Source organism: Bos indicus x Bos taurus, chromosome 24, assembly GCF_003369695.1.
Source record: "Bos indicus x Bos taurus breed Angus x Brahman F1 hybrid chromosome 24, Bos_hybrid_MaternalHap_v2.0, whole genome shotgun sequence".
Classification (NCBI taxonomy): Eukaryota; Metazoa; Chordata; class Mammalia; order Artiodactyla; family Bovidae; genus Bos; species Bos indicus x Bos taurus.
In genome coordinates, this window is record NC_040099.1 from 42,789,053 (window position 1) to 42,911,173 (window position 122,121).

Below are 122,121 nucleotides of genomic sequence, written 5' to 3' on the forward strand. Positions count from 1 at the left end.
AAAAAAAAAAACCTTTTTTTTTTTTTTTTTTGCTTTAACAAGTTTGACTAGGGTTTCTGTCACTTGCAACCAAGAGCCTTGACTTTTAAAGCTAGTGTTAACCACAAGTGGATACCTGTGAAGCGGTACATGATTATCCAGGGTTTTTAGTGTATGGTTAGATGTTTTGTAGAGGGAAAATGAGTAATTATGTGATCACAGCATCTTGAAAATACTTTGTGATGGTTACTACACACGGCATCAACCATTATTATTAACAGAACTGCTGCTAGACACAAGGCATTGGTAAGGTGGATGGTTAACACACTCATGCCCAGCATGGCTGTGCCAGCAAGGCGGAAAGGAACCTGAGGTGAGAATGCTTCAGGTCCGCAGAGGAGGAAGGGACTGAGCAAGACAGGGAGCCACCCACACAGTGGAAAAGACAGACATCACACAAGGGAGTCTTGGTTGGGAATCCAAGGGGGCCTCATGAGCCAAGAGGGGGGGTGGGGAGTGGTTCTTGGGCATCACACCTGCCAGTTGCCTGCAGAAGCCACCAGCAGCTTCTCCAGAGGTGCTGGTAAAGGCAGCCTGGGTGGAGGAGCCCCCTGCACAGCGGGCATCATCCAGCTGTCTGGGGCTTGCCACATCGTGGCCATCTGCACCAAGCAGAGCTACCACATCCACACCTCAGAGAGGGAAGACCAGTCCAAATGCACCTGCCGCCTGTTGTTTCAGGGACATCAGATTCCATCGCCACTCGGGAGAGCTGGGGGAAACCAGGTGGAGAAGTGCATATTCCAATCCCTTATTCTACAGAACACGTGGTCCAGAGATGCTGTGTGTGTCTGTCCCAGTGTCCTGGGCAGGCAGCGGCCACAGCACCCCCCAGGGTGTGGTGAAGGCAGGGGCAGCCTGACACAGGGTGAGGGATGGGATCCGAAATACCATCCTCCTCAGACTTCCTGCAGCCCTTCCTTTGTAGACTGTTTGTGCAATCTGCCACTCTATACGTGGGTCATATCACCCCAAAATCTTGAGACCCAGATCTTTACTTTGGTTGCACCTCAAGGTCTCAGCTCTGAGCATCTGTCTGGAAGGCTCAGAAACTCAATCTTGAGGCTAGCCCAGGCCACCCATCCCCTCTGATCTATGTACAAGGCACCTCCCAGTCCCTGAAGTTAAACTTTAGGTCCTGGTTCCTCTTCCTGTCACCCCAAGGTCTCAAGGCTCCTGGATTCCAGTCCAGCTCTTTCTCTGCTCCACCAGGGTGACCTTCAGAGGCAGCTGACATGATCTGAAAATAACTCCCCCAGTGTTAAAACTAGAGGAACCTAGTATTTATGAGAAAAGCAAGCTCCAGACAAGTTCCTGATCCAAAGTCACGCAGCTGGTCAACCACAGAGAGCCTGGACACACCCCCAACTCTTGACCTGGTGCCTCCTCCCCGGTCCCGCTGACCCCCTGAACCCCTGCTCTCAGCCCCAGCAACCCCTCCCAGATCCCATTGCCCACACCACCCCGACTGCATTAACTACGTGCTACTCTGCCCAGAATTGTGTCCCAGAAATATCTGACTATAAACCAAATTTCCATAATCCAGATACCCCTTTTTTACTTCTTTGATGAAATGTCGAATCTACAGTTAGCAGGTGACTTGGTTGGATTTAATCTGATAGAAATCAACTGACAAATTACAGTAATGTCCAAAATCACGTAAGACTACTGATGTGGGCAGGTCAGGAGCATTAGCTCCATGTTGGTTTTTTTCTCATTATCAGAAAATATGAAAGTTTCATGGAATAAGGTTATTTTTCCCATAATGTTTTCAAAGAGTAATTCTTTCAACTAATATTAGCATGCCAGGCTCCAAAGGTAAAGAATAATCAAAATAGTTTAAAACATCTCTGCCCTCAATCATGTGCTCAAATATTCTAGTAGGAATCATGTATTTTCATTTTTTTCTTGTTTTTCATAAACCAATTTAAGTTAAGGTTCTGTTGAAGTGTTTTTTCATGTGCTTGCAAGGCACCGTGAAAAGTACAAACTGCACAGCCTTTATCTTATTCTAACAAAGTAATTGGGGAAAAACAGGTCTGCAGAAACTCAAAAAAACAACGCCAATGAAATGTACGATCAAGTGACAAAAGTTAACAGTCTCAAAAAGAATCCTGAAAATAATTCAGAAGAGAAATGAGGGTGAGTTTGGAATAACTCCAGGGAAGAGAGGGGCATCCAGCAGGGGCAAGGAACCACAGGGAACATAGCCCAGACAGAGCTGGCTTATTGCGTAGGAGGGATGCCCAGCCCCAGCTCCCGGCCAGAGCATGAGAAATGCCTGGACCCTTGCAAGTCAGACTGAGACCCTGTCCATTTCGTAAATGAAGTTTCCAAAACATCCAAGCAGATGCTCAGGACAAGCGGTGCTTCCTCTGGACCCAGCACAGAGTGGATGCAGCAAAGAGACCAGAGCCCCATACCAAATGCCCGCCAAGAAGTTCCTCCCCTGGGGGAAGCCCTGAGCAAACACACGTCACACTTGGGAACGAGAACTGCAGGTGAACTACAACACTCGGGGCACGGAGCTCCCCAGGGAGGAACCAGCGGACAGGAGAACCTTCAAGATGAAGGGTGGGGAGGCCAGGCTGGAGGATCTGTGGGGTCTGAAGCTGGGCTGGGGACCCTGCGGACGTGGGAGGAGGACAGAGGACAGGGCTGCGGAAAGGCCTCAGAGCGCCAGCGGGGACGCCAGGCTGCTCCCGTTGTCACATTCCAGCTGCTTTGTGCAGTCGGTTACAGGCAGGAGGCACAGCCCCGCTGAGAAGTGCGGGGAGCCAGGGCCATCCGTGCCTGTGGACCCTCCCCTCCTCTGCCCTCCATCCAGCCGGGCACGGGGGGGACGGGGCGAACATCCATGTCAAGTCCATACCCTGGACAGCTGCTGCCACCAGGCCCAGCACCTCCTGACGAAGGTGCTCCCAAGAGATAGGCTCAGGGGTGCCCTCAGGGCAGGGACCCCCTCCTCCCAGGCGTTCCCCTCCCTGCCCCCTTGAGCTCCCCCTGAGAACAGACTTCCACCCATGGCTGCCCCCTCCAGCCCTCCATGTCTCAGGACTCAGCAACACTGAACTCGGGGCTAGAAAATTTCAAAGCCCAAAGGGGGACGAGACATCAGTCGCCCTTGGCCCAACATGCCCTCTGCCCCGCCCAGAGGATGCCAGCAGCACCTGCCCACTTGGGCTGCTAGAACCGGCTCCCTCCAACTGCCTGGGTTCCAACTCCCCCTCCTTACCCACCCCCCTCCCATTAACAGCTTCGCAGTAACTGCCACTGACTCAGAACTGCCTTCCCTCCCAGCCCCTCCCCATACTGGTTTTGCCTCCTGGGCTCCTCTGGGCTCCAGCCCAGAATCAGCCCTCTTTCCAGGAGTTTCTCCAGGCTGCCCAGCACTGAGCAACAGCCTCCATCAGAGACTCAGGATTTTGAAGACGCACTTAACTACTTTGCCAAAAGCTCAGGGTCACACAAAACTACTTATTCAAAAGGACAACGCTACAGAGCATTGTTCTGGCTGGGGGACCCCTGTCAAGGCTGGTCTGGGGTCTAGTCTGGGGCCTGCCAGCCCTTCTGCCTCAAACACCACCAGCTGTGACGTCCTGACTCCATGTCCAGGGACCGATCATTTCACATTCTGCACAGTCAGGATGGGAGCAATAACACAGTCAACTTCTGCCCAGGACACTCACCCTCTCCCAGCTGGGTCCACTGGGTCCAGGAGCCCTGCCCATCTCCGTGTCCTCGCCCTCCACCAGCAGGTGGACACCAGCTACACTCTCCTCCCCTCACAACCAAACTGCTAGAAAATTCTGCTCAGTTTGTTCTCTGGTTCCTCACCTCCCTGCCAACCAGTGTCTAATCCATGTGATCAGACTCCCCGCCCCCAATGTGGTCAACCCCGTCTTGTGTTCAAGACACCAGGGACGTTCTCATCCCTAGGGCCGCAAGTTCTGTCAAGTGCCCTATTTTAAAACTGTTTGAGCCCTCCTGCGCCACAAGACTGGTACAGACGTGATGACAGACATGGCCCCTCCAGGATGCCCCAGTCCTTGGGGGGACACACACAGAGGGGAACGCCAGAAGGAAGTCCCAAAAGACAGGAAATGGGAGAAGCAAACCCATGGCTGCGCTGCTCATGGGCCTACCTCTCATAAGACAGAGCCAGGGTCACAGCTGGCCCCAAAAGGCCCCTGGCCTCTATCATATTGTTCTCTCTCCGCAGACAGGCTTCCTATAGCCCCTGGGCCCTGGCTGCCCCTGCGTCTGAAAGCAGAGACTGGAGACTCTCTTATACCTCTTGACTCTAACTAACATTGGTCACCCAAGGTCACCTTGGGTCACTCCTCGGACCCAGTTAGGCGTGGCAGGGGTTGTTGTGGGGGGTGGGGGAGCATGTTGGCCACACCTGGGGAAGGCCAGGGAAAGCAAGGCCTGGAGGCAGGGCCCCAAGGCCCCCGTCAGATGAGGGGGTGGGCAGGGACACCCTAGAGCAGGTGCTAAAGGGAGCTCGTCGCTCACATGACCAACTCCATCTCCGAACAGACTTGACCTCCCCTCACCCCGGAGCCCCGTCTCGCTCTTGAGTCTCCTTTGTCACCAGGCACTTGTGAGCATCTCTGCTGAGAGTGAGGGGAATGTGTGTGTGGCCCAGGGACTCACTCCTCTCCCTGCCCACCTCACCCCCCGCCAACCACCCACCCTAAGCCTGAGCTGATCTGGGTGCTGTTGTGGTGCCCAGGACAGAGACACCCTTACAGCACAGGGTGCAGCCACTCCGGCAGCTGATGAGCCACCCCCTGGTTTCCCTGGAGATCCCCACCCCCACAGACCCCCTCCCCATAGCCGCATTTCCCAGTATGGCACGTGCGCTGCTTATGGGATCTGCTGGCCTGTCACCTGCCCTCGGTGCCTGCAGCCCCCACGGCAATGCAAGCCCCTGCAGGGTGCAGTTGCCTCCTGAGTCCTAGGGTGGAGCCACCCTGCTCCTCCTTGCCACCCCAGCCTGGGTGGGTCACCACAGGAAACCCAGCCTGCCTGAATCCCTGCCCCCTCCACACACACACAGGTAATACCTGTACATGTGATCTTCCAGGTGCCCTCTGCAGCATGCTGTGACGGGTGTGCACCTCCATCCGGCCCTGAGCCTGGGGGCCAGTGCCTGCTCACAGGGGGTGGGGTGAGGACAAGGTGGGGAAGGAAAGTGAAGGGAGCGGGGGGCACCTCGCACAGACCAGTGAGGACAGTGGGCCAAGGATCAAGGAATAAGGATAGAGGAGTCTCCCCTCTGAAACCACCCTGGTGCCTCTCTGCCCAGCTCTTTGGGACCTAAGTCGGTCCCCAGCTTCCTCTTCTGCAACCTCCTTCAGAGATGACCTCTAGGCTGTGTGTTGGGAGCTGGAGGTCCCTGTGACCCACACCTGGGCTCCCAGGGTCAGACGAGGTGCAGACATCCCTGGAAAGCCCACCAGGCCTGGCTCCCATTTTCTTATTAGCTTCTCCTGGAAGAAGTTCCTTAACAAATCCCTTGTATCCAAATCTCTTGGGGTCTGCTTCTGGGGAACCCACACAAGACGATTCCCAGCATGAAAAATAGGGACTTCCCTGGCAGTCCAGTGGTTCAATCCCTGTCAGGGAACTAAGATCCCTCGTGCCCCAACACCAAAAAAAAAGAAAGAGGAACTGCTGGCCCAACCTCAAGCCTGCAGAGAATAGTATGCATCTTCCTATAGCCTAGCCAGCCTCCACTGAGAGACTCTGTTTCCCCCAGATTGAATGAATTCCCAGGCATGCACTGTAAGCCAGGATCTCCATGGGCATGGGGGGAAAAGTCCTGATGGTCTAGCATTTGCTAGCTTCCATGACGTAAACATTCCCACGACAACCAGTCTCAACCCCCGACCTAATGTCATTGACCAGGGGCTGGAAGGAGGTGCGGGAAGCCAGCTCCAGCCCCTTCCCTCCCAGCCTCACCCCCGGGTTTGCTATGTTACTGTGAACACCTGTGATGCAGCCACACTGCCATGGTCAGGGCCTCCTCTCACGGACGGCCATGCAGCCCCAGCTCGGAGGGGAGGTGAGGCGGTGTGGGGGCCAGGGGACCCCGCTGTCTTTCTGAACACTTCTCGGCACCGTGTGCCCTCCCTTTTGGAAGTGATTATTAAATCATTCACCCTGCTGGACACAGGGATACGGTGACCTAGAAAAACTAGCTTCCATCCGGCCCTGGAACCCTGATCCAGCTCCTGTTCCCAACCGCCAGCCACTTGGTTATGGAGCTTCTGGCCACCTGGGGAAGCTCTCCAGGCAAGAAATGGGCAGGTGCAAGGGCCCTGAGGCAGGAGTGACCTTGGTTGGCCCTTGGAGTTTAAGGCACAGAAGCACAGCCAGTGAGGGTGGCCCAGGGCCTGCTGTGGACAATGAACATCAGAGAGGGGGGCAGAGATCAGCTGAGGCGGGAGCACAGCCAGGGCAGGGGCGGGGTGACCCCAGATGCAGAGGGAACCACTGCAGGCTTGTGAGGAGCAGTGACGTCGGTGGATTTACGTTGTTAAAAGATTCCTGCAGCCCCTGGGGAAGCAGACACTCAGACCAGCCTCCTGCAAAAGGAAGAAAACACAAGTGAAAGACAGTAATGATGTGAACCAGGGTGGAGGCAGTGTACACAGAGGGACACAGGGGAGGACTCAACAGGACTTGATCCCTGATGGACCGATGGACAGGAGCATGACAGGATGGGGGACAGAGGAGGCTCCACGTGTCTGTTGTGAGGGGACGAAGCCCAGTCTCCTCGCCTGAGCTGAGGAAGAAAGAACAAGGAATGAGTTTGGGGGGGAGGAGCAGGCACTCCATTTGCACAGGCTGAAATGGGATGACCGTCAGACTTCCAAGGGGAGATGCCAAGCAGCTCATGAAATACAGGCACCTGGAACTTGGGGTCATCCACATGCAGGCAGGATTTAAACCAGGGGCTGGATTTCTTAACCACTACCTGGAAAGGGCTGAGCCTGGAGACTCAGCACCACTGACAAAGGAGACAAGGCCAAAGGTGCAGGGACCCAAAGGAAGCCAAGGAGAAGCCATAAGAAAATAAAGGAAATGGGGAAGACTGTGGTCACAAAAAGCAAGGTACATTCTCAGAACTTTGTTGAGTGTTGCTGGGTCCCATGGGGATACAGACATGCCCAGCAGATGTGCAGCACAGAGGCCTCGCTGACCTGAACCAGGGCCAAGCTGACGGCCAGCAGGTGCAGGGGCCAGAAGGAAGGGGCTGGAAGAGGGAGGGGCTGAGGCCTGAGTTCCTGTTCAGAATGTTTCAAGAGAAAGAAAGGAGGTAACTGCAGGAAGGCAAATGCTTGAGACGGTGGGAGGGAGTGACCCTGAGCAGACGCAGGGAGCTAGCCTCTGGTGGGAACAGAGATGCCCCTGGAGAGAAAACAGGAGACACAGCGATGGGTGAACATGGGCTTGCACACATGGCTGAGAGAAGATGAGGCTTCTGTTCTCTTGACTTATGTGCAGGCCACTATACCATTTCTGGATGAACCAAACTAGCCTCCAGCCATCATCACCTGGACTGGCTTCTCCATTTCGTAAACCTTGGTGACAAAGGAGCAGGCCTGGTTTGGTAGACACTGTCAGATGAAAATGTCCTTTTCTTTTTTTCAAGTGTTAATCATTCAGTCGTGTCTGACTCTTTGTGACCCCAGGGACTATAGTCCACCAGGCTCCTCTGTCCATGGAATTCTCCAGGAGAGAATACTGGAGTGGGTAGCCACTTCTCCAGGGGATCTCCCCGCCTAGGAATCAAACCCAGGTCTCCTGCACTGCAGGCAGATTCTTTACCATCTAAGCCAAAAAGGGGACACAGTAGGGCCTCTTTGATATCATGTTAGCATATGCGGCTTTTGTGACCCAACAGGGACAGAGTGTGTTGCTGGTTCTTCTTGTTGGTGTCTATTTCAAAACTGATCAAGAGCATTTAACAAATCCCACTAGATTGGAAGAAACCTAAAAAGTGTGTAGGAGAGGAAAACAAAATTCTGGAAGCCAGAAAGGCAGATGGAGGCCCAGGAAGGCGGGATCAGCAGAGAGCAGGGCAAGGTAGAGGGGAGGTGTCCCAGAGCACCTGACTCCCAACAGTGCAAGAATGTAACAGACACAACAGATCCAGAAATGAGGCTAATTACAGGGCCACAGAGCTTTCATGAAGCAGTGAGACCCCTCCATCCTCTCCACCACTCAACACCCCAACAACTGCCCCTCACCTGGACCAACCAGGGTCCTGAGCCTTGTTCTTCGGCAAGGTAAATCAAGATGTCTGGCCTAGGCTGGATACTGAAGGAGGGATTGCAATTCTGAAAACAGGGGAATTTGCTGAAAGTTTACGCAATGAATGATGAGCCTCCACCACTAAGCTGTTAGAATGCAAGGGCCCAAGCTCCAGCTTAGACCCTCTGGGCAGAAGCATGCAGGAAACTACAGAGAATCAGACCACAGACACTCAGCTGTTGGAATCCACTGGGCACATCACCCTGCAGGGAAGACCCTGTGGACCTGTAATGCCCACAGGCACAGGGCTTTCAACATGCTCTGAAGTTCAAAGGATGGCTGGAAAACTTGAAGGGAAAATAGACTGGAAGACACTAAAACAAACATACAAAGATTCAAGAATAAGCAAATGTCACAACATTCTCATTAATATCCTCAGAGAGGCAAGGAAAGCTAGTCCCCAATGAGCAAGGGCAGGATGATTTTGTATTTTTAGCTGGTTATAGATGCAGACATCCGAACAATAACCAAGGGGAAATAGCAACAGGAAGAGAAGAGTTTGAGAGCCGACTTCTAAAAATCAATGACTCAACATCACTAGTCACCAGAGAAATGGAAATCAAAACCACAGTGAGAGTCCATGGCACACCCACTAGGACAGCTATAATCCAAAAGGCAAACAGCAGGTACAGGTGAGGATGTGGAGAAAGGACTTTGCTACATTAGTGCTGAGAAGGCAAAAGGATGGAGTTGAGATTTCCCTGGTGGTCCAGTGGGTAAGATTGTGAGTTCCCAATGCAGGGGACCAGGGTTTGATCCCTGGCCAGGGAACTATATCCCACATAACACATGACACAGCCAAATAAATTAAAAAAAAGAAATTTTCTTAATTCTAAGAGAAAAATATTTCTCATATGGAATTCTATATCCAGCCAAGGTAGCTATTAAGCATGGTGGGGAGGCATTTTCAGATGTGCAACGTTCTCAGAAAATTCACTTCCAATGTATAAGCTTCTTTTCTACAAAATAGAGGGCATAAGTCAAGAAAGAAAAACTGGTAGCAACCAGAAAACGGAATTCCACACGTACGAAAGGTGATACCATACTATCCAGCAACCATGCTCCCTGGCATTTACCCAAAGGAGTTGAAAACTCAACGTCCACACAAAAACCTGTACATGGATGTTTACAGCTGCTTTGTTGAAAACTTGGAAGCTAAAGTGTTCTTCAGTAGGTATACGGACAGACTATGGTACATCCAGACAAGGGAATATTATTCAGAGCTAAAAAGACATGAGTTATCAAGTCATGAAAAGATACGGAGGAATCTTAAGTGCATATGACTAAGTGAAAGAAGCCAATCTGAAAAGGCTACATAATTGTGTGAGTCCAACTACATGACATTCTGGAAAAGGCCAAAAAAATGGCATCTGTAAAAACATCAGTGGTTGTCAGGGACTTGGGGGAAAGAAAGATGGACAGGACCAGGGGGTTTTTTAGGGCAATGAAACTATTATGCATAATTAATGGTGGGTACATGTCATTGTATGTCTGTCCAAACCCACAGCATGGTTTATCATGACATAAACCATGACCTTTGGTGATACGATTGGTCCATGCTCACTGGCTGTAAAACACATCACTCTGCTAGGGGTGTTGATAATACAGGAGGCCAGGCATGTGTGGGAACAGGAGTGATGGAAAATCTCCGGGCTTTCTGCTCAGTTTTGCTGTGAACCCAAAAGTGCTTTTTAAAATAGTCTTATTTGGGGGCAGTCCTAAGATGGAGGAGGAACAGGACAGGGAGACCACTTTCTCCCCCACAAATTCATCCAAAGAACATTTGAACGCTGAGTAAATTTCACAAAACAACTTCTGAATGCTGGTAGAAGACATCAGGCACCCAGAAAAGCAGCCCATTGTCTTTGAAAGGAGGGAGGAAAAAATATAAAAGATAAAAAGAGAGACAAAAGAGGTAGGGATGGAGATCCATCCCGGGAAGGGAGTCTTAAAAAAGAGAAAAGTTTCCAAACACCAAGAAACACTCTCACTGGTGAGTCTGTGGCGAGCCTTGGAACCTCAGATGGCAACACAACCGGGAGGAAAAATAAATAATTAAAACCCACAGATTACATAGCCAATGGTAACTCCCAGCGGAGAAGCAGCACAGACACCTGCATCCGCCACTAGCAACTGGGGGCTGGGCAGGGAGGCGCAAGCTGCATTGCTTAGAGTAAGGACCAGGCCTAAATGCCCTGAGGGCAATCTGAGGGAACTAACTTGAGATAGCAAACCAGACTGTGGGAGAGCTACCACTCGAAAAGCCCTAACCTAAGACACCGCCAGGCCCGCTCACAGAACAAAGCTGGCTAGAGCTGGCCAGCTTCAGACCGGCCCATCCCCCGCCAGAGACAGGCAGGCGAGGACAGCCAGAGCCCGAAGTGGGCAATCGCAGCCCCAGAAAGGCATCCTTTACCAAACTGCAAGCAGGCTTCATTGCTAGCCAAGACTTCTTGGGATTCTGGACGGTCAACATCCGCCTGAGACTGTGTGCCAGTTGTACACCCAGAAAACTGAGCAGCCGGGATGGGGGAGGCAGTAAGTTGCAGCGACTGCGCTCACCAAACACCTGGTCACCTGAGCTTCTCAGACCCGGGAAGGGCACAAAACGCAGGCCCAACCAAGTCTGCACCTCTGAGGACTACCCAAGTGCCTAAACCTGAGCGGCTTAGACCTGGGAGGTGCATACAACCCAGGGCCGGCCTCAGATGGTTCCCGGCAGAGCAACCTAGAGCCTAAGCAGTGTAGACAGGGAAAGCACACACTGGGCAAACCCAGTGTGGCTGAGACACCGCGAGCACACGCCAGTGATATTTGTTTGCAGCATTCCTCCCTCCCCACAGCACGACTGAACAAGTGAGCCTAAAAAAGTGACCACCACTGCCCCCGTGTGTCGGGGCAGAAATTAGACACTGAAGAGACCAGCAAACAGAAAAAGCGAAAACAGAGGGAACCACCTTGGAAGTGACAGGTGCAATAGATTAAAACCCTGTAGTTAGCAATGACTACATAGGAAGGGGCCTATAGATCTTGAGAAGTATAAGCCAGATCAAGGAACTATCTGAAAGTGAAGCATAGATAGAGAAGTCTTGAGCCTAATGTATGAAAGAATAAGACTGAAAACCAGAGGCAGTAGGCTTAAGTCCAAATCCTGAGAACACCAGAGAACTCCTGACTCCAGGGAACATTAATCGACAGGACCTCATCAAACGCCTCCATACCTACACTGAAACCAAGCACCACCCAAGGGCCAACAAGTTCCAGAGCAAGACATACCATGCAAATTCTCCAGCAACACAGGAACATAGCCCTGAGCTTCAATATACAGGCTGCCTAAAGTCATGACGCCGGGAGCCGGCATATTGCATATTGAGTGCAGCACTTTCCACAGCATCATCTTTCAGGATCTGGAATAGCTCAACTGGAATTCTATCACTGCCGGGAGCCAGCATGAGGAACTCCGCCCATGACAAAGGTCATGAGGAAGGAGGCTCGGCATACACAAAGGTGGGATCGAGCCTCAGGAGTCCCCCATCTACCCCCAAAACCAGAGTCTGCCTACTTTCTGCTTTGTGCTTTCACCTACACCTCTGACTTTACGGGGGGCTGTCCCCCACTACCTCTCTCTGAAAAAAGAGTTAGCTTACAGCTCCAGTTAATAACTCCTGGGTGTGACAGTGTTTAACCTACAAACTCCTTTGGAAATCCTCTAGCCTGCCTGAATAGGTTTTTTTCCAGCCACATGTGATTGTTCAGAGCCTCCCAACTGTGAGAGGCAGGATATGTTCTAAACTGTCTAAACACAGATTCCTTTGAGTAGTTAAAAGATTGATTAGAAATTGTATCGGTGAAAGGTTTTTTCACTTATTGGGCCAATGTTTGCTGCTAAGTCTCCATACTCCTTACCTACTGTGTCCTTGGCAGTGTATTGATTGATATAATGGGTGTATAGAAATGTAAGTAGTAGCCTCAATGTTTGTAACCTTGGACCCTTGAGTTAAGTCTTTTCTTGATTGAGCCCACCTCACCTTTGCCCTATAGGAATGCAGCTTTGTCCAATGCTTTTTTGGAGGCTGGTGCCTGACTTTGGAATAATCACCTTTAGAGAAAAACAAGTTTCTTAAAATGTTAACAGGCCTCCTGGCCAGAAGATGATGTAAATCACCTGAACTTTTGCATATGAAGTTTGAAAGCCTGGCTTCGATTAGGACCAGGAACTGCTGTCCTTGCATGACTCCACCCCTTCCCCCATTATCCTCTATGCATAACTTAAGGTATAAAAACTACTTTGGAAAATAAAGTGCGGGCCTTGTTCACCGAAACTTGGTCTCCCCATGTCACTCTCTCTCTCAAATTCTGGCTGAGTCTCCATCTGGAGCGCGGAACCCGCCATGCTTGCTAATTACGCCTGGGCTTCTAAGATCCAACCGGGGAGGCCTCAGTGTCTCCTCTCCTTCGGGAAAATGGAAGGACGCCTGCAGCCTATGTAAGTGGTGCAAACTTCTTGTCTTGAAGTTTTATTGGTCTCCCGTGTAAACCAAGCTACTCAGCCTCTTTTCTCCACTGAATTTCCTACTGAGCTATCCTCATCCTATTACTCTTTATATCTTTGATAAATATTTAAATAAATAGGTCGCCTATGCCGTCTCTCCTTCGAATACCCTGGATCAGCCGGGGCTGGACCCCGGCATCACTCCAAACCCACTGACATCTCATAACCCATTACTGGACACTTCACTGCACTCCAAAGAGAGAAATCCAGCTCCACCCACCAGAACACAGACACAAACTTCCCTAACCAGGAAACCTTGACAAGCCACCTATCCAACCCCACCCACAACGAGGAAACTCCACAATAAAGAGAACTCCACAAACTGCCAGAATGTGGAAAGGCCACCCCAAACACAGCAATATAAACAAGATGAAGAGGCAGAGAAATACCCAGCAGGTAAAGGAACAGGATAAACACCCACCAAACCAAACCAAAGAGGAAGTGATAGGGAATCTACCTGATAAAGAATTCCAAATAATGATAGTAAAAATGATCCAAAATCTTGAAAACAAAATGGGAGTTACAGATAAATAGCCTAGAGACAAGGATTGAAAAGATGCAAGAAAGGGTTAACAAGGACCTAGAAGAAATAAAAAAGAGTCAATATATAATGAATAATGCAATAATGAGATCAAAAACACTCTGGAGGGAACCAATAGTAGAATAACAGAGGCAGAATATAGGATTAGTGAGGTAGAAGATAGAATGGTAGAAATAAATGAATCAGAGAGGAAAAAAGAAAAATGAATTAAAAGAAATGAGGACAACTTCAGAGACCTCTGGGACAATGTTAAACACCCCAACATTTGAATCATAGGAGTCCCATAGGAGTCCCAGAAGAAGAAGACAAAAAGAAAGACCATGAGAAAATACTTGAGGAGATAATAGTTGAAAACTTCCCTAAAATGGGGAAGGAAATAGTCACCCAAGTCCAAGAAACCCAGAGAGTCCCAAACAGGATAAACCCAAGGCAAAACACCCCAAGACACATATTAATCAAATTAACAAAAATCAAACACAAAGAACAAATATTAAAAGCAGCAAGGGAAAAACAACGAATAACACACAAGGGGATTCCCATAAGGATAACAGCTGATCTTTCAATAGAAACTCTTCAGGCCAGGAGGGAATGGCAGGACATACTTAAAGTGATGAAAGAAAATAACCTACAGCCCAGATTACTGTATCCAGCAAGGATCTCATTCAAATATGAAGGAGAAATCAAAAGCTTTACAGACAAGCAAAAGCTGAGAGAATTCAGCACCACCAAACCAGCTCTCCAACAAATGCCAAAGGATCTTCTCTAGACAGGAAACACAGAAAGGGTATATAAACTTGAACCCAAAACAACAAAGTAAATGGCAACGGGATCATACTTATCACTAATTACCTTGAATGTAAATGGGTTGAATGCCCCAACCAAAAGACAAAGACTGGCGGAATGGATCCAAAAACAAGACCCCTACATATGTTGTCTACAAGAGACCCACCTCAAAACAGGGGACACATACAGGCTGAAAGTGAAGGGCTGGAAAAAGATATTCCACGCAAATAGAGACCAAAAGAAAGCAGGAGTAGCAATATTCATATCAGATAAAATAGACTTTAAAACAAAGGCTGTGAAAAGAGACAAGGAAGGACACTACATAATGATCAAATGATCAATCCAAGAAGAAGATACAACAATTATAAATATATATGCACCCAACATAGGAGCACCACAATATGTAAGACAAATGCTAACAAGTATGAAAGGGGAAATTAACAATAACACAATAATAGTGGGAGACTTTAATACCCCACTCACACCTATGGATAGATCAACTAAACAGAAAATTAACAAGGAAACACAAACTTTAAATAATACAATAGACCAGTTAGACCTAATTGATATCTATAGGACATTTCACCCCAAAACAATGAATTTCACCTTTTTCTCAAGCGCACACGGAACCTTCTCCAGGATAGACTGCATCCTGGGCCATAAATCTAGCCTTGGTAAATTCAAAAAAACTGAAATCATTCCAAGTATCTTTTCTGACCACAATGCAGTAAGATTAGATCTCAATTACAGGAGAAAAACTATTAAAAATTACAACATATAGAGGCTGAACAAAACGCTGCTGAATAACAAATCAGAGAAGAAATCAAAAAAGAAATCAAAATATGCATAGAAATGAATGAAAATGAAAACACAACAACCCAAAACCTTTGGGACACTGTAAAAGCAGTGCTAAGGGGAAGAATCATAGCAATACAGGCATACCTCAAGAAACAAGAAAAAAGTCAAATAAATAACCTAACTCTACACCTAAAGCAACTAGAAAAGGAAGAAATGAAGAACCCCAGGGTTAGTAGAAGGAAAGAAATCTTAAAAATTACAGCAGAAATAAATGCAAAAAAAAAAACAAGAGAGACCATAGCAAAATCAACAAAGCCAAAAGCTGGTTCTTTGAGAGGATAAATAAAATTGACAAACCATTAGCCAGACTCATCAAGAAACAAAGGGAGAAAAATCAAATCAACAAAATTAGAAATGAAAATGGAGAGATCACATCAGACAACAAAGAAATACAAAGAATCATAAGAGACTACTATCAGCAATTATATGCCAATAAAATGGACAGCTTGGAAGAAATGGACAATTTATTAGAAAAGTACAACTTTCCAAAACTGAACCAGGAAGAAATAGAAAATCTTAACACACCCATCACAAGCATGGAAATTGAAACTGTAATCTGAAATCTTCGGCAAACAAAAGCCCAAGTCCAGACAGCTTCACAGCTGAATTCTACCAAAAAATTTAGAGAAGAGCTAACACCTATCCTACTCAAACTCTTCCAGAAAATTGCAGAGGAAGGTAAACTTCCAAACTCATTCTATGAGGCCACCATCACCCTAATACCAAAACCAGACAAAGATGCCACAAGAAAAGAAAATTACAGGCCAATATCACTGATGAACATAGATGTAAAAATCCTTAACAAAATTCTAGCAATCAGAATCCAACAACACATTAAAAAGATCATACATCATGACCAAGTGGGCTTTATCCCAGGGATGCAAGGATTCTTCAATATCCACAAATCAATCAATGTAATACACCACATTAACAAATTGAAAAATAAAAACCATATGATTATCTCAATAGATGCAGAGAAAGCCTTTGACAAATTCAACATGCATGTATGATAAAAACCCTCCAGAAAGCAAGAATAGAAGGAACATACCTCAATATAATAAAAGCTACATATGACAAACCCTCAGCAAACATTATCCTCAATGGTGAAAAATTGAAAACATTTCCCCTTAAGTCAGGAACAAGATAAGGGTGCCCACTTTCACCAATACTATTCAACATATTTTTGGAAGTTTTGGCCACAGCAATCAGAGCAGAAAAAGAAATAAAAGGAATCCAAATTGGAAAAGAAGAATTAAAACTCTGTTTGCAGATGACATGATCCTCTATATAGAAAACCCTAAAGATTCCACCAGAAAATTACTAGAGCTAATCAATGAATACAGTAAAGTTGCAAGATATGAAATCAACACACAGAAATCCCTTGCATTCCTATACACTAATAATGAGAAAACAGAAAGAGAAATTAAGGAAACAATTCCATTCACCATTGCAACGAAAAGAATAAAATACTTAGGAATATATATACCTAAAGAAACTAAAGACCTATATATAGAAAACTATAAAACACTGGTGAAAGAAATCAAGGAGGACACTAATAGATGGAGAAATATACCATGTTCGTGGATCGGAAGAATCAACATAGTGAAAATGAGTATACTTCCCAAAGCAATCTATAGATTCAATGCAATCCCTATAAGCTACAGAGCTAGAACAAATAATTTCACAATTTGTACGGAAATACAAAAAACCTCAAATAGCCAAAGCAATCTTGAGAAAGAAGAATGGAACTGGAGGAATCAACCTACCTGACTTCAGGCTCTACTACAAAGCCACAGTCATCAAGACAGTATGGTACTGGCACAAAGACAGAAATATAGATCAATGGAACAAAACAGAAAGCCAGAGATAAATCCACGCACCTATGGACACCTTATCTTTGACAAAGGAAACAAGAATATACAATGGAGAAAAGACAATCTCTTTAACAAGCGGTACTGGGAAAACTGGTCAACCACTTGTAAAAGAATGAAACCAGAACACTTCTAACACCATACACAAAAATAAACTCAAAACGGATTAAAGATCTAAATGTAAGACCAGAAACTATAAAACTCCTAGAGGAGAACATAGGCAAAACACTCTCTGACATAAATCACAGCCGGATCCTCTATGAACCACCTCCCAGAATATTGGAAATAAAAGAAAAAATAAACAAATGGGACCTAATTAAAATTAAAAGCTTCTGCACAACAAAGGAAACTATAAGCAAGGTGAAAAGACAGCCTTCAGAATGGGAGAAAATAATAGCAAATGAAGCAACTGACAAAGAACTAATCTCAAAAATATACAAGCAACTCCTGCAGCTCAATTCCAGAAAAATAAATGACCCAATCAAAAAATGGGCCAAAGAACTAAACAGACATTTCTCCAAAGAAGACATACAGATGGCTAACAAACACATGAAAAGATGCTCAACATCACTCATTACCAGAGAAATGCAAATCAAACCACAATGAGGTACCATTTCACACCAGTCAGAATGGCTACTATCCAAAAGTCTACAAGCAATAAATGCTGGAGAGGGTGTGGAGAAAAGGGAACCCTCTTACACTGTTGGTGGGAATGCAAACTAGTACAGCCACTATGGAGAACAGTGTGGAGATTCCTTAAAAAACTGGAAATAGAACTGCCATATGACCCAGCTGGGCATACACACTGAGGAAACCAGAATTGAAAGAGACACATGTACCCCAATGCTCATCGCAGCACTGTTTATAACAGCCAGGACATGGAAGCAACCTAGATGTCCATCAGCAGACGAATGGATAAGAAAGCTGTGGTACATATACACAATGGAGTATTACTCAGCCATTAAAAAAGAATACATTTGAATCAGTTCTAATGAGGTGGATGAAACTGGAGCCTATTATACAGAGTGGAGTAAGCCAGAAAGAAAAACACCAATACAGTATACTAACACATATATATGGAATTTAGAAAGATGGTAACGATAACCCTGTATGCGAGACAGCATAACAGACACAGATGTATAGAACAGTCTTTTGGACTCTGTGGGAGAAGGCGAGGGTGGGATGATTTGGGAGAATGGCATTGAAACATGTATAATATCATAGGTGAAACAAATTGCCAGTCCAGGTTCGATGCATGATACAGGATGCTCAGGGCTGGTGCACTGGGATGACCCAGAGGGATGGTATGGGGAGGGAGGTGGGAGGAGGGTTCAGGATTGGGAACACGTGTACACCCGTGGCAGATTCATGTCAATGTATAGCAAAACCAATACAATATTTAAAGTAATTAGCCTCAAATTAAAATAAATTATATTAAAAAATGCTAATAAAATAATCTTATTTTTTAAACTAATTCATTTCAATCTTAATACTGCTTCTTGCAATATTTCCTAAAGAAAATATGATTAAGAAAAAGCATGTATGTCTAAATGATGAAATGTTATGTCATAACTGAATTTTGCTTTTTTTCAAGTTTTATGTAATAAAATAGGGGGGAGGACTAAAAGAGGTGAAAATAATACTGGGATGAGAAAATTTCTACCAAAAGGACAGCCGCACCCTATAACAGGCTGAGGAAGCAGCCCATCAAAAGGGAAGCAGATGATGGGGGTAAGGATGCTAACGTGTCTGACTGTGTTCAGAGGTGATTTTTCAGATGGGGTGGGGGTACAGAACATGTTGTTGAGTTAGTGATAAGAGCACAGAAAACCAGAATGAAGAAGCTTGCTCACCCAGAGGAATGGAAAAGTGATTATAATATGGTAAGAAGCTCAATCGTAAAAAGAATTTACCTAGTCACAGTAAACATAAATACTAAATTTCAATAAAACTCTGAGGGATTTCTGAGAGAACATGAAAAATGAATGTAAAAAGATACATGCACCCCCATGCTCACTGCAGCACTATCTACAACCACCAAGGCATGGAAACAGCCTAAGTGCCCACTGATGGATGAACGGATAAAGACGATGAGATACATATATACACCACAGCCATAAAAAAGACTGTGATCTTTCCATTTGTGACAAAATGGATGGACCTTAAAGGTATTATGCCAAGTGAAATAAGTCAGAGAAAGACAAATACTGTATGTTATCACTTACATGGAGAATCTATAAACAAACAACCCAAGTTCATAGATACAAAACAGATTGGTGGTTACCAGAGGCAGGGAGTTCAAGGGTGGAGAAAATGGGTGAAAAGAGTAAATAAGTCCTGGGGATGTAAGGTACAGCATGGTGACTCTAGTGAACAATACTGTATTTTTGAAGCTGTTGAGAGAATAGATCTTAAAAGTTCTCATTTGTATTAACTGTATGTGGTGATGGATGCTAACTGGACTTATTGTGGTGGTCATTTCACAATAAGTAAGAATTTTGAATCACTGCATTGTACAACTGAAACTAGTAAACTGTCAATTATACCTCAACTTTTAAAAATAACTGTGAGGGTGGAGGGGAGGGATAAATTAGGAGTTTGGGATTAGCAGATACACCCTACTACAGATAAAGCAGATAAATATAAATGCCAAGGACCTGCTGTATTGCATAGGGAGCTTTATTCAATATCTTATAGTAAACTGTAGGGCTGCCCAGGTGGCACTAGTGGTAAAGAACCTGCATGCCAGTGCAGGAGATGCCAGCAATGTGGGTTCAATCGCTGGGTTGGGAAGATGCCCTGGAGAAGGAAATGGCAACCCATTCCAGTATTCTTGCTTGGAGAATCACATGGACAGAGGAACCTGGAAGGCAATGGTCCATAGGGTCGCAAAGAGTCAGACACGACTGAAGTGGCTTAGCACTAGCACAATAAACTATAATGGAAAAAAATAGGAAAATACACACGTATAACAGAGTCACTTTGCTGTACACGGCTCAGATGGTAAAGAATCCACCTGCAATGCAGGAGACCTGGGTTCAGTTCCTGGGTTGGGAAGATCCCCAGGAGAAGGGCATGGCAACCCACTCCAATACTCTTGCCTGGAGAATCCCCATGGACAGAGGAGCTGGAGGGCTACAGTTCATGGAGTCGTGAAGGGTCAGACATGACTGAGTGACTAAGCACAGAAACTAACACAACATTTTAAGTCAGTTGTACTCCAGTACAAACACATTTTAAAGAAGTGAACTTAGAGGTGAGGTTTGGGGTGCAAGGAGAAAGCAGGGGTGTTACAAAGCTGAGGTACCATCAACTCTAATGGGGAGCTCATAGATCTGGCCTGAATTGAACGATCAAGGAGCAGGAATGGAAACATAATTATAGGAATAAGATTTTTTTTAATTTTAATAAGAGCTAAGAAAATAGTGTTTTGGGAAACACTATTTAACCCACACATGATATCATATTGGATTCGAGTGGAACCCAAATCCATTGAGACCTTGTATACAGAGACAAAAAAGGACACACACAGACTCAGGGAACAGACTAGCGAAGCCAGAGGCAGAGACGGTAGAGATGATGAGCAAACACCAGGAGCACCCGACGCTGCAAGAGGCCAGGCAGTTTCTCCCTAGAGCTTCGGGCGGGAGCTGTGGCCCCACCAACACCTCCAGAACTGGGAGAGAATGAATATCTGCTCCTCTAAGCTTCCTGGTCGCTTGTTACTATATCTACAGGAAATTGATATGCCATCACACACATTTTTCCTTCTTTTTATTATCAACCTATTTGCATCTGTATTTAAAGTTTTCTTATAAACAGCAAAAAAGTCAGTCTTTTTTTATCCTGAAATTCTTGCCTTTTCATTGGAAAGTTTAGGCTATTTACATTTAATTATAAAACGGCTTGGATTTAAGGCAGCCGTTTTGCTATTTGTTTTCCATTTGGTTCATCGTTTGTTTCCTCTTCTTTCTTTGAGCTTACTTGAAGTTTTGGGTTTTTGTTTTGTTTTGTTTTTGTTTTGCGATTTCAGCCTTATTTCCCTACTAGCTTTTTAGGTATCCCACTGTTTATTATTTTTCAGTGGTTTCTCTAGGGCTGCATTGTACAAAATGGTAGTCACTAGCCACCTGTGGCTATTAAATTTAAATTTTAAGCTAATTAGAATTAAGTGAGATTAAACCCAGTTCTTCAGAACAATATCCACATTCCAAGCATTCACTCCATGTTTCTGTCACTGAAGAAGATGCTGTTGGTGACCTATCACATGTATATGCATCACGACTACACTGCTTTATACACTGGAACTCTGGAGGGTGGTTCCTTCACCCAACCCTATCCTTTTCAACAGCTTCACATATTTCATCTGCATATACTATAAACTCACAATACACTGCAAGGAGATCAAATACGTCAATCCTAAAGGAAATCAACCCTGAATATTCATTGGAAGGATTGATGCTCAGGCTCCAATACTTTGGCCACCTGATGCAAAGAGCAGACTCATTGGAAAAGACCTCAATACTGGGAAAAATTGAGGGCAGGAGGAGAAGGGGGCAGCAGAGGATGAGATGGTTAGACAGCATCACCAACTCAATGGATGTGAATTTGAGCAAACTTTGGAAGACAGTGAAAGACAGAGGAGCCTGACATGCTGCAGTCCACGGGATCACAGAGTCAAACACAATGTGACTTTTCAAGATATCAAATTATAAATTGGTGATTTTTTTCTGTATTCCAGCACTTCCACTGTGCTGTGTTGCTGCCTTTTAACCTCCATTATCTCTGATGAAAAGCCAATATTTTCTATACATGTGTTTCCATGTGTTATTTTCTATACATAAGGTCTCTTTTCTTTGGCTACTTTTATGATTCTCTCTTTATTTTGAGACTTCAGCAGTTTGATCGTATGTGCCTGTGTGCATTTTTCTGTGTCATCCTGCATGTCATTGGAGAAGGAAATGGCAACCCACTCCAATGCTCTTGCCTGGAGAATCCCAGGGATGGGGGAGCCTGGTGGGCTGCGGTCTCTGGGGTCGCACAGAGTCAGACACGACCGAAGTGACTTAGCAGCAGCAGTAGCAGCATCCTGCATGTGACTCACGGGGTTCCTTGGATTTATTAGTGAATATCTTTGATCAAATTTCAGAAATTTGAGGCCACTATTTCTTCAAATATTGTTTCTGCCTTGTTTTTTTCCATTTTTTTCTAGGACTCTAATTACAATTATTTTAGATGAGATAATATTCATCAACAGGCCTCTGGGAATCTGCTCATTTCACCTCAATTGCTTCCTCCCACCCCACCTTGCAGATGAAATCATTTCTATACATCTACTTTCTAAGTCTTCAAATTGTTCTTTCATGTTCAACATGCTGTTAAGTACATCCAATGAATTTTTTATGTTATTGCACTTTTCTGTTTTAGTATTTCCATTTGCTCCCCTTCAACAGTTTCAATTTCTCTGCTGAGATTCTTCATCAGTTCATTTACCATGCCTACATCTTATTTGAAATCTTTGAGCATATTTGTAACATTACACAGATGCACAGGACACGCCCGAAGACAACAAATTATCCAGCCTCGAAGGTCAATAGTGCAGAGGCTGGCAAATCCTGCATCATAGGAAGTTAGGGCTCCACTTCCGCTTTGAATGGCTATATTTTTATAAAATTTATCATTGCATTATTTAATGAATCCTCTCAGACTATATATCAGACTAATCAAACAGAGCCCCAACCTGGGGGAGAGGAAGCCAAATTGGTCCTACCTCTTCTCTACAATTTTACTAAAGTTTCCAATGGAATGGTGTTAAAATGTTTATTAAAATGTTTAATGTTTATTAAAACATTAATAAAGTGCCACATTCATCAATTAAACATATATCCATACAAAGACATTAGACACACCCTTTCACTACATCCTAACCATTTGTTCTTAGGAAGTTCACAGGAAGACAAATTAAGAATGGAAAAATCCTGTCTGCAGCAGTGAAGATTACACAAGATTACATATTGTATCAACCTGCTGTGATGTTACATTTACTTGGACTCCCCTCATGGTTTCTATTTTCAGATTCATAATCAATCTTTGACATTAGAAATTGTTCATATATATAACCCAATGATTTTAAGTCACTTTAAAAACCTTAAACTTTACTAGCAGTTATATATAAATATTAAACATTTTATTCTAATTTATTCTATGCATAGATCACATAATCAAATTTTTCTAATTGCTGTTGAAGTGTGGGTAAGAAGTCGTTGTGACTTATGCATCATTTAACATGAACTTTATACTCACTAGAACAGCCTGTCTTATGACCTGTCAAACATGCATTGTCATCTGCTTGAACCACTGAAGACAAGAAGGTATTTAAAATCAAAATGGAGTAGCTCTGGTTCAGGAAAATGGAGCTGGGTGGCCACTGTGGATGTGGTTCCAGACACGTTTTTGGATCATTGAGAAACCTGAATTTTCTGAATTGTGTCAGACTCAAGGACACCACCAGCCTTTCTCAAAACAGTAGCTGCCGGTCACTGCCAGTTTCAACCTTCTGGTCTAAAGGTCTCCCCTTATAACTACGCAACCATTTCAGACCCTGACCAATCTGGTTGAGCAAACACCTTACTTCTTACCTTGTGCCTCAGCTGGTAAAGAATCTGCCTGCAATGCGGGAGACTTGGGTTCAATCCCTGGGTTGGGAAGATCCCCTGGAGAAGGGAAAGGTTACCCACTCCAGTATTCTGGCCTGGAGAATTCCATGGACTGTATAGTCTATGGGGTCGCAAAGAGTCAGACATGACTGAGCAACTTTCACTTTGACTTTTCACTTTCACTTACTTCTTACCAAATCCAGTTATCATTCTTGACACACAACCTATGTAATTGTGCGGGTTTTGTGTATGGATGTGAGAGTTGGACTATAAAGAAAGTTGAGCACCGAAGAATTGATGCTTTTGAACTATGGTGTTGGAGAAGACTCTTAAGAGTCCCTTGGACTTCAAGGAGATCCAACCAGTCCATCCTAAAGGAGATCAGTCCTGGGTGTTCATTGGTAGGACTGATGTTGAAGCTGAAACTCCAATGCTTTGGCTACCTGATGAGAAGAGCTGACTCATTTGAAAATACCCTGATGCTAGGAAAGATTGAGGGCAGGAGGAGAAGGGGACGACAGAGGATGAGATGGTTGGATGGCATCACCAACTCGATGGACATGGGTTTGGGTGAACTTCGGGAGTTGGTGATGGACAGGGAGGCCTGGCGTGCTGCGGTTCATGGGGTCACAGAGAGTCGGACACGACTGAGCGCCTGAATTGAACTGAACTGTCATTATTAGCTGCCCTCAGTTTGCAGCCCAGAGGAATACAATTCAAGTGCCCAGGCCTGTGTGGCATTAAACAGCCCAATTTGCTCTGTTAACAGGGACTCCTATTAGATATATTTACCTATCAATTATAACATCCCATGCCACTTTGATAAAAATTAGACTGTGTGTTATAGCAGGGTTCTTAAAAGCTCTGTCAAAATTTTCACATGTTGCAGAAGTCCTATAAGATGATGGACGTTATGTGAGAAATTAGGAGAAAATGGGGATCTTTCATGGATCTGAGGCGTGGAGAGAAGGCACGGGGTCTGGAAGTGCCTGGCTCCTCTCTGCATTACTTTGCAGATTAAAAATCGGATGCAGTATGCAATTCTGTATTCTTTTAGCAAATATAAACAGTACATGACAATTGTTGTTGTTGACAATTAGGTACCTGCTTTCAGTTTTTTACTAAGTGTAGAACTTGTTGAAAATAATGTCGAGATGGAAGGTGTAATAGTTTGAAGTGGGGGTCGAGAGTGTGCGGAGGTGTGTACACTAGCGTGTATGAGCAGCAGGGAAGGTGAAGGAGTGCGCAGATGTTAACACCGAGGGGTGAAGGAAAGTTACAGGGCTCAAAATAGCCTAGAGTTAAAACTCCCCTCCAGGTCCTCCCCACCATTCTATGCAAAACAAAGAACTCTCTCACTCGATGGAAAAAAAAATGGACATTAAGGTTGACTGCCCAGCTCCCAGCCGGTCCCAGCCTCTGGCCGATCTCCAGAATTCCTTGCCCCAGCTGTTTAAGAGGTAACTATTCCGAACAACCTTGGAGAACAGGCCCCCTTAAGATAGTAGATTTCTACATATAAGCCTATATATACTTACTCTTTTCTTGGGTTAGTGCAGCAGCTCACTAATCTGACTGCTGCCCCTTCTCGCCTCGTTAAGGGTGATCTGTTCTTGTAAAGTGCCTGTCTCCTATTTCCGAACCTCTCTTTCTCTAACTCCCTTACCCTACACGGGGAACTCAAGCTCTCAACGCTGGCATCCCACCCCGTTAGCCGGCTTTGCGTTCCTACTGCCTACTGCCAGAGATGAAACCCACGGAGAAGTTCTAAGGAAGGCAATGGCAGCTCTGGCCGATGGCGTCACCACCACGGCCAGGGTGGCATTGTTTGTAGCTTCGCGCCGGGCTGGGGCAGCAGTATTTACGGTAAGGAGGCCTGGCTAGGAGGCAGTACTTACGATAACGGGCGTGGTGGGGTGGGGGACTCGCCGGCGGTGGTATTTACGTTAGGAGCGCCGGGCCGGAAGCAGTAAATACGGTAACGGGGTAAGGGTAGGTGGCGGTACTTACGGTAACCGGGGCCGGGCTCGCGGCAGCCGGTCAGGCCAGAGGTCCTCTTTGTCAGGTGATCTCTGGCCAAAGAGGTAGCCAGCCCCTGAACCAGCGGCAAAGGCGGAATGGCCCTGGGGGACGGTGAGGGGCCGGGGCCCCGGCTCACCTGTGCGCCCCAGCCTGCCGGCCGCAGCGCCACGCCGGGTCCGCGCGCAGTCCCCTCCCGCCCCTCGGCGGGGGCTAGGGCGTGAGCCCCGAGGCCCGCGCCCCGCGCCCAGATGGGGCTATGCCACAGCCTCCGGCCGCTGCTCTTCGGGGACCCGGAGCCGCCCGTGGAGGGCGCGCGGTCCGACCTGAACCCGATGCCGGACTTGGACCTGGCCCCTGTCCGGACTCCGGCTCAAGAGAGGCGGCGGCGCACGGACCGGCAGCGCGCGGAGGAGCGCGAGGCCAGGCGGGTCAGCAAGAGCATCGACCGCCGACTCCGCGAGCAGAGGCGCGACCTGCGGCGGACGCACCGGCTGCTGCTGCTCGGTGGGTGCGGGGCGCTGAGCTGGGGGCGCACGGGGGGCGCGGAGAACTGGGCGCGGAGAGCAGGGCGCAAGGGGCGCACGGGAGGCGCGGGAAACCGGGCGCTGGGCGGCGCACACGCGGCGAGGGGCGCGCGCAGACCTGGTGGATTCGGTCTCGGGTCCTGAGCAGCTCTGACCGGCTAGCGTCCACCTGAGTGGGCCGCGAACGAGCTGCCGGGTGACTCTGCTCTTTTCCACACCTCGTCCTCCGGCCCGTGGCTCACGTGTTACGGACTGAGGGGCCGGCCCGGGGATCTCGCGCCCACTCGTTTCATCCCCACTGCGTTCCCCCGTGCGGGGCCTGGAGCATCTCACCTCCTCTGCTGCGGCAGCTGTTCGAAGCGCGCCTAGGAAAGCAGGTGCCGGAGGCCTCTACCGCGGGGTCGTCTTAGGGGGGCGGCGGGGGCGGGGGGCGGTGTGGCTTGTCAGCTTCTGAGAAATAATTTTACAGCCCGGAATACGGCCCTTCTGCCTCACTGAGTTGGCTTCAACCCTGGTGTCCTCAGAATCCCGCTCCTCCTTCAGATTCGTCCGCTGTGGCCCCTGCGCACAGGGAAGAGAACGCGACGCCGCCGGCGCAAAGGTGCAGAGCGCAGGGCCTGCGGGCGCTTGCAGCCGAAGCTGTAGCGAGCGGAACAGCCTTTACGGCGAACAACCCGGGGACGTGCGCTGTGACTCAAAGCCTGGGTCCCTGATGCTATTAATACTTGTGCCTTTTAAAGTTTAGGGAGAAAAAAAGTAAGACGTGGGCTTCTGACCCCCATTTTGTGAGCTCTAAAGAAGAATAATTGTTCTCTGCCCAGCGGCGCACAAAGAACCCAGCCTACGATGGAGGTAGATCCTGCTTACAAATGAAAGACTTTTCTTTAAGGACATCTAAATCTTCGGTTTGGAACGGCTCACCATTGCAATAATGAACAAGTAAAATGGCACAAACCTAGCTACTGTCTCCAGTGAAATATCTGAATTCGAATATAAAGGGAAACGTTTTTGGAGAATCAAAGAGCAAAAAATACAGAAGGGATCAGGTTACCTGAAAAGGGAAGAGGAGGCATCAGAAGCCGAGTTCTCATGTACACTGCTGACTTCCCCACAGGACACAGCAATGTTGCCAGAGGTCTGAAAATACTGAACGGTGATCCTAGACGCTCGCACCTCATTAAACCACTGTGGGCATATGCATATGTCTGTGTGTGTGTGTACCTGTGTCTATGTGAGGGGAAAATAGATTTTCAGATACATAATTGCTCAAAGGATATCCCCACCCACATATTTTTCCGGAAAGAAATCACTTAGAAATTACTCCAGCTAAATTTCTTTTCATGCACCAAATTAACTCAAAAAGGAGAGAATTGTGGTCTCAAGAAATAAGAGAAAACCAAATAAGGTCCAGAGTTCTGGCATCTTAATGTTTTAATGTGATTGTGCAGCCAAACAGAAACATTTAAAAGGATATGTGAAGCAAAAGATGCTCCATATAGAGAAAAAATTTAAATGCAGGTCCAGCGTTGCCCATCTTGAATTTTCAGAATAAGAGGGAAAATGTTTGATTTTCACCTGAAACCTCCTTATTGTTAACCATTGGCTCATATCTATAAAGGGCTTCCCAGGTGGCGCTAGTAGTAAAGAACCTGCCTGCCAATGCAGAAGTCAGAAGGGATGCAGGTTCAATCCCTGGGTCAGGAAGATCCCCTGGGGGAAGGGTATGGCAACTCACTCCAGTGTTCTAGCCTGGAGAATCCTGTGGACAGAGGAGCCTGAGAGGCTACAGTCCGTGGGGTCTCAAAAAGTCAGACATGACTGAGCAACTGAGCACACACACATTAATAAAGCACAATCTCCATGCCTGATTCGGCCCATGAGCCACTGCCAACAAAAACACAGATGACAAGACTGGGTGTGGGGTCAAAATACGTTGTCTGTCTGAACACCCAGCAATCAAAGCTGGATCCCCACCCTACAAGTGTACCTTTCAGCTGCTGAACTCATAGTCATGACATAGTTATTGTTGTTCGGTTGCTCAGTCGTGTCCAACTCTTTGCAACCACGTGGACTGTAGCACACCAGGTCTCCCTGCCTCTCACTATAATCGATGTCCCACACCATAGTAGGCGCCACTTTACATTCTGATTGGAAAAGTATTCATTTGATGTTATCCATTTTCCAGATACCATTCAAATTAAAAATGGACAACTATGAGTAGGATTCGTGTTTTCTGCCTCCTTCAATTATCTCCTGCTATTTTCCTGTGTGTATGGTCTTTCTCCACCAGCAATACATCTTTCTAGAAGGAGGCCATCTCTGTGGGACGTTTACTGTCATCGCCTTGTACTTGGCTGTTGGGATAAACCAGAACTCTGGCTTGACCCCCATCCATGTCTAGTTCCTCTAAAAGGGAGTACTTGGTGAAATCACAGAAAAACAATGTTCTCCAGTGGGGGTGGTGGGTGGGGGTGGATCACTTTTTTTTTTTATAAATACCTTAATTGTAACGATACAGTGACCCTGCTTCCCAGGTGGCATTAGTGGTAAAGAACCCACCTGCCAGTGCAGGAGACATAAGAGCACAGGTTCCATCCCTGGGTCAGGAAGATCCCCTGGAGGAGGGCATGGCAACCCACTCCAGTATTCTTGCCTGAAGAATCCCATGGACAGAGGAGTCTGGTGGGCTACAGTCCATGGGGTCACAAAGAGTCAGACAGGACTGAAGCGGCTTAGCACACACACACACACACACAGTGACCAAGATGGCGATTGGTTCTTGAGTCGTGCAGTGGACATGAGCTGGGTGGATGCTCAGGACACCTCCTTTTCAGTGTGCTGCCTTGTCCCGCCCCGGCCCACTGGAGCCCCGTGGGCTTTGACATCAGGAGAAATTCCAGATGCTCTGGCTGTGCCTCGCTTTTCCAGACCCACACGCTCACAGCATGTCCTTACAGCCTGGAGGGGCTGCACTCACAGCCCTGTCTCAGTCTCTTGTATAAACCATCACCCATAACCTCAGACACAGAGCTCCACATTTCCATAGGTGAAGCAAGACTCAGGCAGCAGGTGTGGCTGAGGGACGGCGCAGAAAGAACAAGCAGGGGGACTGTGGGCCTCCGGGGCAAGGGTGGATGGACCCTGAACCCACACCCGCAGCCAGAATGAAGCACAGCCCTGGAGGGCATGAGTTGGAATTAATCCACCATTTGATGTGGGGTCGCCTGTGTTCAGAAGGATGTTGGGCTGTGTTTTGGGACACTCACCTGCCCAGAGGTCAGCAGAGAGGTGTCCCCATGGTGTTGTGCGGAGACAAGAACACCAGCACCATCACCCCAGTCCATGGGCACTGCATGTGCAGGACGGAGTGGGGCCTGGGAGAGGGAGACGGTGTGGAGGTCACCGAAACATCAAAGTACACTCGTTGAATAGATTTATTTTAAAAGTGGATCAGGGGTTCTGGGTTTTTTTCCATTTTGAGGGGCTTGTCAGAGAATGGTGTATTAACGTTGCACTTGGGGCAGATGCAGAGCAAAATGCCAGCACGTTTTCCACCATCAGAACTCACCTCTGCCCCCATGGTCCAGTCCCAAAGCCCCAGCAACCTCTGTGGTGTCCCCCCAGGGGATGAGAGCAGTCTCTCTCATTTGGTTGTTAGAGATTTTCACATACGAGAAAATTCTGTGTGCTGGGAAAAATCAGCAAAGCCCCGAGGCGGGGAGGTGGCTATTTTCTGTCTGTCCTTCCCTCCCAGGCCAGGAAGGATGGTGATGTAATCCGCTGTCTCGGAAGCTCTGAAGTAACTGGTACTTTAGAGTCATTTCTTAATGTAAGCGCATCCTGCACTCCAGCCAGCCATTGATTGGTGCCACCTGGCCTGAGAGGCAACGGAGACGCAGCTGTTCTGATGCACTAATGGAGGATGTGTGTTCAATACTCAGACCCACTTCCCCTCTGGCAAGTGGTGTTTTCTCAGAAGAAACAGCTCCCCTTTGGGCTTAGGCACAATAATGAGCTTGGACGGGCTCATTATTGAAGGCCAGGGTCACTGGTCCCACTCAGCCGTGGCCTCAGTGTAGCATGATCTGGTAAGTGTGGAGCTGAAAGCATCCAGGGAGGCGGGCTTCAGCGATGCCACTGCGCCCCAGGGCGGGCCCCCTGCCCATTTATCTGTGACCTGAATTTCTGTGTGTCAGCCTGGGAGCAAACAGTACCCAATTCCATCAAGTGCAGCTGAGTGTTCACTTAGGAAAACAGAGGACAGGTTTCTATGGTGACCTCCATATCCTGCAAGTCAACCCACCACCCAAAGACTGTGGTCACAGCCTGAGTCACACCATGGTCACTGCCATCAGGAATCCACAGGGAACTGGTTCCAGGGCCCTTCCAGACACCAAAACCTGAGGATGCCCAAGTCCCTTGTATAAAATGGCCTTTCAGTCTGCCCCCAACATCTGTACTCAAAGACAGAGCCTTGAAAAGGCTAATTAAAATAAGGTCTTCCCTGGTGGTGCAGTTGATGAGAATCCACCTGCCAGTGCAGGGGACATGGGTTCCATCCCTGGTCTGGGAAGATTCCCCAAGCCTTGGGGCCACTAGGCCCATGTGCCACAACAACTGAGCCCAAGGGATGCAGCTACGAAGCCGATGCAGCTAGAGCCTGCTCTCCGCTACAAAAGAAGCCACCACAATGCAAAGCCCACGCACCACAACAAAAAGCAGCCCCTGCTACTCTAGTAGCAACTAGAGAAAACCCCCATAAATCAAAGAAGACCCAGCACAGCCAAAAATAATAAGTAAAATGAGGTCGTTAGGGTGGACTCTGATCCAGCCTGATGGGTATCCTTATATATCCTACTATAAAGAAGAAATTTGGACACAGACATGACACAGGGATGACCATGTGAAGACACAGGGAGAAGCCGGTGGGTGTCTGCAAGCCAAGGAGAGAGGCCTCTAGAGGAACCAGCCCTGCCAGCACCTCCCTCTTGGACCTTCCAGCCTCTCGAACTTTGAGAAAATTCATTCCTGTTGTCTTTGATAAAAGACACTGACTTCCTTGTATTTCCTTCTGTTTCTGCTGTGAGGCAAAAGAGGACAGGGTCAAGTAGCAAACTTTTCTTTTTTCTTAGGAGGTTACTTTGTTTTAGTATTTTTTTTTAATTGAGATACAGTTGACAGAAAACTTAGTTGTAGGTGTACAACAAAATGATTTGATATTTGTCTATATTGTGAAGTAATCACAATAAGTCTAGTTAACACCCATCACCACACATAGCTACCTAAAAAGTTGTGTGCAAAGAGGACTTTTAAGATCTTTCTTAGCAGCTTTCAAGTACACAGCACAGTGTTACTAACTGTAGTCACGTGCTGTGCACTGCATCCTGGGACTTTGTTTCATAACTCAGGGTTTATACCCTTCATCTCCCCCCGATTTCTCAAGGCCCACTCCCCCCTGCCTGTGGGTAGACCTGCCACACCACACAGTCTGTGCCACCTGCTCGCAGGCCCCTTGGCTTCCCCTGCCCTCTACCCTGGAATCCTCTCCCCGACACCACTGAGTGTCCTGTTCACCCTCAGTTTCAAAGGTCGTCTCCAGTGTCACCTCTTCCAAGACTTTCCTGATCCCCTCTATCAGCAGAGTCCCCTCATTTTATATGTAATTCCCTTAGAATACTTTTTTACCTTCTATTTAGACATAAGTTTAGCTGAAATCCACCATCAGATTACATCCTACGAGAGTCACCAACGTTGCACATCTTTTCACCTGTGGAACTGGCCATTTATAAGTCTTCCTTAGAGATATGTCTGTTCAAATACTTTGTTCCTTTTTTAACTGGGTTGTCTTTTGTTGTGTTGTAGTAGTAGCAACACAACAATTTAAGTAATAGCCTCTTCAATATTCCAGCTTCTGGAGCCTATTGTTCTTAACCGCAGATAACTGCGCCTGCGGTCCTAACCTGCGGGGCTCTCTGTTCAATAGAGAATGCCACGTTTTGCCTCAGGTCGTTCCTGAGGCGGCCGCCAGGTGGCGCGGCGGCGCGGGAAACCTGATGAATGCGGGGCGGCCGCTCCCAAACCATGGTCCTCACTGCCTGCCCTCCAGTAACAGGGAAACCGGCTGGATCTGAGCTCCCAGGTGTGAACGGTGATGCTGGGAGAGAGATGAAGGCGATGGATGGCCGACCAGTGGCAGAGCTGGGCCCGGAGGCGGGAAACCCATTGACCGGGCTCTTACCTGCACACACCCGCGCACACCTCCACACAGCAGCATCCATCCTCCAGTGTTGGTGGATCCTCCAGCAGCCCCTCCTTGGTGCGGTCCCTTGTCTCTCTAATGGGAATAACTGCTCTGTGTGCCCATGCGAGACTGTACATCCCCAGACAGGTCATGCCCCTGTCCTTTCTGCACGACTGCTCCTGTCCTCTCTGTCCCAGGCAGGGCATCTCACCTCCAGGTTGGTCTGTCATCAGTTCTCCACGTAAAACTGGCCTGGTCTCTGCCATGCTTCTAACAAGTATGACCTCTGGCTGGCCTGTGGATAAATAATCACCCCTAAGGGTAAAGAGTTGGACACGACTGAGCAACTGAACTGAACTGAAGAGAACCCACAACCCAACAGTGTGAGTCCTGTCTCCTTAGGCAGCACCCAGCATGGGGTCAGCACTGCATAAGCACCTGGGGAGACAGATGATAAATTGCACGCAAATGAAACCCAACAGGGAGGAAGAAAAGGAACCAAGAACTGAGAGGGTTCTCACTTCTCAATGACTGATAATGTTTCCCTTCTCCCCGCTTTATCTCTTTCTTATTGGCATCAGTTCAGTTCAGTCACTCAGTCAGGTCCGACTCTTTGCAACCCCATGGACTGCAGCATGCCAGTCTTCCCTGTCCATCACCATCTCCTGGAGTTTACTAAAACTCATGTCCATCAAGTTGGTGATGCCATCCATCTTATCCTCTGTGGTCCCCTTCTCCTCCTGCCTTCAATCTTTCCCAGCATCAGGGCCTTTTCAAATGAGTCAGTTCTTCACATCAGGTGGACAAAATATGGGAGTTTCAGCTTCAACATCAGTCCTTCCAATGAATATTCAGGACTGATTTCCTTTAGGATGGAATGGTTGGATCTCCTTGCACTCTAAGGGGCTCTCAAAAGTCTTCTCCAACACCACAGTTCAAAAGCATCAGTTCTTCGGCACTCAGCTTTCTTTATAGTCCAACTCTCACATCCATACATGACTACTGGAAAAACCATAGCCTTGGCTAGACGGATCTTTGTTGGCAAAGTAATGTCTCTGCTTTTTAATATGCTGCCTAGGTTTGTCATAACTTTCCTTCCAAGGAGTATGCGTCTTTTAATTTCATGGCTCCGGTCACCATCTGCAGTGATTTTGGATCCCCAAAAAAGAAAGTCTGTCACTGTTTCCACTGTTTCCCCATCTATTAGCCATGAAGTGATGGAACCAGATGCCATGATCTTAGTTTTCTGAATGTTGAGCTTTAAGCCAACTTTTTCACTCTCCTCTTTCACTTTCATCAAGAGGCTCTTTAGTTCTTCATTGCTTTCTGCTGTGAGGGTGGTGTCACCTGCATATCTGAGGTTACTGATATTTCTCCCAGCAATCTTGATTCCAGCTTGGGCTTCATCCAGTCCAGCATTTCTTATGATGTATTCTGCATATAAGTTAAATAAGCAGGGTAACAATATACAACCTTGACGTACTCCTTTCCCTATTTGGAACCAGCCTGTTTTTCCATGCCCAGTTCTAACTGTTGCTTCCTGACCTGCATACAGATTTCTCAAGGGGCAGGTCAGGTGGTCTGGTATTCCCAACTCTTGAAGAATTTTCCACAGTTTGTTGTGATCCACACAGTCAAAGGCTTTGACATAGTCAATAAAGCAGAAATAGATGTTTTTCTGAAACTCTCTTGCTTTTTCAATGATCCAACAGATGTTAACAATTTGATCTCTGCTTCCTCTGCCTTTTCTAAATCCAGCTTGAACATCAGGAAGTTCATGGTTCACGTACTGTTGAAGCCTGGCTTAGAGAATTTTGAGCATTACTTTGCTAGTGTGTGAGATGAGTGCAATTGTGCAGTAGTTTGAGCATTCTTTGGCATTGCCTTTCTTTAGGATTGGAATGAAAACTGACCTTTTCCAGTCCTGTGGCCAATGCTGAGTTTTCCAAATTTGCTGGCATATTGAGTGCAGTACTTTCACAGCATCATCTTTCAGGATTTGAAATAGCTCAACAGGAATTCCATCACCTCCACTAGCTTTGTTCATAGTGATGCTTCCCAAGGTCCAGTTGACTTCTCATTCCAGGATGTTTGGCTCCAGGTGCATGATCATATCATTGTGATTATCTGGGTCATGAAGATCTTTTTTGTATAGTTCTTCTATGTAGTCTTGCCACCTCTTCTTAATATCTTCTGCTTCTGTTAGGTCCCTTCCATTTCTGTCCCTCATTGTGCCCATCTTTGCATGAAATGTTCCCTTGGTATCTCTAATTTTCTTGAAGAGATCTCTAGTCTTTCCCATTCTGTTGTTTTCCTCTATTTCCTTGCACTGATCACTGAGGAAGGCGTTCTTCTCCCTCCTTGCTATTCTTTGGAACTCTGCATTCAAATGGGTGTATCTTTCCTTTTCTCCTTTGCCTTTCGCTTCTCTTCTTTTCACAGCTATTCTAAGGCCTCCTCAGACAACCATTTTGCATTTTTGCATTTCTTTTTCTTGGGAATCGTCTTGATCCCTGCCTCCTGTTCAGTTCAGTTCAGTTCAGTCGCTCAGTCGGGTCCGACTCTTTGTGACCCCATGAATTGCAGCACGCCAGGCCTCCCTGTCCATCACCAACTCCTGGAGTTCACTTAAACTCACATCCATCGAGTCGGTGATGCCATCCAGCCATCTCATCCTCTGTCGTTCCCTTCTCCTCCTGCCCCCAACCCCTCCCAACATCAGAGTCTTTTCCAATGAGTCAACTCTTCGCATGATGTGGCCAAAGTACTGGAGTTTCAGCTTTAGCATCATTCCTTCCAAAGAAATCCCAGGACTGATCTCCTTTAGAATGGACTCGTTGTATCTCCTTGCACTCCAAGGGACTCTCAGGAGTCTTCTCCAACACCACAGTTCAAAAGCATCAATTCTTCGGCACTCAGCTTTCTTCACAGTCCAACTCTCACATCCATACATGACCACTGGAAAAACCATAGCGTTGACTAGATGGACCTTTGTTGGCAAAGTAATGTCTCTGCTTTTCAATATGCTATCTAGGTTGGTCATAACTTTCCTTCCAAGGAGTAGGCGTCTTTTAATTTCATGGCTGCAGTCACCATCTGCAGTGATTTTGGAGCCCAACCTCTGTCCATAGTTCTTCAGGCACTCTTTCTATCAGATCTAATGCCTTGAATCTATTTCTCACCTCCACTGTATAATCATAAGGGATTTGATTTAGGTCATACCTGAATGGTCTAGTGGTTTTCCCTACTTTCTTCAACTTAAGTCTGAATTTGAAAATAAGGATTTCATGATCTGAGCCACAGCTCCTGGTCTTGTTTTTGCTGACTGTATAGAGTTTCTCCATCTTTGGCTACAAAGAATATAATCAATCTGATTTAAGTATCTGGTGATGTCCATGTGTACAGTCTTCTCTTGTGTTGTTGGAAGAGGGTGTTTGCTATGACCTGTGTGTTCCTTTGGCAAAACTCTATTAGCCTTTGTCCTGCTTCATTCTGTACTCCAATGCCAAATTTGCCTGTTACTCTGTGTGTTTCTTGACTTCCTACTTTTGCATTCCAGTCCCCTATAATGAAAAGGACATCTTTGGGGGGGATGTTAGTTCTAGAAGGTCTTGTAGGTCTTCACAGAACTGTTCAACTTCAGCTTCTTCAGCATTACTGGTCAGGGCATAGACTTAGATTACTGTGATATTGAATGGTTTGCCTTGGAAACGAAGAGAGACCATTTCATCATTTTTGAGATTGCATCCAAGTATGGCATTTCAGACTCTTTTGTTGACTATGATGGCTACTCCATTTCTTCTAAGGGATTCTTGCCCACAGCAGTAGATATGATGGTCATCTGAGTTAAATTAACCCATTCCAGTCCATTTTAGTTTGCTGATTCCTAAAATGTTGATGTTAACTGTTGCCATCTCCTGTTTGACCACTTCCAATTTGCCTTGATTCATGAACCTAACATTCCAGGTTCCTATGCAATATTGCTCTTTACAGCATTGGACTTTACTTCTATCACTAGTCACACCCACAACTGGGTGTTGTTTTTGCTTTGGCTCTGCCTCTTATTGGCATGGACATGTGGTATTCCTATATTTATCAATGGCTTAGAATTCATGACTGACCTTAACTCTTTTGGTGCTGAAATCATCCCAGATTTGGTCAAATGGGAGTGCCTTTGGTCTGGCTCTGTGTTCTCAGGGACCTTCCCCATCATTTGAAAGCATATTCCTATTTTCTGGGCTTCTCTAGTGGCTCAGTTGGTAAAGAATCCACCTGCAATGCCGGAGTTCTGGGTTCAGTCCCTGGATTGGGAAGATCCCCTGGGGAAGGGAAAAGCTACCCACTCCAGTATTCTGGACTGGAGAATTCCATAAGCTGTATAGTCCTTGGGGACCCAAAGAGTTGGACACAACTGAGGGACTTTCTTTTTTCATTTTCTGTGTAACCATATTCCAGGTTCATCTTGTGACTCCACTGCCGCCACCTCAGAATCTGCCATTTCTCTGAGGAGTTCTGGCTCCTCTGGGTGGTGGGTGATGCTGAAGGCCAAGACTGGGCACTAGGTACACTCACAGCTACTAGTGTGTCTAACACCTGGGTGTTTTCAGCAGACAGAACAAGAGAATAGATGCATGTGTGTGCTATACATGTACACAGTCATACAACAGACACACGTGTACATGCAGATAGTCACGGACAAACATATCTGACACTGTGAGCTCATTCCGATTGCTACAATTGCAGTCCATCCCACAGGTTTGCCTTGCCTTTCCCCACTCCATATTTGTGCTTTCTCTGTCTCTCTGAAAGTCCTGTTTCTCAGTAACCACCTCCACACATGCCTCTGTCCTGTCAATCACGTATCTATGGGCTTGGGATCTGTCCGCACTCAGAGTCTACCTCTTGAACATCGGTCTTGAATTGACCTGTTGTTTAAATTCATCAAACAGTTCCTACCTAATGAAAAAATAAATAACAAATGACAACTACACACACTAGGCTCTTTCTCCCTGGTTCACAGTCTGCAAGCTTCAGGAAGAGCCCATCCAACTTTCCTGGGAAAGGTCCATAGTTCCCACCTGTCACGGAGCAGGTTCAAGTTCTGTTGAACTTCATACACAAGTTGACATTCTATTACAAGAAAAACTGTTGCTTTAGACTCTGTAACTAAGCCAAATTCTAAAGGAAACCAGTTGCTAAGGCAACTGAGTGAAGAGTTAATGAATTCATCAGTCATTATATGCAGATTAACCTGCCCGCCTTCACAAGGAGATGGGCTTGTTTGATTTTTCCTTCCGGAAGAGAGAACGGTGCAGATTTTTTCCCCACTTGTCAGAGTTCCTTCTGAAAAGGGCTCAGGCTTTGGGATCAGAGAGGGCTCCACCCCGGTCAGGCCCCTTGGGACCTTCAGACCACAGCCTTCTCTGCAAAGTGTGGATAATCTCAAAGCTGTTGAGATGATCTTATCAGATGAGCTACTGGAAACAGAGCACCTTTCAGTGTCTTTTCTAAGAAAACGGAGGGTGACTTAGCACACATCCTCTAGGGGATCAAGTGACGTTTTCCTTCACATTCATAACTGACCACACACATCCCTCAGTATCCCACTGTGATCTCCACAGAACCCTGAGGACTTGAATGCAAGTCTGCTCCTCTCTACTGGCCCACTAAACTGCTTGAGATCAGCGACAAGGAATTCATCCTTGTAACCTCAAGGTCGCCTGAGTGTAGGGTTGGAAACCCGCTTTATGGTGAATGAGTGGTGTGCCTGGAGCCTCCTTCTGACCCTGGGCTCTGCGCCGCCACCTGCTGGTCAGAAACTATAACTGCAGGAGATGTTTGTAAACAAGAACTGGCCCCCGTGTTAATTACAACATTCAGTTCAGTTCAGTTCAGTCGCTCAGTGGTGTCTGACTCTTTGCAACCCTATGAATGGCAGCACGCCAGGCCTCCCTGTCCATCACCAACTCCTGGAGTCCACCCAAACCCATGTCCATTGAGTTGGTGATGCCATCCAACCATCTCATCCTCTGTCGTCCCCTTCTCCTCCTGCCCTCAATCTTTCCCAGCATCAGGGTCTTTTCAAATGAGTCAGCTCTTCGCATCAGGTGGCCAAATACTGGAGTTTCAACTTCAACATGAGTCCTTCCAATGAACACCCAGGACTGATCTCCTTTAGGATAGACTGGTTGGATCACCTTGCAGTCCAAGGGACTCTCAAGAGTCTTCTCTAACACCACAGTTCAAAAGCATCAGTTCTTCAATGCTCAGCTTTCTTTATAGTCCAACTCTCACATCCATACATGACTACTGGAAAAACCATAGCCTTGACTAGATGGACCTTTGTTGACAAAGTAATGTCTCTGCTTTTTAATATGCTATCTAGGTTGGTCATAACTATTACAACATTAACTGCCTCAAAACAAACAGTGGAAACCACTGTCATGATGAAGATCCTGAGTGTGAATTTTTTTTCTTGTTTTTGTAGTTAAACATATAATTTACCATCTTAACATTTTTCAGTATACAATTCAGTGGTCTTATGTACATTCATGGGATATCCCTGATGGCTCAGCAGTGTGCTTTGCTGTGGAAGAGAAATTATTTCCATAAATGCTACAATATTTGATTGCAGAGTGCTGTGTACAGAAAGGGAGAGGTGAAAATATTTCCCTACTTTTCTATTTAACAATGTTAAAAAAAAAAAAAGATGTTTAAAGTGTGTTGTGATTAGGTCATGGAGCAAGCTTTGCTGCTGAGAATGAAGATAATCCACACGGACCATTTCCACCGAGACCCTAAGAAAAGAAAGAGAGAAAACAGCTGCAAAGTGCTAAAAGGCACGAGGCAGCACAAGAGCCATGTCTGCCTCGGCCATTCAGCCGCCCTCACGCTGACCCCACTGAGTCTGTTTGCAAAACAGGCACAGCTTTTAGTTTCCTGGGTCCATATCACTGCATCGAGTCAGGACTGCTGGCCTTTCTCACTCTGCTTTGTTTCTCCTCTTTTAAATCTTTCAATATTCCTGCTCCTAATGTCTTAGAATGCAGTTTTAACCTTTAGTAACCTCTACAGTATAAAATGCTAGAAAGAAAGAAAGTGAAGTCACTCAGTTGTGTTTGACTCTTTGCAACCCCATGGACTGTAGCCCGCCAGGCTCCTCCATCCATGGGATTTTCCAGGCAAGAATACTGGAGTGAGTTGCCACTTCCTTCTCCAGGGGATCTTCCCAACCCAGGGATCGAACCCAGGTCTCCCACATTGCAGACAGACTGTCTACCATCTGAGCCACATCTGTAGTTAGTACATAAAAGAGGAGACTGCACCAGTTAACAGACATCACCATGTGTTTTCTCCAAAGATGGTAGTTCTAACATTTTATTCTGAGAAATCCTTTAAAACATCTGTATGGTACCACAGTCTTTCATCTACAGGGGTGTATGGTCAGGCCACTCAAGATAGATGTTCTCTTGCTCTCTGTACATCCCCTGCCCCACCAGGGTCTGCTTTTGCTGCTGCTTAGTCACTCCAGCCATGTCCAACTCTGTTCAACCCTAAGGACTGCAGCCTGCCAGGCTCCTCTGCCCATGGGATTCTCCAGGCAAGAATACTGGAGTGAGTCGCCACGACCTCCTCCAGGGGATCTTGCCAACCCAGGGATTGAACCCTGGTCTCCCACATTGCAGGCAGATTCTTTACCACTGAGTGAGCAGGGAAGTCCCATAAAATGCTAGACCAGTTATTAAAAAAAAACATTGATTTTTTAAATTTAATTCAATATATCCGCTATTTTGTGCTCCACAGCATTCTGGTCACTTTTCAAATGAGCTCAGCATCTCCTGAATCCAGGCCTGAGGTGATGTGAGACAGTTCCTTTGAATTTTTTTCATCTTGTTGTTAATTAAATTTCTGTGGAGGGCCTCCTTATATAACAGAAAACGAATTTTGTTCCCATTGCTATCAGAGATTTAGGTCCAGCTAACCGGAGAAGGCAATGGCACCCCACTCCAGTACTCTTGCCTGGAAAATCCCATGGACAGAGGAACCTGGAAGGCTGCAGTCCATGGGGTTGCTGAGGGTCGGACATGACTGAGCGACTTGCCTTTCACTTTTCACTTTCATGCACTGGAGAAGGAAATGGCAACCCACTCCAGTGTTCTTGCCTGGAGAATTCCAGGGACGGGGGAGCCTGGTGGGCTGCCGTCTATGGGGTCGCACAGAGTCGGACACGACTGAAGTGACTTAGCAGCAGCAGCAGCAACCAGAGAATAGTTGTCAACTTTTGGACATCTGCCAGCTTCAATGGCGGGGGGGAGGGGCTGAAACAAAAAACAAATTTCAAAATCGTTATTCAAAATTCACAAATTAAGTACAAAAGAAATTCAAATAATTCAACTTTCAAATGCACTCTCGGGGGCTTCTCTGGTAGCTCAGCTGGTAAAGAACCTTCCTGCAATGCAGGAGGCTTGGGTTTGATCCCTGGGTTGGGAAGATCCCCTGCAGAAGGGAACAGCTACCCACTCCAGTATTCTTGCCTGGGGAATTCCATGAACAGAGGAGCCTGGCAGGCTACAGTCCATGGGGTCACAAAGAGTCTGATATGACTGAGCCACTTTCACTTTCACAAGACTCCTTGTCTCTTCACATCAACAAGAGCAGGAAAAACCACTTTGTTTCACATTTGCCCTTTCACCCTAAACTCCATGTCTTCTCAACCCTCCTCCTTGCCTGGGGCCTCCCCTCACCCCAGCATCCCCCCACCTGGCTGCCCCCTCAGCAGCCCTTCACATCCGCAGGTGGGCGTGCGCTGCAAGGAGGAGGGTGGTGATGCTGCTGCGATGCCGTTGCTTGGCAACAGATGCCGGCATCACCCGCTCCCAGCTGCTCCCCAACAGCCGCTGCTGTGTTCCAGGTGAGCCAGCTGGGATCCGGATTCTGAGCCCAGGGTTCAAAGCTCAAAGGAGGACTGGTCGCCTAGACCAGACTAGGAAAAGGCCACATGACTGGTTTTTAAGTGTCTTCACCTCCTACCTGATAATTGACTATGCAAAGATCACCTTGGTATTTCTCATCAGAAATGTTGCATTGCCGTGTAAACAAGTTGCTTTTATGTTTTGGACTGGTTCCCAGGTGGCTAGGTGGTAAAGAACATGCCTGCCAATGCAGGAGGTTCGGGTTCCATCCCTGGGTTGGGAAGATGCCCTGGAGAAGGAAATGGCAACCCACTCCATTGTCCTTGCCTGGAGAATTCCATGGACAGAGGAGGCTGGCGAGCTACAATCCATGGGATAGCAAAAGAGTCGGGAGACGACTAAGTGACTACACAACAACAACAACAGTGTTCTGTGGATGGACAGTGCAGATGCTGCAGCCAGGCTGCAAAGGTTTAGATCCCATACACACCTCTTATTCACCCTCTAGCATTCTATGAAACAACAGTCACAATAGTTCCTTTTAGGGTTATTGCAAATACTAAATAAACCACTCCGTGGAAAGGATTTAGCTCAGTGCCAGCAATCACTGGATAAGTCATAGAAATGAGTTATTTTAATTCTAATTCCTAAATTTGACCAAGTGAAAACTTTTGCTATATTTTTTAGGGTTACAGGTTCTTATTTCTCCCCTTTATCAGTTTCCCTGATGGCTCAGATGGAAAGAATTCGCCTGCAAAGCAGGAGACCTGGGTTCAATCCCAGGTTAGGAAGATCCCCTGGAGGAGGTCATGGCAACCCACTCCAGTATTCTTGCCTGAGAAGCCTGGCGGGTTGCAGTCCATGGGGTCACAGAGTTGAACACGATTGAGCGACTAAGCACAGCAAGTTTCCAGGGGATATGTTTTGTCTCCTTCTCTTCCAGCTAACAATTTTATAGACACCTTGAAAAAATAGACATATCCTTGAAAACATATCCACCTTGAAAAAATATAAGAAAAAATAGACATATCCCTTAAAACATCCCACCACACTCTGCTGTTTGTGCACCTGTTCTCACCTCTCACTGCCCCGCCCACCACCTTCCATGATATGTTGTGTATATTTACCAAAATAAGGTAAATATTTGTGTTAACACAAAGAGGGAGGCCTCAGAACACTGCTGAATAGTGTCCTTTCACAAGCTGAAAAGTCCTTTCACAGCTCATCCTGTGTCTTTGCTTCTGCCCTGACAGAAAGAAAGCTTCGCTGCTTTTGTTTTTGAAAGAGTATTCCTATATGGATATGGTGCTAAACTGGACAGGTATCTTATGAATTTAAAATCTGATGGTGAAATTCCTTTCATAAGAACCTACACTTGGAGTGGAGTTATCTTTGGCTTTCGGGAATTCATTCATACATCCATCCAATGAAGACTCATGGGGCCTCTCCTTCCTTGGCCAGGCACTGAACCGGGCACAGCAAAGCAGGTGCTGAGGGCAGGCTCCGCCCTGGCCCTCACTGAGCCCAAGTCCAGTGGACTTTTGAAAGAGCAGTAAACAAACCATTACAGCAAGTCTCCCAGACAGAGAAGCACACACGTGCCCACATTATGTCCTGGGGTGTTCACGCACAGGGGCCGAAGGGGGACTGGAGCAGCTCCAGGAAGCATGGACATGACTGCTCAAGCTGCACTGCTGCTGCTGCTGCTAAGTCGCTTCAGTCGTGTCCGACTCTGTGTGACCCCATAGACAGCAGCCCACCAGGCTCCCCCGTCCCTGGGATTCTCCAGGCAAGAACACTAGAGTGGGTTGCCATTTCCTTTTCTAATGCATGAAAGTGAAAAGTGAAAGTGAAGTCACGCAGTTGTGTACGACTCTTTGCGACCCCATGGACTGCAGCCTACCAGGCTACTCCGTCCATGGGATTTTCCAAGCAAGAGTACTGGAGTGGGGTGCCATTGCCTTCTCCATCAAAGTGCACAGTTTACCCGAAAACAGTCTTGATGGACCATGGCTGGGGACTTGGGGGTGGTGGGGACAGTGATGTGGTCAGATCTGCATTGTCACTGTGGCAACTGTGCAGAGAGGCAGGAATAAGTGAGCAGAAGGCCACTGCTGACATCCAGGCTGGACAGTGACCATGGCAATGGCAGATGGGGTGGAAAGAACAGGAACGATGTTTAGGAAAGGCACCCAAAGGAACACAGTGACTGGGTTTGCAAGAAGGAAAAGGAGGGGATCAAACCATGTCCTGGTTCGGCAAATCAGGGACCTTATTCACAGAGACAGAGAGGAGCGGCTGGAGGTGTGGGTGGGCAAGGGAATGAGCTCAGATCTCGGTCTGGTCCGGTCCGTAGGTCCGTAGAACCGAAGATCCTGGGAGGCCCCGATGTGGAGGTGTGCTTGGGGCGCTGCGGACAGGAGGGGGCTGGGCTGGGGCTGAGGCGCCTGCTCCCGGTGGAGGGGGAGGGAAATTCAAGGACATGGTCGGGGGGAGGAGGAAGGAGTCTCCAGGAGAGTTAGAGAAGGTCAAGACCACAGTTCCTGGGGGAAGGCTGACCCCGGGGTCCACTGATGGCTCCGAGAGAGAGTATTTCAGTGAAGAGTGGGTCGAAGCCCGACCGCAGGAGCTGAAGTGTGAACCGAGGTAGGGTGAACCGCCCGGGGCGGGGGGAGTCAGTCCTAGGTTTTAACTCGGAGCCCGTGGGCAGCAAGACACGGTGGGGTGGAAGTATGGCCTAGAGGGCCGTCGGTGTCAAAACGTCAGACTGGACGGAGTTGACGGTGTTTGTCCGCTGGAAGGAAAGCGCTGTAGAGAATGGAAGAAAGAGCGGGAAGCCGGGTGAGGCCCGCGGAGCGCTGGGCCCAGGAGGCCAGGCGTGGGGACCGCGAGGGAACGTCAGGGCTGGAGGGGGACTGGACAGCAGAGCCAAGAGGAGCCCTGAGAGGAACTGGCGCGCGCTGCCAGGGTCCCGAGCCTGGAGACTCACAGGGGGGTGATCCCCCGCGTCCAGCAGCGAGGATGCCGAGCACGTCCAGTAGCGGGACGTCCAGCAGCGGGAGAGTGACTGGCTGGCACCCGCGCAACAGGTGGGAACGAGCAGCCGCCCTCACTGGTTCTGGCGGCGGAGCCAGGCTCGGGGCCACGGCGTCTTGCAGAAAAGTAGCCAAGCTGCTCAGAGCGCGCGGAGGAGAGCCGGGGGCGAGAGGCGGCGTGGGAGCGCTGGAACCGTCTAGAACGGGAACGAGGGGAGGCGGGCTGCCTGAGCCCGCCACGGACCCTCCCCCTGATAGAATATGTATGATCCAGCACGAGGCCTCGCCCGCCGCGAGCCGGAGGCGGTGCGGGATCGCGGGAGCGCACGCCCAGACCCAGAGCCGCTCGGGCTGCGAAGGAGCCGCGCGCGCCGCGTCCGGACCGCACGCGGGTGAGCCTCCGCGGTTCCCTTTGAGGGCGGCCGCCACCCTTCCAGATCCCAGGACCCCCTGCCCCACCGCCCTGAGTCGGCTCCTTTTCCCCGCCGCGAGGAGGCCTCAGGGGCTCGGAGCTGGGATGGGGCGCGGATGGCCGACAGGTGCCCACAATCACTGGCGGGGACCCGGCGCGCACCGTCCCACCGCGCCTTGCTCGGCCGCCACCGGCGGGGCCCAGGCACCCGGCAGAGCGTCCATGCTCCGGTCCCCCTAGGCGCTCCCCAGCAGCTCATCGGGCGCGAGCAGCCGGGCGCGCGGAGAGGGGCGCGCGGGGCGCGGGGAGGGCCAGCGCCACCCGGCCGGCTCCGGAGGACCGGCGCTCTCCGCCTTGTCTCCGCTTACTGCTGTTTATCTAGCAGATCATTCTAAACAATTGTCTTTAAAAAGCAGTTGGCTCCGCGCGTCTTCTTTGTGTTCTCTGAGTTGGGAGCTCGCGGTGGGCACGGGGAGGGAGAAGAAACGCCTACTCTGGTCGTAAAACACCGAGAGACCGGAACGTCTCTTTCAACAGCGAGGAAGAGAGGCCGCCGCAGGGTCTACACACACCTACAGCTGTCTGCCGCCTTTTGTGCAAATTCCTAACCGTGCCTGAGGTCCACGCGAGCGGGCAGGCATGGGGTGTTTGGGCAACAGCAAGACGTCAGAAGACCAGGGCGTCGATGAAAAGGAGCGGCGCGAGGCCAACAAGAAGATCGAGAAGCAGTTGCAAAAGGAGCGGCTGGCTTACAAAGCGACTCACCGCCTACTGCTGCTGGGTAAGGCCCGGGGGTGCGCGGCGGCGCCTGGCCAGAGCGGAGCGCACGGCCTGCGGCTCATAGAGGGCCGGGCTGCGAGGCCAGCGCCCCCGCCGACAGCGAGCGCGCGCTTGAAGACGCCCGCGCGCGGGCAGGACGCTTGTGCGTCTCTGGTGGCGGGAGAGATGGCCACGGTCTCCAGCCCCCGGTCACAGCGTTCTCTCTGTGTATTTTCAGGAGCTGGTGAGTCTGGGAAAAGCACTATCGTCAAGCAAATGAGGATCCTGCACGTCAACGGCTTTAATCCAGAGTAAGGAATGACCCATTCCGGGTTTGTTTCCCAACCACATGCAAACTTTGTCCCTTCTCTCCCGGCCTCCCCAAAAATGTTCTCTCTAAACAGTTAATTTGATCTTTGAGTCAGCCTTTAAGGACAGAAAATATAGACGCGAGTTGTTGAATTTGGCATATTTAAGCAAATCCTTCCTCTGGTGGTGCCTACATCAAAATATTTACTTAACAAAGTATGATTTATTAGATACTCGAGGTATTGATCTGTGTTATTATTATTGCTATGATCTCACTTAATGTGTCAATATATACTTCTCCCTGTGTCTGCATCTATTTCAATTCAACATATGGATAGATTCAAATAAGATATGTTTGCAAGTGTAGCCCTGTATTTTTGGTAACAGTAGCCATGACCATTTTACCTTGTTATGTTTAACCTGTGTGGTTGTCTAGAGCTAGAGTCTGTGGTGCGTCCCTTCAAATTTATTTAGAGTCCAAACCTGTAAAGGTAGGTATTTTTCTTGCCCAGATTGAAAAAAAGAAACAACTTTTCACTGTTGTCCTGGGGCTAATGTTGAAGTCTAGTGGTACTATGTTAGCCCCACTGCATCTGGGAATCTAAAGCTTCATTCAGCATTCAACCAGCTGTGCAGAAAGTTAATTAATAACCATTCTCTTTTCACACAGAGAGAAGAAACAGAAAATTCTGGACATCCGGAAAAACGTTAAGGATGCTATTGTGGTAAGGATTTTGTTTTGTTTTTGGCCAAGCTGTGCAGCATGAGGGATCTTACTTCCCCTACCAGAGATTGAACCCATGCCTCCTGATTTGGGAGCATTGGCACCTCAAATACTGGACCATCAGGGAAGTCCCAGGAATTTCCTAAATATTTGTTCAGTGAAAAGGTTGTGTCCTCTGCTCCCTCAAACGGTATACACAGAAATCACAGACTAGATTATCACACATGGAGCCTAAATGGTGTATTTATCCATACATTCTTTTCCTTCATTCCACTGTAGACAATTGTGTCGGCAATGAGTACCATAATTCCCCCCGTTCCACTGGCCAACCCAGAAAACCAGTTTCGATCAGACTATATCAAGAGCATTGCCCCCATCACTGACTTTGAATATTCCCAGGTAAGTAATCCTTACTGAAGTATTTTAAACGGTGCAAGATGGAACAGTTGTTAACCAGGTGGCTTACTGAGAACCAGTATAAATGCTATTTCATTATTGACTTTCTTCAAAATTCTAGTTCTCTGCCTGGAAGAAATGCTTCCTTGTAGACCAAAATATTAACACGTGTTAAAAGTAGTAATAAAGACAATAAGATTGTAAGCAATGTTTTAATGAGCATGTTGGTGCGGGTGATGATCAGGAAGACAGCATACCTCTAAGAAATACTGGTGGTGCTTTTACCCCTGCGTATTTCTAAATCAACAATTATGCCGTTTCCCATATAACAGAAGAGTAAAAATTGTATGAGCAGAAGTGCTTTATGGTATGTGATCATACCCTTGGGAGTAAGAGAACAGAACCCAGTTTACTCTTAAGATGGGGGTTCTTCAGCTCACATGAGGGGCGCAGACCAGATGTAGGTCACACCTGGATCACTTCTGAATGTCGACTGTCTCCTGGGAAAATGTAATTCCTTTCATGTCCGCAGAATTTTGGGCTGCTTTTTCGATCACTTGGATAGCACTGTTGCTTATGTGAGAGGGTGATGTGAATATGAGTTTTCTCTTGTTTGGTGGACATATGTTTCTTTAAAATACTGTTGTTTGGTCATTTGATGTAGCATGTTTCAAAGAAGAAAATATTTCTTCAGTTTGTCAGAAAATCAATTTTTTTAGTTGTGCCAGAAGAGTGTGTGTGGGTGTACCCCCCCCCCAAAAAAAAAAACAGTATTTCAAAGTTTCCTCTGCCTGGCATAGTGGCCTTGAGACGTTTTTCATTCTCAGCACTCTCTTTTCCAAAGAAAGCTGACATGGGAGGCTCTGTGTAAGACAGATGGGCCCATGTACATCCCCCGCCCCGCCCCCTTCAGTAGAACACAATTGCCCCATAGGCTCTGTGTCCAGATGGCGGATAAGAATTACTTTTTAAAGCTTTTTACTGCATCCTCTCACATGACGTTTGTTACTGATAAGCATTCCAACATAGCCAATGAAACCCTTAGAATTTCTAAGAAGACAAAGGTAGCGATGGCAAACCACCTAGAAAAAGTGACTGCGGTATCTGGCATGGCAGGCACGCTGTTGTTTACTTAACTGTGTCTTTAACTGGATGTCGTGGAGGGGAGGTGTCAAGGAAACGATGGGGGACAAAGCTGGGCTTCAGCCTACTGGAGCCTGGGTCCTCCTAGCGCGCTACGATGGTTTACATACTAGAAAAGTCTCCCAGAACTGCAGGCTCCTAACTGAAATCAGGTGTTCTCAATCCCCTTCAGATTTACTTATTTATAGATATGCATTTGAGTTCTAAATTTTGTCCTGCGTGCTCATCTAAAAGTAATCATGAAACACCTTCTGTGTGGTTCTGATGAAAGGAGACGTTATTCTCAGCATATAATGAGAAATTAACATCAAGATGGATTGATCTGTCATATTTTCTTCTGCTCATGACGAACACACACGTGACAAGGCCGCCCAGATTCCATCTGAAATCCAAAAACAGTAACACCCGTGTGGGTTACTAAGGAACCCAAAGCACCTAATTTGCAAATGTGTTATTGAGCTATAGAACAATTTTTAATAATAAAAAAAAACTCGAGAAACCATTTGCACTAAAGACATATATTTTCATATAGGTATGTTGAAGCCATTGTGAAATGATGGTCATAATTAACTGTCATTAAAAGAACATTGGGAACCAGCTAATGCAGATGGAATTGTAATGCTTTTTCAGAAGCAAAACTTTTTTTTTTTGGTAGTTTTTAAGCCTACATTCTGTTGTCATACTGGGTCTCTGTGTCAAATAAGATTATATTTACAATTGAGCCAGCATTTACATAAAAAAGGAAATCAGTGTCTAATATTAACTTTTTTCCTGAAAATTCTGTTTTATTTTAATGTGCATACAGGTTTCAGTAATGTTTATTCTGTAGTGCTCTGAAATATTCATCATTTGTACTATTAGATTGAATAGTTCTTGAATTTATGTTCTGATGAGCCTCATAAGGGTGATGTTAAGGCAAATGTCTGACATATTCTAATAACACTTGGTTCATTTGAAGACAATTAACTTTTGTTTAAAGAACATATCCATTTTAAAAACCATAACAGTAGCGCTAAATCAAATATTTTAATAGTAAACATAACACGAATTTACTAAATTTCAGATTAAATCCTTGAGAAAATCTTTCTGTGTCACAGTCCAATTCCTTGAGGGTCTTAAGTTTGTTTCCCTATAGATCTAGAATAATTTCTGAACCAAATATTTCCTATCATTAAAAATTAATTTCAGAGTTATTTAATTTAAGAAGGAAAAATTAGAAGAAAGTTGGAGTTTCTTGTTCATTATTAAGAATTTGAGATTCTGCATAAGGTTACTGTTTATAATGAAAAGTCTAGAATATCTCAGAGGGTTCTGAGAATTTCCTCTAAGAATGTCATGCCTGGGTTTACTCTTCACCTTAGACTCCTGAGTGAATCTCGGTTGAACCCTTGTTGTTCAGTCGTGGCCAACTCTTTGCGACTCCATGAACAGCCCTAATGTTGTAACAGGAAGAGGAGTGAGGCTGGCTAGTGGCCTGCCCAGCAGAGGGTGCCTGGGGAGGTCAGGGCAAGCGCTGGAGGCTCTCAGGCCTGGTCTGTCCCCACCTGGGAGAGATTGGAACCTCTGAGAGGGGATACCTGAGTGTTGCATCACTGTCGCTCTGGCTGTGGGTGGAACAGGTTCTGGGGAGGGAGAGGTGAAGTGGGGGGACCATCTCAGAGGCACCTGGAACAGTCCAGACGGAGACACTGGGAAGTCTGGAATGGACAGCTCACTGGCCACTGCCTGTTCACAGTGCTTTGCTCATGAGCACCTGTCCACATGGCCTCGACCCCTTCACTGGCTGACGCCCTGTCTGTGCACCTAGCCAGTCTGCACAGGAAGTGGTAGGAGACACACAGGCCAGGTGGTGGGCATGACAGAACGTGCACTATTTGATCACTTACAAAGTGGAACAATACTGCAATTGCTCCACCAAAACTCTTAGCGCAATACCAGACAATTAGTGTGCCAAGTTGCTCAGTTGTGTCTGACTCTTTGCAACCCCATGGACTGTAGTCCGCCAGGCTCCTCTGTCCATGGGATTCTCCAGGCAAGAATACTGGAGTGGGTTGCCATGCCCTTCTTTAGAGGATCTTCCTGACCCAGGGATCAAACCTGCGTCTCTTCTGACTCCTGCATTGGCAGACAGGTTCCTTACCACTAGTGCCACCTGGGAAGCCCGTAGAGAATCAGTGATGAATTAAACTGGAGTATTAATTGGTTTGTTTGGTGTTTTATTCCCAAAATGTGGGTATTATATTAGCTCCCTTAAAGGTGTGTTTTGCTAGCATTTCTAAGGGCCGGTGGATAAGTGAGACTTAGTGAGCAATCAGAGAGCAGTCAGGTAAGTCAGGGCTCTGTTGTCATCACCCGTCTCCTAAATGGATGTTTATCACAAGTCCTCCTCCAGAGGATCTTCCCAACCCAGGGATCAAACCTGAGTCTCCTGCATTGCAGGCAGATGCTTTAACATCTGAGCCACCAGGGAAGCCCTGCTGCTGCTAAGTCGCTTCAGTCGTATCCGACTCTGTGCGACCCCATAGACGGCAGCCCACCAGGCTCGCCAGTCCCTGGGATTCTCCAGGCAAGAACACTGGAGTGGGTTGCCATTTCCTTCTCCAATGCATGAAAGTGAAAAGTGAAAGTGAAGTCGCTCAGTCATGTCCGACTCCTAGCGACCCTATGGACTGCAGCCCACCAGGCCCCTCAGTCCATGGGATTTTCCAGGCAAGAGTACTGGAATGGGTTGCCATTGCCTTCTCCGGGGAAGCCCTGGGCAGAGTCAAAAATATTATATTCTGCAGAAAATATTTTGATCTGGGATAAATTTATAGTTTATAGTAAAAATGTAAAGAAAAACAAAAGTGGGATATTAAAATACATAAGAGTCTATCAGAAACAATTTTCTCTTCCTTGGTTTTCATCTTGTTTTGGCGGTGTCGGTCTGCTGGTTTGATATCAGTGAAAACGAGGCCTCAGCTCCCGAAGCCTTCAGGCCATGTCCTGAATCCAGTGATCACAATGTCTCTGTTATCCTCCCAGCCCTCGTTGGGGATAGGAGCTCAGAGGAGGCGGTTGACTGCTCCAGAGTCAGAGTTCAGGACTGGAGCCCAGTGGCCTGACTCCAAAGCCTGCCATGTGGCCTTCCTGGGCTCCAGAATCGCCAGTCCACCCCCATCGCCGGGTCAGCCTGGTTCCAGCTGCGGGTGGAGAGGCATAGTCAGGCCGGGTGCAGTCCTTTGAAACAGCCTGGCAAGAGGAAGTTTCCCAGAAGAGCAGGGTGGTCTCTGGAGTCACTGTGGTCAACCTCCAGCATGCCGGAGACAGTCAGCTCTGGCGGCCACTGCTTTCTCTTAGGAGCAAAAATGCAAGTGATTGAAAATGAAACTTTGGGAATTACTGGGTCATTCACCCATTCAAGTAGAATTTCCCAGAGGCCTCTTATGTGAAGGGTAGGGTGACCTGGAAACAGGAACATCCTAGTGACCAGGATGCAGATCTGCCCCAGAGAACAGTTTATCCATCAAACTCTTGCTGCAAGTTGGCCACTTTCATGGGACATTCTTGCAGCTTTATTCGTCCCATTGCATCATATTTGCAGACATTTACCTGTGCAGTCAATTAATTAATCAAGATGAAAAATATCAACGAGGGATTATTTTTCCACTCCCTTGAAGAAGTGTTGTGCAGCTTCCTGAGCTGGTCAAAGACACCTCTAATAGCCTGTTGTTGAACTAAATAGGCCATTAGAACGTGGACATCACCCCATTAGGGCCTCTTCCCAGCTTTTGGTTTACACTCTTCCCCAGGGTCCCAGATAGCCTGTGTTACATTACTTGGATGTAGTATAAGAATATCTCTGTGGTAAGTTTCTATTTTAAATTTTTGTAGCTTCTTATACTGTAATATCTGGCATTGCTCTGTCGGGTCTTGAATCCAGTCCCTTAAGTAGAGGCATTCTTGTGTTGTCACATCTGTGCGCTTCTTTCCAGGTGTTTATCCTTATAGGCTATTAGGATATGTTTGAATCCTATTACACAAGGCCATCTTTCAGAGAAAACGTATAAAAAGTTTTTATTATGTCCCTGATAGTTTAGAAAGGATACTTTTTTTGTCAAATTTAAGATGTGCTAACTCTGGGACTTTAAATATTTTAAGGTCTTCAAAAAAAATTCAATGCCGGTGGGAACCTCTTTGGCCCTTGAAAATAATATAGTGCAGCCATAAAGAGATATAAACTGTTTGGCCTCTCTCCAAACAGTTTTTAGGATTATTCCAGCCAGGCCCAGTGAATTGGGGTGCAGCAGGATGAACCCAGATCTGATGGACTCAAGCCAGTTCTTGGCAGGACACAGCCTGTTAGCCGACTTGCCTTTGAATTTTCCCGTCTGTAAAATGGGGACAGTAGTATCAGCCTCGTGGCATTACTTGAGAATGAGTCGTATCTGGTGAGAAAGCTTGGGAATTTAAAGACCAGAACAGCCATGAATCATTATGGTTATTACCATTGACCAAGTACAAATGCGAGAACCAGAAAGGAACTTTAGTTACAATAAAAATGTGCTGAAAATCCAATTTGACGTATATATTTTTGCCAACCCTCCCTCCTGGCCCAGAAGACAGGGGTCACCCCCAGGCCTAAGCAACCGATGACAGGTGTTACTCCCAAGTGTCTTTCCTTTTAATCAACTCAGAGCCCGGGACCACAGGATTAATATTCTACAAGTTCCATTTTATTTTTTTATACTTTTATTTATTTATTTATTTGGCTGCTCCTGGTCTTGGTCGTGGCATGTGGGATCTAGTTCCCAGACCAGGGATTGAACCCGGGTCCTCTGCATTTAGAGCTCAGAGTCCCAGATACGTCTGGACCACCAGGAAAGTCCCCTACAAGTTCCATTTTAAATATCAACCAGTGAATGGCTAAAACTTTTCAGGGCTTTTTATGGTTGCTTCAAATTAAGATTTATGTGTAGGGAAAATATGTGTTCTTTCTCATTATCAACATTTCCTCTTATAGGCATCTTTTCAACATCACATCCATGTCCACTGCAGATAAAGCGTCTCTTGACCTGTGCATAAGAAACTGGACTCAGAAATGCCTAACCGTTGAGTGCAGCTCTGATTAGCTCTGAAGGGTCCTTTGTGTCACCCAAGCCAGGGAAACCAACCCAGGGCTGAGGGAACCTTATCACTCTGCACCTTTAAAGTGTGGAATTTCTGAAACTGCCATGTGTCTTATAATAGATACGCACATTTAATGTGACAGCATTCTCCTCCCATACACCCCCTCACCCCCCAGAATCTATTATTAAACTGTAGTACATCCAGAGTGGAAGAAATACAGCTTTTTGTAGGAAATTAAACATCATATTGCTTCAAAAAAAAAAAAGAAAAGAGCAGTTGTAGACATGTTCTTGGCTAATTGTATAATTCTTTAAAAAAAACATCATTTTACATAATGAACAAATTACTGAGTTCTTTGAAGATAAACCTTGTCCTTGCATACCACCAAGGACTGAAAAGATGTATTTGATCATAATGGGAAGGAGATTCTGAGCTGCACACAGTAGACTCATCCAAGTACCAGATCTTTTTTTCTTCATGCTGCCATTTTTGAGGAACACCTATGAGATTTATGGCTACTGCCAGAGGGGCAGAGATTACAATGGATTTCAAGATTATTTGTTTTAATTAATAAAATTAGTGTTGTCGTTAGGAACGTGTAATAGGAAACATAGTGGCCCAGTTGTTGGAACCGAAGGCTGACACAGCCCAAATGCCCATCCGTAGGACATGGACTGAGACCCTGCGGGGACCCGGGAGAGGCGGGTGCGGCATCAGTGGACTCCACGCGCACCTCGACATGGGTGGGTTTCCATGTGTTGATGTTGAACCAACTGAAATGATGGAAGTTTATGTGAAGAACAACACCATTCTATGACTTTCAGAAATAAGCAGAAGTAAGGACTGTGCTGTTTCAGCACACATACTGGGTTGGCCAAAAAGTTCATTTGGGCTTTTCATAAGATGTTATGCAAAAAACCCAAACAAACTTTTGGAGCAACCCAATATATTTGTGATAATTTCTGGAAAAGAGAAAAGAACGAGCATCGCAGTGTTCGGGGCAACAGAGAGGACGTGGGAGAGACATGTGGAATGTTCTGGTATGGGGGACAGAAGGGGTGCAATGTTTTCACTGTGTTATAGACAAACACAAAGCAAAGCAAAAGAGGACTCTGTGAGGACCAGTGATGACCTGCGTCACCCCCCCAGTTCTGGCCACCTGCGGTCCACAGTAAAGATAAATTGGAGTTTTCTAATTTCAGTTCAGTTCAGTCGCTCAGTCATGTCCTACTCTTTGCGACCCCATGGACTGCAGCATACCAGGCTTCCCTGTCCATCACCAACTCCCAGAGCTTACTCAAACTCATGTCCATCGAGTTGGTGATGCCATCCAACCATCTCATCCTCTGTTGTCCCCTTCTCCTCCTGCATTCAGTCTTTCCCAGCATCGGGTTCCTTCCAGTGAGTCAGTTCTTGGAATCAGGTGGCCAAAGTATTGGAGTTTCTGCTTCAGCATCAGTCCTTCCAATGAATATTCAGGACTTATTTCCTTTAGGATTGACTGGTTTGATCTTGCAGCCCAAGGGACTCTCAGAGTCTTCTCCAACACCACAGTTCAAAAGCATCAATTCTTTGGCGCTCAGCTTTCTTTATAGTCCAACTCTCACATCCATACATAACTACTGGAAAAACCACAGCTTTGGCTGGATGGACCTTTGTTGGCAAAGTAATGTCTCTGCTTTTTAATATGCTATCTAGGTTGGTCATAGCTTTTCTTCCAAGGAGCAAGCATATTTATAATTAGAAGATAATAAATTTTCTAATTTATTAGCCTGTATTCTTTGTGCCCTGCTCCCTCTCAGAGGGAAATTTATGAGATGATCTCAAAGGGGTCATGTGAGCAAAATGCCTGATAAAGAAAATCCTGAGCCTTGAGGATTTTGCTGGGACTTGCATTTCTTGTGATAGAGGATGATGCTGTGAGATTCACTGGCACAACATGGTCAAGGTGCTTCCTCATGAAGACAGGCTCCGAGTGTGCAGGAGACACGGTGGGAGATAAATCCCTGCATGCTGGAGTAACTGTCCTTCCAGGAGCTCCGTGTCACATCCTGGCAGTCACTCTTGTGGTTAATGGGACACTAATTCCAGAGGCTGATGCTGTCCCCTTCCTTTTTTATTATGAATATTATAAGCCAGTTGATTTTGAAAGTATTTTAAACTTTCAATATTCCTGAGCCGGAGGCTGCCCACGCCTTCCCAGCAGCCACACTCCCTATGCCTCAGTGTGTCCGTCTCTACAATGAGCATAACAGCGCTCCCTCCTCCCCGAACTCTGTGCAGATTGAGTTGAGTCAGTATATGCAGAAAGCTGGGCTCCACATTTGCTGTACTCTGTACTCCCGATTAGCTGTGCTGAAGAGAAGCGTTTTTTAATCAAATGTTTGTTATGTGTCTGCAAAGCCAAAACACTCTGCTGATTTCAGAGTGGCTGCGTCACCATATGAGACCACAGCCAGCCCTGTCTCAGTTAGCACGTCCTCCACGCCACACTGACCACACACAGGAAGTAAAGGTGTAATGAGAGCCACAGATGTAAACCACATGTGTAATTTTACCCCCAAGTAGCCACAGTTTTACAAAATGAGAAGAAACAAGTGAAGTTTAACAATATGTTTTACTTAACATGATTTACCCCATGTATTCCTGTAACATACGATCTCCAGAAGCTATTTATGAGATATTTTAATCATCTTTTTTCTTAGTCTTTAAACTCTGTTGTGCACTGCACATGTCCAGACATCTCACGCTGAGGAAGCCACATGCCAGGTGCCCAAGGACCCCATCACCGTGGCTGCCGCTGCAGACAGTTGGGGCTGGACCAGAGGCTGGGGCAGAGGAAACAGAGGTTTCTTCTCCGCCAGCCTGCATGGTGGTGCTGTGGCAGGTGCAGGCCACTGGCTGTTCATTGGGCCTCCCCGAGCCCACACTGCAACCCTGATGTCCACGTGGCTGTCAGAGACCAGGCTGGTGGGGAGGGGGCCTGGCCTGGCCCTGGCAGTGTGTGTCCTCCTTGACGAGTAGGCACCACCCCGTTCACCCTCCCAGTGCTGACCAGAGCTGCTTCTCTTATAGAGCCTCCTCGGCCGCACTTCTGTGTCTGCAAGTTGGGCAGTGGGGGACATGTCCACCACTTGGCATGGCCCTGACCATCTCCCAGCCTCTCTGTCTCCCGTGTTGTCCGCCGTCGCCTGTCTCAGGGACAGTTAGCCACGTGGCCCTTGTCCATGCCTGTAGGTGGATTGCCAGCGGCCAGGCCTGGTTTACCTGTGAGACCTGCCTTTCCACACCTGTTGTGATGGAAAGCGCTGCATGCCCTGCACTGTTGTGTGTACGTGTGTCCTTCTGGACACCACTGCCAAGGAAGAGCCACGCCGTCTGGATCGCTCGAGCAGAGGCAGATTGTGCGACTTTGTTCTTTTCATTGTCACTTATGCATGCACTTTTTTAGGGCATTGAGTAATTCACTGAAAACATACAAATTAGCATTGTACTTGTGAGCCACAAAATTGGCTCTGGTCTGTGTGTGTTTAGAAAAGGCTGTGTTATGAATCTGAATAGGATACATGGTTGGGGGGGATTCCTTTTCAGCTCAGTGGGGAGAAAAGCCAGTTCCCAGTTCCTGAGCCTTAAAGGAACTCACTGTGCTGTTCAGTTGGATTGTGAGAGTGAGCTGGGCTGGGTGTCTGTCCAGGAGGGAGTCAGAGACGTGGGAGAAAGTGAGTGACTCACAGTGTGCAGAGAATTCAAGTGTGGAAACAGGGGATGAGCAAGAAGCATTACTCAGTCGCTACTATTTAAAACTGGGGCCCAGAAGACAGTGAGCACATGGTGTTTGCAGAGAGAAAGTTCCAGATATTGTAGCATCGTTAGTCTCTCCAGAGTCTGAAATTGCTGTGATTCATACTTTCTGTCTGTCCCATGCTTAGTTATTGTCCCTTATCAGCCATTTGAAAGGAGATCTTTCTTTCCCAGCTTTAGTTCACCAAAGGCTTCCAGATCATTCTTTTTGCCCCAGTGGGATTTGGAGATCAAGTCTAGAAGGAAAGTGTGTGCTCAGTCGCTCAGTCGTGTCTGACTCTTTGTGATTCCATCAACTGTAGCCACCAGGCTCCTCTGTCCATGGGATTCTCCAGGCAAGACTACTGGAGTGGGCTGCCCTTCTCTTCTCCAGGGCATCTTCCCAACCCAGGGATTGAATCCGGGTCTCCTGCATTGCAGGCAGATTCTTTACCGTCTGAGAGGAGAGCTTGGGTAGGTTGACCTGGCTTCTGCGGGCTCCCCTGGCTTCATCCCTGGGAAGCTCCTCCTAGATGCTAAAAGTGGAGGGGGCAGGGAGGAGGCATCCTGGGGCAGGTAGGGGGCTGGGCTGCTCCAGGGCAAATCTGTGTGCCTGGAGCCACCCAACGGGTAGAACACGTGGCAGCGGTACATGTTAGCATTCTGACGATCCGAGGAAACAGGGTGCTGGGCTGTGCTTAGAGGTGCCAGCTTGGGTGCCCAGGTGCTTCCACCCCAGCCCAGCACCAGCCAGCGAGGACCTATGGAGCACCTTGGTCCCAAGGAGTTCCTCACCCAGACTTTGCAAGGGTTTTCTTTTTCTCTCTCAAGCATACAGTTCATCATCTTAGGTAAAAGGAGTCAATTGCATTGTTCCTGTTTTGTCTTGGTTTTCTTGCCACATGTCTTTCTTGAATTGGATCCACGTCATCATATGTAAGGCCATAAGGGGTGATTCTGACCAGAGACCCGGACTGAGTCCCCCTCTAGCAAAATATCAGGCGGTGTCGGCCCTGAAGGGGTTACAGTGCCTGCTCCTCTGGCTGAGCCCCGTGTTGAGCTGTTATTGAATCTTGAAAGATTTCCACCCACCTCCCGCCCACTCTGCTGGCAAGTGAAAGACGTTTGAATTCGTTTCTCAAGGGAGAAAATGATTAAAGTGAAAGAAAATGACTGTTCCCTGTTCTGAAAAGGAGAGGGGAGAGGGGGCTGTGACCCTCCCATGCTGCTCTGTACCTAGGGAGAGCGGGATGGGGTGTCAGGAGCATCCGCCCCGGAAACCAGGCAGAGGAAGCCAGTCCCAGCTGCCTTGCGTGGCTGGTCGGCTCAGAATCCAAGGTCCTGAAACAGAGCAGGGGCTGCACGACTCAGAGACCCCAAATAACTGAAATGCAGGAGGGAGAGTGTAGGGGAAGGAAGGGAAACTCAGTTGATGTCTCTGCCCCTTGAGCCCTAGAATGGAAATGAATCTGATTTGGGGTTCCATCTGAATGAGAAGTAATGGTACTTTCACACATGACTCAGGATTGTATGGTCCTGATGGTCCTCACACATCTCCATTTAAATCTTTTGTATTTAATGAGCATAATTTTATAATTTGTTAGTTCAGCTCACCTTTTTGCATCCCTTGCACCTTTTTGCAAGCTAATGAAACTATTCAGGCTGTGTTCGTGGAGCCCCAGCTGTGCTTGGAGCATCCGATTAAGGGCTCAGGGAGTGGAGTTGAGATTTCTAAAATAATCCCTGTTCTCAGGCTCATGGTCTAAAAAGTAGAAGGATGAGACCAGCACGCATGAAAAGCTGCAGATCAAGAGATCCTAGGATTTCACCAAATCCTAGACTAAAATTGTCTCTGTGTGCATGCTAAGCCGCTTCAAGTCATGTCCAGCTCTTTGCAACCCCATAGACTGTAGCCCGCCAGGCTCCTCTGTCCATGGAATTCTCCAGGCAAGAATACTGAAGTGGGTAGCTATTCTCTTCTCCAGGGGATCCTCCCGACCCAGGGATTGAAGTTGGGCCTCCTGCATTGCAGGCAGATCCTTTACCATCGTCTGAACCACCAGGGAAGCCCAAGTATGAATGTGCTTATATGTATAGAAGACTTTGGCATCATTGGGCAGCCTCATTAACTAACAAACGCTCAACCTAAATGGGTGGTTTCCTGTGTTGGTGATCACGTTCCTCAGTCAGTTTTTATGTGGTGACTTTCTTGTGTGTACTTGGCAAGCTCAGTGGGCTCGTGGGCCCATGCGCAGGGCCAGCTCTTCAACAGGAAAGGCAGAGAGGGTGGATAGGGCCCCTAGTCCCACTGTCTTCCACAGACTTCCCTCTTTATCTCCTACTGCCCCAGTAAATAACTCTTATCAAACCCTGAGCCAACCCCATAATCAAGCCTTCGAGCTCTGAAGCAGCCTGAGAACTTGGGGGCCCTGAGGCATTATTCCCAGGTCAGCATCTCAGGATCATCTAGGGAGCTTTTAAAGCAAGATCCCTCTGCCTGCCCTCAGAGACTTTGAGTAGGAAGTCTCCGGGGAAGGTCCGAGGAATCTCTGTGTTTGAAAAGCTCCTTGAGGTTTCCCCTGCGCCCTCAGGTAGAGATGGGCTCCTGTGTGGTTCTCAGCCCTGGGTGGGCCCAGCTGCGGCAGTGGACTTGCAGTGCCTCCTAATCTCAGGGTATGGGGGCTGCTGGGCATAAATGTAGCTATACTTCACCATCACAGTGATAACTGCACTTTCCTGTAGGTATTTTTACATTTACAATTCAAGATAGGTCTTGATTCATTCAAAGTCAGCAACAGCATTTTTGCTTGAAGACAGAATGTGTGATAAATATGAAGGATTGGTCATAATGAGGGCTTGATGCCTCTTCCATTAGGACACCTGGGCCCCCTTGAGTGGGTGGTCCAGCCCTGGGCAGGGTGGCCTGAGCCTCCTCGGCCTGTCCTTCTGCTCCCACCCCTGCCAGACCTATGGGGACACAAGTGGATTGCACATCACGGCTTCCCTGGTGGCTCAGTGGTAAAGAACCTGCCTGCAGTGCGGGAGACCCAGGTTTGATTCCTGAGTCAGGAAGATCCCCTGATGCAGGAATGGCTACCCATTCCAGTATTCTTTCTTGGGAAATCCCATGGACACAGGAGCCTGGCGGGCTATAGTCTATGGGGTTGCAAAGAGTCAAGACACAACTGAGTGACTAACACTCTTATTTTTCACTTTCAACTTGAATAGAAAATAAGGAAGAAAGATAGAAGGACTCAGGTCACTGATGAGAACATGAGAAGAAAATTCTAGGAAAACAAGTTCAAGGTTTCAGTTTACTAGAAATGGAAAAGTGCCCAGGAAAGGTGTTCTTTTCTAAAATATAGTGAGATGCCACATGTATTCAAGGTCAAAAAATTAAAGTGGGGAATGGTTTCTAATGGTGTGACTAGAATCACTGAGTGGAGTGTGGGGGCAGGGGGCTCACCCTGGGCCCTCACCCCTGTGCCTGGGACAGGAGAGGCCTCCAGGACAGTTGTCATGGCTCTGATTCCCGCTGTGACATCACTGAGTCCCTGGAGGGGGATGTTTACCAGCTGGATTCTCTGCATCCTGGTGCAGATGCTTCAGGATTCCTGACTCTGAGTGAATCTTCGCTCTACGCAGGCCGGGGGGCGGGGCCTGTGGGGGTGAATCCTCAACTCCATGTGGTTCGGGGGGCATATGAGGGTGGGTGAGCCTGTTTGGCCTTGATCTATGAGACCCCTGGGCATTTATTATCGTGTCCAACTCTGTGGTTTGCAGCCTGTTGGTTTTTCTATCAAAACTGTTTCAGTGCTTCGTCAAAGGAAGGGAAGGACCACTCAGGATGCACAGAGCAAGGTGCCCTGAGGGAAAGGGTGCTGTGTCCCTTTAGTGCTGGAAAGGGCAGCTCAGGGTCAGAGGCTGGCTGGACCCAGTAGCCATGCCCAGGACCCTAACAAGGGTTTCCAGGAGAGCGAACAGAGCCAGCAAGGTGTTTTTCTGTAGCCATAGCAGAGCCGTAGACACCGAGGCAGGAGGGGGTCCCAGAGGAGCCATGAGGGACCCGAAGTGCCTTCCCAGCAGAAGGCTGATTATCAAGAGATCATGCTTGTTTGTTTGAAACAAATGAGCTGATTTCTCTCCTGGGTGTTTTTCTTGGTAAAACATTTTAACAGCTTTCAAAAAAAAAAAATCAGAAGCCTATAACCAACACCACACAATCTAAATAAGATGCTACCCCTGTATTGTATCCCCTCCCCCAATTAGTATTCCCTCCCCCATGTAATACCCATCCTCCGGATAATATCCCCTCCCTCATGTAGTATCCCCCTCCCCCATGCAAGGAAATCAGAGACTAGATTTTCTTGTTGGGGGGTGATGGCAATACACGGACGCATGTATAGAGCACATGACCCACTTGGATAAGACGTCATCATTAGAGAGCACCCAGGTTAGCTTGCAGGTGTCACCAAGACTTGGTAGCTCCCTGGTTTTGCGTCTCCCACCCAGTCAGTGAAGCCACCCTGTTCTAGGCTCCTGACTGTTACCACCTTCATCGCTCAGGTCCTACAAGTTCTTTGAGTTTAATTCCACCTCCTTTGGAGACCTCTCCAATCTGCTCTGAAATGGATCATCTCTCCCTTTCCTGAACTCCTGCAGCTTTCACTTCCCTGTGGCTCTAGCTCCGGTCGCTGTATTATACCCAGTACTTACTGCCCTTCATTGTTACCTAGTTATTCGGTGTCTCAGTCATTTTGTGTTAATTTCTTGGGACCAGGAGTCGTGGCTCATTCTGCTGGTCCCTGTCCTCAGCTCCTCACTGGGTCCTGGGGATATAATCCACATAGTTTCAAGCTCCTTGAGGCCAGGGCCACCTCCACACTCACCATGGTCTCCCAGCCCCCAACACAGAACCTGGCACAGAAAAGGAACTCAGTAAATGTTTGGTGAATGCTTGGTTGATTGTTGGCCCTCAGGAAATACTTTGGCTATGATGACAAATTTTGAGGGAGAAGGTTATCCTTGTTTTACAATATCTTTGACAGACCATTATCACAGTGAACATTCCATGCAAGATTGTTGAGAGTTCACTTGTGGGAGAATGAATGTGAAAGTTGCTCAGTCGTGTTCACCTCTTTGCGATCCCATGGACTGTAGCCTGCCAAGCTCCTCCATCCATGGGATTTTCCACACAAGAATACTGGAGTGGGTTGCCATTTCCTTCTCCATGGGAGAGAGAACAGGACAAAAATTTTTAATATAACTTAGTAAGGACTTGTTATAGTATTGAAATATGTCGTTTTCCAACAAAAATTCATGTGAATTTGAGAAATAACCTAGGTTGAACTAACTCTACAATATGCATAACCTCACACCACACACAGAAGTTAACGCAAAATGGACCAATGGCCTAAATCTTAAGAGTTAAAACCATCAAATGGTTAGAAGAAAATATAGGCATACGTCTTCATGACTTTGGATTTGATAGTGATTTCTTAGATGTGACACCAGAAACTCAATCAACAAAAGAAAAAATAAACACGTTGGACTTGATCAAAATTTAAAATGTTTATGGGACTCCCCTGATGGTCCAGTGGTTAAGACTCCATGCTCCCACTGCAGGGCATGCAGGTACAATCCCTGGTGGGGGAACTAAAATCCCATGTGCTACAAGGTGTGGCCAATAAAAGAAGAAAAAACAGGGAAACAATGGAAACAGTGACAGGTTTTATTTTCTTGGGCCCCAAATCATTGAGGACAGTGACTGCAGCCACAAAATTAAAAGATGGTTGCTCTTTGGAAGAAAAGCTATGACAAACCTGCTGATGCTGCTTCTAAGTCACTTCAGTCGTGTCCGACTCTGTGCAACCCCATAGACGGCAGCTCACCAGGCTTCTCTGTCCCTGGGATTCTCCAGGCAAGAACACTGGAGTGGGTTGCCATTTCCTTCTCTGCATATTCAAAAGCAGAGACATAACTTTACCAACAAAGGTCCATGGAGTCAAAGCTATGGTTTTTCCAGTAGTCATGTACGGATGTGAGAGTTGGACCATAAAGAAGGCTGAGTGCTGAAGAATTGATGCTTTCGAACTGTAGTATTGGAGAAGACTCTTGAGAACCCCTTTGACTGCAAGGAGATTAAACCAGTCAATCCTAAAGGAAATCAGTCCTGAATATTTATTGGAAGGACTGATGCTGAAGCTGAAGCTCCCATACTTTGTCCACCTGATGCAAAGAGCCAGCTCATTGGAAAAGACCCTGATGCTGAAAAAGATTGAGGGCAGGAGGAGAAGGAGACAACAGAGGACAACATGTTTGGATACTATCACTGACTCAATGGACATGAGTTTGAACAAACTCCAGGAGATGGTGAAGGACAGGGAAGCTGAAGTCTATGGGGTCGCAAGGAGTCAAGCATGACTAAGCGACTGAACAACAACCATCTGTGTTCAAGTTTAAATCAGAATCACATTCAAGAGCTGGATGAGAGTGAAAACTTTGTCACACAGGCCTTACTGCTCAACTCCGTTAAGGTTGTTGTTGTCTTTCAGTTGCTAAGGCATGTCCGACTCTCTGTGACCCTGTGGATTGCAGCACATCAGGCTTCCTTGTCCTTCACTATCTCCTGGAGTTTGCTCACATTCATGTTCTTTGAGTTAGGATGCCATCCAACCATCTTATCCTCTGCCACCCCCTTTTCCTCCTGCCTTCAGTCTTCCCCAGCATCAGGGTCTTCTCCAGCAAGTCAGCTCTTCACATCAGGTGGCCAAAGTATTGGAGCTTCAGCATCAATGCTTCCAATGAATAAATGTTTAATATAGCTACTAAGTACTGAGATTAATTAAGCACGATAAATCAAAAGTTCCAACTCAATAACTCTTGTAAAATGGTTCTACACGTTTCTCTTGCGAAAGGAGGCCTTCTCCTAGGTATACACCCAAGAGAGTTAAAAACACACATTTCCACAAATATTTGTACAGGAACGTTCATAGCAGCGCTGTTCACAACAGCAGAACAGTGCAGCAACCGAATGTCCATCAAAGGATGAGTGGATGAACACATGTGGTCTGTCCACACGGTGGGATCTTATTTGGTCAAAAGAAGAATGAAGCACTGACCCATGTTACAGACTTGAAAACTTGTTAAATGAAACAAGCCTAACAAAAAGCCACATAGCGTATGAAGTCCATTTGTGTGAAATGTCCAGAATAGGCAGGTCGGTGGAGACAGGAGGTGGACTCATGGTTCAGGGGCAGAGGGAGGTTAGAATGAGGAGTGAGTGACTGCTCCTGGGTACAGGGTTTCTTTGAGGTGATGTGTGTGTGTGCTCAGTTGTGTTCTGACTCTTTGCAATCCCATGGACTTTAGCCTGCTAGGCTCTTCTTTCCATGGAATTCTCTAGGCAAGAATACTGGAGTGGGTTGCCATTTATTTATCCAGGGGATCTTCCCAACCCGGGGTTCAAACCTGCATCTCTTAAGTCTTCTGCATTGGCAGACGGATTCTTTACCAGTGATGGACGTCTTCTAAAGGTGATCATGGTGATGGGTGCACAACTCCACAAATAAACTAAAAACCAGATTTGTACACTGTAAATGGGTCAACTGTATGGTATGCGCATCAAAGGTCAATAAAATGGCTCCATTAAAAATAGAAAGAGGGAAAATACAAAACTCAGAATCAGAGAGTCCCAGAACTGGAAGAAATCTTAAAGATGATCTCTCGCAAATTCACGAGTGCAGAATGTCAAGGTCTCTGGTTCTCTGGACAGTTTTCTTTCCCTTTTGTGTCAGATGCCAGATTCTCAGCTGGTGCAGAATTGCAGAGATCAGCAGTGCCTTTGAGATCTGTTATTTTGTGGAAACATGAGTCCCCTAATCCCTCCAGAAATGCACCAAGGGTGTCGTGTTTCCTCATAGCTATTGTTTCCTCTCGAAGAGGCTGCATGGTCCTACTGAGGACACCCTCAGCCTGTTGTGGGTGCCTGGTACATGTGTCGCTTAGTTAATTACAAACAGCCCACTTAGTACCTGGGGATCCTGGGCCCCACCCCCAGCCTGCTCCCCATCCTCCTCCCCACCCCCTGGCAGTCTTCAGGACAGAAGAGCCTGGCGGGCTACAGTCCATGGCGTCGTGAAGAGCTGGACACAGAGTGACTGAGCATGCACTCACTGTTCATCTTTATCTGCTATGGTCCTTTGTATACATGCATTATAAATTGTATTGATATCCACGACTCTCGGGACCCTCGCCAGTGTGGAGACTTGGGGGCTCGGCTCCCAGGCGCCTTTTCATGGGGCTGCACATGTTCTCCTAAGAAGGCTCAGCCCTTGTTTCTAGAAAGTGGCTGCAGTTCTGTTCAGCCAGCCCCACCCCTCCCCTGCTGTAAGTCAGGAGTCTGGGGCCTTGCAGGGTCTGGGAGCTGGGGTGCAGCTCAGCCCAATAGCACTGTCCTCGGGGCTCCTGTCCCAAGGGCCCATTCTTGCCACCATAGCCAGCCTCATGCCCTTGACCCGGACACCCCCCACCCCATGTTCAGAACCCGTGCCCCCTCCCCAGCAGCTGGTGATGCCTTGAACCAGTGGGTGTCCTCAAGCCTGCACGGCCTCCTGTTCCCTGCCACGTTCTCCTGTTGGGGCCTTTTGGCACCTGGCAGTCTAGTCACAATGCTGCTGGATCTGCACCCTTGAGTTCAGGTCCTGTCCTGGTGCCCGGAGCCAAGGACTCCCAAGCCTTCCCCCGGCAGCACTTCACAGGCCAGTCCTCAACCTCGCGCCAAGTCTGTCCTCCCTGTGCCACCCCCACCTTCTGGTTTTATCTTCCCACCACTCTCTCACTACCCCCTCCTGCCCCACCCCTCACAGGCACATCCTCACCCACTTCCTCCACCTGTTGGCCACGTGTTCCAGCAGCTGCCCAGAAAGACTGCCCTGTCCCGGGGGAACAGGGTACAGTGGCCAGAGCAAAGGAGCCCTCCCACCCCACCAGGCCGGAACCCAGGCCCTCCGATACTAGAATCCACTATCAAATGTTGTCTTAGGATTCCTTGTTAGGCTCCTCTATTATATACTACACTAAAGTTTCCCCAAATACATATGTATCTAATTCTGTGGGAATGCAGCAAACACCCTTTTACAGACGTTTGCTTTAATCTCTTCCCAAAAGTGGGCCTTCTTCTTCCTCTTTGCCTCTCAGCACGTAAAGCAGACAGGACTCAGAGTGACTAAGAGACCAAGAATAATACCTCCAGGTGTTGCATAAGCAAGTTGACACCACGGAGAACTCTGGGGAGACAACTTGACAGAGCCTGTCTGGAAGTAAAGACCAAAGTCGTGATTCTTTAGTGTCTTACCCCTAATGAAAATACATAATTATTTTATCTCTGTTCCCACACAAATAAGTTTCTCCCATGAGTCTCTTTGGCATGCTTCAAGTGCACGAGAATTAGGATTTTAGAGAGAGAATCTCAAATAGAAGAGTGGGAGTATTGTGAACGAGAAAAATCAAAAGCTAAGAAATTAATTTTATGGGAAAGAATACTTTAAGGAAAATTATATGTTCCCATCACAATGAGGTAGATTTATTTAACTGTACTGTGGGTCATGGATCTTATTGCTAAAACTTTATGCTTATCAGTTTTGTGAGACTATAATTTTGAAACAAAAGGTAGAGGGTCCTTAGGCAAATCTTACTGGACATTTTTTTTGTTTGGCTGCATCAGGTCTTAGTCGTGGTTTGCAGGCTTAGTTGCTCTGCAGTATGTGAGATCTGAGTTCCCGAACCAGGGGTTGAACCTATGTCCCCTGCTTTGGAAGGAGGATTCTTTTTTTTTTTTTTTTTCATTTTTTTTTTTTCAAATCCCTTTCCATTTATTTTTTTTTTTAAACTTTACATAATTGTATTAGTTTTGACAAAATATCAAAATGAATGGAAGGAGGATTCTTAACCACTGGACCACCAGGGAAGTCCCTTACTATATCTTTAAAAAAAAAAAAAAGCCTTTATGTGAGACAGCAAAAAAGACACAGATGTATAGAACAGTCTTTTGGACTCTGTGGGAGAGGGAGAGGGTGGGATGATTTGGTAGAATGGCATTGAAACATGTATAATATCATATAAGAAACAAATCACCAGTCCAGGCTCGATGCAGGATACAGGATGCTTGGGGCTGGTGCACTGGGATGACCCAGAGGGATGGTATGGGGAGGGAGGTGGGAGGAGGGTTCAGGATTGGGAACATGTGTATACCCGTGGCAGATTCATGTTGATGTATGGCAAAACCAATACAATATTGTAAAGTAATTAGCCTCCAATTAAAATAAATAAATTTTAAAAATTAAGAATAGAAAAAAAAATAATAAATAAATAAATAAACCTTTAAACCAAGTGCAGCCTGGCCACTGTGGTTAGCAAAGCCCCCTTTGGCTCAGTCACTCTGCACTTTGGAACCACAGGGAGTTCTGATTCTGCCCCAGACCTTGTGAGTCATGCTTCAGGGAAAAAGAGGCTAAAACTACATGGGTAATTCTGTGCTCAGCTACACAGGAAGGAAGTGAAAGCCTCTGGAAGTCATATATGAAATTAACAAGGTTGTAGGATACAGGATCAAATATAGAAATTAACTGTATTTCTTTCTGTATTTCTTTGTACTAACCATGAATAATTCCAAAAATGATTTTTTAAAAAGAATACACCTTTGAAATAACACCAAAAATCTACTTAGGCAAAAAATCTAACAAACGATGTGGAAAATGTGGTACACTGAAAACTAGGAAACATTACTGAGAGAAAATAAGACATAAATAAACAGATATAGCATGTTCATGGATAGAAAGTTCATTACTATTAAGACAGCATTCTCCCCAAAGTAGCCTAGAAACACAGTGCAACTCCAGCCAGGGTACCAGCAGCTTTTCTCTAGAAACTGACAGGCCCATTCTCAGATGTATGTGGAAACTCAGAAGACCAAGAATATTTTACTCTTATAAAGAAAATAAAACAGTAATAAGACATACAACTCAATTTTTAATGGGAAAAATATTTGAACAAATACTTCAAAAATAAGACATGCAAGTGGGCAGCCATCACGTGAAAAGATGTCCACCATCACTGGTCATTGGGGAGATGCAAACTAAAGCCACAGCCAGATGCCAGCATGCACCCATTCAGTTCAGTTCAGTTCAGTCACTCAGTCGTGTCCGACTCTTTGCAACCCATAAATCGCAGCACGACAGGCCTCCCTGTCCATCACCAACCCCCGGACTTCACTCAGATTCACATCCATCAAGTCAGTGATGCCATCCAGCCATCTCATCCTCTGTCGTCCCCTTCTCCTCCTGCCCCCAATCCCTCCCAGCATCAGAGTCTTTTCCAGTGAGTCAACTCTTCACATGAGGTGGCCAAAGTACTGGAGTTTCGGCTTTAGCATCATTCCTTCCAAAGAAATCCCAGGGCTGATCTCCTTCAGAATGGACTGGTTGGATCTCCTTGCAGTCCAAGGGACCCTCAAGAGTCTTCTCCAACACCACACTTCAAAAGCATCAATTCTTTGGCGCTCAGCTTTCTTCACAGTCCAACTCTCACATCCATACATGACCACTGGAAAAACCATAGCCTTGACTAGACGGACCTTTGTTGGCAAAGTAATCTCTCTGCCTTTCAATATGCTGTCTAGGTTGGTCATAACTTTTCTTCCAAGGAGCAAGCGCCTTTTAATTTCATGGCTGCAGTCACCATCTGCAGTGATTTTGGAGCCCAAAAAAATAAAGTCTGACACTGTTTCCACTGTTTCCCCATCTATTTCCCATAAAGTGATGGGACCAGATGCCATGATCTTCGTTTTCTGAATGTTGAGTTTTAAGCCAACTTTTTCACTATCCTCTTTCACCTTCATCAAGAGGCTTTTTAGTTCCTCTTCACTTTCTGCCATAAGGGTGGTGTCATCTGCATATCTGAGGTTATTGATATTTCTCCTGGCAATCTTGATTCCAGCTTGTGCTTCTTCCAGCCCAGCATTTCTCATGATGTACTGTGCGTATAAGTTAAATAAGCAGGGTGACAATATACAGCCTTGAGGTACTCCTTTTCTTATTTGGAACCAGTCTGTTGTTCCATGTCCAGTTCTAACTGTTGCTTCCTGACCTGCATACAGATTTCTCAAGAGGCAGGTCAGGTGCTCTGGTATTCCCATCTCTTGAAGAATTTTCCACAGTTTATTGTGATCACACAGTCAAAGGCTTTGGCATAGTCAATAAAGCAGAAATAGATGTTTTTTCTGGAACTCTCTTGCTTTTTCGATGATCCAGCAGATGTTGGCAATTTGATCTCTGCTTCCTCTGCCTTTTCTAAAACCTTCTTGAACATCTGGAAGTTCACAGTTCACGTATTGCTGAAACCTGGCTTGGAGAATTTTGAGCATTACTTTGCTAGTGTGTGAGAAGAGTGCAATTGTGCTGTAGTTTGAGCATTCTTTGGCATTGCCTTTCTTTGGGATTGGAATGAAAACTGACCTTTTCCGGTCCTGTGGCCACTGCTGAGTTTTCCAAATTTTCTGGCATATTGAGTGCAATACTTTCACAGCATCATCTTTCAGGATTTGAAATAGCTCAACTGGAATTCCATCACCTCCACTAGCTTTGTTCGTAGTGATGCTTCCTAAGGCCCACTTGACTTCACATTCCAGGGTGTCTGGCTCTAGGTGAGCGATCACACCATTGTGATTATCTGGGTCATGAAGATCTTTTTTGTACAGTTCTTCTGTGTATTCTTGCCACCTCTTCTTAATATCTTCTGCTTCTGTTAGGTCCATACCATTTATCGAGCCCATCTTTGCATGAAATGTTCCCTTGGTATCTCTAATTTTCTTGAAGAGATCTCTAGTCTTTCCCATTCTGTTGTTTTCCTCTATTTCTTTGCATTGATCGCTGAGGAAGGCTTTCTTATCTCTTCTTGCTATTCTTTGGAATTCTGCATTGAGATGCTTGTATCTTTCCTTTTCTCCTTTGCTTTTCGCTTCTCTTCTTTTCACAGCTATTTGTAAGGCCTCCCCAGACAGCCATTTTGCTTTTTTACATTTCCTATACAATGTCACGAACCTCATTCCATAGTTCATCAGGCACTCTATCAGATCTAGTCCCTTAAATCTATTTCTCACTTCCACTGTATAATCATAAGGGATTTGATTTAGGTCATACCTGAATGGTCTAGTGGTTTTCCCTACTTTCTTCAATTTAAGTCTGAATTTGGCAATAAGGAGTTAATGATCTGAGCCACAGTCAGCTCCTGGTCTTGTTTTTGTTGACCGTATAGAGCTTCTCCATCTTTGGCTGCAAAGAATATAATCAGTCTGATTTCGGTGTTGACCATCTGGTGATGTCCAAGTGTAGAGTCTTCTCTTGTGTTGTTGGAAGAGGGTGTTTGCTATGACCAGTGCATTTTCTTGGCTGCTGCTGCTGCTGCTGCTAAGTCGCTGCAGTCGTGTCCGACTCTGTGCGACCCCATAGACAGCAGCCCACCAGGCTGTCCCATCCCTGGGATTCTCCAGGCAAGAACACTGGAGTGGGTTGCCATTTCCTTCTCCAGTGCATGAAAGTGAAAAGTGAAAGTGAAGTCGCTCAGTCATGTCTGACTCTTAGCGACCCCATGGACCGCAGCCCACCAGGCTCTTCCGTCCCAGGGATTCTCCAGGCAAGAGTACTTGGAGTGGGGTGCCATTGCCTTCTCCGATTTTCTTGGCAAAACTCTATTAATCTTTGCCCTGCTTCATTCTGTATTCCAAGGCCAAATTTGCCTGTTACTCCAGGTGTTTCTTGACTTCCTACTTTTGCATTCCAGTCCCCTATAATGAAAAGCACATCTTTTTTGGGTGTTAGTTCTAAAAGGTCTTGTAGGTCTTCATAGAACCGTTCAACTTCAGCTTCTTCAGCATTACTGGTTGGGGCATAGACTTGGATTACTGTGATATTGAATGGTTTGCCTTGGAAACAAAGAGAAATCATTCTGTCATTTTTGAGATTGCATCCAAGTACTGCATTTTGAACTCTTTTGTTGACCATGATGGCTTCATGACTTCACTTATATTAAGTTTCTAGAAAAGGCAAAACTATATAGAGACTGAAGTAGATTGTCAGTTGTCTGAGACTGGGGTGGGGATGGGGGAGGTGGCATGGAGGTGGTAGAGAGGCTCTGAGACCTGGCTGCGTTGGTGGGTGTGTGACTGGATAACTACATGGGTGAATTTTAGGGCATATAAAGTAAACCTCCAAAGGCTGCTAGAAATGATTCTAAGAATAAAGCAGGCTGTCCAAGGTTGGGGGTCAGGGGAAGGCAAGTGTGGTATTTATTGTAAACGTGGGTTTGCTGTCAGTGGTCTCCAGCCATGAGGAGCTGCTATAGGTGGGGAAACAGGAAGCTGGCCCAGCCCACTGAGCTGCTTCTAGATGCAGGCAGACACCTCCTCATCACGGGGCTCAGACAAGTGTGAAGGATCCATAATCCTTCCCATTTTGTCGTCTGTAGAACGGGAGCTGCATCACCTGCAAGGCGGGACATTTGAGACTCAAAATGAGCCCTCAGCCAGGAGCCCCTGAGAACCTTGCCTGAGACACACGAGGCCCCAGGAGGGGCCAGTTGACCCCACCTTACGTTTGGTTTCTTCCTGTGTTTTTTTTGCCCACAGAGGCTGTGTTTCATGCTGGGAAACACACAAGCTTGGGGATCCCTGATTATTGTTAATACTTTGGTTTTTTCTGGGTTTTCATTGCAACGTGTGGGCATTCTCTAGTTGTGGAGCATGGGCTTAGTTTCCCCACAGCATGTGAGATCTTAACTCCCCGACAAGGGCTTGAACCTGCATCTCCTGCATTGGAAGGCAGATTCTTAACCACTGAACCATCAGGGAAGTCCCCTTTAGCATGGTTTCTGAATGCTGTTTCTAAATAGAATTTGAGGTATCCTGTATTCACTTAGACCTGAGGATGGACAGAGATTATAAATAACCAGCCCTGACAGATCCCACACACACTTTCAACTTGACATCCACCAGATATCTGAAAAGAGAAATGACAGAAGCCTATTAGATCACCCTGCTTTCTGAGGGGTAAAACTGAGTAGGTGCATTTTAGATGAATCAGACTCAAACCTGAGCTTCAGAAAATTCCATTTAAACAGCTACTCACCTGAAACAAACTGCCTGTTTCTAAGGCCCACTTGATGGTGTGATGATCACTGTCCACTCCGTTACCATGGACGGTTCCGTTAATCATTTATTTTGCTTCAATGTGGGCTTCCCTTGTGGCTCAGCTGTTGAAGAATCTGCCTATAATGCAGGAGACCTGGGTTCGACCCCTGGGTTGGGAAGAATCCCCAAAGTCCAGGAGAATTCCATGGACTGTATAGTCCACGGGGTCACAGAGAGTCGGACACAACTGAGCAACTTTCACTTTCACTTTTGCTTCAACGAGTTCCATAAAAGATTTGGTGCCACTCACAAGGTTATAACACAAATTAATTTAAAAAATGAAGTATGGCAGAAGGGAACTAGGAGCAGGAAAGCAAGTAACGTGAAGCAGACTGAAGTAGGTGCCCAGAGCATAAGGCAAGGTCTACATACAAGCTCGGACCCATGCCCAGACAGGGTTTCTGAGCTTCTGTGCCATCAACTCAGTGATATAAGTGAAGAAGAGTCACAGGATCCCAGAGGATTAAAAATTAATAATAATATTGAAACAGCAATTGCCCGAGAGATGCAAAAAACTATTCCTGACACTAAAATTAAAGAGGGCTCTTTTCCATAAGTCATTCTAGGAATAACATTTTTCACTCCACCCATCGAAGGTTTCCACCAGCCTCAGGACAGGGCATGGAATGTGGGAGCAGCCCCACTTGAGATCCGGGTGCCCTCCAGACCCCTGGACCACATTCAGCTCACCAGACAAGAAGTATTTTTGACTTGATTTTTATTTCCAAAATGAAAAATGTATTTTAAGAGTTAGTGTAACCAGAAAGTTGTTTTATTGTATTAGAAAAGTCATGCAAGGATTTTTTTTTTACATTTCTTGTTGGCATACATCTATTTCTATTTTAAAGCAATAATGAAGAATTTAAAAGCAAAAAAAAAAAAAGTTACTCACCTGAGAATTCCAAGCTAGCTTTGAGTATACTTTATATCTACAGAGAAGTGTAAACAGCAGAACCAGAAGGCAAGGGCTGTGCTAGGAAATGGAGAAGTTGGGTATTTAATATTTTCAGTTTAAATTTTGATTTCAACATCAAGATTATGCTGTAACAATTTAAAGCCTTACTTTAGGTTTAATTTGGTATCATTATCATTTTTATTTTCTATAACACAACTAAAACTTCTTTGAATAAGAGTAGCATAAATCTCCATGTATTTCAGTTGCTAAATATGTGAAGATCACAAGGTGATTCTCATATTCTGTAATACAGAAAAAATAGGAAGTATGACTTAGTAATGTTCTCTTTATGCTCTCAGTTTCTCTCAACTCCCAGATGTCAAAAACAAGGACACTTCACTGTGAATCACCCTTTCTTTTTAGACACACACACACAACACTGAAATTATTTTTATTTAGTATTGTTCATTTTAGTTGTTAAGGGAGGCATACTAAAGTTACTCCTCATATTTACTTCCCAGTTGTCTTAGCAAATGTAGGAGGATTCTAGCCAGGCTCTGGACAAATGTTTGCTTGCAGCTCAAGAAGCTGCAGTGGTTCATGATGTCACAGAATCATTTCTTTACTGGTTTGTATATTTTTATTTGAGGTTGTGGTATTGTGGCTATATCCCTGAAGGAGGGCATGGCAACCCACTCCAGTATTCTTGCCTGGAAAATCCCATGGACAGAGAAGCCTGGTGGGCTATGGTCCTAGGGTCGCAAAGAGTCGGACACAACTGAATCAGCTTAGCACGCACGCACATTATGGCTATGATTTCTAAACCTTTATCTTTTAGAAATAACGTTGAAATAAAACAATGGTGTAAGAGAGTGGCTATAAAATAATCAAGGTGAGAGAGAAGGCCTGAGATACAGATAAAGAGACCGGCCACACGATGAGTGTGGAATCTGCCCGTGGGTAGTGAGTGCTCTGCGGCAGTCTCTCTCCTTCTGTGTGACAATTTCCCTGATGGAAAGGTAAATAAGGCACAGCCACAGCCACCCTGGAATTTTCCACAAAGGTCTGAGAACTCCTTAAAGACTAAATGTGGAGACTCCTGGGCACCTGGCCTTGGTCTTGCCTAAGGTCTTGTTCCCCAAGGAGGAAGATGAAACAGATAGAAGTTGCCCCTGTCTTGGTGTCGGCCACAGTGTCTGCTGTAAGGTCACAGCATCTGCTATAAGGTCACAGCGTCTGCTGTAAGGTCACGGCAACCAGGTTCCTACCTCTCTGCTGTCGTCAGCATCACTCCAAGAACCGTGCATTTTGTTCCTTGGACCAAGCACCCCTCTGTGACTCTGCCTCCAAGGCTTCTGCTCAGACTATTAAAGAAAAACTTCACTTACATCACTAAGTTGATGGCACAGAAGCTCAGAAACCCTGTCTGGGCACAGGTCCGAGCTTGTGTGTAGACCTTGCCTTATGCTCTGGGCACCTACTTCAGTCTGCTTCACATCACTCGCTTTCCTGCTCCTAGTTCCCTTCTGCCATACTTTGTTTTTTTAATTAATCCTGTTTTTAATCCTGACCCTTGTTAAAGACAGGAAGGAACTTTGTTCCAGGACCACTGCACGAGAGGTTGCAGTGGGGGAAAGGGGGCACTCAAATTCCAGCATCACCGAGACAGTGGCATCACTGCCTGCCAGGACTGGCAGATGATAACACAAGAGAGCGTTTCTCTTTAAATGTGTGTGTGTGTGTGTGTGTGTGTGTGTGTGTCCTTGTTTGGCTCTTAGAAAGAAGTTTTTAAGGAAACCCACAGACAGACCCCTTCTCTGGAGAGATGGGAGCAGCCCTGGAGGGTTCCAGAAGGAAGCGTCAGTTCAGGGGGGCAGGATAAAAGCTAAGGGTCCAGCTCCTTTCCTTCACATGGATGCTGTCCACTCCTGTCCCCCATGGACAGTATGGATTTGTTGTTGATGCCAACAGGCAGGCAGACACGATAGACACAAAGACTCATGGCGTAAGCTTAAACATTGTTCCTTACATTAGGAGTCAGGATAAGACATACTAGAATCTGGTGATGCTCGCACTTAGGGCCCCCACTTCCCTTCCCTGGTTCTGGACCTAATTTGTACCTGTAATTCTATGTTTCCTTTTCCTAGAGGGCCTAAAACTTCTAGAAGTGTTAGGCCCCTCAGAACTGGGATCCACCCTTGTATGGAACTGTGAATCTCTAAAAAATGTGCCAACTCAGTTTTTTTGTGTTTTTTTTTCCCCCCTGCAAAGAACCTGTGCTGTTTCTTAGGAAGCATGGCCTCAGCTGCTTCCTGGAGGGTTTGCCCCAGACCCTCCCCTGCAGATCGAAGGTGGAAGTCAGTGCTTCCTGGTGTGGGAAGGGATATAAATATTCTAACAAAGAGTTTCTTGAAAATTTACATAACTTCTTTTATATTTAGCTGCTAATGTATAGTCATTTGCTGCCATAGCGCTGCTCATTTAAAATGGGTAATTTTGGAAATACAGGTTCACAGAGTCATCTTTACCCAGGCGGCCAGCTTCCCGCTTCAGAGGCTGCTGGTGCCATAATGGATGGGCTTGAATGAAAATTCCCGGTTCATGCTTACCTCAGAGTTTCTTAAAAGACCAGAAGACAATAAATCACTATCCCCAAAGATTATAATTTTAAAAGTTTCTTTCTCATGTACCTAATGCTTCTGGGCAGAACATAACTCACCTGGTCAGTCATGTCTGTTCATGATCGTGGCTTCATTCTCACCTAGAAAATTAAAAATGAAAGTGTTGGTCACTCAGTCGTGTCCAACCCTTTGCAACCCCATGGACTTGCTCACCAGGCTACTCTGTCCATGGAATTCTCCAGGCAAGAATACTGGAGTGGGTTGCCATTTCCTTCTCTAGGGGAACCTCCCAACCCAGGGATTGAATCCAGATCTCCTGCATTACAGGCAGATTCTTTACCATTTGAGCCACGAGGGAAGCAGCTAAAACAGACCTTGCCATTATAACAAGTGTGTTTTTTCATGGCTGAAGTGGCCATTCTGCTAGTCAAGTCGCTGAGTCTTAAGAACGGTAAACTCTTAGTGGAATGGATAGTTGATGAATGTCATTAATTTTGGACTTATCACTTCCGCTTTGGGAACTCTCTGGGACTATGAGAGTGTTTGACGTAGATTTAGGAATAAGGCCTTCCACCCTGTGCGGAGCCGACCTACCCTGCAGATGGTTTTGGCATTTTCTTTTTCCTTTTAACTTTTAGAAGGTGGGTGGCACATGTTTTCTTACTCATAACTTTTTCAAATTTCAGGAATTCTTCGATCATGTGAAGAAGCTCTGGGATGATGAAGGTGTGAAGGCCTGCTTCGAGCGGTCCAACGAGTACCAGCTCATCGACTGCGCCCAATAGTGAGTCTGCCCACGAGGCCCAGCCCAGGATGGGCACCCCCACCACACTGCCCCTCGGAGTCCAGCTCTCCCACCCCGTGCAGCAAGTGGCATCACCTGGATATGTGATGACCCAGACTTGTCAGGTCATTCTGGCTGCTGCTTAGAGGGTAGAACGGAGGCAATAGAGATCCGTGGGTGCTTCAGGGCAGATGGTGGGCTTAGAGGTGAGCCTTGGTCCATGGGGACAGAGCCATGCAGCAGATCGGATGAGAGAGGTGGAGAAAAGAGGGGGTCAGGGTGACCACAGGTGCGTCATGATGCTATTATTCAGACGGAGACCAGGGAGATGTCGTTAGTGGAGGACAGGACGCCATCTGGCTCCAGTTTGGAGAAGCCAAGCTGAGATACCAGAGCAGAGACAGAGATGGAGCAAGTGGCTGGATGTAGGAGCTGGTGTTAGATGAGAGGAAGCGACCCAGGTGTGGACGGTGCCTGCCCACTGATGACTGTAGAGCCTGGACAAGATGAGCGAGTATAGACAGAGGAGAAGTACTAAGCAATGATGTTCCGTCTTCAGAGGATGGAGGAGTGGGAAGAGAGGGGATCCTCCCAGGAGGAAGGCAGTCCTCAAGGCCAAGACAGAGAGACAGATGGTGCTGGTGGAACCTTACTTCACCTCATCCCCCTTGTGCCGGGGAGCCGGCCACACCCGCTCAGCCGCTGGCAGGTGTCGAGCTGCCCCAATTCAGGGAGCCTCTGGAGCTGTCCAGGAGGGCCAGGTTAACCAGAGGTGCCCACAGACCTGCCCCAGGGGCCCTGAATGACCACCAACAGCATTAATGATCCTCCCTTATGTACTCGAAAGTCTATTTACTGATAAGGATCTGTAGTTAATTAGTTGTGCATGCTCAGTTGCCTCTGACTCTTCGATAATTAAGTAGAGCAGTACTTAAAACTTCTCTTTTCCTGCCATGCTTAACAGTTCCTTCAAGGCTTGCGTTGAATCCACATCACCTTGTAAACAGACCACAGGCTCTGGTTCACATTTGTGACTGCTTTCCTGTGATCACTTATTCCACAGCCGTATTGCGAAGTCCAGAGAGCTGGGGTGTTTAGAAGTGGGTGTGGGTGTGGTGTGGGGTACAGATCTGGTGGAGCTAAACGCAACCTCAGAGGGTCCTGGGGGCCACCCCTCCCAGAGGGGCCCTCATCTCCCTTCTGAGGCCCCCTCATGCTCTTTTCTAAGGCCATGTCACCACCGCTTAAAAACCACAGTGGAATTATATGTTAAATCACAATGTTGTAGAGATGGGAATGTCATACTAAGAAACTATCAGCAGCTGGAATTCCCAGCACAGCTCAAGATAACATTAAAACCTATATAAGTTTGCATCTGAGGTTCATGGGGGTATGTCTGATCGCCATTTCCAGCATTTCTTGAGTGAAGTCTCCTGGGCCTTCAGCGCCCTTCAGTGTCCCATTAGGAATTTCTCTTTCTTATGAAAAGAGCCCATCACCATAGTGTTAGAATTAATGATTTACTTTAAAATAGAATATGCAAGGCACATATGACAAACAGAAGCAGCCTGAGCTTTGCTGGCAGGCAGTCAGGATCCAGATGTTCGCTTGGGCAGGGTGCTTCATGGGAATAAAGTCACGGACTGTGTTCTTGTGCAGTTGTTGTAGGATTGACTAAGCAGAGACCCAAACACCCCAGAGTGTGCCTGGCACCTGGGGGCCCTTGCTGAGCCCCTGCTACCGTGTCTCCATGTGGGAGCGGAGGTTTAGGAGGTCCCCTGAGGGACCTGAGATCAGCACTCCCACCCGGGAGGACCCCAGCCACCATCTGCTATTTCCTTCAGTTCTGTCCTTTCAAATTAGGGAGAGCGAGACTGAGACTCAAGGTGAAGACTACAGGCTTGTCAGACATCAATACGGTGACTCCTGCTCTGGATTCTGCCCCCCACCACCCCCCCTGCCCTGAACATCACTATCTGGGTTAATCCTAACATCCCCAGCTTGGCTTCTTTAATCCATTTTAATATGCATGGGACTCAAGTGGGATCAGCAACCATTGTCTCTTAATCACGGTCTTGTTTTTCCTCTGCAGTCGGATTTTGCAGCTGGGGCCAGGGGGTTTCAAGAACAAGTAACATTTCATAACACTTGTTAGATGCATGAGTGGTGCCCAATGTGTTTATGTTGCCAAATGAGATGTTGAAGGAAAGTAGCTGCTTCTGCTTCCTATCACCATAGTTTATGGAAGAAAGGACATTCCAGCATCCAGCTGGGAATGCCCTGGGACCGGGACACTCAAGCCCGCCTGCCCAGCCCCCAGGTTTCCAGCTGCTTGAAAAATGTGTCTTATTCCTCCTTGGAGGCTCAATTACTGGGAGGGTGTCTTTGCATGAAGTCAGGGCTGTTTGAAATCAGGAGCCCGGCGCTCAGCGTGGGGTTGGTGGGGAGCTGAGCTTCGCGTTGGCAGAGTCCAGGGTTCTGACATGTCTTGTTTTCCCTTCTATTCTGAATTCTCAAAAAAAGATCTGCTGACATCTTGGCGTGACTCCAAGTCACTATGTTATCTGCTCAGCAGTCTTATATTTTGAACCCAGATGCTAACTAAGACGGGATTCGTTCTAAGTCATTTCTTCCATGGCAGAAACCATGGGAATATTTGAAGGGAGGAGATGCTTTCCAGGGGGCTGAACTTCCAGTGAAGAATCCAAGAATGGTCTCACCACAGTTCCTCAGAAACTTAAAACACGGAGGAACCCAGCAGTTTCTCTCCCGGGTACACCTAAGAGATTTAAAAACATACGTCCACACAAAAACTGCACACAAATGTTCACAGCAGCAGCATCCACAGTATCCAAAAGCACAAACAACCCACATGTGCATGAAAGGATGAAGGGATAAATGGACTTGGTCCAGCCACACACAGGGATCTTATTTAGCCATAAAATCCAATGAAGTTCTGATGCATGTTATAGCATGAGTGAACTTGGAAGACATGCTGCTGCTGCTGCTAAGTCGCTGCAGTCATGTCCGACTCTGTGCGACCCCACAGACGGCAGCCCACCAGGCTGCCCCATCCCTGGGATTCTCCAGGCAAGAACACTGGAGTGGGTTGCCATTTCCTTCTCCAATGCATGAAAGTGAAAAGTGAAAGTGAAGTCGCTCAGTCCAGTCTGACTCTTAGCGGCCCCATGGACTGCAGCCTACCAGGCTCCTCCGTCCATGGGATTTTCCAGGCAAGAGTACTGGAGTGGGGTGCCATTGCCTTCTCCATGGAAGACATGAGGCTCAGTGAAAGAACCCTGGCACGAGGGCTACATGCCCTATGACTCCATTTGTATGAAATGTCCAAAACAGGCAAACTCATAGACACAGAAAGTAGATTCGTGGTTGCTGGAAGCTGGGGAGGGGAAATTGAGAGTGATTCAAAATGGGTGGGCACTGCACCATCTGACAGAGGACCTGGCTGGAGCAGCCTGGGAATAAGCATATTATGAGCTTTAAGGGTTGGCCTCTCGGTAAAAATGAGTGTCTTTGGAGTATCAAGCAAGCTGAGCAAATTAGCAGAGATTCTGTTTCATAAGAGGTCCCCGGTGCCCACTGTGAAAATTAAAAACAATCTCTACTGCATTATCCCCAAAAACGAACTTCCTCTAAGTGCTAATAATAAGTGATTAGGTAGCCATGGAAACAGCTATTTTGGGAGAAAGGAAATCAAAGAAAATTGGATTTCAGAACAGGTTTATAAAGTCAGACTTTGCTTAATCTAACTTGAAACTCTGCAGTGTACGTAGGGTCTCATGCTTTGCACTCTTGTGTTTACGTGGTACCTTCCAGACACGTCCATGTACATAATTGGTTTTAGAATACTCTGGAAGAAAGATGCCCCCCAAAGAAAAGTATAGTGGGAAAGGTGAAGTGATTCACAGCTGTGTTAGCATTAGTTTCTCAGTCATGTGTGACTCTCTGCAACCCCGTGGACTGTACTGTCAAGCTCCTCTGTCCATGGGATTCTCCAGGCAAGAATACTGGAGTGGGTTGCCATTTCCGTCTCCAGGGGATCTTCCCCACCCAGGAATCAAACCCTGGTCTCCCATATTACGGGGAGATTCCTTACCATCTGAGCCACCTTCTAGAAACGTCTCATGTAAAGAAAGAGTTCTACTTTAGGAAAAGAAAATCTAAGCTAAGCTGTTGATGAGGGTAACATCCTAGCCCCTCTCAGTCAAATTCAACTAAGCACAAGCGTCACTTGGGTTCAGTGTCTCCTGTGTGCAGAGCATGTTCTAGGTTCTATAGTGGGGAAAGGAACAAGGCTGTTCTCTGCCTCCACGTGGCTCATAATATTATAGGTCCCCATAATATTATAGGTCCTCCCGTGCCAGGAGGTCTGCTGTGTATGCTGTGTGGAGTGGAGAGTGCAGCTCAGAGGGGCTTCTGGAGAAGGTTCTGGAGGAGCAGTGTGAGGCGGGGGTAGGATCTCAGCAGGAGGAGAGGTATGGGGTGGAAGCCCACACAGCAGGGACAGTGTCCGCAGAGAGGACTCATCCAAACTGAGAAGTGACCACCCGTCCTCATCCACACTGACAGGTGACACAGTGGTGTTCAGCCTTCAAGCTCAGTCTGACTTGCCTGTGTGTGGAGAGAAAGAAGAGGGTGGGGACCGTGTCCACATGCCTTTCTGCCCAGGTGTTGGAGCAAGAGTGATATAACCAGAGCTGTGTTTTAGGAAAATGTATGTGCCAACACCACCATGGCCAACTATCACAGGAGGCCCAAAGGGGTGGTGAGCCTCTGGATTAAAACGTATGTGCCAACACCACCATGGCCAACTATCACAGGAGGCCCAAAGGGGTGGTGAGCCTCTGGACTAAAACTATCTCAAACAGTCAGCTGAGCTCCTTAGGGCAGGTTGGGCCTTTTTATGTTGTCGTTGCTGTACCAAAGGACTCTTCCTAAAAGAAAAAAGCCGCAGCACCGGCTGCAGCCACCTCCAAGCCTGCACTTCTGAAGGGTGACAGTTTTGATATATGCCAATGGGTGTGGGTCCCAGCACTTCACCGTCATCTGCCTGCATCATGTAAAATGACAGTTTTGCCTGTTAAAGTTAAATGTGAGTGAAGTTCCTTGGATATTTATAAAATATCAAATAGAATCATGTCGGCAAAAATGGGTCTTTTATTACTAAACTTCAGAAAGATTTCTGGATGGTCGTTATTAGCAGTTCACCTACTAGCTGACCTTCAGCGATGGCATAGATGAGGTGGTCCATGGACTGGAAGGTATTTTCATCCACTGCAGTAAAAGGATGTCTCAGGCTGCAGCCAGATTGTCCCTAAAGAATGAGGTGCAGGTCAGTGACACAACTTTGTGTGTTTTGTACTTTTAATTATTAACGGTCCACTTTCCCCTGAGAAGGTGGAAGTTGCAGGAGCAGGTGGAGAAAGTCTGCTGACCTCGGGAAAGCTTCCTGGTTTTCAGTCTTTAATTGGACACCTCCGGCCCCCAGCCTGTCCGTGCATAAGAAAGTGTGCATACACGCACTTCTGTGGATTTACTAATGCTTCAGTGCTTTAACAACTGGCGAAAACTAGGTACAGACGGCGAGTGCCCTAGTCGGCGAGGCCCCAGTCCTCAGACTGGAGGATCCTGCTCGAAAGTATCCTGGTCTCAGCGGGCCGTGTCCGGAAACCCCGCCCCTGGCGCCGTGCGTCCCTTGAGCCGCGCCGTGCGTCTCCTGGCCCCACCCGCTACGCCGCGGGCCCCGCCCTGGCGTCGAGGGATGACGTCACCGCCTGCGCCCAGGACGGCAGAAACAGGAAGTGAGACCAAAACAAAGGAGCGGCGGCGGGGAACGGTCTCTGTTTTTCTGCTTCCTCCGGCCTCCTCCTCGACCGTGGCCGCCGACCCTCGGAAGCAGTCCGAACATGTCCAACATGGAGAAACACCTGTTCAACTTAAAGTTCGCGGCCAAAGAACTGGGCAGGAGTGCTAAAAAATGCGACAAGGAGGAAAAGGCCGAAAAGGCCAAGATTAAAAAGGCCATTCAGAAGGGCAATATGGAAGTTGCGAGGATTCACGCCGAGAACGCGATTCGCCAGAAGAACCAGGCAGTGAATTTCTTGAGGATGAGCGCGCGGGTGGACGCGGTGGCCGCCAGGGTCCAGACGGCCGTGACGATGGGCAAGGTGACCAAGTCGATGGCCGGAGTGGTTAAGTCGATGGACGCGACGTTGAAGACCATGAACCTCGAGAAGATCTCCGCCCTGATGGACAAGTTCGAGCACCAGTTCGAGACGCTGGACGTTCAGACGCAGCAGATGGAGGACACGATGAGCAGCACGACGACGCTGACCACTCCCCAGGGCCAGGTGGACATGCTGCTGCAGGAAATGGCAGACGAGGCCGGCCTCGACCTCAACATGGAGCTGCCGCAGGGCCAGACCGGCTCCGTGGGGACGAGCGTAGCCTCGGCCGAGCAGGACGAGCTGTCCCAGAGGTTGGCCCGCCTGCGGGACCAGGTGTGACCGCTGGACCGCTCAGAGGCGAGCCAGCCGCAAGCGACCTTCCGAAGACGGATACTTTACACTAGAACCTCGGAATCGGCCAGAATGCTGAACTGCTCTTACTCAAGATGCTTCTCCCTTCGGGTTTACAGTGCTCTCCAGACACACGAAGAATTCCCAGGCCTTCTCTTAACTTTTAACTGGATTTGAAAGTTCTGTATGGCTTGTGATTAAGTGTATCAAGTTAATTTGACTTATATGAATCTTTCTCAAAAATTTAGTCAAAACTCGGCAAAGTCGCTTCAGTCGTGACCGACTCTGTGCAACCCCATAGACGGCAGCCCACCAGGCTCCCCTGTCCCTGGGATTCTCCAGGCAAGAACACTGGAGTGGGTTGCCATTTCCTTCTCCAATGCCTGAAAGTAAAAAGTGAAAGTGAAGTCGCTCAGTCATGTCTGACTCTTCGCGACCCCATGGACTGCAGCCTACCAGGCTCCTCCATCCATGGGATTTTCCAGGCAAGAGTACTGGAGTGGGTTGCTATCTAACTCTAGTTCCCGTGTATTCAGTTTTCTGCCCGAATTATCAAAATTGACAGTTTTCTTTTTACTTTTGTGTAGTATCTGGAGTTGAGGGGTGGTGATTACGTAGGTCTATTGCTGGGCTTTCTACTGTTCATTCAGCAACTTATTTCATGGGCAGCGCCATTCTGTGTATCCTTAGTTTGTTGCTGTCAAATGCAGTCTACATCTGACTATTAATCTGTTCTCATAGCTTACACTGAAATTACTTTAGTACCTTCTCGTGTAATACTCTTTTACTTTTTATGGCCTATAAATTTCTTGTGGTAGTTGCCTTTCTGTAACGAAGAAAATGCTACGTAACCTCCACATATCATAAGAGAAAATCATTTGTTTATGGTTTTAAGATTTACAAGGCTTAATGTGTGACGGTTATTTCCAAGTGAATTTCTCTCACACATTTCTGGTTATTTTCCTATTCATTAGACTTTGATTAGATTTGTTTTAAAGTATACCAATTAGCATGACAGTCACATTTCTCTAATGTTGCCAAAGAACTGTTGATGGGTTTGAGAAGCCCTGGGACTGTGTGTGGGAGTGAGTTTTGTTTAGATTTTAATCAAAACTAGAAATAAAATTTTAGGTTCTAGTTATTCGCATTTATTATCTTGTCTTAAAGCGACAACTCTTTAAAACCTTGGAAATACTGATACAAGCTGGGATATTTGGTTTAGCCTTTCAAATCCCTGACATTCTCGTGCAGCGTCTGGAAGTGTGGGAAGGACAAGTGCAGACTCGACCCTCTCAGTCCAGAGCCCAGCTGTGCTGGCTTCTGTCTTTCTGGAACGGTGGTGTGCAAAGTAAAAGTGAAAACGTAGAGCCTGTAGCCACCACTTTCTCTGATCCTTGAACAAAGAGAGCAGTGACTTGCTTTTGCCTCAGCAGGCATATTAATCTAAGTTAAATAGTTAAGGATATTTTTAACTCCCCCTTCCCTTCACTGGAAGATTTCTCCATGAGACAATTCCAGTATTTCAGGAAATAATTCAGAGGACTCTTCCAAGCTCTTCGGAAGGTTGAGAACCAAATGTTCACCACTATAACATGTCCTCCTGTATGAATGTGTGTGTTTAAGCAGGGGAAAAAATGCAGAGGTGTGTGCAGATGAGAACTGACCCTCGTATTTAAGTGTCACTACGTCTGACTGGCTGTTGTTCCAGAGTCTTCTATGAGCAACACCTGCCAGTCGTCTCCCCACATCCTCTCTCTAGAACCTGTACCTTTAGGTGTCTCCTCCCATCTGCATGTTGCACAGAAGCAGCTGTATGTGAGCACATCCTAACCCTCCTCAGACTGCAAAAATTATTACAGCTCAAAAAGTAGCTTGGTGTTGATCCTTTGGTACATTTAGGACCCTTTTATAGTGCAGATATTCCCAACAAAATTAATATATTTTGTGAGATTAAATAGTGCTTATATATGCTTGGCCTTTCTTAAAATATGTTCATTTCAAACTACATGAATGTACATTTTTATAAAACATACATATTTTCAAAAGCATATCAGGCCCACGAATTATTTCCTCACTTTTGCAGTTGATGAAATGCTGGAATATGAACCACAGAAGTTTGTCAAATAAATCATTTTAAACTGCATGTTATTGCACATGAGTGTACATGCTGTTTACGAAGCTATTTAAGGAAAAATAATTTGGAGGTTGATTTGGTTCAGAAAGCATAGAATTTTTCTGGACTCGGTTTTAGCACCTGAATTTCTATTTGCATGCCCATTTCTAGAAGCCCAGGTCGTTAACTTCTTTACTGTAATGGTTTCTTCAAGGCAACCAGATTCCTCCTTATTGAAACTGCCCTAGGCTGAGCCCAGCTCAAACATAGACAAGGAAATAGTTCCTCTTCTGTGCAACCACTAGTACAATTTCTCCTCTTATTTCTCCTTTGTATTTTTCTGCCTTCAAATGCAGTTTCCAAATGGATTTAGAATAAACTTTTAAGTTCACTCTATGAGCTGTTCAGTTTATTTCAGTTCAGATGAGAAGTGTGCTGTTGGAGACCCTTCTTACTAAAGCTGTTTCTCCCTAAAGGAGTCTTAGTGTGGGTGTGCCCTTCAGGTGGGGGTGTCGAATGCCCACCCTGCCATGTTTGATTTGGAAAAGCACCCCCTAAAGTAAGCGCCAGTCCGACCATCCCACTCACTGAACATAGTCTAGGGGTCAGCCAGACCCCCCTCAACCTGTTGACCATGAGCAAGATACCTGCAACAGCTACAACACCCTCTTGGAGGTGTTTCCACAGCCAGAATCCAGAGCTCAGGACTTCAGGTGCTGCTGGCAACAAGCTTCAAGCCCGTGGACATAACACACTGATGAGCAGGCCTCTTGTCTTTTCTTCTTTTAATCAACTGGTTGGAATGAGACCAGCCTGCCTGGTTTACCAGGTTCGTTTTCCTACAGCCAGATGCTTAGCAAGGGTCACTAGTTTTCCTACAGCCAGATGGACTAGCAAGGGTCACTAGTCCACCCCAACTGCTCCATGTGGAGCAGGACAGGTATGTCTGGGTTACCATCCCTGGGCGTTGGATTGGTGCCCAGCTCGGTGGGCTCCTGGCTGAGGGTCCATTTGAACTCAGACCTCCCCTGGGTTCTCTTGCTCCCGACCCCGCCCAGAGCTCCCCAGTGACAGCGTCATTTTCTAATTGGATTGTTTTTAGCTATTGAGTTTTATGACTTCTTTATATATTGTGATTATTAACCCCTTATCAGACACCTCCTCCCATCTGGTAGGCCGTCTTTTTGTTTTGCTGGTAGTTTCCTTCGTTGCGCAAAATCTTTTTAGGTTGATGTAATCCCTTTTGTTTATTTTTGCTTTGCTTCCCCTTGCCTGAGGAGACATCCAGAAAGATAAATTACTGAGACCAGTGTTGGAGAACATGGCCTATGCTTTCTTCTGGGAATTCTGTGGTTTCAGGTCTTACATTCAAGTCTTTAATCTGTTTTGAGTTTGATTTCTATGTAGGGTGTGAGGTAGCAGTCTGATTTGATTATTTTCCGTGGAGCCATCCAGTTTCCCCAACACCAGTTCTTAAAAGAGACCATCCTTTCTCCAGTGTACGTTCTTTGCTCCCTTGTCATAAATTAGTTGTCTGTATGTTGTGAGTTTGTTTCTGGGCTGTCGATTCTGTTCTCTAGAATTGGCTTCTTAGAAGAGATTGGGTTCAATCTGAGGCTGCCAAGGGGAAAAAAAAAAAAGTGGGGATTACATAAAGGTCTGAAAAGCTGAAAATCCCCGTGTGGCTTTGACTGGGGTGGAAGGTTTGACACCACTGGGAACAGGGAAGAACTGGGGCGGATCACAGAGGGTGTGGAGGCAGGTTCAATGTGAACTTCACTCCCTGAAGAGGAGCAGGATGTGAGTCAGCAGGTGTGCCCTGCAGGTGAGGGGCAGGGACAACCTGGGTGGGGGCACAAGGGTCACTCGTCCACCCCAACTGTGACTTGGCTGCAACTCCTAAGCCCCAGCTCTGGTCAAGGACCACTTTATGTGGCCTGGGTCTCAGCCCTGCCGCAGGCTGCTGTCATTTCTGGTAACACTTTCCTCCAGTGTTTTTCCGTCAAGTAAATAAGCATCTTGAAGTGAATTTTGATAACACACCGAGAAAAGGCTTTACTCAGTTTGTCCGAGCTCTGACCTGCCACATTCTTCACAAAACAAATCATTTTAAATACATTTTATTTAAATATCTTTGGTACTTTTCCTTGGATCCAGTTGTTCAGACATTTAACAGAATAGTTTCATGTTTTTACAATCCACCCCCCACCCCCCAGCCAGAAGAACTCTGCGATTATGAGATACTGGGGTGGGGTGGCCAACAGAGGAGAAAAGAGCAGTGAATGGCTGTCTCGTGCCAGGATCCAGCAGAAGGTGATCCCAGTGGCCAGAGTAAAAACACTCTGCAAACACAACTATCCTCAGCTGTAGTAGGAAGCAGTTAAAGCACAGTAAATTGCTCTTTAACGGTTTTTCTTAAAGTGACTGTGATGGGAGTGACTGTACAATGGTAACTTGTTATTGTCTTGCAGCTCTGTGTCTAGTGGGAGTGAAGCGTCTACAAGTGGGACCCTTAGATCTTGTGAATTTTTCCTCATCACAGGCAGTGGTGTGTTTAGGGAGTCAACCCTTTAGAATTTAGTCATGGGCTTCCCTGGTGGTCCAATGGTTAAAAATCCACCTGCCAATGCAGGGGAAATAGGTTCATTTCCTGGTACAGGAAGATCCCACATACTAAGGAGCAACTAAGTGCTGCAACTACTGAGCCCATGAGCCAAAACTACCAATGCCGTGTACCTAGAGCCTGTGTGCCACAACCGGAGCCCCTGCTCTCCCCAGCTAGAGAATGCCAGCACGCAACAATGAAGACCCAGTGCAGCCAGAAATAAATCTTTTTTAAAAACCATAAAAAAATTTAGTCACACAAAACTGCATAATTTGGAAAGTTCCTTTAAAATTCCTGTCCTATATATTATTTTAGGAGTCCCAATTTTAAGAAGTCCTTCTATACCATGTGGGTAATACACCAGTTGAACCAAAGATTAAGGCGAAAAGCCTGCAGAAACTGACTGCTGTAGTTTTTACTCCTTAGGCTCTCAGCCATCTGGGGGGATTTGCAGCTTTGGTGGCACAAATGTGAACTCAGAGGACTATCCTGCATCAGTGACAGTTCAGAAGATGCCTGGGAAATGTTCACTGATGCCTGTCAGATCCTAGGTGGTTAAGTACCAAGTGGAAGTGGTAAAGAGCCCACCGGCCGATGCAGGAGACGTGAGTTGCAGGTTCAATCCCTGGGTTCGCAAGATCTTCTGGAGAAGGACACGGCAACCCACTCCAGTATTCTTGCCTGAAGAATCCCACAGACAGAGGGGCTTGGAGGGCTACAGTCCATGGGGTTGCAGAGAGTCAGATACGACTGAAGCGTCTTAGCCCGAATGCGTGGAAGAACCCTAACACCCCTCCCCGGCTCAGAGGTGGGGACACGAGGGACAGCTTTCCTTTGTCTGGGTGAGGAGGGTACTCCTACAGCGTCCTCCTTGGGATGGTGGTCTCTGATCTTTCAGGAATGCTTGATGTCTTTTTTGTTGACCACATTTCATTGTTTCTACTTGTACCAGTCACGGCCATCTAATAGACTCACTCATCCCCTCCTCTCTGTCTGCATCCAGTGTGAAAGCGGTGCCCCCTAAACTCTGAGCTGAAGGACTTCCTGCCTGGTCTGATTTTCAGTTCCTTCCAGCCCTTTCAGAGAGGATCAGCATCTGTCACATGTTCATGTTAGATTTCCCTGCTAAGAGGAGGACCGCCTCAAGTTATCACAGCCCTGCAGTGGGAAGGGAGGCAGCTCATCCTCCACCCGCCAGAGCCCCCAGGGTCCGGAGCCCCACCACCATTGTGCAGATACCTCTCCCCCTCCATCACAGACTTGAGGCTCTTGCCCTGTTCCTTCCCCATGAGGTGTTCGGGGTGGACCTTGAGGGCCTTCTGATGTACCAGACACAAAGCCAGCGAGGACTGGGCCAAACCCCACTGTGGTTTTCACACCAGGCTGAGCTATCAGGCGTCCCCTTCTAGACCCTCCTCCAGAAAGCAGCTCCAGGGCCTGCAGTGCTGGCCAGGGAGGCTGCTGTGACCATGGGGAGGCGCCCACCCATCGCTGTGCAGAAGCTCCTGAGCACACAGGCTGAGGGGAAGCCTCCATAGCTTTACTCGAGATCAGAGCAGTGGACTTGAGCCGTCCAGGAGAAATGTCGGGCAAGTCCCCTCCTGGTCCTCACACACTCTGCTCCTCCCACCTGGAACGTGGTCCCGTGCTCACTGGTTACCAGCTCTGTGTCCTCCGGGGTCCCCCTGTATCCCCTAGGTTCCCCCGTGTCCTCCCAGGTCCAGGTTGGGCCTTGGAGCACCTGCTCGCCTCATCCCACAGACACGCAGGGTGTCAAGCCAGGTGCTGGGGAAACCCATCCAACGGGACAGAATGGTGGGTCCTGAATTCAGAGGGAGAGACAGATAATAGACAAATATGTATAGAATTTGTCAGGTGGTAGTAAGTGCTATGTAGGAAGAGAAGGCTGGGTGGGCGTGAAGGTGGACGTGAACGGGGGTGGGGGGTGGGAGGACCCACACATGCCGTGTCCTGCCCTCTCTCCACCCCTCCACCAGTGAAGCATCGGACCTTGGGGACCAGACTGACCCCCCACACAGGCTCAGCCTGTGCACACACGACTCCCTCTGAACCCCGGTCTTACTGGGACGGTCTGGCCTGCTGTGTGCCTACACAGCAGCCATCCACCAGCTCAACCTTGCAAGGACCCCAGCCTTGCACAAGGGAAGAGGGGAGGGAGGGACGGGTCTGGCACCCCATCAGCACCGTGAGGACACTGACCTGCTGGGGAGACATGTGTTGAATAAAGCATGAACCTGCTGGTCCATGGCTGCCTGGTCCCCCTGGGCTCGAGGGGGCCCCCCCAAACATGGGCACCTACCTCCCAGCCTGGAGGTGTTCCCAGCATGTCTTGCTTTTTTTCTAGCTTCCTGGAGAGAATCGACAGTGTCAGCCTGGTGGACTACACACCCACCGACCAGGTAGGTGGGGTCGGGCCATGACCACAGCCCGAACCTGGGGATACTGGAGGGTTTCTGCTCCCTGCCTCCCACCTCCCAGAGGTCTGGGCTCCTCACCCACCCCAGCATCCATCCGTCTGTGAGGCTGACTCAGTAGCTATTACCTGGGCCTTGAGCCCACCCCTGGATTCTGTCTTCAGACTCCTCATCAGTTCGGAGGGGCCACTGTCCCCCCAATTCTGGAATCTGCAGTGGCTGATTGACATCCTAATGGATTTAGTCACCAGCAAAGAAACACTGAAACCTGACTGGCCTGCAGAGGTGTCAGATTGTGAAACTGTAAGGCTTTCTCATCCCCTTGGGAATACACCGTCTTTTATGTTAGCGACTAGAAATACAGGAGAAGACAGTCTGAAACCAGCCAGCACCCACGGGAATCTGACCCAGAGCAAGAGCCGGCATGACGGGCTCAGCTTCCCAGACCCCAGGCAGCTGTCAGGGACCCGTGTCAGTAGAGGACGCTCAGGAGAGATTAGAAGAAATTCCTAAGAGAAAGCTGAGCCATCAAGACTGTAAACCAGACCAATACATAACTGTGATTTTCTCTGGGGAGTGAGACCGAGAATGTTTGTCAAGTGTTTAATTTCCTTTTCTTTTCTGATGGAGAGAACCTCACGGCTTGTGGCTGCCCCGGGGCCACCTCCTAAGGACGGGGTCTCTGGGTCTGCTTCCCTCTCTGCCCCAGGATGACCCCTAAGGACAGGGTCACTGGGTCTGCTCCCCTCTCTCTGCCCCCAGGACCTCCTCAGGTGCAGAGTTCTGACCTCAGGGATTTTCGAGACCAGATTCCAAGTGGACAAAGTCAACTTCCAGTAAGTGTGTGGGCAGGACCCCTGGGCCTGGGCGGTGGGTGATCCTGGGCGGGCAGGCACTGCCACACCCCCGTGCACACCCTGGAGTGCAGGTGGTCAGTGCAGGGAGGAAGGTACCTGAGCTCCACATGGCTGAGAGGGTGAGCCAGCCTGGCAGCCTGGGCAGGTGCAGAGGAGGAGGACGCAGGCAGGGGGCTGCCCTGGGGGGACAAGAGCCGAGAGCCACTGACCGACCGCAGGGCAAGGGCCCAGAGAGAGAAACACTGGGTGTGGACACCCAGCTGGGCCAGACTAGGGAGGCCCCATGGGTCCAGTCCACAACGTCACCATGCAAGGAGAGCCTTCGGCTGAGGGAGCAGCAAAGGAGGAGCATCCACCACCCCTGGTTAACCCCCCCACCCCATTCTACCCCAGCATGTTTGATGTCGGCGGCCAGAGGGATGAGAGAAGAAAATGGATCCAGTGCTTCAATGGTGAGTTCTCTGCTCTCTCAAGAAAATAGGAATGAACCCACCTCCACTCCCACTGCCGTGTCTTAGCTGCTTCCCACTAGCTCATCATCAAGCGCCTTGACCAAGCGTCCCCTGGACGTGGGAGTCCGGCATCCTGGGTCACACTGTCCCTGCTGCTTTGGGGATCGGGGTCACCAGTGCCGTCACCGAGGGAGCTCTCCCTGGAGACATGGAGCATCACTGCTGTGAGTCACCCAGGTGCCCCTCTTCCCCACCCAGACGTCACTGCTATCATCTATGTGGCCGCTTGCAGCAGCTACAACATGGTCATCCGGGAAGACAACAACACCAACCGCCTGCGGGAGTCACTGGACCTTTTCGAGAGCATCTGGAACAACAGGTGAGAGGTGGTGAACTCACCCTCACCCTGGGTTTAGAGCTAATACCGCTCAGCACTGCCATCTTTGTTTTCCAAGGGAATCTTTCCTCATGATAAATCTTCTCAAACCATAAGCAGCGTCCCTTCCAGCCCATCTAATATGGAGACTTTCAATGGGGCTGGAACTGACAGGACTCAGTCAGGAAAATCCGTATCTCTACGTTGCTGTTGCTACTGCTAAGTCACTTTAGTCGTGTCCAAGTTGCTTTAGTCGTGTCCCACCAGGCTCCCCCATCCCTGGGATTCTCCAGGCAAGAACACTGGAGTGGGTTGCCATTGCCTTCTCCAATGCATGAAAGTGAAAAGTCAAAGTGAAGTCGCTCAGTTGTGTCTGACTCTTAGCAGCCCCATGGACTTCAGCCCACCAGGCTCCTCCATCCATGGGATTTTCCAGGCAAGAGTACTGGAGTGGGGTGCCATTGCCTTCTGGTTCAAAATTGGCTTTGTTTGGGTTTTAACATTCAGAAAGCAACCATTCGAAGCATCCACTGATGATCAGATGACCCCTGAGCCCCTCCCTCAGCTTGTCAGCCAAGTGATGGGTCCCCACTCAGACCCCCCACATGCCAGCTCCTCGACCAGTAGCCCCAGATGCCCACTTCTCTGTTCTGTTGTTGAAGCTTTAACTTCTCCTGCTTTTCTAACCCTTTACTAGTAAATTACACCACAAATCCAAGTACACTTATTCCCTACATGAAGTTTAGTTTTGGTGCCAGTAAACGTACAGCCTGGTGGAGCAGAGTTATCCTGGTGGATAGTTTATCCTCATGCGAGTGTCAAGCGTCCAGATGGAGTGGGGGCCGAGGTGCCAGGCTGTCAAGAAATCCAAGCCCCTCACAGCGTCCAGAGGGCGGCAGGTTGCCTCACCCTGCTCCTGCCGAGGACCTGCATCTGTGTGCTTGCTTCTCCTTCCAGGTGGTTGCGCACCATTTCCATCATCTTGTTTCTGAACAAACAGGATATGCTGGCAGAAAAAGTGCTAGCGGGGAAATCAAAAATTGAAGACTATTTCCCAGAGTACGCAAATTATACTGTTCCTGAAGACGGTAAGATTATGAAACAAGTTATCTCGGAATTATGGGAAAGAATTGCTCTTTCAATAGCACTGTGACTATAATTCCCAATTCTGATGAATCTGGGAAATTCAGTTAATTTAATCAGTCTTCTTGACCCCTGCCCCCTCTAAGCTACTAGAGCATTCAAGTGTCCGTAGGGTCCCTGTGTGAAAATTTCAGTCTGACTTGGTCCACACTGGGCAGGCGGAGGGAAGGCAGCTTGTTATGGGTGAGGGTTGACGGAGACTCTCTGCCTCCCGGGCTTGTGTGGGTCGGTCTGCGTGGACCTGCCCACTGACCCGCACAGACTGAGAGGGAGCCACTGTCTGAGCGGCCCTAGCCAGGCCTCTGTCCTGAGCCACCCGCTGCCGGCACCATGTTGAGGCCTCTGTTCCCAGCGATGACTCTGGCCACAGCATGGTGACTTCATCAGGCAACCAACCGTCCCAGGAGGCCGTCAGTGCTGCAGCCTAGAAGGTCCCACCCGGCAAACCTTGGAGGATTCGCGCTCCCTTTCAGGGGCTGCTTCTGGGTTTTGAGTTTCCTAGGCCACCCCCCATCCCGCCCCCAGAGTCTGCAAGGAGGGGTTTGCTTAGAGCACAATAACCCCACTCCTCATGGTTTAGTCCCAAATGGGATGAAGCAGAATGAAGGGGGCTTTCCCAGAGACTTCAGTTAGAAGGGAAGAAACCTGTCTAGGTCTCTGCACCAACTTCAGCCAGCCTGGCGGGGGCTCCCTAGGCCCGGGAGCAGCTGCCCACAGGCTGCACCAAGGCCCCACGCTGCCTGCCGTGTGGTGGCGTCGCCGTCCACCTCACAGGCAGGGCCTACTCTGACCTATCCGGGGAACCAGCCTCCTGCTCCCCTCACCCTGTCTGGTCAGCATGTTTCATGGGAAGGTCTCAGCATGAGGCCTAAGGATGACCCGGGCGTGCAAGCGGTCGGGGGGCGGGGCTCCCCGTCAGTGAGACATTTCATCTGATGTGAGTGGACGTCGTCTCCCAGCAGCAGACGCCAACCACTGCTAAAATCAAAATTACCTGGGAGGAGGAAGGAAGATTTCGGCTGCATGGCCGAAGGCCCTCCGCCTCTTACGCCCTCCGTCGAGCTGTATTCGTTTCATGGCTCTTAAATAAAAACTCCTTTCATCTCCTACAGCGACGCCGGATGCAGGAGAAGACCCCAAAGTCACGAGGGCGAAATTCTTCATCCGGGACCTGTTCCTGGTGAGCACTTCCCCGCCCTCTGCCTTCCCACCACCTCGGCCCGCGCGGCTCTGCGCTCAACCTCCTACGGCTCCGAGAGGTTGACTTACGACCTGGGGTCACACAGCTTGTCAGCAGCGCCGGTCAGGGCGCAGGCCCCGGGGCGACCCCGAGACAGCTACCCATCCGCGTGTCGCCTTTTCCCAAAGGGACGGGGCAGGGGGGCGTTTACTCCCCCTCGGCTCAGGGGTCACAGAGAAACAGACCCACTCAGGTTTAAATGTCCTCATTTTGAAAAGAAACTTTGTATTCTGAGCTGATTTCAAATTTGCATAGAAAGTGGGTTCTGGGGGGCTCAACCCTGGCAGACACCCCCTATCCCCGCCCCCCACCCCGGAGCTGACGGCCGTGTCCTCACAGCGCATCAGCACGGCCACCGGCGACGGCAAGCACTACTGCTACCCTCACTTCACGTGCGCCGTGGACACGGAGAACATCCGCCGCGTCTTCAACGACTGCAGGGACATCATCCAGCGGATGCACCTCAAGCAGTACGAGCTCCTGTGAGCCCCCCGCCCCCCGCTGCCCCGCCCCCGCCCCGCCCATCCCAGGCTCGCCAGGCACAACTCAAGGAGTCCTGTTCATCCGCCCTGGGGCTGTCTGCGGGGCTCTCATTACCACCGGGCCCCCAGCCACCTCTGTCCCCTCACTCCTCCCCAAACCCTGGTCTGTGTAGGGGTAGGGGCCCCTGACTCGTGGAGAAGTTGGAAGATGGGGAGACACACTAGCTCAGGCCTGACTGAGGATTGCCTTTCTGACCGGATGGGCCCCCGACTCAGGGGAGACCCTGAGCCGCAGTGGGGTTCAGTTCCGTCCCCAGGGGAGGCCAACTTCAGCATTGTTGCTGGAGCCCCTTGACCTTCCACGTGTCAGCAGAAAGCCCCCACTCACTGGGGCCACGTTCCTCCAGTTCACATGAGTCCCATCCACTGTGGTCCCCCAGACTCCACTGCTGTGGCAGAGCCTCCTTTAATAGGTTCTTCCTGTTGCTGTTTTATTGCTGGTTTATTACACTGTACAGACCACAAGATGTAATATTATTTTGATAACTAACTACTCAAGGAAAATCCCTATAGATCTTTGTGCCTTGACTGTGGCTGTCCCTGTAAAGAAACGCGTTTCTGTTGTGCTGAACAGTCATCCTCATCACTGCACTTGCTTTGAGGAAGAGAACAAATGGTGTATGTAGAGTTTAGGGGTTTATTAGGCTGGTACTCTTTATAATACTCATTGATCAATAGATATGTGTATATACGTTTATATAAATATTTGTAAGTGACACACAGTAATCCTCCACCTCTCACAGAATGCCATGCCCACAAGCCTCTTTCAGGGAACCAGGGACATGTTTCTATCCAAAAAACATGTTTCTCCATTATCTGGCTATTTAAAGACTTTTTCAAGGCCACCTGTTCCCTTAGTCAAAGTTTCTGAACTACTTCCTTGAGCACAGGTCCCATCATAAATAGCAAGGAAAATACAAGGGTTTCAGGCTGTGTCTGGCCTGGGGGGAGTCAAAGGACAGACTTTGATTTGCCTTTTGAAGAAGAAACACAACAAAACCTTTATTTGAAACACGAATACAGCTGTTCCTCAACCCTGAAAGATCAGCAAATGCAGCCTTGTGAGCGCCATCGAGCACAAGACCTCAAAAGCCAGCCTCATCTGTCCACCACCCTGAGGCTGGTGCTCTCAGGTCAAGGATAACCTGTTAAACTGTCTGAGGTCATATCCTAACAACATGGATGCCGACATTAACTTCCATTTCGTCTTTATGGTCTTTAATGTTTTAAAGTTTACTCTCTAAAGCAGCATCTTACTATCTTTTGTAAACTCATCCACATTTACACGCTAGTTTTCCATGAAATAAAGGATGACAGCTTTACATACAGTGCACCATCACATATTTTGAATCATTATCACTGAATTTGGGCTCCTGCCATCCTTGATCGTTCCATTAAACTCAGATGAACAGAGACTTACAAAGGGGAAACAATCTTCAGTTTCCATTGCATTTTCACAGTACAACATGAAGAGAATCTTAAGAGCTACAGCCCCAATATATACCCAAAAGAATAAAACTGTATTTTTATATGAATTATAATTCAACAATTCCCCTGTAACTAAACTTCCTATTTAGATAAGTCTGATTGAAGAGCTAGATTCTCTAAAACACACACACACACAGATTATATGAGGCTTAAAATTACCACGGCATATTTATTTTAAATACCAAAAGCCTCTTCCTGGTCCATTTTTTCGACTTTCTACTGACAGGCATTCAATTCAGATTTAACAGCTTGGAGAGGAAATTACACTCATCTAAAAATCTGATTCCATTAATTTAGCACAGAAATAAAGAAGTCTGTGAGAACAATATATTCTTGCTTGTACCATCTGTATTTTATTTTAAGCACACGACTTTATAAAACAGAAACTTGAGAACATTCACAGGAGGACAGACGCAGACCCCACATATGCGTACAGCTGGCCCTCTGTCCTGGGGAAGAGTCCTGGGGAAGGGAGGCTGTCCACTGCATGCCAGTGATCACACGCAGCTTCTGCACACTGTACAGAGTCTCTGATAACACACACACTTGATAAACAAGCAAACAGACCCGATATAGAGACAGGTCCCATTTTTGCAGCTTGGGAACAGCACTGATCCTGCAGGGCCTGACACAAGTGATCCGGAACCCAGGAGCGGTGCTCATGGCCCACTGTAGTCTCAATGTCCATGAGCACCCCCCAAAGTTTATTTTCTTCGGCTTTGGGACACTACTGCTAAGAGCAAAAGTCTGCTGCTACTCACATGGTCTTAAATTTTCTGAGCACCCTCTGACCAAAATGAAAAGGTGCAGACACAAGCCCAGTGGGGATTAACGTGATGAGCATGAGGCACCCAGCTGCCACACAGTACGTGGTCAGAACCATGTCCTCACACGGCAGGTAGCACTTGGCAAGGGCGTAGTCCATGGGCGTGATGCTGCCCTGGGGAGAAAGCAAGACCATCACTGCATGGATGGCACCAACCCGCAGACAAGACCAAGGGAGTGAGCCGCTGGGCCCGATGAAACTGAGACCAAGGACACTGCAGGCCACACTGCCCCCATCCCACATGCTGGGTCTCGGGGGCTGAGTGCACATGGCCCGGGAGCTAATCCTGCACTGAATCGAGCACCTAATACAGGGTGGGGAGGTCCTCTAAACCCAGAGGCCATGCAGGAGAGGATTCAGAAAGGCCTGGAGACTTAGATCAGTGGTCATCCAGGAAAAAACAGGACACGGCTGTTTTTCATGCCACTTGATGCTGAAGTAAGCAACCTATCACCTAGAAATGCATGTGTGGGGGGCATTTCAATGGACTTTTTTTTTTTTTTTGGTAGACATTTTTGCTGTGTGGAATGACAGTGGGGAACATTCATTTACTGTGAATTTGAAAGCAGAAGGTTTTCCCCATCCTGTTATTAAGTAAAAACTCCTGATATGAAAGCACTATAACCTGGACATGGACTTAGGGCTCAAAGAAAGGAGCTGAAGCTTTAGGTCGTCACTAACGTCCCTGACAAACGTGCAAGACCTGCAGCATCTGTCTGTCAGCACAAATAGGCGTGTGTGGAAAATAAGACAGGATGACCCTGTCTCCTTAGAAAATAGAAGGCAGAGCTCCCGGGGCACTGCTGTCCTTGCCGGACGAGACACTGTGAGATGGTCCCCTCACCACCCCACCAGAAACAACTGTCCCCAAGAGAGGGGTTCACACTGCTGGGTGTGCTGGGAGGGGTGTGGTTACAGCTTCTGTATGTTTTCACAGATTGCGGCAATTCATGCTGCAATTCAGTAGGTGATCACTGTGCTGATTTAAATACTGTGGAAGCTTTGAGACGAAAATAAACATTCACATACCATGATGAAACTGGGGTTGTTTCTGTTCCTCCAACTGAAAGATGGCACACTGACCTCCAGGACGCCTGCCCTGTGCTGGACCTCGCAGGCGCTGTGCGTGTGGCCGCTGAGGATCAGGCGCGGCCGCAGCCACCACAGCAGCTGTGGTGGGAGTGGAGGCAGTGAGAGGTCGCCGGGGCCTGGGACACACACACCCCCAGCAGCTCCCTCCGCCCTCAAGTCATTCAGTCTTTTCAGACTCCGTCAAAAGTAAGCCCAGGCTCTCAGGGAGAATCTATTTTTCCATCCCAGATTGTATGGTTTTAATTATTATATTTTCTTTTTTATAAATATTTTAATAAATCCATTTCACAAATGTATATTTTGTTTTATATATTATATACACCATACAGTATATAAATATTGGTGTGTATATATTTAGGAAGGACATTCTAATTAAGTTTTAAGACTCTACTCTTTAGTTTCATTCACTGTCCTGGATACATGTTGGTGGGAAACAGAATAAACAAGAGCTGAGACTATCATCACTCAGATCTTAGGAGTGGGTTTCCTAGGGCGGAAGATGAAACACCTGTGTAAGCGCCACCTGCCCCACCCTGCATCCCTGCATCCCCACATCCCCGCACACCTTCCGCGAGACCTCCCAGGACAGCACGTCATAGCGCTCCTTGAAGGGGGTGTACTTCTCGTCAGGGGGTGCTGCGTCCTCCCCGGAGCAGTTGGCATCATTTCTCCGGTAAAGCGGGAAGTGCTGTCGAGACCAGAGAGGGGTCAGGGGACCGTGAGACCCAGCGCTTCCCCCACACACTCGCAGGCCACCGAGTGGGGTCCCTCCCCTCACCTGTAGCAGGATGGGGGCCGAGGCCGGCAGCCGCTGCCTGTCTCCACACCCACGGGGGCTATGCTCCTACAGGTCAGAGGCCAGGCTCTTCACTCACTGGACACTGGATGGTGGGAGGGAGGGGGAAGCGGGGATGGCCGTGCTCCTAGAGTGGGGCAGGGGTTGAGGGGTGTCTTACCTCCCGAGAGCAGTTCAGCCAGTGAGAGATTTCCAGGAGCTCAGCCTCTGCCCTGGAGCAGATGTCACAGCCGTCCCCTTCCAGTGCAACACTGTTGACCATCACGAAACTGCGGAGAGACAGGAGGTCAAGCCATGGGCACTGGTGCTGTCTGTGGGCCCCTGTGCTCTGGGACCCGGAAGCTGCACCCCACAGAGAAGAGATTCCAGTCCTGTTGCACTGTGCATGCAGGTGCAGATGATGCTAAGAGGACAAGACAGCATCTCTGGGAGTCAAATCCAAGACAGGAAAGGCTTTTCCACCCTGAACTAGTAAGAGGCCCCAGGTGACCACTACACTCAGCACCTGACCTTGTGTCCCTGGGCCTGGGATGTAAAGTGGGGAGATGACAGCCACCCACAGCCCTGGCTTCCTGTGGGGGTGACGTGGAATAAGACATCAGAGCAGAGCCTAAGCAGACCGGGTGGGGTGGGGGTGGGGGGTAGGCGGGGAGAGGGGCCTGCAAAGCTAACTGGGCCAAGGAGCCCAAACCCAGATGACATCAGGCCAGCTGAGGTGCCCTGGCACCTCCTCCCTCAGGGACATCGTCACAGACCCGTTAAATGTGCCATCGTGTCCTGCACACATGTCCACTGGCCACAAAGAGGTGCCTGGCGTCTAAAGAATTCAGAAGCCAGGAGTCGATTAACCCCATGATCTGGAAGACAATCATTGTGTTTACACTTTAAGTCACATTCTAGGGGTCTTCGTTAAGAATTCACAGATAATACTCACTTAATTCCTTTCCAAGAAAACAGCCTTTCAGGGTTGAAAACTTTCTCAAATCGTTTTATTCTGTATGTGTCCATCCTACATTCAATTGTGAAAAGAAATGTTTTTCAGAACAAGTCATTCTTAAAACATCCTAAGAATTATCAAGAACACAGGAAAAATAACATCCAGGACCTGAAGGCCCAACCAGCATGTTGGTTCTGAGCTCCCACTTGCCCTGGGTAAGCAGGGTGCTGCCACCACTGTCCAACCTGGGGCCTAGAGTCCGAAGTCTGGGGCCCAGGGTGATCAACTTCATCCCCAGAGCTCCAGCTCCCTCACTGGTAGAGTGGGTAAAGCAATAAAAAAAACAGGTAAAGAAAGAGATTGAATGTATGGAAGCGCTGTGCTCACAACAGGCCGGCGCCATGTAAACATCAGCTATTAAAGCCCAAACCGTCTTGTTTTCTGATTCCCAAAGAAAACTGGTCACAAAACATTAAGTTCAAGTGAGAACCACTCTGAGGCACATTCAGCTAGGTGGTAGGGCTGGTGAGTGATGTGCAGGAGCCCCCAGAACCTGACCCCACAGGCAAGGCCCCCCTGGGCTGGGCAGGGGGAAGGCGCCTCCGCTGACCACTCACTGGTAGTGGAAGCCGATGTCGTGGTTGCCAGCCACGGCCCGCAGCTGCACGTGGGGCGGGTGTCGGAACACCTTCCAGAAGCGCCCCACATCGTCCGCCCAGGCCTGCAGAGAGAAGCACACAGTTCAGCCCAGGGAACCACCCTGTCAGGTTGTAGGGTGGGAAGGTCACTCCTTGCCGGGATGAGACGTCCATAAAGCCAATGTGCAGTATTTCTACCATTCTTTTCCCAAGGCTAACCTAAGTATTTAACCTGGTGCCAAGTTTGATGAAACAGTTTATCTCCCCAAACCATCCTCTTCACACACCCGCTACTTCAATGTCGCCTGACAGCCACGCATGAACCCCAGGCTGAGGATCCCCTCAGATCAGGACATGTCCTAAAAATGGCTGCAGAAACATCCAGCTCAGGGTGGGCCCCCCTGGAATGAGGACCAGTGCCTCCCTCAGGGTTATGCTCCCTGGGGCTGGGTAGGGGGCTGGGGACCGACAAGATGTGTGGGAAAGAGAGAAACCAAAAGGTCTTTCCAGGCTTTTCTGACTTTACTATTTAAGCCTGAGATGATGTTTCAGTCCTTATTTTTATTAAGCCTAAAAAACTGGACAAACACGCTAGGCTGGATGATACCTAGCTGAACAGTAGTCAAATTTGTCCTAAAGTCTTAAATTTGGCCCAACCTATGGAAATAAACTGGACAGATTCCTTCAGTACTTTACAAAGACTTTAACAAATAATACTTAGAGTTAGAATAACATAAAATTAGAAAAATATAACATGTTCCCCTTAATTTTCTAAAGCAGCATTTATATCCAAGCTCACTCTACAACCAGTTGCTTTTTACACACAGCGTTTCCATGGTTTCACAATTAGTTCTGGACTAGATGAAACCAATGACTCGGGGCAGAAGGAGAAGGGGGCAACAGAGGATGAGATGGTTGGATGGCATCACCGACTCAATGGACATGAGTTTGATCAAACTGTGGGAGATGGTGAAGGACAGGGAAACATAATGTGCTGCAGTCCATGGGTCGCAGAGAGTCAGGCAAAACTTAGTGATGGAAGAACAACAACCAACACTGCAACCCCACAAACGGGTTCCCATCAGATCTGGACTTTCTTTGTACACCATTTGAAGTGTCCCAGTAAATTTCAATTAATTTTAAAAAAATATCTTCCAAAACCATCTGGAAGATATTTTTTAAAATTAATTGAAATTTTTTTTCAAGTATCTTCCAAAACTATCAGGCTTCCCTGATAGCTCAGCTGGTAAAGAATCCACCTGCAATGAAGGAGACCGTGTTCAATTCCTGGGTTGGGAAGATCCACTGGAGAAGGGATAGGCTACCCACTCCAGTGTTCTTGGGCTTCCTTTGTGGCTCAGCTGGTAAAGAATCTGCCTGCAATGTGGGAGACCTGGGTTCAATCCCTGGGTTGAGAAGATCCCCTGGAGAAGGGAAAGGCAACCCACTCCAGTATTGTGGCCTGGAGAATTTCATGACTGTATAGTCCATGGGGTTGCAAAGAGTCAGACATGACTGAGCAACTTTCACTTTCACTTTTCAAACCATCAGTGACTGAACATTTTTAACTAAGCAGCAAGAATGGTGCTTTTCTTTCCCCCATTAATCCCAAGAATGCAGTAAGCCAAGCGTTCTGCCAGCCAAGGTGAGAAGAGCCTTGCCCTCTGGTTCCTGGAAAGCTCACAGCACCTGGTCTCACCCCTGAGGGCAGAGAGACCTCCCACCAGCAACCCCCCACCTCCCTTAGAAGAAGACCATGACCTCATAGGCAGCCCAGCCTCATAAGTGTTAAACCACACTTCAGCATGCATCCTGAACTCTGGGGACGACCCAGACGCTTCCCTCCTGCGGACCTTCCCTTCCGAGAGGGTCGTGGGAAGCATCTGCCAACCTTCACAGACTTCTCTTACATAAACAGGACCCAGAACTGGCGGGGACATGGAGCCTACGACTGTGGACACTGGAGCCCCAGCGCCAAGCGCCAGGACTCCGCACGCTCTGGGCTCCCTGAACCTCAGTGCAGCCCCAGGCATTGGGGCGCATGCCCACCTCGGGGGAGCTCCACTTCCCCTCATCAAAGATGTCCCCCAGGATGAAGACAACTTCCGGCTGCAGCAGCCATACCGCTGTCTGGAAGGCTCGCTCCATCTGCCACTCCCTGGAGGCCAAGAGGAAAGGAGGGGTGGTGTGTTCCGGTTCTTGTCTACCTCACACCTCCCGGGGTTTAAAGCTCTGAGAGGAAATACAGTAGCCCTGCCTTCATCTGTCTGGCCTCCCCAACCCCCGCCCTGGGATGTCCCGGTGCCCTAGGACGCTCCACCCACCCCAGGAGTGAAGGCTTATTCAGGGAGGCACAAGTGCAGCCAGGGTGACAAAAGGGGTCAGAGACAGGGCCACCGGGGCAAGAGGTGCCCCCATCAACCCTCTGGTGGCGTCACCCACAAAGGTCAAAGGGTGGAAGTGACCCAGTGCCCACGAGCCCTTGAGGTGGTGGAGACAGAAATACATGGGGGACCGTGAGACCCCACCTGTGGGAAGAGGCCTACAGACCTGCAGAAAACTGAATTTGGCCCAACTTACCTCCGTAATTTGTCCAGCCAGTGGCCTCTTACGGCCCCAAGCAGGTGGGTGTCAGCCAAGAACATGGCCCTGAGCACAGGCTCAGGGGCCTTGGGGGCCCCAAGGGTGCCGGCACCTTCAGGGGTTTTCAGCTCGGGCCAGCTGCACCGGAAGATAACGAGGTAGTAGATCAGAAATTCACAGAAGAGAAGCACGGCCAAGATGGCAGCCGAGAGCTTCAGCAGCAAGAAGCCCCTTGTCTTCAGCAAACGGAGGCACTGCCCCCTGGCCCCTAGCTGGCTTGAGGCCATATCCCTGCCCAGGGGTGCTGGCAGCCAGAGACTTTCCACGAGGAAGCCAGGCTTCTGGCCCGGTGTGGTGGTGTCCGCGTCTCCGCTGTGTACCTGCAGGGAAGAGAAGGACCAGGTTATGTGTCTCCCTTGAGGAGCCACCGTCAGGCACCACCACTAAGAACCAATGACTTCCAGAGCCTGTAACCTTCCCAGACCCACTGCCCTGTACTTTCACAAGGACAACCTGTCATGGCTCCATACGAGGTCTCTACATCTGCAAGGGCCAGAGGAGCTATTAGAATGGTTCTCCCAACAAGATGACAGTTTCATCACTATTTTAATGACATTTGGTTTCCCTGGTGGCTCAGACGGTAAAGACTCCACCTGCAATGCAAGAGACCTGGGTTCCATCCCTGGATTGGGAAGATCCCCTGGAGAAGGGAATCACAACCCACTCTAGTATTCTTGCCTAGAGAATTCCATGGATAGAGGAGCCTTGCAGGCTACAGTCCACAAGGTCGCAGAGTCAGACAGGACTGCACGACAAAACTCATTTGATGAAAAGGTGTTTGTTAAGGTCAGAGAAAAAAAACAGGAAAAGTCAACAATTAACAAGTAAGTGCCAATTCCAGGATTCCCCACCACCCACCTCCACAAAAATCAACAGGCTATATGTAGGCCCCTCTAGGGTGTTGCCTTTGGTGTGAATTCACCACTTCTCTACACAGGTTTTCCACAAAAGAAGTGGATGTTCACAGGCGAGGTGCCCCCTCGCTGGCTCAGAGTCGGGGTTGGACAGAGCCACAGCCATGAATTCTGTGTTAGGATTACACACATGTCCACAAACATGATTTTTCACCTGCACATCAGCCTTACACTCTGGGTGACCCTCCTTCATGAAACATTCATGTGCAGTGGTTTCTCTTCAGGAGCCTTTCAAACATTAAGATTCGCCTTCATTGTAGATGAGCTTTGTATCCACTTTTGACACATCTGAAGTGAAGGCCAACACAAGGGGGCCTCCGAGAGCCAGTCCTCCATGGAAGGGTCCTACACTGATGGTCAAGACAAGGATCCTGCACGTGGTGACCTGGGGGCCACAGAGAGCTCAGACACGGGAGACGCCCCAGAAGCCTGGGGGTGGGGGAGGGGTGGGCTGTGGAGACACTGACCATGGGTCCTAACTGAGCCAATAAATGCAGAAAACCCTTTCTGGAGGAGGCGATTTTCCAGGATGATCTAGGAACCTGCATCTGGTTGACACCAAAGGGACCAGGACACATTGTTTTAGGGCCTAAAACAATCTCCGCTAAGTCCAGCTTGCAGAACAGTCCCCCTGCACCAGTAAAAGCCCAGATTGCTCCACAGCAGTGCTCATAACACACAACCACCAAGACACAGAAAACTGTACAACTTCACCTAAAAACAAACAGGGCAGCCAACAGGAATTTGCTGTACGTCTCAGGAAACTCAAACAGAGGCTCTGTATCAACCTAGAGGGGTGGGATGGGGAGAGAGATGGAAGGAATGTTCAAAAGGGAGGGGATATATGTACATCTATGGCTGATTCATGCTGAGGTTTGACAGAAAACAACAAAATTCTGTAAAGCAATTATCCCTCAATTAAAAAATAAATTAATTAAAAAAAAAAACATGGCAAAGAAAAAATAAATGAAAGGCATCTGCTCTCACTGCCCATCTTCTCTCAAAAGGCCTAGAATATCCTACAATCCTGAAAGCTAAGGCCCAGCAGCAGCTGAAACTTGCAACTACCTGATGTCCCGCAAGAACTAGGAGGGAGGGAGCCTATCCCTGTGGCCTCTGCTCTGATGCTTCCTAGCTTCCCAGTGAGGAAGCCTGAAAGACAAGTTGAGTGGCTCCTCCACGCCCACTGCTCCGTCATGGAATCCTGCTCCCGGCAGGCGTGGTGGGGACAGAGACCTTGGAGTACAGAGAGGCGACACCCCAGCTGCTCAGCTGGGCAGTGGACACAAGAGCGGGGTGGGACACAGGAAACGGGGGGACACAGTAGTAGGGGGGACAGGAGTGGGGGGGACACAGGAGTCGGGGGACAGGAGCAGGAGGACACAGGGTTTACCACTGGGCACCACCCACCGCTGTCAGCTTAGATAAGGGCCCAGGGCCCTGCCCTTCCCCAGGCTCCCTGTTCTCTCCTCCATAAAGAGCCCTTCAGCCAGAGGACCTAGAGGAAAGGAGGGAGAAAAGGAGGGAGGGGCAGTAGGCCAGCCTGCTGGTACTGAGACATGTCTTTTCAAGAACACCCTAAGGCCACGTGACCCTGCTACAGTGTGATCACTGAAAAATACACAGAACTCCCCATAAGAGTGAAACCATATTTGACAACTTCTGACACAGAATCCTTCCAACAGAATTCCTTTTCCTCAAATCCTGGAAACGGCTCTTCCTCCTTCCAAAACTCACTGTATTTTCCATCAAAGTCGAGTTCCCCTCACGGTCTTCAACATCAGCCACAGCTCACCCTCTTCACCTTCTGAAGTGAAGGCAGTGTTTCCAGGGCTGATGGGGTAGTAGAACGGGGCTGGGCTCAACTCCAAACCCCACACTAGGGGCTCGGACGTCACTCCCACCACAGCTGCTTCTGACAGCTCCCTGCTCTCACGGAGCTTACAGTCAGCCTCACCACCTCCTGGCCCAGCTGGAAGGAACCTGTGGCCATGGATGCCCAGTCACTGCCCTGCGGCCTTCAGTGCTGGAAAGAGCAAGACCGAGCGGTCTTCAAGTCCTCTTCGTGCTTCACCCTCCACCACACAGAGAGAGCTGCACTGACCTGTGAGAACTGACTGCAGCTCCGCTTGGGGTCCTCAGTGAGTCTCTGACCCCCTGGGCCTCACAGGGTCACAGCACCCACACCCCACTGCTGCTTCAGACACTGACGGAATGTTCACAAAAGTGTTTTTTTTTTTTTTTTAAAAAAAAAAAAGACTTTCTATTGTTGATGGGAAAATTAACCAACAGTTCGTCCAAGAAAGAAATGGAGAATTTTATTGGAGCCAGCCTGGGAGTCAGTCTTTTGCTTCTAAGCAAGGGGTCATGCATCAAATGTCTCATTGACAGTTTGAACAATGCAGACCTGCACGTACAACTGGTGGGTGGTGGGTCACCAGGCCCCCTAAAGGAGGCGAAGGAAGCCCAGTCTCTCAGGAGGGCTGGTCAGTGCAGGTGCAGAGTGTGCACTAAAGCGGGGAGGAGGCCCAAATGGGCAGAGAAAATTTTTATTTTGAGGTTTTCCTCATCTTGCCATCAAATATGAATTTTATTTCATTCCCATGAGGCAGGCTTATCAGAATGAGATAAGAGTCAGGCTCACACCCTAAGGGAGTCCCTCCAGCTTGGTAAGAGGAACCAGCGGGTCCAGGGAAAGGCCAGTGACCGGAGGGCCTAGGAGCTGTGGCCGCAGGGCTGACCCCACTTTTCCACCATTCACTGCATAGCGCTTCTCACGTTTCACACCTGAAGCCCCAGATCCTTGACTCACTGAAAGTAAACCTCGTACGTAACAAAACCAATGACGTAAGATCCTCACAGAGGTTCAGGAACCAATAACTGAAGCTGCCCACCTGGCCAGGCAGAACAGTGACCACCTGTATGAATTATCTCACAACAGAAGGTACCGATAAGGATAAGGAAGAATTTGGGAGGGGCCAAAAGGAGGGAGGAGATGCCAGCCCATAATACATTCCAACCTCCCAGAAGCCCTTGAGCTGAGATGAGCCTTGTCTGAGATGCCCTCAGCGTCGGGAATTGGACTTAACATGGGCCAAACAAGGTGACTGTCCACTGATGACCCAGAAAACCAACCCATCACCATAAACCCTGAGACTGGGAGCACACGGCGGAGCAGGTCTCCTGGGTTCCCTGACTCCACTGTCCTCCCGCCAGGTGACCCTTCCCAGTAAAGCCTTCTGCTTCATCAGTATCTGCTTCATCAGTATCTGCTTCATCAGCCTTCATCACAGCCTCAGGGCATAAGCCTGACTCTTACTGTCTCCTCAGACAATTCACTTCTGAGTGTTAGATAAGAGCCCATCCTCAGGCCTGTGAAGGGTCCCCCTTCTGTAACACAGCCACTACTGTGTTACTTAACCACGAAGTACTACCATCCCCTTTACGTCCAGGCGCTCAGAGACGAATGCAGAGAAAATATGTCCTTTTCTAGACTAACCTGGTTGGTGGGGATGTCTGGTCCCTCCTCAGAGCTGCCTGGGCCCAGATGCCACTGACCCCTCCTGTCTACTTGACAAACATGTGGAAAAGACGTGCTTATCCATCTGTATCACGTCTGTAAAAGGAGGAAGAGGGAGGTTAGGATAAAGGCTATATTCTGTGTGTTGCCTTCTCGTGATAAATGATAAATCATTCTGTCAATATTAGGTTTCCTTTGAGTTAGCAGGTTTGGGCTCAAAAGGCAAAATTAATAAAATGTTATTCTTTTCTGTCTCCATGTTCAATTTGTCAGTTTTACTAAGCTCATCAAATTTAACCCAGCAGGAGAGCCATACAGGCTGCCATACAGGCTCCCACTACTGGGAAAACAGTATGGTGGCTCCCCAAAAAAATTACAAGTAGAACTACCATATGATTCAGCAAACACACTTCTGGGTACACAGTGGCTTTCAGTATATTCACATCGTTCTGCAAACATCACCTCCATCCATTTCCAGATGGAAACTCCACATCCATTAAGTAATAACTCTTAAGACACGCACATGTCCTGAAAGCAGAGACTCAGATATGTTTACCCCATGTTCACAGTAGCACAGTTCACAAGAGCCAAAATGTGGAAGCTACCCAAGGGTCCAGTGACAGACGAATCATGGATAAACAAAATGTTGCATAAACTTGTAATCATTAATGGAGTATCATTCAGCCCTTAAAAAAGGAAAGAAATTCTGACCCAGACCATAACGTGGATGAGCCCTGAGGATAGTATGCTGAGAGAAATAAGCCAGTCACAAACAACAAACGCTTCATGAGGGCCAGGTACATGAGGGCCCTACAGCAGTCAGTCCCATAGATACAGAAGTGGGACAGTGGATGCCAGGGCACGGGATGGGGAGGACGGAGAGTTATTACTTAATGGATGTGGAGTTTCTATCTGGGAAGAGGAAAAAGCTCTGGAAATGGATGGAGTAATGGTTGCAGAACAATGTGAATGTACTAAAAGCCACTGAACTGTACACTTAAAAATGGTAAAACTTAGGAGATACCAGACCACCTGATCTGCCTCTTGAGAAATCTGTATGCAGGCCAAGAAGCAACAGTTAGAACTGGACATGGAACAATGGACTGGTTCCAAATCTAGAAGTGAGTATTTCAAAGCTGTATATTGTCACCCTTATTTATATGCAGAGTACATCATGAAAAATGCTGGACTAAACGAAGTACAAGCTGGAATCAAGATTGCAAGGAGAAATATCAATAACCTCAGATATGCAGATGACACCACCCTTATGGCAGAAAGCGAAGAGCTAAAGAGCCTCTTGATGAAAGTGAAAGAGGAGAGTGAAAAAGTTGGCTTAAAACATTCAGAAAAGTAAGATCATGGCATCTGGTCCTATCATTTCATGGCAAATAGATGGGCAAATGGTGGAAACAGTAAGACACTTTATTTTTGGGGCTCCAAATCACTACAGATGGTGACTCCAGCCATGAAATTAAAAGACGCTTGCTCCTTAGAAGAAAAGTTATGACCAACCTAGACAGTATATTAAAAAGCAGAGACATTACTTTGCCAACAAAGGTCCATCTAGTCAAAGCTATGGTTTTTCCAGTAGTCATGTATGGATGTAAGAGTTGGACTATAAAGAAAGCTGAGCACCAAAGAATTGATGCCTTTGAACTGTGGTGTTGGGGAAGACTCTTGAGAGTCCCCTGGACTGCAAGGAGATCCAACCAGTCCATCCTAAAGGAAATCAGTCCTGAATATTCACTGGAAGGACTGACGTTGAAGCTGAAACTCCAATACTTTGGCTACCTGATGGGAAGAACCGACTCCTTTGAAAAGACCCTGATGCTGGGAAAAATTGAAGGTGGGAGAAGAAGGGGAGCATAGAGGATGAGATGGCCGGTTAGATGGCATCATTGACTCAATGGACATGAGTTTGAGTAAGCTCCGGGAGTTGGTGATGGACAGAGAGGCCTGGCACGCTGCAGTCCATGGGGCCGCAAAGAGTCAGACACCACCGAGCAACTGAACTGAACTGATGGAGGTGTTGCACAATTTTTTTAAAAGAAGACAAACGCATGCACACAGAGGAGCCTATAAGTTAACAATATCCTATAACAAAGGCTTTCTTTCTGATTTAAATTCACTACTTATATATTTAAAAAAAGGAAAAGTCTCCAGAAGTTGGATTTAGGGAATATCACTGAGTCATTTTTCTCATTTCTTTTTTTCTTTTTCATTTTCTCACCTTTTAAAGAATGAAACTCGTTTAAAGGTCGACTTGTGCTTCCCCAAATCAGAGCGCCTTTACCTGAAATAAAATACAAACGTGTGTTTTATGGCTGAATAATCTTTCGTCAAGTATTACTAAAGCGGAAAATGCATCACTTTCTGGAGGGCACAGCGGCTGCCACCCGCCCCCCCCCCCCGCCCCCCCCACCCCGGACACCGAGGAGCCTGAACCAGGAGGGAAGTAAAATGCGCTGATAATCTAACAGCTGATGACCCACATTACGTGACTGGTCAAGAACAGTTACTTAAGTTAAATATTTGCATAAAAAGCGCATATACAACACCGTTCTGTGTGGCCCAACACTCAAGGAGTAGTAGCTGCCGTCCATCACCGGGAGCAGAATATTTCATGCACTGACTAACCTGCGTGGGGGCCGCAGCTCGCAGAGCCGGAACAGCAACGAACGGAAGCACAAAAGCGCGGCGCGCAACCTGCTCCCCGGGCCGATGGGCAGACCCGGGGTCCCGGAGGCCCAGCCCCGCGCCGACCTCGGATCGCGGGCTCCACCGCGCGCTCGGTGCGCCTCCTTCACTCGGCCTCCAAGTGCCGAGACCTGACCACGGCGACACTCTCGCTCGGATCCGGACCCGCAAGCTGCAGGCGTCTGGCTGCTGGCGCGCGGGGCGGGGCCCGAGAGCCGCTGGGGAGCGGGAAGGCGGGGCGCAGGGGCGGGGAGCTCAGAGACAGGGAGTATGGGACATGGGGCGGGGTGTAGAGGCACGGGGGCGGGGCGCGCGGGAGGACCTGGGCTTCCGGCGCACGAGGCTGCACCCGGCGCAGGAGTGGCTGCGAAACCTCCGCAGCTCCCGGGCTTCCTCTCGGCTCTGGCACTCGGCAGCTTTCTGCGTGGTCTGTGTGGCTCAGCGCTTTCAAGAAACAGATGCGGGACAAGTGAAACGACATCACAGTCGCTGTTTATCTGGGGTTTTCCTTCTTAAATTTTTTATAACAGTAAAGCTGGCCATGTTCTCCTTTGTCAAAATGCTCACACATCATGACTTCAAATAATCCGCAAAATGACCCTGTAAATCAAGAGCAAGCATCACTATGTCAAGCAAACAGAAGCTCAGAGCAGTGATTCAGAGTCTTCCAAACAACCAAGTCTGGGCCGATTTTCAAATGTGAACTCAATGAATGTACTGAGATGTAATATGAGAAATCACAGAGAAAGCAGTTAGCAAGATGCCTGGTATATGTAAGCAGTAAGTGGTGCTATTAATTAAAATTTTGTAGTATTTCCAGATATGCCCAGATGAACAATTTTAACATCTCCAGAACACCAACACAACCGGACTCTTCATGATGCAGTTAGGAGGTAGACATCAGTCACCCCAAAGTATTCTCACTGAGAAAGAAAAGGAAAAATATGAAATCTGGCCAAGCCTAGAACTACAAGCCTAAGGAAATACAGGGACCAAACGAAACTGATATGTGACACAGCAGAAAGTGAGCAGTGAACCCAGGGTGTGGTAAGTGTACAGAGCAGATGGCCCACTGTCTTTATTCCACGAACAAGTAGCATCACAGCAGAAGGGAGGAGGATCTGTCTTTGCAAATCAGACAGGAAACAAGGCAGCCAAAGCAGATCATGGCCTGGGTTGGGTCATGAGTGGGACAAACTAGCTTAAAAAAATTTTTTTTTTTGAGATTTGGGGACTTCCCTGGAGGCCCAGTGGTTAGGACTCCACGCTTCTACTTCAGGAGGCAAAGATTTGATCCCTCATCAGGGAATTAAGATCCCACATTCCACCCGCACTGAATAGCAAAAAAAAAAAAAGTAATAAAAGATTGGGAAATTTGGATTTGGAATGGATGTCAGGTGATTGTTACTGTTCAGTAGCTAAGTTGTATCCAACTCTTTGCAACCCCATGAACTACAGCACACCAGGCTCCTCTTTCCTTCACTATCTCCCAGTGTTTGCTCAAATTCATGTCCGTTGAGTCAGTAATGCTATCTCACCATCTCATCTCATTTATCCATTAGGCTCTATGAACTAAATGAGTAGGTAGCAGATTCAAAACCCACAGACAGAGCTCATGGGAAAACAGTCTGACAAGCTGTCCCCATCGACCCCTAGATGTAAGGGGAGTGAGGATGAACCACAGAGCGCTGCAGCCTAGGTGACATCAGTGTGTGTGCAGGTAGAAACAGGAGCACTGAGGAACCTGATGGTCCTGAAGACAGAACCAGCATCAGTTTCCCCAGGAAGTGCAGAGAGAACAGCAGCTGAACACAGGAAGGGTTTTTCCTCCTCTAGGCCTGAAGGGCTGGAGCAATGCTTCTTCCAGGACAAGACCCCACATGGAGGGGGACCCCCTCGGGGAATGAGCACTTGCAGGACTTGAAGAAGAGACAGACAGGAAGGAAGACATGCCGATAACACTGGGCACAAGGGACTTGCAGAAGGCAAGCCCTCACACGTTAGCCTGCGGTTGACAGCGACAGAAGGCATTGCAACAGCTGACGTCAGTTCAGGAATGAGCATCAGGAAAGAAGTGAGGTCAAAAGTCAGCAAAGTTATCAGAAAAAAAAAGAACAAGAAGTAGAATAACATTCTTGCCGACAATGAAAGCATACCACAGGGGTATGCCCACAAAACAGACCAAAGCTGTCACCTACTATTTCAGAACAAACTAAAGACATTTAGAGAGTGAGAGACAATGTGAATCAAAATTAGGAAGAAATAGAAATAAAAGAAAAAATAAAGTCTAAAGGAATGAGAGGAACTAAACATAACCAACAACACCTTAGAAGAAATGGAAACTGAAAAGAAGAAAATCATTAAAAAAATTTTTTTTAATGAAGAAAGGCAAATAAGTTTGAGAGAGAACAAATACTGGGGACAGCCAAAAGCATCCAGCAGATAACAGGAGTCCCAGAAGATAAAAGTGACATGAGATAACAGTTCTAAAACCTGCAATTCAAGGAAACAAATGTTCCTGAAATATGAACTCTACATACTTGAAATATAAGGAAGGGAAACACTGCATACCAGAGAATATCAGTTCAGAGTGCACACCACCAAGACATATTCTAGTAAAACTGCTGAGTTTTAAATAAAAATGAAAAGGAAGTATCTTTGGGCATCCAGGCAAAAACAGCAAGTGACTTATGAAGGAATAGGATTTAGTTTATCGGGCTTCCCTGGTGGCTCAGATGGTTAAAGAATCTGCCTGCAATGCAGGAGAGCCGGGTTCAATCCCTAGGTGGGAAAGACACAACTGAGGGACTAACACTTTCACTTTCAGACTCTAAGCTTTATGCCAGCAGAGAATATGTACACGTACTTAAGATTTTGTGAGGAAAGAAAATATGAGCCTAGGACTTATGCAGCAAAAGTGAATTTCAAATATAAAGATCATAGACAACAGTTATCAACATACAGGAATTCAGAGAATTTAGTTTCCGTGATTTCTTCCAAAAAACAAGCTTCAGACCATCAGAATGACAAGGGAGAGATATTGCTATAAGAATAGGAGGTGAACATCAAAGTCACAGTGTCATTTGAATTAAGACCATTTTCAGGTTAAAAGAGAGAGAGAGTGGTATGTAATGGTATATGCTCTGACAAAATAGATGTATACAGCTCTTTATTCATAGAGGAAGAATGGAGAGCAAAAACGCAGAAACAAATTCCTGCTTTCAATAGCATATTGGTAGCAGTGTTATTGGGAGAAGGCAATGGCACCCCACTCCAGTACTCTTGCCTGGAAAATCCCATGGGCGGAGGAGCCTGGTAGGCTGCAGTCCATGAGGTCGCTAAGAGTCGGACACGACTGAAGTGACTTAGCAGCAGCAATGTTATTGATAGTGTTACTCTAACACTGTTGCTTGTATAAGAGGGGATGAAACAGATTATAACTATAGGATATTGAGGGTTTCCCTGGTGGCTCTGTTGATAAAGAATCTGCCTGCAATTCAGGAGACCCGGGTTCCATCCCTGGGTTGGGAAGATACCCTGGAGAAGGGAATGGCAACCCACTCCATTATTCTTGCCTGGAGAATTCCGTGGACAGAGGAGCCTCGTGGGCTACAGTCCATGGGGTGTCAAAGAGTCCGACGAGACTGAGCAACTCCCACTTTCACTTTCATTGTAATTCTATTAGGCCCTGATGAAAAATGAGTGTGATTGGTTCTTTAATGTTTTCTTTAGAGATCCAGGGAAACTTTTTCTCTTCTCTCTTAACCTTTCTATAATTTATAGCAATTTGGTAGATTATACTTTTATAAACAAACACAAACAATCCAGAAGCAGACCCAGAGCTTCTAGGCTTGGTTCACTGCATTTCCAGGTCATATTAGACAATTTTCTAAAATCTCTGTAGGTAGAAATTGCCGGTGTCATCATTGTGGAAACACTGCCATGACAGCTGGAGAAGAGCAAGTTTTCAAATTCTCTCAACCAGAGCAGCTGGATGGGCTGAGAAGGGCAACCACTTGGGAACAAGCAGAAACAGCAGTGGACCCAGCATCCACAGGGGGTCATGCCCTGGCCGAATCCCTCTGTGAGGAACAGGGAGCTAACTGGTCCATGGCGCAGGGGCTGGCCAAGGCCTGGGATGGGGAGCAGGGAAGGCCGAGCAGTGAAGGCAGTGTCCACACCGCCACTAGGGGTGCTCCCAGGGCAGGGTGGGGGCAGGGATCTAGGTGCCAGCAGGCAGGTCAGGAGCTCAGCATTTCTGCAGACTGGACAGTGGTCAGGGAACAGTTGATAAATACAGGTCCCAGCCCGCACTTGTGCTGTCTCTCTAGGGAGCAGAGGCCCCACCAGACTGGGCAGTGACAGGTGTTCCCAGCCCAGCACTGGAACCACAAGAGGCCTGAGTCCCTTGGCAGGTGTCCTTCTTCAGAGTACATCACCACCCTCTGCCACCTGTGAAGGTGGGATGTTTGTCAACAGAAGGACACTCACATAGCTCTCTCACTCACGCCTTTGTTCTGGGTGCACAGCAGATTCTCCAGAAATGTTTTTTGTTAATTAGAAAGGAGAGGGAAAGACTGATAGACAGACAGGGAGGAGGAGGGGTGGGAGGAGGGGGATGGGGAGAGAAAACAGTAGACCAATTAAAGCAAGGAAGAATGGAAAGAAATGAAAGAGAGACAGCTGAAAAAAAGAGAGGGAGGGAGGAACATCATTCTGATGGGAACACACACACACCATACACAAACCACATACACCACGCATACACAATGCACACACCATACACACCACACACACCACACACCACACACACACATCTCACACACCGCACACACTACACACACCTCACACACCACATTACGATCACCCTAAATAAATCAGCTATTTTCCAGCTACACTTACTATCTTAGCCCTTCCTGAAACATCCTTTAGGGTAACCAAAGATAATGGTTGGGATAACTCTGCATATTTGGAGTTAGAATTATTTGTATCTCTAGGCTCAACTCGGAGAAGGCAATGGCACCCCACTCCAGTACTCTTGCCTGGAGAATCCCAGGGACAGGGTAGCCTGGTGGGCTGCCGTCTATGGGGTTGCACAGAGTCGGACATGACTGAAGCGACTTAGCAGCAGCAACTTAGCAGTAGCAGGCTCAACTAGAGATTGCCACTAGTGCACAGTTGGTAAAGAATCTGCCTGCAGTGCAGGAGACCTGGGTTTGATCCCCAAGTTGGAAAGATCCCCTAGAGAAGGAAATGGCAACCCACTCCATTACTCTTACCTGGGGAATTCTATGGACAGAGGAGTAGGGTAGGCTGCGGTCCATGGAATTGCAAAGAGTCGGACATGACTGTGCTACTAAATTTCACTTTCACTAGGCTCAACTATTCTTTGCTTTTCTCTGAAACATATTCTAAAAGACAGTGGGGTTCAAGACCAGTAATAGTCCGTTAGAAGCAGTAAGGCGATCAGGTCATAAACTTACTAGTTGGGAGCCCATTACTTCACGACTGAAAGGAAAGATTCAGCGTCTCCAGCAGATGGCGCACTCTGCCCCCTGCCAAGATGGGACAAAACATGTTCTCTCTTCTTGGGATGGTGGAGACAATGGACCCTAACCAGGTAAGAGGTTGGGTTAGGAAAGAAATTGGTCAGCAGGACCCCAGGGGACACCAAGTAGAGAAGACAAAACCTGGAGGCTTTTACACTTATTTCTCATGTTAAACTGTTAAAAACATGTACTGACCGCACCAATAATCTGTTCCATTCACATCATTTGGGGGTCTGAAAAAGTTAAGAATTCTTCCAGAATAGAGCTTTAAATTAAGCCCCAAAGAAGAACAAAGTACTAGGAGTTAGGACATCTGAAAATATTTTTTTCTGGCAGGATAATTGGTGCAGGGCTCATAGTGAAGAGAGGTTTCCCGTAACAGATAAACCAGTTCTGAAGGAAACCTCAGGGCAGGTGACACTAACTGGGGGTTACTGGGACCACTCAGTGTTCCTGCTGCTTCACTGCCTATTGCATCCTGAGCTCTGGGCTGTGCGTTGTCTACGAGCAAGCAGACAGCAAAATGGAAAGATTGACATCTCCGCACAAGAGGCAGGGAACATGACATGTATTCTTTGGAATCATCCTCAAATCTGAGCTAGAAAGTAGAGCTTTGTTAATCCACTTCTTAAACATCTATCCTCACAAGTTTCCAGAGACAGTTTGGAAGTTCATGACTGTGACTAATTTCCAGTGAACCGCTAAGCTGATGGCACCTGCAGCCTCTGTCCCCTCCCATCCACTGATGTGGCTAACTCTCTGCAGCTGCTTTTACTGTCAGCTCGCCCCTAAAACTTCACTTTCTAAAGATATTTTTAAATGTAAAAGTAAAAAAAAAAAATGTAAAAGTAATACGTTAACCACAAGACGTTTGAAAATACTGAAAAGTTGTAGAGGAGAATTACCCAAGATTGAGTAGATACTGGCTCAAGTCCAGGACACCTGGGGTCTAGGACCCCCCATCCCCGGGCTGGGGGCTTAACTCTGGGATTAACTCGGGACTTAACTCTGGGATGAAGAAAGGAGTCCAGCCCATATCATATGGGACTAGTTTCAGTTATGTTTATACAGTTGTGGTAGCCAGTTGTCAAGTCACATGCTGTTTTATGCTGTTTCAACTGCTGTTAGCTTGTTTGATGGCATCAGGGCACCTGACTTGCTGGGTTTTGAAGTCTGATTCATCAGGTGGAAAAGAACAGGGACGTGTGCAGGGGTTTTCCACCCTGACTTTTATAAACATGCCCCGTGGAAGTGTTTGAAAGAATCAGGTGCTACATTCATCATTACAGCCTGAACTATCTACAGTAACTTAGTCAAGTTTAGAAATGCTGTTGTTTGGGAGAACTTCCTCTGTCTAATTTATGCACAAGTTGAGGGTTGATTACAGAACAGTCATTGGACTTGCTGACATTATCAGGCCATTGGATAGATTAACAAGACTCACAAAGTGAACATAACACTCGAAGAGGAATTCCCAGGAGGTCCAGGGGTTAGGACTCCATGCTTCCACTGCAGGAGGCATGGGCATGGGTTCGTGGTTGCAGACTAAGATCCTGCATGCCACATGCCACCCCCAAAAAAGCTTGAAGAACATTTGGATTTGAGTTTTATATATATATATATATATATAGGCCGTGCCACACAGCTTGCAGGATCTCAATACCCCAACCAGGAATTGAACTGGACCAGAGCTCTAACTCCTAGGTGACAGGAGAACTCCCTGAATTTTATGATTTTAATTCATTAAGCACCGATACAAAACATCAGCTTCTTTTCTTTTCTGAGTGTAACACCCCCTCCCTACCACACATGCAGCGGACAGGCCTCTGGCCACAGTTGAGACAAGCAGAGAAGATGGAACTACTCACGCCCCAGAAAAGGCACAGGCTCCCGCTTCCTGATGATTGCATGATTGATTTTTTCTGATTAAGACAATTTGGGGAACATTTATGTAATAGTCGTGTTTTCCAATGGGTGTTTTCTTTCCTGCTGAAAAGGCATTTTGAGAGTGAGAGCATTCCCTGTTCAGTTCTTGGAAAAGCTAATTGCATTCTGGGGATTCTCAGCAACTTGTTTTTCTCCTCTCAGCAGGCACAGATGCAGCGCACCCTCCATGGACCCTCTGATCCCTCCCATCCTGGTTAAGAAAAGACACATGACAGGGCCCTGGGGACGAGCCCTTTTCCGTGATTTCCAGACTTCTCAATCCCACACACCAACAACTGCTTAAAAAAAAAAAATTTGTTTTGGTGACCTACATAGATTTGTCAATTTGTTCATTCATGTGGCCAAGTGAGAAGGAAAAACAGAATAAAACCTGCCATCTTCCCCCAGAATCATTTTATTACAGAAACAATATTTTATCACTCAAATGCAGAAAGGACATTACCTTAGCTAAGGACAGTGTTTTGTGTGAAATACACTTAGCTGAGTGGACGTCTCCTGGGCGTGGCCATGTTACTGTTGTGTGGGGTGGGCGTCTCTGTGGGGAGACCGGTTCCTGGCTGGGAATTTCAGCCCGAGATCGGGCTGCATGGCCAGCCCTGACTCGCTCACACCCGCTTCCTGCTGGAGAACTGTGCTTACCCGACGCAGCTTTACCACCTACTGCCCATCACCCACACCTGCTCCCTGTGCGGTCCAGTCCTTTGCCTGGCCTCCTGGCCCGAATGGGCAGAAGTAGCAGCCCCATTCTCCTTAAAGGATCCGTACCCCTTGACAAGCATGCCTTTCAAATTATTACTAAGTCAGCATATTTTAGCCTCCACAGCTGTAGCTGAGACAGTCTCGAGCCCAAAGACATCACTGAGTCCTTCTCTAGGGAGCAGACAAGAGAAGGTCTTGCCTTTCCTGGAAATTTAGTAGGGCTGGGCTGTTTCTATCATCTTTCCCAAAGGAATGTGAAAAAAAAGACTTACCCTATACAGAAACACCTCCTTCTTTCAGACCACCAGCATTTTCCGTGTGTTAATCATCTCATGCAGAGAGGGTGGCTTTTAGACGCCCAGAGGATCAAGCTTCCTGAAGAGCTGTCCACTGCACTGGGTGGCTAAATGGAAGTTATGCTGGTCTTCTATAGACAAGGGAAGTCTTTTTATTTTTAATTTAAGTCCAATATCCGTTACCTTCCTTTAAAGGCTTTCAGTTTGTATATGGATGTTTTGTAAGGCCTCTCAGGATGAGAATATCAGTGCTATAATTGGGCAAACACTTAAGAGACATTCATTCAACAAATGGTCTTCAAGCACCTACTATGTGCCAACCACAGCGCTGGCTTTGGAGATTCAATAATGACAAGTCATTCTTTTCCTCAAGGGCTTAGGAACTTTAATTGAGGGAACAGACATATCAACATAAAGAGAAGTCCTCAGGGACTTTCCTGGTTCCCTGGGCAGATTCAGAGCAGCATGAGGGAGGGGGTACCACCAGTTCCACCTGAGCCATGGAGAGCAGCTTTCCAAGGGAGTAGGGGACCCCAATGGTGAGTGTAGGCATCCTTGGGGAAGGTGGATAGGGAGGCTGTGCTAGACACTGAGCTACTGTCAGAGCCACCTTCTCCTCTCTGCAGCTTTATGTGGGGCTAAGGCTCTGCAGGCCCCTTTGCCAGCTGGATCCATTAGGTTCCACCCACAGGAGGCCCGGAGGAACTGGGCGGCTGGAGACAGGAGCAGGGCCCACTCGCCTGCTGGTCTTGACAGCACTGCACCCTGAACCAGCCTGCCTGCACCTGGCAGAGACAGTAGCGCCCACAGCAGCAGCCTTGCCTCCAGGCCCCTCTTGGCCATGAGTCCTGGCACCCCTCCCGGCTGACATGTTCTGGCAACCCCAACCCTGAGGGTGGCAGCTGCTGCCTGCACTTACTATCTCTGTGGCTTTGGTTTTCTGTTTTTGCTTTTTTATATGCTTATTCAATTTCTTATATTCAGTTCTCTCTGTTGAAACACTCAGGGTGGTTTCTATTGTCCTGACTGACCCTGACTGATGTTCTGCTGGGAGTGATGATCCCAGGAAGCAGACTTGTGAGTCAAGTCACAGGACTGATGCGGGCATGTCGGGCCTTGAGTGCAGTGCAAGGCTCCCTGATGCTGAGAAGTGGTCCTCGATGACCATGGCATTTAGTGGCATCACTGTCAGGCAGATAATCACCCCTGCTTCCTTGTGATGAAGTGTCAATAAGCCTGTCTCAAGGACCAAGTGGCTGTGGCCCTTGACCATTAGGGCAGCAATGAATATTCCCAGGTGGGCAGTGGGGGCCCTGCAGCTGAGTTTGAGAAGTCAACATGCAAGGACCCAGAGTCCTCTGCAAACTAAACCAACTATCTTCCTCCTGGTTTGAATATGTGTGAGAAAGCCCATTCAAAATGCCCTTAATCACATGTTTAAGTAAATAACTTTTGGAACACACTAAAAACTGAACAAGATACCCTAGGAGGACTGCCAGAGCACAGCTAGACACTAATCTGTGCTGTGATGTGCTTAGTCATTCAGTCCTATTTGACTCTTTGGGACCCCGTGGGCTGTAGCCCACCAGGCTCCTCTGTCCATGGGGATTCTCCAGGCAAGAATACTGGAGTGGGTTGCCATGACTTCCTCCAGGGGATCTTCCCAACCCAGGGATCGAACCCAAGTCTCCTGCATTGCAGGCAGATTCTTTACTATCTGAGCCACCAGGGAATCCAAGAATACTGGACTGGGTAGCCTATCCCTCCTCCAGGATCTTCCCAACCCAGGAATTGAACCAGGGTCTCCTGTATTGCAGGCAGATTCTTTACCAACTGAGCTACCAGCGAACCCCAGATGCTAGGCGATGTGGCTCTAATATTGGGGGTCCTAATGCCTACTCCTCAGCCCAGGCTTTACACTTGCAGTGACTCTCTGAGATCAAAACAGAGGGGCTAACTTCAGTTCCAGTATATTCTCCTTTGCCACAAAAAGCTGTCCACAAAATTCCTTGAGACCTTATTCTGTCATCTACTATGGATTATCTCTCTTTGGTTTGTCAGCTCAAGACTGACAGATGCTTTTGTTCATTCAGTTCTAAAATCAAGGGCCTACTAGATTCAAAGACAAAGAAAAGCAAATAATTGCACAACGTGACTAGGTCTGCAGCCAGTAGGTGAGCTGCTGGGACCTGGGGGCCTGGAAAGGCTTGGAGTGGAAAAGTACTGAACCTCAGTCAGAGGGGAGGAAACACTTTTCAAGGCCCCCGGACAAGGTGGTCTTGGCAGAGACCCTGGGAGAGGCCTCATGTGAGGCCCCGCCCCCGGGGACGGGAGGTGCCTGGACCGGACATGGAGACGTGCCCCAGAGCATGGCTGGGATGGGGGAGTTGGGGGGAGGCTTCTGAGTCCTCCCTCCAGAAAATGGCAGCGTGCTGGCTGGGTCCCAAGTCCAGCGCAAGGAAGGTAGACCCCACCCTCATGAGACTTGCCAGGTAAAGCTTTGTAGTTGCCTGTGGCCAGGTCTGAAACATCAGACATGGAATTTTAACCTGGAGCCAAACTCCTGGGAAGAGAGTTAAAGTAGGACATGATTTCTCAACCCCAGGGTTATTATCCTTTTGGGCTGAACAATCCCTTGCTATGGTGTCCTGTACATCAGTGGGTATTTGGCAGCTTCCCTGGCCTCCATCCACTAGGTGCTAGCAGTTGCAACAGCCTGGAATGTCCCGAGATGTTGCCAAATGTCCCCTGTGGGCAGCACTGCCAAGTCAACAGCGCTGAAATAGAGATGCTCAGAACCCTGTGTGTGGGTCTGCTTCTGCTACCTTTCGGCATCACCCTGGGAATATGTCCTCTGCCTGGAAACAACACTCTCCCCTTTTCCATCTGTGGATGCCTCCTCTACCCCTCCCCACTCCGGTCCTCTACCCTTCCCCCTCCTCTGTGAGGCCTTCCCGGACCACACTTCACCCCCCTCCCCACGCCCACCTGACAGCCCACCCTGTCATTGCATGGCTTCTATATCAAACAAACGCTTCCCTAGGATGGTCTCAGAGTCGGACACGACTGAGTGACTTCACTTTCACTTTTCACCTTCATGCATTGGAGAAAGAAATGGCAACCCACTCCAGTGTTCTTGCCTGGAGAATCCCAGGGACGGGGGAGCCTGGTGGGCTGCTGTCTATGGGGTCGCACAGAGTCAGACACGACTGAAGCGACTTAGCAGCAGCAGCAGCAGGATGGTC

General features: G+C 47.8%; 3 protein-coding genes across 7 annotated transcripts; 2 read left to right on the forward strand and 1 right to left on the reverse strand.

Moving 5' to 3' along the window:
* Positions 1-25,577: 25,577 nt before the first annotated feature.
* On the forward strand, positions 25,578-96,650 carry GNAL (G protein subunit alpha L). Of its 3 annotated transcripts, XM_027526282.1 has the most exons (13): positions 44,665-44,754; positions 45,312-45,555; positions 45,772-45,844; positions 46,513-46,567; positions 46,846-46,965; positions 76,438-76,535; positions 90,155-90,209; positions 90,987-91,060; positions 91,475-91,533; positions 91,792-91,912; positions 92,867-92,997; positions 94,165-94,232; positions 94,632-96,650. In XM_027526282.1, exons 2-13 carry the CDS (start codon positions 45,414-45,416, stop codon positions 94,776-94,778), a joined length of 1,143 nt encoding a protein of 380 aa, XP_027382083.1. In that variant the 5' UTR covers positions 44,665-44,754; positions 45,312-45,413; the 3' UTR covers positions 94,779-96,650. The 3 variants fall into 3 exon arrangements, with proteins under 3 accessions (XP_027382085.1, XP_027382083.1, XP_027382084.1); XM_027526284.1 differs by lacking the exons at positions 44,665-44,754; positions 45,312-45,555 and adding an exon at positions 25,578-26,154; XM_027526283.1 differs by lacking the exons at positions 44,665-44,754; positions 45,312-45,555; positions 45,772-45,844; ... (1 more) ...; positions 46,846-46,965; positions 76,438-76,535 and adding an exon at positions 88,479-88,631.
* Positions 82,331-85,580, forward strand: CHMP1B (charged multivesicular body protein 1B). Its single transcript, XM_027526285.1, has one exon. It carries the CDS (start codon positions 82,460-82,462, stop codon positions 83,057-83,059), a length of 600 nt encoding a protein of 199 aa, XP_027382086.1. The 5' UTR covers positions 82,331-82,459; the 3' UTR covers positions 83,060-85,580.
* A 2-nt stretch (positions 96,651-96,652) lies between the features above and the next one.
* Positions 96,653-110,616, reverse strand: MPPE1 (metallophosphoesterase 1). 3 transcript variants are annotated; one of them, XM_027526278.1, is made up of 12 exons: positions 110,326-110,616; positions 109,919-109,981; positions 107,668-107,784; positions 103,192-103,574; positions 102,661-102,769; positions 100,591-100,694; positions 99,971-100,045; positions 99,197-99,305; positions 99,019-99,084; positions 98,806-98,928; positions 98,178-98,318; positions 96,653-97,262 (listed from the first exon to the last, which is right to left on the reverse strand). In XM_027526278.1, exons 4-12 carry the CDS (start codon positions 103,479-103,481, stop codon positions 97,080-97,082), a joined length of 1,200 nt encoding a protein of 399 aa, XP_027382079.1. In that variant the 5' UTR covers positions 103,482-103,574; positions 107,668-107,784; positions 109,919-109,981; positions 110,326-110,616; the 3' UTR covers positions 96,653-97,079. The 3 variants fall into 3 exon arrangements, with proteins under 3 accessions (XP_027382079.1, XP_027382082.1, XP_027382081.1); XM_027526281.1 differs by lacking the exon at positions 99,019-99,084; XM_027526280.1 differs by lacking the exon at positions 107,668-107,784 and having other exon boundaries at positions 110,326-110,604.
* Positions 110,617-122,121: the final 11,505 nt, after the last annotated feature.

What these genes read in the sequence shown, in the direction of transcription:
- CHMP1B (XM_027526285.1), top strand. Translation starts at nt 82,460, where the DNA reads ATGTCCAACATGGAGAAACACCTGTTCAACTTAAAGTTCGCGGCCAAA.
- GNAL (XM_027526284.1), top strand. Translation starts at nt 25,899, where the DNA reads ATGGGGCTATGCCACAGCCTCCGGCCGCTGCTCTTCGGGGACCCGGAG. An exon ending in GTCAACGGCTTTAATCCAGA is followed by an intron (nt 45,845 to 46,512) that starts GTAAGGAATGAC and finishes CTTTTCACACAG; the next exon opens with AGAGAAGAAACAGAAAATTC. An exon ending in ATGGATCCAGTGCTTCAATG is followed by an intron (nt 91,534 to 91,791) that starts GTGAGTTCTCTG and finishes TTCCCCACCCAG; the next exon opens with ACGTCACTGCTATCATCTAT.
- MPPE1 (XM_027526278.1), bottom strand. Translation starts at nt 103,481, where the DNA reads ATGGCCTCAAGCCAGCTAGGGGCCAGGGGGCAGTGCCTCCGTTTGCTG. An exon ending in CGGCCCCCATCCTGCTACAG is followed by an intron (nt 98,929 to 99,018) that starts GTGAGGGGAGGG and finishes TGGTCTCGACAG; the next exon opens with CACTTCCCGCTTTACCGGAG. An exon ending in ACAACCCCAGTTTCATCATG is followed by an intron (nt 97,263 to 98,177) that starts GTATGTGAATGT and finishes CTTTCTCCCCAG; the next exon opens with GGCAGCATCACGCCCATGGA.